This window comes from Castor canadensis, chromosome 19, assembly GCF_047511655.1.
Source record: "Castor canadensis chromosome 19, mCasCan1.hap1v2, whole genome shotgun sequence".
In the NCBI taxonomy this organism is placed as follows: Eukaryota; Metazoa; Chordata; class Mammalia; order Rodentia; family Castoridae; genus Castor; species Castor canadensis.
The window spans coordinates 42,210,307-42,332,202 of NC_133404.1; the positions used below are offsets into that span (position 1 = coordinate 42,210,307).

Sequence of the window (121,896 nt, forward strand, 5' to 3'; positions counted from 1 at the left end):
GCTCTGCTATCATCCTGTCTTCTTTCTGCCATAGGTCCTGCCTGTTACCAGTCCCACGTCAGCATCCTATCCTGGCCCTCTCAGACGAAGCAGCGCCTGGCCCAGTGCCACAGTCCCCAAGGGAGCGCTGAGCTCCCTCCTCCAATCCCCCCCTGCAAGGAAGGCCAGAGCTGTGCTCCCCGCCACTCCCGCACAAGTGTGAGGTGAGGGACGTGCTCATGCAGGTCTCCGTGCCTTTTAAGGACATGGGTAGCTCAGAACTGGGGTGGCAAGTGCCAGAGACGGTCACTCGTGAACAAGGGAAGTTCACTGGAAGGTTGTGGAGCCCCTCACAAGAGGGAAGGGAACACTGAAGAGCGATCTAGAAAGGTCAGGTCGTGGGAGGCCCCGGGATGCAGAGAAGGAGCTGCACTGCAGGGTGTGTCGGCCTGGATCGCTCTTCTGCTTCTCCTACCTTCCTCTGAAGTCCATGTGTCCAGCTGGGCTGCTGCTCTTCCTCCTGCCCTCCCCACTGCCCCAGAGAGAACAGGCAGACTGTCAGACTCCTCTAGATGACCAGAGTGCCCTTTCCAGAATCCAGGGAAGGACAGACAAGTGGCTTCACCAGAAGGGTCCTAGGGCGCTTAGCTTGGAAGACCATCCTCAGTCCTTGAGAACTTCTTCCTCCTGATGGCAGGGTATGGGACTGCTTGATGTAACTACAAAGCAATACCTGAGGTTGGATAACTTTATAAAGAAAAGAAGTTGGGCTGGGGCTCAAGCAGTAGGAGCATCTGCCCAGCAAGCCTGAGGCCCTGAGTTCAAACCCCAGTACCACAAAAAAAAAGTGTGGTTTTATTTCTAGGAGGGGGTTGCAGGGCGGTGGGAAATGGTGGGGGCCTGTTTGAAATTTTTACAATGAATCTCCCCTGTACAAAGAATATATCCTAAGAAAAATGAAAAAAAAAGATTCTTCTTGCCCACCCCCCCCCCCACATAGGATCTTGCTATGTAGCCCAGGCTGGTCTCGAACTGTAGAGCCTCCTGCCTCTGCCTCCTGGCTGCTGGGATTATAGGTGCGCACCATCACACCCAGCCCTAAGCTGCTTCTTAACCTCGTGGATTTTCTTCTGAAAGGGCAAGTCGCTATTTTAGTTACTGTTTTGCAGGAAGGGAAGATTTCTGTTTGTTCTTATGATTCATGTTGGTGGTTGGGGGTGGTGTCCTATTGATTCATAACGACTCACTCAGCATCTGGGTCGAGTTAAACAGGACTTTCTCTCAGTGACAGTAAAAGAAAGAGTCTTAAGCAAGGCCAACATTAAAAAGAGGCCTGGGGGTGGCAGGGACACAGGGGTTGAGCAACCTTCGGGACCTGAGTCAGTTCAGGCAGAGGCTGGCCGGTCTTGGCAGTGAGAATCCAGCTGACTTGCAGTTGCTGGTGACAAAGCGTCTGTCTGCTCTTGTCTTCCGTCAAACAGTTTCCCATAATGCCCCGTTGTGTTCTGTCCCCGTGATCCCGATTAGACAACGGGGAAACCAAGACCAGAAGCTCTCATTCATGTCCCATCAGGAGCCAGATTTTCTCTGGGTCATTCCAGGCAGTCTTCCGCAGAATCCCAGAGGACACGCTGGTTTTTAATGAGGATGGCTTTGCCACCCCAGGGCATTGGGCAGTGTCTGGAGACATTTTCAGTTGTCACAGCCTGGAGTATGTGTGGGGGGGTTGGGGAGCAGCTGGTGTCTCCTGTCGTGTAGACGGCAAGGATGCCCTTCAGAGCTCAGCCCCCCTGTCAAGATGCTGAGGTGGAGAACCTGCTGTCATCCATACTGACCCCAAGGGCTGGCAGAGTGGCTCAAGTGGTAGAGCGCCTGCCTAGCAAGCGTGAGGCCCTGAGTTCAAACTCCGGTATCACACATACACACACAAAATTCTCGAACCACCTGGTGAAATCAGATAGCTCCTGGTACCAGGGCTCATTCCCTAAGGCTGTGGTGTCGTTGACATAGGTGGGGCTGAGGCAGGGCTCGTTCTAGAAGCTTGCCAGGTGGTTCCCATGTGCAGCATTTCTGACAGCAGGTGGTCTAGAATTAGGCTGCCCTCAGGGGAGGCCTGATCCAGTGGTCAGGAAGATTCCACATCAATTCTCTATCTTAAAAAACTAGGGAATGAAGAACAAATTAAATCCAAAGCAAGCAAGCAGGCAAACAAACCAAAATCCTACATCCCAATGAAGAGCTCAGTGCAATGGAAGGCAGAAGAGTTCATTAAAATGAACAGACCAAAAGTGGGCTCTGACCGGGTGTGCTGAGGTGGTGCACGCCTGTCCAGCACTTGGGAGACTGAGACAGGAAGGTCATGAGTTCAGGACCAGCCTGGGCTACATAACAAGGTCTTGTTTCAAAAAACCCCAAAACAATGAAATAACCAGTTCTTTGAGAATATCAGTAAAATTGATGAGCCTCTAGGTGGACTGATTAGGAAGAAGAGAAAACACGGGTTTCCTGTATCAGGAATTGTGTTGGTCAGCTTTCTGTGGCTATAACAAAACACCTGAGATAATCATCTTAAGAGGAGGAAAGACACTGGCACACAGTGTCAGTGGTTTCTGTCCATGGTTGCCTGGCTCCATTGTTTTTGGGGACAGTGGCAAAGCAGAATATCATAGCAGGGAGAACCAGGTAGAAGGTAGAGCAAAGTGGCTCCTTCTTTCCTTCTTTTTCTTCCTTCCTTCCTTCCTCCCTCCCTCACTCTCCTTTCCTTCCTTCCTTCCTTCTATTCTTTTCTCCTGCCTTCCTTCCCTTCTCCCTCCTTTCTTTCTCTCCCTTTCTTCCTGTCTCTGTAGTCTGCATGCTCATTTTAAAAACACTTTCAAATGGAGGTGTAGCATGCATACAGTGTGTTAGTCAGACTTGTCACCACCGTGACAAATACCTGAGAGACATGATGTAAAAGCAGGAAGGATTCATTTTGGCTCACAGTTTCAGAGATGTCAGTCCAAAGTCGGCTGGATCTATTGCTTTGGGTCTAGGGTGAAGCAGAACACAATGGTGAGTTGGAGACAGAGGCTACTCATCTCCTGCTAGCCAGGAAGCAGAGAGAGAGAGAGAGAGAGAAGGAGCCAGGGACAAGGTGTATCCCCAAACACACTCCCAGGGAAATACTTCCTCCAGCTTGATCCCACAACTAAAGTGTCCACCACCTTCCAAGGCAGTGCCAGCTGGGGATCAAGTCTTTGATATTTGAGCCTGTGGCAGATATTTCATATGTTAAGTCAAAATCTGTGCTAAAAGACCCAAATCTTAAGCTCCAGTTGAAGAATTTCTGCACGCAGAACAGACAGCAGACATTCCCACGTTCCCAGGAAGCTTACTCTTCCTACTGTCTGTGGAGTCTCAGATCAGATCTTGAGCAGTTGGTTGGCTGGTCCATGTGCTGCAGACTGAATTGTGTCCCCAAAACTTAATACGATGAAGCTTTGCCCTTCAGAGTGGCTCTATTTGGAGATGGGGCCGATAGGACATCAAGTCACAAGAGTGGAGCCCTAATCCAATAGGATTGGTTGGTGTCCTTGTAAGATAGACTCAGGAGAAAACAAAGGAGTGGTCATCGTGAGACGGTGGCCATCACAAGCTAGGAGGCCTCAGAATGAAACTTAGCTAGCCAGAATCTTGGTCTTGGATGTCCCTGCCTCCAGAGCTGTAAGAAAACAATTTTTTTTAATTATTTAAGCCACCCTGTTTATGGATCTGAGTGGACTAACATACCATGTAACCCACACCAACAACAAAGAGAGGAGAGAGACGTTTTAACAGAAAGCCACAGTTGGTGGGAGCTCGGGCAGCTGACCCCCAATCCAGTGTGGCGTGGGAGGACAGTGCTAGCAGACAGCCTGAGGGGCAGCAGTGGCAGTCCAGTCCCCTTCCAGGCTGGCTTGGACAGATTGCAGGGGATGTTTGATCAATTTGGAGTTACTGTTAAATGTCAGCTCGCAGCCTCTCCCCCATCTGTCCCCGAGGAAGTGCTCCAAGATGTCCCAACAATTCAGTAGGGCCTTCCTTTCATTTTCCTGATCCAAGTGTGAGTCTGGTGGGGAGGCCCATCTGAGCACTACTCGTTAGGAACACCCAGCCCACACTTTGGAATGGATGTTAGCGGCGCACCAGCCAACACCGAGCCTCTGGGAATGGCCCCCTGGCGTGAGCACAGCTCGACCCTGGTGTTATGGCAGCCTTTCCTCAACTGAACATGGGGGAAAACCTGACTGGAAGAGCTCAGAGTCCTGTGAGTTGTTGGGAGGCCCTTCACTTGTCACTCCTTGTGTCTGATGACAGAAAGCTCTGGACCCTGCCTCTGCTCTTGCTGGTACCTCAGGCCCAGTTTTCATCCTTTACTGGTGTTGCTTCTGTGAGTTCTCTGCTCCTTGTCCCTGCAATGTGGCAATGTGGCCTGTTCACCCACTTGCAGCGCGAGGCCCCCATAGCCTCGCTGGGCTGCCATGAGGGGAGCAGGGCACAGGGAGCCCAGAAGGTGGCTTCTTCCCTCTTCCTCCTCCAGCCCCACCGCATACCCGGCTGCTCTGCACCTGCACCTTTTCCCCCTGCTCTGAGGCCTGAGCTTTTGGTGTAAAACCAACAGGTCTCCTGTCCCCTCCTCCTCCCAGCAGTGTTCCCACTCAAGTCTCCGGTGACATTATCTGCCTACACCCCATTTTCCCCCTGCTGCCTTTCAGTCTGCCCCTTCCACATAAGCCAGGGGAGCTCCCTTCCACAGCTTGTCACCTTGAAAATTCCTTTGAAAAAAGGAAGCGAGGAGATGTCACCACACCGAGAAACCCAGAGATGGCCCAAAGGACTCACAGCACTTTCTCCTTTCTCTCCACGACAACACCGTGCAGATTGGTCAGTTCTACATTGGATTCCGTCTGTCCTTTGGTGTGCTTGAAGAAAAATACCCAAGGAGAAATGGGCCCTCCATCCTTTGGAGCCCATGGTGCTCTCTGTCAAAGAACCTGCTGCAAGGGGACGGGGCCCTCTGAATCTTTTGACACCTTCTTTTGGGAGCAGGTATAATTTGTAATGACACCTTCTAATCAAAACTCCCTTTCTTCCTTCAGGGCAGTCCCTCTGTATTCCGTGATTGGCAAGATCTGGGGACAAGAGTTTTTCTAGGAACTCTGGAGAAAAACCCCATGTGACTGTGTGTATGTGTGTGTGGGAGACTGGGGTTTGAACTCAGGGCCTTGAACTTGCTAGGCAGGCGCTCTGCCAATTGAGCCACACCTTCAGCCTACCCCACCCAGCATGCAGTGCTTCTCTGAATCATAAATAATCAAGATCAGGTTGCTTTGCCTCTTTCTCTCTCTCTCTGGTGGTACTGGGGTTTGAACTCAGGGCCTAAGGATTGCTAGGCAAGTGCTCTACTGCCTAAGCCATATCCTGGTCCTTTGGCTTTCAGTCTGCGTTTCAGGTGAGGCCTCACATTTTTTCCGTGGCCAGCTTCTGACCTCTGCCTTCTGAGTAGCTGGAATTACAAGCATGCAGTACCATGTTCTCTCTACTTTTCCTTACCTCCTTTTTATTTAGTTTTATGTTTTTGTCTTTTCGTTTTTGGTGCTGGGATTGAACCCAGGGCCTCAGGCAAGTGTTCTGCCACCAAGGTACATGAACATGGGAGAGAGAGACAGAGGAGAGAGAGACAGGGAGGGAGAGAGAGAAGGAATTTCTGGGGTCAGTTAATGATGGCAGTAACCCCATTTACACGGCCTCCACCCTCATGACCTCATCACTTCCCCCAAAGCTCCACCTCCTAACACCATCCCCTTGAGGGTGAGGGTTTCAACAGATGGATTTGGAGGATGGGAACATTCGCCCCACTCATCTGTTCACCCTCCTGCTCTTGTTCTGCCACCAGCTCCTGACGTGGCTCTCCCTCACCTCCGCCATGTCCCCTCACGAGATCAAGTAGAGGCTCCAGCGCTCACAGTCTTGGGTTTGGGCCCTTCACCGTCCTGGGCTTCTCCCTGGGGTGCTCCTTTCTCCCTTCTGCACCCCAATCTCCCCAGATAGCTCGCACATGGGCCTCAGAAGGTGAGGCCCTCCCCCGCTTTCCCTTTGATTCCACCCAAGCTGGGGTTCCACCATGTCATGTCATCCTGGGAGGTTTGGCGAGGGGCCCTGAACCACTCGAAGTCCAGGGAAGCCCAACCTCGCCCCTGGCAGGCCTCAAGGCCTCCTGGTTTCTTCTGACTCCTAGGGACTCCAGCCTCCTCTCTTGGTACCTCTCGCCCGCTACCTGTCTGCTCCAGATGGTGACAGACAATGCACTCTCTTCTCTGCTTCCCTCGCAATGGCCAACCCCGCTCCACTCTGGCGCTGTAACCGCCCAAGGCTTGGGAAGGCATTCCAAGTCTGGGGTCTGGTCAGGCCTTGCCCAGCCTGCGCCATATTGCCTCCTTCCTTTCACCACAGCTTCTCTTCCAGCTGCCTTTAGTTTCCCATGGCACCTCCTCAGCCCTCCCTGTCATGTGAGGCGCCTTCCCTCCTCAGACACTAGAGAGCTACTGATTCCCAGCCCTTTGGGAGTGAGAGTGTCACCTTCCAACAGCAGCTCACAGCAAGCTCTTAGCACAACATTTTCCCACACAAAGCCAAGGGCTTCACAGAAGTGCTGAAGCCGAATATGAATTCAAAAAATATTTCCCCACCTTGTCCAGCCCTGTTGTGTTTCCCTCAGCTCTAGCCCTGTGTGCACTGTATCCCAAGGACACTGGTCTGGAAGTCACCATCCTCCTGCCTCAGCCTCCCTAGGGCTGGGATTAAAGGTGTCAACCTCCATGCCTGACTCCCTTTATGCTCTTGATTGGCATTCCTGTCTGACCAGGTGCCTGGGCTGTGCCTGACTGTCACCTCCTGGCCAGGATCACGTCTTACCTGAGTGACTACTTTGGGGCAACCCTCCCTCCACCCCCACAGGCACCACACACAGGCATTTTCCTACAATGCAAATCTGACCTCCAACTGCTCTGCACACACCTCCCAGGATGCCACTCTCGGCAGCTGGCTCCCTGCTAGCATCCCAGCTGTGGCCCATGCTCACTAGCCACCGAGCTCCTCTTGGTGTCCCCTGTTACACACCACACTTTCTGTCACTCTCTGAGCCTTGGCACTGCTGCCTCTTTTTATTTTATCTATTTATTTCGTGGTACTGGGATTTGAACTCAGGGCCTACACCTTAAGCCACTCCACCAGCCTTTTTTTGTGAAGGGTTTTCGAAGATAGGGTCTCTCAAACTATTTGCCCCGGCTGGCTTTGAACCACAATCCTCCTGGTCTGTGCCTCCTGAGTAACTAGGATTATAGGCGTGAGCCATGGTGCCTGGCTGCTGTTCATTTTTACCCTTCCTGCCTGTGTTCCTCAGTCCTCCTGCTGTCACAGGCTTGGTCTTCAAGTGTCACTTCGCCATTCACTCCTCTGGAAAGCTCTCCCTGATCTCCACTTGGAGCCAGGTGCCCTTCCTGTGACAGGTTGGTGTCTTTGGTAGTCATAATAGTATAAGCAGAATTGATTGAATTGAACGTTTGATACTTACTCTCTTGGAAGCCATGGAAGGGAAGGGTGTGCAGGTGCAGGAGAGTGCAGGGGACAGTGAGGGTGACAAGAGTTGAATCTTCATCATCCCTGGCAGGAGGTCAGAAGGCAGATGGCACTTCCACTGAAAACCAGCAGACACAGAAGCGGCGTTTGGAATGACGGAAGTCAACACCCAAAGAGAAAGAAGCCGAGAGTCTGACCTTTGCACGGCTCAGTGAGGGGCGTGCTGCTGTTTAACAGATGTGAAGTGTAGACTCACCAAATAGCAATTAAACTAGGAAAATAAGTAAGCTGATCAAACTACAGCTGCTTTGTTCACGGTAGGAGGACAGCACCCGGGCCCCAGCCCATCTCTCACTGTGTAGTTTGAAACTAGACATGATCTTACAAAATTCTCTGAAAAGAATTAAGAAGAGTACAAAACCTTGCGTGAGAAATGGCCGGTTTTGTTTGTATGTCTTTGTTGGTACTGGGGTTTGAACTTGGTGCTCTCTACTACTTGAGCCACTCTGCCAGCCTCAGTCATGGCAGTTTGAACAATTACTTTCTCTGAAACTCAGGGTGAGAGAACTTTATTGCATTATGTTCTTACAGAGGAGCCAAAGCAGCCATCTCTCTCTCTCTCTCTCTCTCTCTCTCTCTCTCTCTCTCTCTCTCTCTGTCTCTCTGTCTCTCTTTTCTTTCTTGGCTTTATGGGATTTGAACTCAGGGCCTACTTACTTCCTAAGTAGGCACTCTATGGCTTGAGCCAGGTCACTATTCCTGTTTTGTGATGGGTATTTTCCAGATAGGGTCTTGAGAACTATTTGCCATGGCTTCCAACTGTGATCCTCCTGATCTCTGCCTCCTGAGTGGCTAGGATTACAGGTGTGAGCCACAGGCCCAGACATCTCTTTTGAGATTTACTCAACGTGTGGAATCTAAAAGCTGAGTCTCTTCCCTATTGGAACCTACGAATTGCCCTCCTCCCCCCGCCCCCAGCAGCTGTGACTTTCGAGGGGGCTTCTGCTGACCACCCATGAGCCTTGCCTGTCCCCTCTGTCCCTGAAACTCAGGGGGTGCATCCAGAGAGAGCCCTGGAAAGCGCCCTGCTCCCAGAGCTGTTGCTGACAACATGCAGAATTTTTAAGATAAAATCTTGGCCACATTAAATCAAGTAAGCTGCATATTTTGATTGGATTCCTCCTGGGCCAATCTTTACCCGGAATCCCAGCAATGTCAAGGTATGATCTATAATTACAGTATCTTTAAATTAGGAAGAGACTGTGAAGAGGGGAGCTTGGCTGTCGGGCCTAGAAAACCCTTTGGCCTGAACCATGGAGAATGGGGACAGCTTTGTACCTGCTTCTTTACAGTCACACGTGAAAGTAATCTTGGCTAAGCCTTGAGAACTGATATATAGTTATAAAATCAGCAGAGGAGTGCAGGTGTCAGAAGGAACGGATACAGGCCCTGCTCCGGGGGCCGCCAGGAACACCTCTTTTGGGGAGCTCTGCACATGGAAGCTTTTAAGAAAAACTTTTTGGTTGTTTTTATTTAATTTTTTAAAATTTTAAGCTGGGTGCTGGTAGCTCACACCTGTAATCCTAGCTACTCAGGAGGCAGAGATCAGGAGGATCTTGGTTCGAGGCCAGCTGGGGCAAATAGTTCATGAGAACGTACCTTGAAAAAACCTAACACAAAACAGGGATGGTGGAGTGGCTGAAGTGATAAAGAGCACCTGCCTAGCAAGCACAAGACCCTGAGTTCAAAACCCAGTACTCCTCCCACCCCCCAAAAAAATTTATTTAGGCCAGTTTTAGGTTCACAGCAAGTAAAGGGGAAGGTACGGGGTTCCCCTACACCTCCACCCCACACATGCAAGGCACCCCCTCCCATTATAACGTCCCCGCTGGAGAGGCCCATTTGTTATGGTCACTGAGCACCTGAATGCATCACTGCCCTGGGGTCAGAGTTTACGATAAGTTCACTCTCGGCGTGATTCCAGATGTTGGGGCAGTATATATGACATGTGTCTACCGTTAAGCACACACAGTACTTTCACTGCCCTAGAGAGATGCCTTTGGGTGGTTTTGTCCTTTTATCTGAGAGCTGCCATGCACACTGGCACTCTCAAAAGTGGGATCTGCCCCCACCCCCACTCGTGCTTAAGTCCACAGCAGTCATAGGACAAAAGAGGCCAATGACACCGAGGGGAAAACACCAAGGTTGAGCCGGTCACCTTCTGCCCTGGGGCTGTGGAGTGGGGACAAGGGGCAGTAGGCTCTGAGAGGCCTGGCTGGTCCAGAGAGAGGGAGAGAGGACAGCAGGCCTGCAGGGAAGCAAGCTGTGTCCCCAGAGACAGAGACAGAGTCTAAGACCAAGTGATGGAGTGATAGCGGGTAGGACAAAGAGAGAGGGACACAGTGTGAGTGAGAGAGAGAGAGAGAGAGAGAGACACAGAGGCATAGACTAAGAAAGGAAGAGGGCTAGGGAGACCCCACTTTGGCTGCCCCCACATGTCTGCCCTCAGTCCAAGATGCCGGGAGCCCGCCCTGACACCATCGGACAAATCCCCCAGACTTCCTTCCTTCCTTCCTCTATCCCTCCGTCCATCCCTCCCTCCGTCCCTCCCTCCCTCCCTCCTTCTGTCCCTCCCTCCGTCCCTCCTTCTGTCCCTCCCTCTGTCCCTTCCTTTTCTCTCTTTCTTTCTCTTTTTGGTATTGGGGTTTGAACTCAGGGCCTACACCTTGAGCCACTCTGCCAGCCTTTTTTTTTGTGAGGGTGTTTTTGAGATCAGGTCTTGCAAACTATTTGCCCAGGCTGGCTTCAAACCACCATCCTCCTGATCTCTGCCTCCTGGGTAACTAGGATTATAGGCGTGAGCCACAAGCACCTGCCTTTCTTTTCTTTTCATTCTTTCTTCCTTCCTTCCTTTCTTTCTTTTCTTTCTCTCTCTTTCTTTTTATCTTTTAGTTTTAGCAGAGATTTATTTTATTACAACAGAATAAATTAGGAAGAAGTAGGAAAAAAAGGAAGAAGCATTTCCTGGTCCCCACACAGGAAATGAGAGTAAAGACTCCAGTCCCCTTGTTCTTATCCTGGGCCTCTGTCCTGGTCCCCGAACACTTGGGGTGCGTCAGCCACCAGACAGTACTTGAGCCCAGGGAACTAAGGCTGTTCTTTTGTGTCTGCTCTGCTAATTTATTTTTACCCTTCTCGGGGGACAGGGCGTGGGCACTCAGTGTTTCTCCCCCCAGAGGGATGGAAATTGGTGTGTCAGCCAGGATAATAAAACTTGCTAAGGATGTCTCTTTGTTCAGACACTGGGATTTTTTTCTGTCTCCAGTCACGAAATCAGTGCTGCCATAGGGATGACACTTAAGTGACTGGGTTTTTATTTTTGTTCCCAAGGAACAAAAAGTGCTTCCTACTTTCTCATTGTGTCAGGATTGTGATGAGGTCAAGGTGACTACCCCAGGGCACTCAGAACTGGGTGGCTGGTCCCCAGAGATGCCCTGGTGATCTGTGCAGAGTGATGACCCGATGACAGCAGGCTTGGTGACAGTTTTCTCCTAGTAGGTGTGCAATAAAACAGGTTCAAAGCCTGAGGCCACATTGGCAGGGCCCCGGTAGCAGGAAGAGAGAGGACAGAGCAGGCCTGGGGGCTGGGTCTCAGGGTCTCTGTGGCTCCTGTCCTTCTGTGTGGCTGCTTGTGAAACACTCCTGAACTGAGATGGGGAGGGCCTCCCAAGTGGCCCATGTGAGCCATCATGGCTCAGGAGGGGAACACAGCTGTTCCCAGCTGAGAAGCCTCAGGCTCACTAGACTGCGTGTCCAAGGGGACCCGAGACAGAGACCTTGGCCACCTTTCCATCCTCCCTGTGAATATGCCAGGCTCCACTAGCCTGGTCTTCCTTCTTCCCACACAGCTCCTTCACTGCACCCACACGTCCCTGTCCCAGTTCTGCAGGGGCTTTCCAGCCTGAGCCCTTTGCAGTGTCACACTGGGGCCACAGGCTCTGCGAAGTGTTCCTCTGGTCACCAAGGGGCTGTGACATCCAAAGCTGGCACTGTAAGGGGTGGCTGGGCTGCAATCTCCCCAGCTGGTCTGACATTGCAGCAGAGGCCAGCGATGTCCCCTGACTGCTGAGTTCATCAGATTCACCTGGTCACCACTGGCCACCTGTGTCCCCAAAGACACTGGTTGACAGAGGCTCCCTGTGTAGAGCCGTGAGGTGTTCCCACCTTCTGGGGCCCTGCGGTCTCTGTTCCACTGGAAGCCTGGGAAGGCATCTCCTGGGTCCAACCTTTGTCTCAGTTGTCTCCCCACATGACTGACGTCATGCTGGCCTCAGGGATCCTGGGAGACACTTTCTCCTAAGGATTCATGGTTTCCACCATGAATTGTCTCAGGCGTTGACAGAGGCTGTGACATGCAAGGATGTCTTGATTATTAGATCTTTGAAAGCCATCTAAGTTTGTTTTTTCTGTTTGAAATTATTTTATACCAAGTTAAGAATGTCAGGGCTGGGTTGCTTTCTCATTCAATTGGCACAGATGACCCATGCCAGTCCATTTTAAAGTCTTTCGCTCATTTATTTGACAGCTATTTACTGAGCACTTACTGTATACTATCTGCTTTTTTTATTCTTTGTGGTACTGGGGTTTGAACTCGGCCTGTATCTTGAGTCACTCCACCAGCCCTGTTTTGTGGGTTTTTTTTTTTTTTGAGATAGAGTCTCTTGAACTATTTGCCTGGGCTGGCTTTGAACCATGATCCTCCTGATCTCTGCCTCCTGAGTAGCTAGGATTACAAAAGTGAGGCACTGGCACCTGGCTTCTATGTGCTTTTTTATGTGTGGGGAAATAGCAAAGAAGAAAACAGAAAAATCACTGCTCTTGTAGGTTTTACAAGTGTGTGTGTGTGTGTGTGTGTGTGTGTGTGTGTGTGTGTGTGAGAGAGAGAGAGAGAGAGAGAGAGAGAGAGAGAGACACTAAAACAAATACCTGAAATAGTCAACTCATAAAGACGAAAGGTTTAGACCGGGCACCAGTGGCTTACACCTGTAATCCTAGCTATGTGGGAGGCTGAGATCCAGACGGAGGACCTCAGTTCAAGGCCAGCCTGGACAAATAGTTTGTGAGACCCCCATCTCCAAAATAACCAGAGCAAAATGGACAGGAGGTGTGGCTCAAGTGGTTGAGTGTCTGTTTTGCAAGCACGAAGCTCTGAGTTTAACCCCAGTCCACCAAAAAAAAAGAAGAAAAAGAGAGGTTTATCTGGCTCAGTTTCAGAGGTTTCAGTCCCCGGTCTTGTCCTGTTCTTTTGGGCCTGTGGCGAGGCCACACATGGTGTGACACGGAAAACCAGTCACTGCATGGCAGTAAGTAAAAGAGAGAGAGGAAGGGCAGGGGTCTCACCAGTCCCTTCAAGGACCCTCCGCAAAGGCCTGAAGACCTCCCACCAGGCCCCGCCCCCGACAAGCCCCGCCCCCACAGGCCCCGCCTCCCACCAGGACCCGCCTCCTGCTAGGCCCCACCTCCCACTACGCCCCGCCCCACTAGGCTCCTCTCCCACCAGACCATGCCTCCCGGTAGGCCCCGCCCACAGGCCCCGCCTCCCACCAGGCCCCGCCTCCTGCTAGGCCCCACCTCCCACTACGCCCCGCCCCACTAGGCTCCTTTCCCACCAGACCACGCCTCCCGGTAAGCCCCGCCCACAGGCCCCGCCTCCCACCAGGACCCACCTCCCACTACGCCCCGCCTTATGATACAAAGTATAACAGAATGTGTTCATGCGTTAGTGTGCATGCGTGAGCGAGCGAGTGAGAGAGAGAGAAATTTTGGGTTACAGTCTGTGCCTTGGTTTACCCTCTGCAGATGCTCAGGGGTTAAGGCTTGCTTCTTCCCACACTACGTCGTCCCACTTCATCCTGAAGCTGCGCTGTCCCTGTTCCCTTTAATCTCTCCTTCAGGTCCCACGCGTCATACAGGCGCCTCCTGCTCCTCCCGCTCCCGGGAACAACGTGGCGGGACGGCCTGCTCCAGGCTCCCCGAGGCCGCGGCTGTGTGCTGAAATCGGTGAGACCCCTCCCGGACAACGGGGCTGTCCCTGGGCCTTCTTTACCTCTGTGCTCCGGGCTCTCTTAAAGAGGACGATGGCCTGGAAACAGGGCCGTAAAACACGGTAAACTGTCAACTAAAAGCTGTCACCTCAGACAGAACTGTGAGACAGCCATGCAAAAGTTCAGGACTGAGATGAAAGGCACCATGCAGAGATAAGCACCCATTCCTGCCTTTCTTTGTCTCTACTTGTAAATAAACTTTCCAAAGCAGGCATCCCCTGCTGTTCTTACCTAAACAACATTCGGTCCCTAGCTCACTACCAGCCCAGTTAACCTAAACATCTAACTCACTGGTTAGAGCATCATAACCTGAGCACATCTTTGTAACCTGATGCCCTGCACTACCTTTGAAATATCTTGTGAATCCTTTGTTCAGGGCTCAGACACAGGTACATATCTGAGCCCGCTGGCGTAAAAATAAAATCTGAGTTCTCCACTCCTCCGAGTGTCGCTTGGTTTCCTGTCTGACTATATTGCCACAACACTCTCACTGGGAGCAGATTAATTTTGTTCCTCTTACATTCGGACCTCCTTGAATCCAACAAGAGCAAGTGGATGTTTAACAAGAAATCACTAAACTTTGCAGTGTATATGTGTGTCCAAAAGAGACTTGAGAGAAAGAGGAGGGAGGAGAGGACAGGAAGGGGCAATTTAAATAGTACCCAACCTACTGTGGTGGCTCACGCCTATAATCCCAGCTACTGGGGACATGGAAATCAGGAGGATCCTGGTTTAAAAGCAGCCTGAGCAAAAAAGTTGGCAAGACCCTATTTCAACCAGCAAGCTGGGTTTGCTGGTGTGCAACTGTAATCCCTGCTGCGTGAGGGGCATAGACAGAAGGATCTTAGTCCAAAGTCAACCCCAGGCAAACAAAAAACAAAACAAAACAAAAACACCTAATGCACAAAAGGGCTGGGGGCATACCTCAAGTGGTAGAGCACCTGCCTAGCAGGCCAAACCCCAGAACAAAAAATAAATAAATAAAAATAAATAAATAGGACCCGAGAGTCTGCTCAGCGCTCTCTTCCGAGAGACAAGTTGTCACAGGTCTCACGTGGACCGCACAGGCTTCTCACCTGTGCAAGTCTCACCATCAGAAGGACGACTTTAACACTGAAAGGTCTGCGTTTTTCTTTTCTTTCTTTTCTTTTTTTTTTTTTGGTGGTACTGGGGCTTGAACTTGGGGCCTCCTGCTTGCTAGGCAGGTGCTCTACCGTTTGAGCCCAGGATCTGTAGTGTTTGAACAAGACGACCCAGAAGGCAAACCTCCTACTTCAGCTGGTGCTCACCCAAAGTGGCAGCCATCTGTCTGTCTCCTTTTTTGGAAGAGACGCTGGCTGTGCTGGGTTTTTGGTAGGACGCTGTGTAGTACAAATGCATGGGTGAGTTAGGGAATTTTCATGAGTAACTGTAACCAGATGGGGTGACATCTGACATGGAGGTGTCAGTCAGTTCTCAGATCCAAAGTGACCCCATTGTGCTAGGCTTGTCAATGGTGGTGTCTTCGAGGTGTCTCCCCCCTGTGACACGATGAGCCAATCAGATTCCTTCTCTCTGGAAAGTGAAATTGAAAACAGACAAAGTACTTGCCAAAGTCACAAGCACCCAGGCTTTGGAGTCCCACTCTGTCATTCTGCAACCTCCCATGGCTTGCACTCCCGCAGGTGAGCCCTACTCAGGACGGGAGGGGACCTGTGACAACTCATGATCTCACTGTCCCCTGGGTACCTGGCTGTGGTGGTCCTGCTGTGGGTGCTGAGGACATGGTGGTCACAAGGTCCCTGCTCTCACAGGGCTTAGCGAGCAGATGCCTCAAGTGAACCAGAGACAACACACGGGTAGCACAGAACGCAGGAAGTCCCAAAGTTTTGGAGCAAAGCCACCATCTCTCTGCACGGGATAAGTTCTGAGTGAGGCATCACTTAGGTGACTTTATTGCCGTGTGACCATCACAGAGTGCCCTAACACTAACAGCCTACCCTCACCCAGACTACCTGGTGTACCGGTGGCTCCTGGGCTACAAAACCACACAGTGCAGCACTGTGCTAGCTCCTGCAGGCGACTGCAACAAGGGCGAGTAGCTGCATATCTAAACATAGAAAAGGTGCAGTACAAATATGGCAAAAATATAAAGAAACGGTTTCCTCTACAGGGCACTTGCCACGAATGGAGAATGCAGGGCCGGAGCTGCCGTGGGGAGGCAGGAGTGACCGAAGAGCACATGAGGGCAGTACTGGGCACGCAGGTTGGACCAAATTCATTGCAAATTCTTTCTTCAGCAAGAAACTGCCGGGCATGGTGGCTCAAGCCTCATGGTAGGCAGAGATGAGGAGGATTGTGGTTCCAGGCTGGTGCCAGGCAAAACTGTGAGAAAAATATCCGCAAAATAACTAAAGCGAAAGGGTTGGAGGTGTGGCTCAAATGGTGAGAACCTGTCTAGCAAGGGTGAAGCCCTGAGTTCAAACCCCAGGACTGCCAAAAATAAATCAGATCGACCTTAGCTCCCTTTGTGCATGTGTGTAGACACACATACATATATTTTTGGTGGGACTGGGGCTTGAACCCAAGGCTTCAAGCAGGTGCTGTACGGCTCGGGCCATGCCTCCAGTCCATTTTGCTCTGGTTGTTTTGGAGATGACATCTTGAGAACTATTTGCTGCCCTTGGCCCTCAGTCCTCCCCGCTTCCCAGGGTCTTGGCTCCTCTGCATTCAGGTTTTCTTCTGTGTTCCCAAGCCTCTGTGTCCTTCACCTAAACCCTCCGCAACCTGGGGTGACGCGGGTAAATTCCTTCCTCCTCCCACTCAGAGTGATTCCAGGCCTGGTGCTACGCAGGGCTGTCCTCTGTCCTGGGCTGGGCGGCTGTGCCCACCCTACATCAGCCCTCCAGGTGGGATGGGGCAGTGGGCAGGGAGCCCTCCTCTGTTCCTCCCGTCAGGAGGGGCAGGATCCTATGGATATGGGGTTGGAGCCCTGGGCCTGACAGCTGCTCCAGGTTGATGTCAAGGGCATTTTAAAAGGAGGAGTCAGCAAAGGAGCTAAAAATATACGATGGAGAAATAGCAGCCTCTTCAACAAAAACTGCTGGGAAAACTGGTTAGCAGTCTGCAAAAAACTGAAACTAGATCCATGTATATCACCCTACACCAATATTAACTCAAAATGGATCAAGGATCTTATTATTAGACCACAAACTCTAAAGTTGATACAAGAAAGAGTAGGAAATACTCTGGAGTTAGTAGGTATAGGCAAGAACTTTCTCAACGAAACCCCAGCAGCACAGCAACTAAGAGAGAGCATAGATAAATGGGACCTCATAAAACTAAAAAGCTTCTGTTCATCAAAAGAAATGGTCTCTAAACTGAAGAGAGCACCCACAGAGTGGGAGAAAATATTTGCCAATTATACATCAGACAAAGGACTGATAACCAGAATATACAGGGAACTTAAAAAACTAAATTCTCCCAAAACTAATGAACCAATAAAGAAATGGGCACGTGAACTAAACAGAACTTTCTCAAAAGAAGAAATTCAAATGGCCAGAAAACACATGAAAAAATGCTCACCATCTCTAGCAATAAAGGAAATGCAAATTAAAACCACACTAAGATTCCACCTCACCCCTGTTAGAATAGCCATCATCAGCAACACCACCAACAACAGGTGTTGGCGAGGATGTGGGGAAAAAGGAACCCTCTTACACTGTTGGTGGGAATGTAGACTAGTACAACCACTCTGGAAAAAAATTTGGAGGCTACTTAAAAAGCTGGACATCGATCTACCATTTGATCCAGCAATACCACTCTTGGGGATTTACCCAAAAGACTGTTACTCCAGAGGCACCTGCACATCCATGTTTATTGCGGCACTATTCACAATAGCCAAGTTATGGAAACAGCCAAGATGCCCCAGCACTGACGAATGGATTAAGAAAATGTGGTATCTATACACAATGGAATTTTATGCAGCCATGAAGAAGAACGAAATGTTATCATTCGCTGGTAAATGGATGGAACTGGAGAACATCATTCTGAGTGAGGTTAGCCTGGCCCAAAAGACCAAAAATCGTATGTTCTCCCTCATATGTGGACATTAGATCAAGGGCAAACACAACAAGGGGATTGGACTTTGAGCACATGATAAAAGCGAGAGCACACAAGGGAGGGGTGAGGATAGGTAAGACACCTAAAAAACTAGATAACATTTGTTGCCCTTAACGCAAAGAAACTAAAGCAGATACCTTAAAGCAACTGAGGCCAATAGGAGAAGGGGACCAGGAACTAGAGAAAAGGTGAGATCAAAAAGAATTAACCTAGAAGGTAACAGCCACGCACAGGAAATCAATGTGAGTCAACTCCCTGTATAGCTATCCTTATCTCAACCAGCAAAACCCCTTGTTCCTTCCTATTATTGCTTATACTCTCTCTACAACAAAATTAGAAATAAGGGCAAAATAGTTTCTGCTGGGTATTGAGGGGGGGGACAGGGAGGGGGCGGAGTGGGTGGTAAGGGAGGGGGTGGGGGCAGGGGGGAGAAATGACCCAAGCCTTGTATGCACATATGAATAATAAAAGAAAAATGAAAAAAAAAAAGAATTTGGGTTGAGATGGGAAAGTTGGAACAAGTGCTCAAGTTACCATCTTGATTTACTCTGTACCATTTTTGTTTGTTTTGTTTTAGTGGCACTGGGATTTGAACTCAGGGCTTCCCACTTACTAGGCAGGTCTCTACCACTTGGGTCACACTGCCAGCCTTCCATTGGTAACTTTTTATTCATAAAATTGATTTCTCTCTTTTTTTTTTTTTTTTTTTTGGTGGTACTGGGGTTTGAACTCAGGGCTTCACACTTGCTAGGCAGGCGCTCTACCATTTGAGCCACTCCACCAGCCCAAATTGATTTCTCTTATTGTCTTTTCAGGTTTTAAATCTGATTTCCTCCAAACTTTCAGCTCTAGAATCGCAACACCTGCTAACAATGGTCATTTTACCTGGCGTCCGCCTTTCTAATGAACTTTCCATTATGGGTTTCATTCTCAACCATGCAAATGAGATGGCCAGGCAGACATTTTTTAATGACAAAAATAAAAACTGACTTCTAGCCCAGAGGCTGCTGGATGGCACCAGGTGAAGTGGATGTTTCTTACTGGTCCCTGCAAGGCCAAGAATGGTCACCAGGGGACGCTCTCTGGCCATTCTCTTAACTGACCTTGACACTGGCAACCAACAGCTGTGACAAGAGCTCCATGCACTGGTTCCAGAGCCTGCCCCTGCTTGGTCCTCCCTGTGGGAAGCTCTGTGCTGCCCTCTTGTTCTTTTCTTGTCCTTTCTCTCAGTTTTTGTCCCATGCTTCCTCTCTCTTCTGATGGTCCCTCCAGTCTCTCTCATCCTGCCCTCACCATCCCTACCACTTTCCACGCCTTTCCCCGGGGGTCCCTCCAAACATGGCCCCATGAGGCTTTCCACAGCAGTTTGAGAAATGCCCCTTGGAAACGGATGGCATTTTTGAGACTGGGAAGTCCCCAGGTGCTGGCATGTCTTCACTGTGTAGCCAGCTCTCCTGCCTTGTCACCCTCCCCAGCACTGGGCAGGACAGCTAACCAGGCCTTGCCGTGGGGCCCCCGTGTGGGAAATGATGAAAGAGCATTGCTGATGATGGCTGGGGATGTGTGGTGGTGTCACAGGAAGTCCCCCTAGCTAGACCAGGGAGCTGTGGCTTCAGAAAACACCTGGAGAAGGAAGTGACACCTTTCACCAGCTCCCACTGCCCTGCCCAACCCCAAGGTGAAGGCAGAAGAGTCAGCCAGAGCAGCCCAGGGGGCAGGCCAGCCATTCAGGCTGGGGAGAGACAGAAAGGCTCCATTTCCAGACTTTTCCAGGGGAGTCTATCATGGCAACCTGGCCAGCTGAGCCACTCTGGCCCAGGGGAAGTCAGCAGGGCAGCACACAGACCCTGAGGAACCAGGCCTCCTGGAACCGTCTCTCCAGGACAGAGCAATCAGTGTGGCTCAATTTCAGCGACTGCCAGACTTGTGTCTCCCCCATTCAAGTTTCCGACCCCTGGAGAACCTCTGAGTGGCATTGGCCAGGCTTCTGGGAGGGAAGGGAGAGCCTATGGTTTGCACGGTTCCACCCTGGAACCAGCAAAAAGGCCCCTGGGGGTGTGCAGAGCTTGCTGTGGGAACCAGGTGAAGGAGGCTCGGGACTGGAGAGGCCAGGCTTGGAGCAAGTAGAGTAAATGTCACCCAAGGCCCCTGGACCTGAGAGCTGGCGCCTCAACAGCACGGAGGATGGCTGGCAATAAGGACCCATTTAACAGAAAGAAGAGCAGCGACAGTAACAGCTCGCTTTTAGGAAGCGCCTCCTGGGCATCACTGCCTCCATTTTAGAGATAAGGAAACCGAGACACAGAGAGGCCGCTGACTTGCTTCTGCAAGCTGGACTAAATCCAGGCTCCTGTAACTCCAGAGCCCGCAGCCTGGCCCTAAGCACCGCCCCCAGGTCTTGTTCCCTACACAGCTCTTGTCCTGACACCATTACCAAGGGTGCCTCTGGGGCAGCCTAGAGTTAGGGAAAGTTCGGGACTCATAGAAAAACACTGAATTTCAGATTGACCATCCCGTGGCTCAGGCACGGCCCTCACCTGGCCAGGGACCGCCATGCCCCTCCCCCTCAGTGATTATGGGTGGGAATCACCTGGTTCCCACTTCCCATGGATTAGCCTAAGTTTTGAAAGCTCCTGGGGAAGAAAGGCCTCCCGATCCCACCTGGGCCCACCATGCTCCCTTTTGTATTTCTCTTCCCTAACTCCATTTACACCCACGTGTCCTGCCGTGGATTCTCCCCCACGGGACAAAGAATTTGGAAGTCTTCTGATCACAGACTCCACCGTCAGCCACCATCACCTCCTTTCAGTCTCAACAGGCCCTGGTTTGGATGGTCCATTTCAAGGCTAGGTGGGACCCAGATTATCACCGCAAGACGCTGGGTGGCACAGGGTGGCACAGGGTGGCACAGGGTGGCTAAGGAGTCACCCCTCTCAGTCCCAGGATTCAGACACCTGGTGCTCCTTCTCCTGGGCCCCTCTGTGTCATAGTAGCGAGACAGCCCTCGTCTCTGAACACGTGAGCACTGCGCAAAGCAGCTTTCTGAGATCTCCATTCCAGGACTGGGATTTGAACTCAGGGCCTTGTGCTTGCTAGGTGGGCACTCTACCACTTGAGCCAGGCTGCCAGCTCCTTTCGCTTCTGAAAGGAACCTATTTTCTGAATAGGTTCATGCTTTTATACCTGAACCACAATCCTATGTGTGCTTCCTGAGCAGCTGGGATGACAGGTGTGCCGTCAGGCCCAACTTTTTGTTGGTTGAGATTGAGGTCTTGCTAACTGTTTGCTGGGCTGTCCTTGAACCGTGATCCTCCAGATCTCTGCCTCCTGAGTAACCAGGATTACAGGAGTGAGCCACTGTGCCCAGCTAGGACTTTTTTGAAAGATTTATTTTGGCTCACAGTTTCAGAGTTTCAGTCCATTGTGGTGGGGAGGGCACGTTGGAGCAGAGAAACTCATATTATGGTGGCCAGGAAGCGGGCGGTGGTGGGGAGAGAGAAAGAGAGAGAGAGAGAGAGAGAGAGAGAGAGAGAGAGAGAGAGAGAATGCCTATGTTAGAGAGCTACCGCTTTTCTCCCCCTTTCAGCGTGGGTCACTTTCCCCCTTAGTTAATCCCCTCTGGAAACCCCTCACAGACACACCCAAAGGTGTGCCCTTCTCAATCTAATCAAGCAGGCAATTAAGATTAGCCACCTTAGGTCCACGTCCACCCTTCTGTCAACTTTGCACCCACCCACGCCTCCTGAAGCCAAAACATTGCACGCCTGGCCCCTCAGACACCCATGTTCCTCTCAGAACACAAAGTGCATTCAGAATTTCCAAAAGGTGCATGAGCTCCGACACTGCTCAAAAGTCCAAGTGCAAAGTCTCTTTTGAGACTCAAGGCAAACCCTTGGCTGAAAGATCAAAAGAACATTACGTACTCCCATATACAATGGTACAGAGTGAACAATCCTATTCCAAAAAGGAGGGATGGGGTGCAGGAAGGAGGGAGGGCTCCACAGGAAGAAGGAAACGCTGCAGCTCCACTGGGCACGCGGTGCTGTCCGCGAGATTCTGCCAGCTGGGCAGCCCCACCCTAGGCATTGCAAGCTCACCTGGCTTCGCTCGGGTGACCTCCATTTGACGTCTGTGGCTTTGCCCAGCAGATGCCCCACGTTCCTGGCACGTCTGACTTTCTGGGTCTGCCTTACACCTTCAGCTTCACCCTCATGGTGCCTTCCTTATGTAGCTCCCTCGGCAATGCGGGGACTCTGACCCTGCCACACACTGGCCGGCCTGCCAGGCTTTCCTTTGAAATCTGGGTGGAAGCCTCCATAACCCCCAACACCTGTATTCTGCATGTCTGCAAAGACCAGCACCAAGGTCTGCCGCCAGCAACAGCAGCATCCAGGCCCCCAGCAGCCTCCGAGTGCCCGGATGGTGGGCGAGGGGAAATACCTTGCCAGGAACGGGGAGGGCAGCGGGCTGGTTCCCTCGAGCCTCCGATGAGTGGGGTGCCCTCAAGGTCTCTCTCCTGTGTCCCCAAGCAAAGGTCTTGGCTTCTTTTTAATGACCCTCGTGTTTTCAGGGTCCATGCTTCCCTCGGCCCTGCCCTTTTCCTGCATTTTATTTTGTCCTTTTCTGGGCAAGTTTTTCAAGTCTTCCCTGCTCAGCTTTTTTCTCTTTTTTCTCTTTTTTTTATGGTTCTCACCTTAAACTTGACTCTAAGCAGCCACAGTAACCACGGCCCAGCCTGAATGCTGGGCTGCCTGGAGATTTCCAAGACACTTCCAAGAGTCGGTTTTCTCTCTGCTGTCACCCCTACAGATAAGGTGAACCCCCTTATCCACGGTTTTGCTTTCTGCAGTTTCAGTCACCTGGGGTCAGCCATGACCCAAAAATATTCAATGGAAAATTCCAGAAATAAACAATTCATCATCATTATTCTTGTTATTGTTGTATTATTTTGCAGTACTGGGATTTGAATTCAGGGCTTCACCTTGACCCACTCCGCCAGCTCCTTTTTGTGAAGGGTTTTTTCAAGATAGGGTCTTGAGAACTATTTTCCTGGGCTGGCTTCAAACCACAATCCTCCTGATGTTTGTCTCCTGAGTAGCTAAGATTACAGGTGTGAGCCACCAGTGCCTGCCTCTTATTTTCTTTTTTTGAGATAGGGTCTCACTATGCTACCCAGGCTGACCCTGAACTCCAAAGCCCAAGCCATCTCCTGTTTTAGCCTCCCAAGTAGCTGGGACTAGAGGTGCATGACACCATCTCCGGCTAGAATTCACAAATTTTAGGTATTTGTTATCGGTCTTTGTTTTAGTATCGTTGTTGTTAATCTCTGTGTCTGTCACAGGAAAAGCCCGGATATGCGGGGCTGGGAATATCCTTGGTTTCAGACATGGGCAGAGCATCTCGGGAGGAGCCCCAGGTGGGTAAGGGGAGACCACACTTAGCCATATCTCCCTGTTTTCATGTGCCAGCGTGGCCAGGAAAGTGGCCACTGCGGTCCCTGGAGCTCCTGGGTCAGACCAGCTGTGCTCTGAGTTGTTTCCTCCTGTGGTGACACCAGTGCTCAGGGTCCCACCCTGAACATCGAATGTTCTCGTCCAAACCTCCGGGTGAGTCCTGGAAGCAGAGGCCCCGGGCTCTCCACTCCGACTGGGGCGTCCTGACTTTAGGTAGCAGTCAGCCACGAGCGATGGGGACGTGCAAAGGACGGAGGAGTCAGCACGGTCTCGGAAAGGACTTTAACAGCCCGTTAGGACCAACACGGCCCACCAAGGTCGTGGGATGTCGCAACGTTTTTGAGTCACCCACCCAAGGCAGGCGGACTTCAGCTCCTGAAACAAAACAAAGACCCAGGCTTGTAAACCGTGTCTGTGGGGCAGCTGGACCCCATAATCGACATATTGTACATCTGTACGTCTGCCCTAGCCTTGTGACCTTAACCGTGACCTCAGCCTTGCGGGCTGGTTTTAGGAAGGGACTTGATGTTCCAAGCCCCTTCCATCTCAATAAAAACTGATGCCAGGGTAAAAATAATGGCCGTCGTCGTTCTCACTCTAGAGATGATGTGCTTTCAGTCTACTGAAAGTGTATTTCTTTCTGAAAAAACTTTGCTGTACTTTCTCTACATTTTTGCGTCTTACCTGAATTATTCTATTGCCAGATCCAAGGACCAAGGTGGACAGCCGTGCTGACTTCCAGTGACACTGGACAGGGTGCAGATGGAAAGGATAGAAGGATGACCCTGGCCATTTAGTAGGGTACTGGGGTGTCAGAATTGAATCAGACACACACTTTGCCTCAAGTTGCTCATAGACCAGTGGAAAGGCAGATCCTCTTCAACAAAATAAGCGCTTCAGTTAAGCAAGGAAGTCTTGAGAACCAAGCACAACTCAAGCACAAGGAGGAAACAGAATGTGTATCAGTCAGCTACTGATCACGGCACTGCTGCATAACAAACGGCCCCATAGTTCAATGGCTTACTGTTCTAAGCATTTATTTCTGCCTCCTGTGCTGCAGACCTCTCAGGGCAGCACTGCTAGTTTCAGCTGGGTGGATCTGGCTAAACTGACCCCCGGGCACAAGTTTGGTTGAGGTCTGTCCTTTCTCTTGTTCTTCTATAACCAAGGGCCACCAAGGAGAAGCTCTACTCCTGGCAATGGCAGATGTACCAGATGACAGCCTGTGTCACCAAGCAAGTCACAGAGCACAGTCCAGAGCAAAAGGGCCTGGAGGCAGCCACAGGGGGGCCTGCCATAAAGCTTGAAGGCCCCTGCTCTCTAGGCTTGGGGATTGGGAGGTGATGGTGGAGGGGGACAGCTGAAGTGGTTGAAAAAGAAAAAGGTGAGTGGGGAGGGCCTGGAGGTACCCTTCTCCCACAGGGGGAAGGGGAAGAGTAAATATGTGCAGGCCAGTTATCCAAACCTCACCGGAAGTCTTCATGGGGGAGGTGTCCTTTGACATAGGCCTTGAAGGAGAAGTTGGATTTTCCCCAGTGAAGGAGGGAGAGGGCACTGCTGTGACAGGAATGAAGCGTGCAGGTTGGTGTGCGCGGGGGTAAGAGTGGGGGGACTGTTGGGATATGGCCGGGGGCGGGCATGGAGGCAGGCGTTGACTTTCCCTGAGCCAGAAGACAGGCATGTCCTGTCTTTGAGCACTGAACTCTCTAGGCCTTCATCCCGTCATTTTCTTTGTTTGCGAATTCTGTTTGTTTATTTTTTGGTGCTGGGGTCTAAACTCAAGGCCTCATGCTTCCCAGGCAGGCGCTCTCACTTGAGTCATTCTGCCAGTCCTTTCCTGTGATGGGTTTTTTCATGAAAGGGTTTCGTGAACTATTTCCTCAGGCTGGCCTCTTACCGTGATCCTCCTGATCTCTGCCTCCTGAGGAGCTAGGATTACAAGCGTGAGTCACGGCACTGGGCTATTTTCAAATTCTAAAACTTCAACTATGTGTCATCAAATACAAGCTCGAGACGCAGTTTATTTTTAGCAAGTGATCAGATTGGACGGCATCGTGTTGGTTGGTGCCCTTTATGTGTGTTTCACTGGGCATAAATGAGCCAATTGTACAGCCTGGCCACACCCACGTCAGGGACGAGGCCCAGTGGCCGTGCCCTGTGGTGTGAGCAGTTCAGCCTTTCTTGAAAAGACTCCTGATAACAAAGCCCAGGGGGCCGAGGGGTGGATGAAAACAACTCAGGAGTGGGAAAGGCGTTCCAAACGACAGGCCAGGAGCGGGGGACCCGCGCACGGAATGGAGGCCGGACAATCGTGGTAAGGACGGTGAGGTGACCCGACAGGATGTCACTAGTGTAAACCTTGACAATGTAGAACACAAACTCCTGAAACTGGGGAGGGGCAGGAGCTAGGAAATGGCCGTGAGCTAAGCTGCAGGCTGGCGGAGAGGCCACCACTGTCGCCACCTGCGGGAAGAGTGAACCCTTTGCTGCAGTGACATCGTTTAGAAGCGTGACAAGCAGCCTAACCATTGTGGCTTAGCAATTTCTTTGGTTACACTTAGGTTTCTTTTTGTTCTGTTAAGTACTGTCTCTAAAAACAGCATGGATCGTATGAGGCCATTTTTGGAAAATTTTCCAACCCCCTACCTGTCCTGCTATGTGTGGGGACAGAGCCTTGTGGCAAGCGGGGCGTGCGCAAAAGATCGGAGGCCTCGGAGTGGGGCAGAGCTGTGAGCCTCCACTGTTGGGGCGAGCCTGAGCCTCGCTGGGCCTGTTTCCTCATCTGTAAACCCAAGAAGTCACCCTTGCCCTGCATCGCTTTCAGGTTGCTGTAAGGGACACGTGATATGCGTGGTGCTAAGAAGACTTGTTACCTTCTGTCCCTTCTGTCGTCACAGGCTTCAATTCTCACAGTGCCCCACCAACCCTCAGGTTGTTTCCAGGTCCTCGGGGCCACCCCTGTAGTGTCAGCTCCCTCTAGTGTCCACACTGGGACACAGCCACAGAGAACGGCTACTGCAAACCGTATTTCCATCTTTGCATAGAGGACAGCACTCATTCAACAAACAGAAACAAAATAAGCCCGGGATGTATACTTAGTATTTCAGTAACTCTAAGGATGACAGATGCATGCAACAAATAACCATTAATACTTAGAATAACTGACACTTATTGAGTGATTATAAAGTGCTGGGCACATGTTGTTTTTGACAGTGCTGGGATTTGAACTCAGGGCTCCGTGCTTGCTAGACAGGTGCTCTAGCACTCGAGCCACACCTCCAGCTGTGTGGGACACGATTCTACGTGTTGGAGTTATACAAGCCCATTTCATCCTCCCTACGCCATGGAATGGGGGTGCTTGTTCCGTTTCAGAGTGACATTTGCCACTCTGCTCAGCTCCCCGTGGGGCAGATGAGGGGAGTGAGAGAGGCTGTCAAAGGCTAGGGAGAGAATGGGGACCGAGGCCATGCACTGGGGCTCCGGCCGGATCTGAGGTGGAGGCACTGGAGGCACGTAGAGGACAGCACAGGGTGGAGACCCTGCTTCCAGAGGAGGAGAACAGGATGGACTCTGGGGAACCATAATGAAAACACTCCGTGCTGGTCCCCGGCTCGTGGAATTCAGATGACCAGGCATGGTCCCTGTCCTCACGGACTCAGAGCCCCGAGGGGAGGGTGGGTGTCACAGGCGGTGATGGGAGGGCTCCCCATGCAGAGGGGTCTGAAAGGCCCAGCGAGGGCAGGGGCCTGGCGTGCAGGGAGCCCGAGCTGCCGGGCAGGAAGGGAGAGAGGGCTGGGCTGAGCCCCATCAGCCTGGTGCCTGGAGAAGGAGGTCTGGGGACAACTGAGTCAAAGAAAAGATGAAGGACACACATACGAGACGAGGGCCAAGGGAAGGGTTACTGGAGCCAGAGAGGATTTGCTGTACAGGGAGTGACCATGGGGTCAAGGGTCAGTAGAACAGGGACTGACACTGGGTCAGACTGGGTGTGGCAAGGGGAGGCGAGGATGGCTGGGCACGAGCTCCTCCTCTGGGAAAGGAAGCCGGGCTTGGGAAAGGCTGTTTTCCATCTGCTTTAGGAAGGGGACTGAGGTGACAGAAGAGGCTGATGGACAGGGCTAAGAAGGAGGTGGGATGGGAGGGGGCAGGGCAGCAAGTCCTTGGCGATCAGATCAATGGCGCCTGTGAGAAATGAGACTCCAGATGAGGCAGCGGACGAGGAGGATGAAGGAGCTTGGTGGGGACAGATTTGGGCTCATTTATGGAGAGGGGACAAATCAGGGAGGGGGTTGATGGGAGAAAGCTGGCCCTGAAAGTTTGGAATTGCTGGAAGAGAGGCCTGTGAACCAGTGAGGGCCGCGAGGAGTGGGGGGTCAGCAGGACGAAGCTGCCAAGGGGATGTCCCCGAGGCCACTAACCTGCTGGACCAGGCCGGGATGGAGAGAAAGGGCAAGGGACAGAATTCACAGTGGGTCAAAGAACGGGGGCTCAGGAAGTGAGGACAGAGTGGCTTTTTCTGAGTCACCTCCATGACCAGCAACAGGTGTGGCTGAAGAAGAGGAGACTGTGCTGTGACCCTGCCTGGTCTGGGAGGGTCAGGCCAGTCCGGGACACAGCAGCTGGGGAGGAAGGAGTGGGGCCTCCAGCGGGGACGAGGGAGACAGACTGAACCACGTCCAGGAAGCCCTCATTCTCGGCACCCAGTTTTAAGTGAACTACGTGGCCTGCACACGCGGCAGGAAAACTCGCGCTGCGGATGTGGCTCCATGGTAGAGCCCTTGCCTAGCGCGTGCAAGGCCCTGAGTTCGATCCCCAGCACCGCACGCAAATTCACCAAGTGGGTTTGTGCACGATCCGGCCTGCCAGGGGCCAGAAATTGGTAACTGCTGGCTGAACCAGGCAGAAGTGTGTGTGTGCGTGTGTGTGTGTGTGAGAGAGGGAGAGAGAGAGAGAGAGAGGGAGAGAGAGAGAGAGGGGGGGGGAGGGAGAACAGCGATTCATCACAGCTGAGGGAGAAGAAAAACACTGAAAGCAGATACAACCTCATTGTGCTGCTTTTAATTACGAAAGATGTAAAATGATGCATTATAAAACTCGGAAGCTACTTTACACAGATTCCAACCTTTAAATATTGTTAACGAGGGGTCCTGGGAGTCGGGAGACTGGCAGGAAGTCTGATGAGCTGCTGTGACGGTCCTGTCCACGAAGCCATGCAAGCTGGGAGTGTCACGGAGTGAGAATGGGATGTCTTCACACCCACGCGCGGACTCGAATACACGGCTTTCAGCTCCGGGGATACCCGGTAGATTGGGAGGAACGAGACGGCCCAGGGGCGTGGGTGTTCCTCTCGACAGGGTCGGGGACATTTTCTCCTGACACCCTAACCCTAAAAACTCACCCACACGGGAGGAGAAATGGCGACGCGGACAGGCTTTGAGTTCTATGCTGCTTAACTGCCAGTACGTGAGCGGTCAGACTGACGTCTTGTGACAAAAGTACACATTGGAAAGTCGATTTTGCAAAGTCTGTAGCCACTTCCAACGCTGAGGACGTGACAGGTGTGTCACGAAGGCAGAAGTGAGTGCAGGCTTACAGGTGGACGCTGTCCATTAATTTAGATCAGGGCTAAATCACAGTGCCTCTTCATCAACTTTCCCTGGGGGCCTTCGCTTGCACACTCACCTGCAGAAGGACCCCGGCAGTGCAACCGGGGGGCTCCCGTTCTGAGGTGGGGCTGGTGGGCAAAGTGACCTGGGCCTGACACAAAGATCCCTGTGGCTAAAACAATGCAAAGAGCAGGACCTCCTTTCTTCAAAACCACACCTCTTACATCAGCACCACTCCCTGTGAAAGGCGAGATCAGATTTCAGGGACCTTTGACCCAGGAGCTGGCTTCTGTTGGCGCACTAGGGTGCTGGATGTCATTACAACTTAAAGGCACTTTTTCTTTGACACCCCTCCCCGCCAAGATCTGAAGCACCAAGGGACCTGAAAGTCTAAGTGAGCCTAAGGCTTGCAAGGGGAGGCCAGTGGCCTGTCCTGAGGCGGAAACCAAGCAAGGAGGACTCTAGTTTGATTCCCTAATTCAACAGCAGACATTGGAGCAAACGGGAACCAGGGTTCCAGGGGAAGGTGGCAGAGTCAGGGGACTTTGCACGAGTGGAGACGAGGCTGCTGAAGACAGAAGAGAAGTGGGCTCTGTGTGCGGAGGCTGACCTGCCAGGGTCCTGTGGCCAGGGCTCCTGTCATAGCACACACTGCCAGCTTCCTCCTTGGGCAGCCTTGCTTCTCTGGGTGGGAGTGGGCCGTGACTCTCAGTCACACCCCTGGGGCTCAGGGAAGGGCAGCACGTGTGCAAGCAAAGGTGCCAGCGTCCCGCGTCTCCTCCAGTGTCCTCCTGCTCCTCCCAGGTGGTGCTAGGTGGGCACTGGCACAACTTCCTGTGCAGGCCTGGGTACAAGGAGGCAGGCGTGGTGGAATCCGGTGAAACTAGTTTCTGGTAGTTAACGGGATAATGCTAGCTTGCTGAATGGCCTCCAATTACTATCAACTGACTATTTGAAGCAATTTAGAGCAAAACACGGGTCTGAGAGGGACAATCTTTTAAGGTGGAGGTGTAGCCAGGCTCCTGCAGGGCCCACACTTGCCACTCTGGATGCTCTCAGCACAGCTCCCAGCTACCTGCTGCGGGGTACACTGCCCGGGAGAACGGGGACCCAGACTGGTGGTGACCTGGCACCTAGTGCTAACAGCAAGGAAAGTGCAAAGGCACAGGAAATGCTAAAATCTCTGAGGTCTGGCAGGGTCAGGGTCAGCGACAGATTAGACGGCCTCATGGAGAGGCGGATTCACTCACTCCTGCGTGCGTGCACGGGCACGCCATCACACAGCACTTACTCCGTGCCAGGCACTTGTCATATGAAGGGCTGGGAGAGGAAGAAGGCACAGCCCTGCCCTCTAGGAGCTTCCATTCTGGTGGGGAGGGACAGGGCAGCTCAGTGGCTTTGCGCTCACAGGACCTCAAGCTGGCCGGGAGGGACACAGGCCTGTGCTTGTCCAGAGTTTGTCGTGAGGACAGCCTATGGTCCCTCGTTCTTCTTCAACCTCTGTTCTTTTCAGGCTCACCTGTTACCAGGGGGCTCTCTTCATTGACTGAATAAACAGATTTCCTTTTCCTCCCATCCACGGGAAAAGGTGCAGAGAAGCAGCAGAAAAGTGACTGCAAACTGGGAGGAACACACAGCTTGCCCAGGTCAGCAATCTTTGCACTTGGGGTTCCGCTTGCATTGGAGGGAGCCATGGTGTCAGCCAGGGCACCCTGCCTGTCCCTGCAGGGAGGAGCATTGTGGTGCCAATGGGTGCTGAGCAAGCTCCCGGGCCCGGGCCCTGACTGCTCCACGCCAGGTCCTGTCTCCCGTGGTCGTGGGCACTACACATTGCTACCCCGGTCAACGCTGTTCTCTCCTTTTACACATGACCAGCTGGGGTCAATAAAGGATGGGCGGGACAGGGGTGGGTGAGCTCCCAGGTCACCAGAAGCCGCAAAGCAGCAGCGGTACAAGTTGTGCACAGGCCTGGGAGGCTGGACGGAGCTCTGCGGGGTCTGAGACTGGAGTTCAGGGGAAGGCCTGGGGCCACGAGGCCCAGGGTGCCCGCTGGTCCCCTCGCCTCTTCTCTGTCATGGCTGTCTCGAGGATTCTCCTCTCCCTGCATCCTGCTCACAGTCGGTCAGCTCGGAACACCTCCTCCACGGAGGGGTCCAGCAGGCTCGAGTCGCTCAGCATGCTGAGTCCATCTAGGCTCAGGGGCTCGATCTGCAGCTCCTCTTCCAGGGGGAACGGAGTGTCCACGCTCAGGCTGACTTCGGGCATGCCAGCCAGCGCACTGCTCAGGTCTTTGAACAGGCTGGTGCTCGAATCTTCTGAAAGGCGCGGGGAGGGGAAATCAGGGCTGGTTAGGGGGTGTCAGGGCCACAGACTACTCACAGAACAACTGATGGCACTCCCCAAAACACTATCCTGTCACCTTCCCACCCAGGACAGCAAGGTCCCACATACTGACCACTCCCAGGCCTACAGCTCTTGCTCTGGAATTCTTTTTACTCTTTTATTACTATTATCATTATTGGTGGTGGTAGTGGGGTTTGAACTCGGGGCCTCACGCTTGCTAGGCAGGTGCTCTTACTGCTTGAGCCACTCCACGAGTCCTTTTTTTCGACTTTTTTTTTTTTTTTTGAGATAGGGTCTTGAGAACTATTTGCCAGGACTGGCTTCAAACCATGATCCTCCTGATCCCTGCCTTCTGAGTAGCTGGGATTACAGGTGTGAGCCACCAGCGCCTGACTGCTTTATTTATTTTTCAAATAGGGTTTCGTGTTTATGCCCAGGCTGGACTGATCTGTGAGCCTCCCAGTTGTGCCTTCTGAGTAGCTGGGATTACAGGCGTGGTTGAGATAGGGTCTCATGAGCTTTATGCCTGGGCTGACCTCGAACTGTTATCCCCCAATCTCTTCCTCCTGAGTAGCTGGGATTACAGGCATGAGCCATTATATCTGGCTGGAACTGGTATGCTGGATGGTCAGTTCCCAAGCTCCCAAAGCCTCCCTTTGCAGGCTTTCTTTTAGGGATGGTCATTAGTCACTTGGGACTCAGTACTGGCCAGCAGGTCCTTTTCCCACGTCTTATGGTCTCTGGGGCTGAACACCTGCGTCTCAAAAAGCAAAGTGGAAGCTGGTGGCTCACGCCTGAAATCCAGCGACTCAGGAGGCATAGATCAAGAGGATTGTGGTTCGAAACCAACCTGGGGAAATAGTTTGTGAGACCCTATCTCGAAAAAACCCATCTCAAAAAAAGGGCTGGGGGAGTGGCTCAAGGTGTAGACCTGAGTTCAAACCCCAGCACTGCGAAACAAAAGCAAAGTGGAGCCGGGGAACTTCTTTCTATGGTGTCATGCTCTGAACTATCCTACAAAGGTAAAAACCCAGCACAACGAAGCCAGTGAAGCAGCAAGGGCGGCCCAACTCACCCGTCAGGATGGCGTTCGGGAAGTTCCCACAGTTGGAATACGGGTTTGGTCTCAGATGAAATGAGTCCTGTGGCTCTCGGTGGCCTTGCTGCACCAGGGGCATCTGGAAGCACCAAAGGTCACACGTGAGGAGCCATGTCTGTGTCCAAGGAGCAGAGGATCAAGTGCCAAGTGCTCCTCATCCCACAGCCCTTCTAAGGCCCAGCAGTTACTGCAGAATACCCTTGGGGCGGACGAGGGGCCCTGAGGTCCACAATGTCAGTGGCTTTTCTCCGTCCATAGCCTGCTACGTGACCCCAAGAGACAGCAGGACCACAGCATGCACAGACCTCAACAAGTCCTCTGCAAACTGCCATGTTTGGAGCCCTTCAAAGGCTCCAGCTGTGACCAAGGGAGGCTGGACTCTTTCCTCTCTGGCTTTTGGAAAAGCAAGAAAGTGGAAGACCTTCGCTTGCACACTCAGAGCGGGACCCCAGGCAGCGCTGCCCTGTGATAAAGCCTCTGTGAGGACTGGCTAGAAAAAGGGCCTTCCTGAAATTAATCTTCCAGACCGTCTTGAAAATGTCTCAAAAGGCAGACACTGTGGCTCACGCCTGTAATCCTAGCCACTCAGGAGGCAGCGATCAGGAGGACTGAGGTTCAAAGCCAGGCTGGTCAGATGGTTTGCAAGACCCCATCTCGAAAATACCTGACATAAAAAAGGACTGGAGGAGTGGCTCAAGGTGCAGACCCTGAGTTCAAGTCCCAGTCCCACAAAAAACAAAGACGAAAAGTCTCAAAAGGAGTTCCTGTCATTTTTCAGGGAAACACAGATTCTCAACCAGACTGAAATGGGCTCCTTAGGAAATGGGGAGGCAGGGCTAGGGGTGGCTTGCTGGTAGAGCCCTTGCTGGCCATGAGTGAAGCCCTGGGTTTCATTCCTAGCACCGCAGAAAAAACTCCCAAACCCCCAAAACAGGGAGGCAAAGACTCCTTGTCCTTATCACAAGGCTTCCCCACAGCCTACTTAGGAAATAGCTGTGCTTATTCACTTTACTACTATCAAGTCCTTCCTCCACTCTTTAATCCATCCTGGAGCCTGATCCATGCTTACTGAACACTATAAAACCAAGAGGTGACAGCTGGGCCTGTGGCTCACGCCTGTAATCCCAGCTGCGCAGAAAGCAGAGATCAGGAGGATTAGGGTTCAAAGCCAGCCCAGGCAAATAGTTCATGAGACCCTGTCTCTAAAAACCCTTCACAAAAAAGGGCTGGTGGAGTGGCTCAAGGTGTAGGCCCTGAGTTTGAACCCCAGAACCACTAAATAAATAAATAGATAAATAAAAGAGGTACAGCCAGGACAGTGTCAAAAAAATCCCTTCTAAAAACGTGGGCAGTGAAGATACAGAAGGACCCGCCTGGGCCAAGCTCCCTAGGGGGCCGCACGACTGGGGCACACAGGCACATTACTGCAGTTTCTCACTCTGCCACTGGGGCAGGAGTGACCCTCCCTGTGCCTCAGTTTCCTCAACACGAGGGGACTGAGCAGTTGGCTGCTGTGCCCCTTCCAGGGTGAAGGATTGTCTAGGTGTCCCTGCGCTCAGGGGCCCTGTGCGGAGGCCTGGCCAGACAGAGGGCAGTGCCACCAGCACTGCAGGCCGGGGCCATTCAGAACAGCGGACAGCAGGGGAGCGGCGTGGGAACGGCCTGTGGTCACCGAGGCGGGAGGCCGGGCGGTCACCCACCTTCTGAGGAAAGGCCAGGCCTGACCTCACCGACTGCAGGTCAAAGCCCAGGGCTGGGAAGAAGCTGGTCACCGCCAAGCCCTTCGGGAAGAGGAGGGGGCGCCCGTCCTGTCCTGGCTCCCCAGGGCTTACCTGGGACGGGAGCAGCTGGAAGTTGGGGCGAGCGGGGGGCTCCTGGGGACGGGGCTGCTGCAGGAGTGACGGGGGCAGCTCCGGGGGCGTGGGGTAAGGGGGTGGAGGGGAGGCCTGGGCTTGGGCGTCTGTGGGCAGGAAGCAAAGGGGGCTTCGCTCTGAAGACACCATCTGTGAAAGACACAAAGCCACTACGTTGCAGGTCTTACTTTATTATTTTATTTTATTTTACTTTTGTGGTGCTGGGATTTGAACTCAGGGCCTTCACCTCGAGCCTCTCCACCAGCCCTTTTTGTTGAAGGGTTTTTTGAGATAGGGTCTCATGGAACTATTTGCCCGGGCTGGCTTTGAACCTCATCCTCCTGGCCTCTGCCTCCTGAGCAGCTGGGATTACAGGTGTGAGCCATGGTGCCCAGCCCTTATGCTCTTTTTTACAAAGCTAGTGGAGGTTTGTTTTCACACAAACCCAACGCCCAGGGCTTGGGACTGAATCAGTAACGCATGCATCACACCCAGACTGACACAGCCCGACACTTATTAACTCCCAGGACGAGCAGAGAGGGCCATTTTTTCATGGTACACGACGTGTAATGAACGTGTGGCTCAACTCTGGCCACATTGCTCCAACCACACAAACACTGAACCCTGAGTATTATTTTAACCAAAATTGTGATAAACGAGCGGGGTGGGGGCAGAGCGTGATGGGGGAGGGCAGTTGTGGGATTGCTGCAGGCGTTAAACCTGATCGTTGATGCACGATGTCATTAGGTAATGCTCAACAGCAACCACCTAGAAGGAAATGACACTTTCATACCAGAGAGATCAGCCGAATGGCCGAGAGCAGCCACGTCTAGGCTGTGAACAGTGTGGTTAAGCGAGCCGGGCACCGTGGCTCACGCCTGTAATCCCAGCCACTCAGGAGGCAGAGATCAGGAAGACTGAGTTTTGAAGCCAGCCTGAGCAAATAGTTCAGGAGACCCTATCTCAAAAAAACCCATCACAAAAAAGGCTGGTGAGCGGTAGAGAGCCTGTTTTGCAAGCGCAAAGCCCTGAGTTCAAACCCCAGTCCTACCAAAACAAACAAACAAACAAAAAAGGCTGGTGGAGTGGCTCAAGGTGTAGGCCCCGAGTTCAAAACCCAGCACTGCAAGAAAAAAAGAAAGGAAAGGAAAGAAAACAAATGTGTGTGGTTGAGGCAGTTAGCATTCCGTAACAAATCCATTAGAACTACAGGCCTTTCGAGCCGTGCGTGAGTAACACTGGTGTTTTAATAATCCGAATATTAAGCAGAAAGGAGAAAACAGCCAGAAAGAGCGCAGACTCACCATCCCACCCGGCTCCCGCCCCCTGGTGAAGGGAGACCCACGGAGACCTTCCTCCTGCCTCCTTCCCTGGGTTTGAGCAGCTCCCCTGCTTGGGGAGGGCGAGGCGAGGGGAGGTGACCCCTAGGTTAAAATGCAGACTGACCTGGCAGGAGACCCACCCCTCAGAGTCTAGAACAAAACCAAAGCCGACAAGTCTAAGTGTGGCCTTCGACTCCTGCCTTCTGTGACGGGCTTGTGACTTCAAAATGCCTCTTTTTTCTGGTTGCACTGGGGTCGGGGCCTCGCACCTGCTAGGCAGATGCTCTGCCACTTGGGTCACTCTCCCAACCCTTTTGGCCTTTGTTATTTTTCAGGTAAGGTCTGTGATCCTCCTACCTCCCACATGGCTGGGATTACAGCCCAGATTGTTGGTTGAGATGGGGTCTCACTGACTTTTTGTCCTTTTGGCCTTGAATTGTGATCCTCCCCATCTCTGCCTCCCAAGTACCTGGAATGACAGGTCCCACAGCACTAAAAGGTGCCTTTCTCTAAACAGACTTCGTTTGGTCCTTTTATAGAGCTGTAATCCTCACCGGCCGTAGTGTCCCACGAACAGTAAAAGTATTGTTTGTCAACTCCGGGGCGGTAATCAGGGAAGAGGTGAAAGGCACAAAATGCTTCTTGGTGGCTTAATGCAGTTATAGAGTGAATAGCTGATTTTCCACGCCGATTTTGAAATCTCACTGGTTTCCTGGGACTATCTTAGACACACGTGGATCCCACTGTACACGCTTCCCCGTCTGAGCTCATGAGTCAGCTCAAGACAACCACGAATGCGTTCTGACTTTTTGGCACTGGGCTCTCGTTTCGGGGATGAGATCTGGGACCCCTTGGTGTGGTCCTGGACAAACTCCAGAGAAGGAAAGGAAGGAAGAAGGAGGGAAGGGGAAAGGAAGCTCTGTGCAGGTGCTTCTCTTACCTGGGATGGATATGGGTTCATGGGGCTGGTGGAAGACAGCTGCCTGCTGAAACCCGGATGTGCTTCAGGGCCAGGGGACAGGGTGAGGGGACTGACGGGGGGCTGCCGGCGCCGAGAGGGGCCGCTCAGGTTGGTGGTGGGCAGGGACGGGTTGCTGAGGGAGAAGAGACGGAGCGAGGGGTGAAGAGCAGGTGCACTGGCGACCGGTGTCTGTGGGTGACTATTCAGGGACGAGGACAGGGCCAAGTTACTGAGCGTGGCTTGGATGGAGGGGTTGCTCCGAGAGCTCTGCAGACCTGGAAGACAGCAGAGTCACCGGTTACTTGTCACAATTCCCGACCAAGTCCACAGCTTCCCGCTGTGCACGTGGGGTGCTGACCCCGTATGCGAGGGTGACTCTCCTACTGTGTCAGACGGACCAATGACAGGGGACAGAAGCGCCCACACCAGGAGAGAGGGTGCCAGGCGTCCGGAGGGACTGAGGCGAGCATTAGCTTCCAAGCAGGAAAGAGATGGTTTCGGGGTCCCCTGGGGAGAAGGAGCCAGTGTGCTCAGTCCAACCAAGGGACAGGCTCCATGACAATTCTGTGCAGGGCCTCTTGATGCACCTGTCCCGAGCACTCTGCTCATGTCCCCTGCTGGCCTGGAGAACGGTCTTCAGTGACGCCTTCCCACGCCAGGGGCCACAAGAAGGGCCTCCAGCATCTCTGCCACAGCAGGGTCCCTCTGTCTTTATTTTTTGGACTCTGCACATTGTGTATCCCAACTCAGAGAAAAGGCAGTTTGGGCTGCTCCCTTGCTCTGTTGGGGGACAGGGCTGAGACTTAGCGTGACCAGAAGGCTTGGGGCAGGCATTTCCCCAGCACAGACGGCAAGGGAGGAAGGCGCTCCGCAGAGCCCGGACCCTGGCCTGTGCCCACCTGACCTGAGCACTTGGCCGGGACCCTGGCCTGTGGCAGCTCTGCTCCACAAGTGAGCAACGCTCTGCCACTGTGTCTCGAGTGACAGCACCCGTGCTTAAACCCCAGCTCGCCCTTCCGCGCCCGCGGGGGTGAGACGTGCGCTGGGTGTTGACGAACACCGAGTGCTTTTGATGGAAGATACAGAAATGGAGACGACACAAAACACTGAGCTGCCAGACTTATTTTTTAAGGTGGAAAGATGTCTATGGTGAAATTTGTCTCACTACTGAACAATCCAGGAAGAGGTCAGAGATTCAGTTAGCTCAAATAATAACCGGAGCTAAAAAAACAAAAAAACACCTCTTCATTCAGAAAGAAAGCTCAAACATCTCTTAAAAATATGTCTACCATGGATTTTTTTTTTTTTTTTTTTTGAGACAGGATCTTGCTATGGAGCCCAGGCTGGTCTCAAACTCATGATTCTCCTGCCTTAGCCTCCCAAGTGCTGGGATTACAGGCATGCACCACCACACCCAGCTGTACCATGCATTTTAAGGACTGCGTTGAAACTATAAAAGCTTGACCTGGATTAGCTGTGTTCTGGACAAAATGATGCTTTCCTGAGGAAGATACCAGCCAGTGATGAAACGTGAGCTTTTCAGCTTAAAGCAAAGTGTCAAAGTCATCCTGGAAGAGGCCAGCTTCCTCACACAGAGCTCAGTGAAGCTGAGGCCCTGGGTTTCTTGTTGACAGAACACTCCCATGGCTGGGCGGGGAGTCACCAGGCTGTGATCCAGAAATTCGAGGGTCTGAGCGTTTCCATTATGAAACAGATCAAGTAAACTTGGGGCTGGAGCCTGGGGTCCTTTCCTTGAGGTCCCGGGTCCCACTGAACACCTTCTCTGAAACACCCTGGGTCTCTGCCACTCTCTTTGTACACTGCACATGTGGCTTGGCTTCTAAAAATCAGAACCCAGACTCAGCGGGGGAAAGACTGGCTTATTGTTAAAGACAACACAGTGATCAAAAAGGGAAAAGGAACAAAAATAAAGGTGGTCTGAAATCAGCTCAGCAAAGCTTCGGCCGTGCTGCACAGGTGTCCCCGTCACCAGAGGACATTCCCTGAAGGAGACCCCTCCCACTGAGGTAGAGCACCTGCCCAGCAAATGCAAGGCCCTGAGTTCAAACCCCAGTACTGCCAAAAAACCAAAAAATCCCAATGAGGTGGAGGCCTCTGACTTGGGGGAGAAGCCTCGATCCACCAGGTGACACCAGCCAACACTTCCTCCACCTGCAGGCCACTGCCCGGGTCCCCTCCATGTTCTGCAGCACGGTTCCCATGAGGACCTACAGCCAGGGCTGTGCCACCCGTGGGAGGAGGGAGCCTTGCCTGCCCTAACGTGACAAGAGAGCCAGGCCGGCTCAAGCAAATGCAGCCCTATTTGACCCGGCATCTGAGCTGTGGGCAATCACCCCAGCACAGGAGCACTGAGTCACATTACGGGTCACTAGGATTTGAACTTGGAGCCTTGGGCTTCCCAGACAGGTGCTTACCACAGTCGCTGCCTCTAGCTCTGTTGCTTTGTTTTTTGTACTTTGGGTCTTTTGGCGGTACTAGGGTTTGAACTCAGGGCTTCACGCTGGTGGGGCGGCGCTCTATTGCTTCAGCCACACCCCAGCCTTTCCACTTTGGTTATCTTTGCACAGCGACCTGGGTTATGATCTTTCCACTTATGCCTCACCTGTAGCTGGGATCACAGGCTTGAACCACCACACCCAGCTTATTTGTTGAGATGGGGTCTTGCTAACTTTCTGCCCATGTTGGCCTTACACTGCGATCCTCCTGATCTTTGCCTCCCAAGTAGCTGAGATTACAGGCAAAAGTCACTGTGCCTAGCTCATGGGTCAATTTTAATATAGCTAATATCACGTCCTTAAGCACTTCTGAAAAAAACCTGAATGAATAATTTTGAACGGCAGTAAAGTTCTACTTAATAGACATATATGATGTATAAATATTTTCCTTGTAACCACTGTAAAATTTCAAAAATTCAAGACTCTCTTTTGAAATCCAGTGGGAAAGTGGAGGGACCTAGAGAAATGGCTTAAATGATAAATGATCGCCACACGTGACAGGAGCTGCTGTTAGTCACAGTGAATGACGCTCATCTCGACCCTCAAATATTGTCCCCATGCCCCCTGGTGTACGCCAGCAACGAGGAATGAGACTCAGCAGAGTCACCCCAGAGCTTGTCAAATCAAGCAGAAATGCCACCAGGGCCAGCAGCTGCGTCACTCACTGCTGCACCCAGCAGACCACAGGGCTGGGGGCCTGGGGTTCAGCCACCAGGAGACACAGTCAAGACCTTCGTAAGTGGAGGACGCTTACCAGAGGAGCTCCTTATCCCCAGGTGAGTCATGGCGGCGGGGAGGTTCCCCACACTGTTCCCCCCACTCATGCTTCCAAAGAGGTGCTTGCTGGCGTCCAGGGAGGCCGGCAGAGGCGCTGGGTGGTGGAGGTTGGTGAGATCTGGTAGTGACCCTCCCGTGTTCAGTGTCCCCAGAAAGGGCGAGAGGCCTATGCTTTGACCGTTATGCGGGAAAGCACTGCGGGAAAAAGAAAAAAGAAAGAAGAAAAATATTACTTTCCACAGGACATTTGGCTGCCGGGAAACGGGACACGTGTGACATCTTTTCCTTGGGTATCAGAGCTCAGAGACCCAGTGTGGGCGCCAACCGTCCCTGTCCTGAGACCGGGATCATGACCTTAATCTCTCTGCAATACAATTTCCTTACGAATTACACTGGACTGGTGGCGGACTATTTCAAGACCAGATTCGATTATGGATGCACAAATGCTTTAAATTACCTTTCCTTCACCCCTCCCAAAAATGTATCTCTGGCTATTACATGCCTTTCAAGATACCGTGTTCTGTTTTTGTCGATACTGGGATTCGAACTCAGGGCCTCACACTTGCTAGGCAGGTGCTCTAACACTTGACCCACCCACCGGTCTTTGTGTGTGTGTGTGTGTGTGTTCCCAAAACAGAGTCTGGAGGGCTGGTGGAGTGGCTCAAGCGGTAAACCTAGCAAGTGTGAGGCCCTGAGTTCAAACCACAGTGCTGCCAAAAAAAAAGAAAAAAACAAGATGGGGTCTGGGGAACTATTTGTCCAGGTTGGCTTTGAACCGTGATCTTCTGGTCTGCTGTCTCCTGACTAGCTAGGATTACAGGTCAGAGCCACCTGGTGCCCAGCTGACATACATTGTTTCAATTGTAGTTTTCATAAACTTTAAAGTAGGAAAACATGTTGCCATTCATTTATCAAAATCCGTCGCTTGAGCTGAGTGCCGTGGCTCACAGCTGTAATCCCAGCTACTCAGGAGGCAGAGATCGGTTCAAAGCCAACCCTGGGCAAACAGCTCACGAGACCCTATCTTGAAAACACCCATCACAAAAAAGGGCTGGTGGAGTGGCTCAAGGTGAAGGCCCTGAGTTCAAGCCCCAGGAATGCAATAAATAAATAAATAAATAAATAAATAAGAACATCTGTTGGCTGGCCCCTGGGTAAAATGCTGGAGGTACAGTGGCACACAGGCAAGCTGTGTGTGCACAGAGTGGGCCTGTCCCTAACAGCTGCAGGCCCGGGGCAGGAGCAACAAGGAAGGCCGGCCTACCCCTTGTTTCAGTCTTTAAAAGTTCTAAGTCATGTGACGAACAAACCCTTAAAAGAACTTAGTTCTGGGTTTTCGTCTTGACAAATGATGCCTTCAGAGGAGCGTGGACGGCCACACTCGCGCTGACCCCCGGGGTCCTCAGCCCTGTTCTGCACTGCGGGCACCCGCATGGCTCCTCCAGGCTACACGGCTAGGCTCTGTCCACACCCTGCATCCCCCTCCGGCCCCTCCTCGGGCCTGGGCTGTCACTGTGGGTCCCTGTGGTCCCTTGGACTCCCTACCTCACGGGAAGGGGGCCTCTCGAGGGCGGCCGAGGGAACCTGCTGTGGGGTCTGCGGCTCCAACACAGCAGGGAGCTGTGCCAGGCCTGATGAGGGCTTCGGCCTGTGACACTGCGAGCACAAAGGCAGCTGGCAGTGTCGGAAGGCTTGTGGAGGGGAAGGCTTTGCAGGAGACACGACAGCGCAGCTGGCCGTGGTGTCGTGTGTCAGGGCAGAGTGCGACCCGGGGTGAGAAAGCAAGAGCGAGGACACCTGCTGTTGCGGACTGCAGAAAATGACAGCTAGGAACGCTGCTGTGACAGTGGCTGAGAGCAGAACGACGGGAGCGAGGTGGGCAGGCTGCTGCAGGGCCTGGGTCTGATCTGATCCCAGGCTTGAGAGGCCGAGGAGGAGAAAGACGGCGCCATCAGCCGGGACCCTTCACCCAGCACAGCCGCATCACGGAGCACCAGCAAGGCACAGCTGGCGCAGGCGACAGAGCCAAAAGAGCGGACCTTGCGATGACTGAGCCAGGCAGAGTGCGGTGTAGACAGAGACCAGGAGATTGGAGGAGGCCTCGTGGAGGCCATGGGAGCTGAGTTTAAAGGCCAAAGAATCCAGGTGAGCTGCAAGGCCACATCACTTCAGGCACAGTTCACAGCGTGGGCAAAAGCAGAGAGGCCTGAAGCCACATGCCACCCAGGGACCATGAGGCCACCAGAGGGAGCTGGGACTGGAGAGGCAGGCAGAGAGCACCCCGACTGCGGGGACAGGAGACCAGGCCCGGGGTGAAGGGGAGGGGACCCTGACTTTCCCAAGGCAGTGGAGTCACAGGACTGGGGGCTGAGAGACGCCTGTGCCACAGCTGAGCGGGCAGATGGGGACTCACCAGGCCATGGGGACGGACGCTGTCCTATGGAAGGACCAAGAATGACTCCAAGCTTCTGGCCTGGGGACCGATGAGCCACCCACAGGGACACTGGAGGCAGTGAGTAGATGGGGAAGAGGCGGTGGGGATGGGTAAGAATGTGATTCTGTTCTAGGGTTGACACTCGCTCTGGTGAGTCCCCTTCCAGCTCGGCTCCACTGGAACAGAGAGGGAAGCCAGGCCACAAGGGGTCAAGGGGCGCCCGAGCAGGGAGACTAAAGTGTGGCTGGGACTATTTTGGAAGCCGGAGGGACAGGTGAGTGGTGACAGAGGCCGCGCGTGAGAGGCCAGTGGGGAGGAGGGCTGGGAAACGGGAAAGCCATCCACGTTGAACGGGAAGGACCCCGTGTCCCCACAGGAGGAAGCTGTCTGTGCCGCACAGCCCCTCTCTTCCTAGTAAAAGGAGGAGGACGAGGCTAACTGTGGAGGCTGAGAGAAAAATGAGGCAGTAGGAAAGAGGCCCAAATGGGAGGCCGAAGAAGAGGGGTAACTTGGGGTGTCGTATCATTCAGACATGGGTGCACGGGACTGGTTATAGGGTGGAGCCTAGAAAGGTAAGCCTGAGACTCCAGAGCTGCTCCCCAGCTGAGGTAAGAAAGGCCCCCGGTCAATCAGGAGGGAAAGGAGGCGAGCGAGGCACGGAGTGGAGGCAAAGATGGTGTCCAAGGGCACCGAGCAAGGCTGGGACATGGGATGCCACCAACAGGACCCTGGTCATTGCTAACACTCACGACAGCTTCTCCGCACTTGGGAGCAACACAAGTGTCACTTTGGGAGCATCGTTACCGCCTATGGAGTCATGGCGGGTCTGCCGTGAGGCAGCTGATGCTCTGCGTTCAAAACCCTCCAACGGAGTCCGAGCCTTGGTGCTCCAGCCTCGCTGCTCCAGCCTCGCTGTCCTGTGCACCCTCTGCCTGGAACCTTCTTCCTCTCACTTCCTTCTGGATGCTGGTCACAGATCACCCTATCAGAAAAGCCTGTCACTCACTGCCCCTCTGCTTTCCTCCATTTCTACAAATGACTCACTTTCTATGATTTGCTTATTTGTTTTGCTTGCCTTTTCTTTTGGCAGTACTGGGGTTTGAACTCAGGGCCTGACACCTGGAAGGCAGGCACTCTACTGTTTGAGCCACTCCACCAGCCCTTTTTTTTTTTTGAGATAGGGCCTCATGAACTATTTGCTTAGGCTGGCCTCGAACCTTGATCCTCCTGAGTAGTTAGGATTATAGGCGTGAACCACTGGTACCGGCTCCTTTTTCTTATTTATTTTTTGACACAGGATGCGTGTAGCTATGTAGCTCAGGCTGGCCTTGAACTCACAAACCTCCTGCCTTGGAGTGTTGGGATTATAGGTATGCTCTACCATGCTTGGCCAAAACTGGTTCTTGAGGACAATCTCAGGCAGAGCCAGTACCTGGGTGGCCTGGTCTCTGTCCTGCAGTGTGCCTGGCAGGTTTTCTGACTTTCTGAAGAGAATGTCAACCCTCTTCTCAGCTCATCGGCTGTTTGTTGAAAGAGTTTATATTTAACCAGCCAAAGAGAATGATTGAGCCCTGGGCTCCCAGTTGGGAGTGCCCCAAGCACAGTGAAATACAAGCTTTGTTGGGGGAAACAATATTTCAGGGTGGCCTGAAGTTGGTTTATGTCACCTGCAAACCCTCCAAACTGGTGCTGTGCCAAGCCACATCAGGTAGGGTCCCTGATTTCAAGCCACATTATTTTGGCCCTGGGAAGACTTGCTGTGTCTGAATCCGTGCCTTTGGTTCTACGCTGTGTGGGAGACATTGTGACAAGTGTCCTGCACAGCCCTCCGGGCGCTGCCCGGCCACAGGCAGAGAGAATTTTTTAACCATTCCAGTGCAAGCGACAGCTGTGCCGCCCCGAGCAGCCACCACCAGCCTCCTGCCCGTGTGTCCCTTCATGCCTGGACTGTCACCTCTCTCCACCTGTTCTCCCTGAGTCTCAGTCCTCCCACGCTTATCTTCTCATATGTTGCTACTGGACCTATTTTTGTAAGCTGTCTCAAATATTTTAGGGACTGAAGTGGTAAACTATGAAATCCATTAATTAGCTAATTAATTAATGGTGTCATCGGATCTGGTATTTCATATTGCAAATCTTCCTATTCATTCACCTGACAACCCCCCCCCCCTTTATTTTTGGTTGCGTGGGGTTTGAACTCAGGGCCTCATGCTTACTAGGCATGTGCTCCCCCACTTGAGCCACGGCACCAACCCTTTTATGTATGGGGTGTTTTCAAGACGGTCCCTCAAACTATTTGCTGGGGGCTGGCCTTGAACCATGATCCTCCTGATCTCTGCCTCCTGAGTAGCCAGGATTACAGGCGTGAGCCACCATCTCCGCTATGTAAGATTGTGGTAAGCCTCACTGTTGTAGCCATCTTTACACACGCAGTTCAGGGCTGTTAAGTTTATTCACAGACAGTCTTTTAATCAATGTCCATGCAGCCAGCTGCCGGCTACTGACCCCTCCCTCTTCCTCTGGCCACAGGCACAGGCCGGAGGCTTCTGTAGGCCGGTGCTCTGCTCCTGCCCAGAGTCCCTGGCCTGGCAGACGTACTTCTGGTGACACCAATCGTGACGTGATGAATTTCTCAAACACAGAAGGGAGCACAAGAGCAACAGGTGCTCTTGAAACACAGGTGACTTTTGGGTTACACGCAGTGAGCCGTGCCCTCGGGCTGCTGTGACCAAGTGGGAGCCTTCCTCCCAAGGACGCCCTGGCCAGGGACAGCACTACTTACCTGCCATCTCCAACATCACAGGATCGAGGCCGCCCTGACAGGGACTGAATCTGGGAAGAGAAAGAAAGCTGGACTTAGGGTGAAGTCAAGTCCAAGGACAGCGCCTGTCAGCATGGAGGGGGCCGGCACGGGTCCACAGAATCCTCACTGGGCAGCCATTTAAACTCTTCCGAGGCTTTCAAAATTCTTAAGCTTCCAGCTAAAGGGATGCTATCATTAATATTTTTTGTCTTTTTTTTTTTTTGAGCCAGAGTCTTGCTATGTAGTCCAGGCTGGCCTCAGACTCAGAATCTTCCACTCCTCAAGTACTGGGATTACAGGAGTGTACTACCAGGCCCAGCTAACATACTTTCTTCATTTGATGATTTATTAATTTATTCTCTAGATAAATTATTTCCTTTGAACAGGTCAATGTTTTACAGCTTTTAAATAAATGTTCCTTTTCCAATTGGCTTGAAAGGAAAAGAAGGAAACAGAAAAGCAAAACAGGGTGAAGAAAGAGGAAACAAATGTCAAAGAAAACAAGTAACTCAGCTAGAATATGAGCCTGGGGGGAACAGGGCGACGAGCTCCCCATTCCAGAGGAAGTGACCTCAGCACTGGCTTGCTGTGGGGACTCCCACGCCACCCACGCCTCGCACAGCCAAGACCGCGTGGCTGCAGCCTCTCCTGGCTTTAAATCCGTGAATTTAGATTGCAGCTCTTCTTAGCACTGCCCCCCAATAAACTTCAAATACACCTTGCTTTCATTAAAAAAACAAAAACAAACTTCGAGACGACCCTAATGTCAGCAGAGACTGTGTGGGTGGTGGAGCCGAAGCAAAGGGACACCGACAGGTGGGGGCCGGGAAGCCCAGACAGGACACAAGTCACTGCGGGCTCATGGAGGCTGGGACAAAGGAGCTTTCTTTTTTTTTTGGTAGGACTGGAGTTTGAACTCAGGGCTTTGCACTTGCAAAGCAGGTGCTCTACACTTGAGCCACACCTGCAGTCCATTTGGCTCTGGTTATTTTGGAGATGGGATCTTGAGAACTATTTCCCCAGGCTGGCTCTGAACTGCAGTTCTTCTGATCTCAGCCTCCCAAGTAGCTGGGATTACAGGCGTGAGCCACCAGTGCCTGACTGACAAATGAGCTTTAATTCAAAGTCAAGATAGCTTCCCCACGGGAAGAAGCGCCAAGTCAAGCACTGTAGGGCTCCCTCTGTCCACAGCGGGTGTCTGTCCAGAGCAGGCGGAGGTCAGCCAGCAGGGTTCAGATACAAGCACTCAGAGGCTCACAGAAATCCTAGCCATACAGATGAGTCCTGTGCTGACTGCAGGAGGACTCGGGTCATAGCCCTCTGCTTAAGCAAGGTCATTGTTAGCAGAAGCTGGAGACTGCCAGGGGTGGCTGCACCCAGGCTCCAGAGCTCCTCCCAGGATGGACAGGATACCATGGCCTCAACAGGCTGGCTTCCTCCCTCCCTCCCTCCCTTCCTCCTTCCTTCTTTCCCTTTCCTTCCCTTCCTTTTTTTTTTTTTTTGGTGACACTGGGGTTTTGAACTCAGGGCCTCACACTTGCTAGCCAGGCGCTCTTGCTGCTTAAGCCACTTCACCAGCCCTTTTTTGTGAAGGATTTTTTCGAGATAGGGTCTTGAATACTATTTGCCCAGGCTGGCTTTGAACTGAGGTCCTCCTGATCTCTGCCGCCTGAGTAGCTGGGATTACAGGCGTGCGCCACCGGTGCTCAGATAATTTTTTTTTTTTGAGTCACGGTCTGACTATGTGGCCCAGGCTGGCCTGGACTCCTGATCCTCCTCAGGATCCTCAGCATCCCCAGTGGCTGGGATTACAGGTGTGCACCACCACTTCTGGTTGTTTCTTTTGAATGAGTAATTCACATGAAAACCTGGAAGTCAAGAGTTCACCACAGTAACTAATTCACAGACACAGTGTGATCATTTTTTTTTCTTGAAACATCATTCCCTAGTCCGTTTTCCTATCTCTGGCCCCTCTCTTCCTTCTTCCCAGCTCTCCTGCAGGATTTCACTGAGTCCTCTGAGGTCAGAGCCAGTGACAATGATGAGCATAACAGAGAGCTGGTCACCCACCTCCTTGGTCTCCCACAGCTGTTTTGGCAGTGGCTCAGGAACATTCAGCAAGTTCTCTTCTTTCAGTGGACCAGGAAAAGATGCCCCTAGAGGACAAAGCAGACCAGTCACCGATGGGACTGAGGCCTTCCTCCCCTCAGCCAAACCAATTATCTTTGCAAAAAGGCTTTCTTTAACAAATTTATTGACTACGTACTAGGGAGGGCATTTGAGCACTGCCGTGAGGGTGCAGAGATGAGTGGATTCAACCTTTCAGGATGTCATTACCCAGCCGGGGTGACAGCCACACATACATAACCGTCTTTCAAGGAGAAGGCAGGGGAGCAGGGACAGCATGTGCTCACTGTGCTCACTGTCACCACAGGGCAGAGAAGTGAGACGCCAGGCACGCTGGCTCGGGGCTGGGGACTAAGGGCACAGGAAAGGGACCCCAAGGGAGCAGAAGATGCGCAAAAGGCCCAGAGAGAGGGAGCAACTTTGGGCAAGTGCCGGACAGAGCGCGCTGTTCCTTGGGGAAGAAGAGAGGTTACAAATAAAAGGTGGAGGCCGAGGCCAGGCCGGGGGACCTGCAGCCACGACAGTGATCTAGGAAGCAATGAAAGGAGAAGAGGATGAGCCCACGGGCTGAGAAGAAAGAGAAACAGCGACCATGGACTTGAGGCTGGGCAGTTCCTGGTGGCCCCGGTGGCTCTCTGCTCCAAAGCCGCCTGGCTCTGCACAAAGAGCCCCTTCCAGGGCTTTCGGCCTCAGCATTCCCAGGCACCCAGAAGGCTGAGCCCCAAAACAAGCAAAGGCTTTTGTTCTCAGAGACACACTGGGAAACAAAGGCTGGCCCTGAGGAGTGAGGGGATCTGACGTCAGGAAGGGGACTGGACTACAACCCTGGTGACTGCTCAGAAGTAGGAGCTGCTAGGTTCCATTGACCGTGGCTCCAGGGTGACTGTCACCAAACACTCAGGATGGATAAGGGACCCCAGAAGGAAGTCACTTAAAACAGGGAGCAAAATTTCAGAGGAATTTCCAAGAAAAGGGGTTGAAACAAAAAGTCAAACATAAGTTTATTTGATCTTTTATTTATTAAAACAGGGTATAACTGCAACTGTGAACCCTAGGACAAAGTAAGCATGGCTGGGATCTAATTTCACTGTCAATGCTTTCACAGGTCACCTTCCCAGCACTACCGGAGCAAGTGGCATTTCTGCTTTATCCGTGTTTCCAGGTGTCACTCAGTCCTGATAGTCTCCCTTGTTGCTGTGGCTCTCAGAGTCTCTTTCTCTCTCCGCCCCCTCTTTCTGTCTCAGCCTCTTTTAGGCACATTTTCCATCACTGAGCTACGTCCCCTCCCTGGTCACTCTCCTTTGAGGAACTTATGTTGTCCACATTCTTGTTGACTTTCTCTTCTTCCCAGGTTACCCAGTCTAATGGCTACCATGAGCTGCTTCAGAAACACAAGCTCCATGAGGGTGAGGCCTGGGCTTAGCACAGGCTGGTGACATGTAAGCCCTGCAGCTGACCCCACAAACCAGAGGACAAGTAATGGGCTTCAACAGCCTCTAGAGACCAAGGCTATGGCAGAGCCAGAATAGAAAAGTGAAAAAACAAACCAACAAAAACAAAAACAAAACAAAACAAAAAGGTGGGCCCAGAGGCTCACGCCTGTAATCCTGGCTACTTGGAAGGCAGAGATAAGGAGAATCTCAGTTTGAAGCCAGCCCAGACATATAGTTTGAGAGACGCTATCTCAAAAAATACCTAACACAGAAATGGGCTGGAGTGGCTCAAGTGGTAGAGCACCTGCCTAGCAAGGGAGAGGCCCTGAGTTCAAATCCCAGAATTGACAAAACACAATAGAAAAGTGCTCTGAAAAGAACTGTGGAATGGGATGGCAGGGAACAGTCCCAGGGCTGAGCAAGTTGGCTTCCTGACTTAAGGCTGCCTCTCGAGGTGGGTTCTGGGATTGGGCTGGGGCAGGCTGCAGCCTTAACAGGGTTGTCCTCTTTGAGGGGCTCACTGGTTCCAGCTTCTTTTCATATATAAAGTTTGTTGGGAATTCCTTTTTGCTTTTGTAACTATCATAGTATATTGAGGTTTGGGGTACGTCGTTACGTTTATAAAAATTCTTAGAATATATTGGAGCTGATTCGCCCCCCCATCATTTGGGAATTAAGAAGTCATCCGGAGAAAGCAAATGACCTTGAAGCCGGTTCTGTATTTCTGTCCTGATGGATTAGACGTTTACCGACGGTTCTGCTTTTCTCGGTTCTAGTTAATGGCTGGTCCTAAGAGAGGGACATGGGACGATGACAGAGAACTCATGTTCCCCGAGTCTTACCTCGGTGACAGATAAACCTAATTTAGCTGTTCAGTTTCAGATTATGAAAATTAAATTCCAGCTTATAAAGATTTAGGGAGAAGAAAACAGTACCTGGCACTGAGTGAATAAATGAGTGCTGAACCCTCACTCGTCAGTGGCTCTGAGCGCCTTTTTGAAAGATCTCCAAAATTGTTTTATTTGGCTTTATTTGCACCTTCTGTAAAATTTGTAATTTCATTTCAAAATCACGTCTGCACTTCCCTTGCACTGTTTATTGCCTCTGTCCATCAGTGACTTGCAAAGACTTCCTAAATGGGCAGAGACAGTATGAGCAGAGCAGGGCACTGAGTTAGTTGATTGCGTAAGTGATGGATGGCTTCGTGTTTCCATGTGGTTACTACTTTGCTTCCTTGTACAACCTGTGACTGGGGGACAACGAGGGACCTCTGTGATCTAGTCACACATTTCCTTCCTCATCTTTGATCGTGAGTAGCCTTAATTTTCTAGGAAAATTAAGAAAAGTAACCCAACCAAGAGCCGTCAGCCTTTTGGGAAGCTGTGCTCATCTGTCAAGCTGCAGACAGAAGGTCACACATGCGAGAGTCAGGAAAGCAAGCCTGGTCCCTACCTTCCCCGTGTCCATCGTCCTCTCCATCACAGTAACCTGGTGGGAAAGAAAAAAAATGGTCCTTTTCCATTTATTCGGGAATTGGCACCTTTCTGATTACAAATAGAAGGTCTGAAAGTCGAAAGTGGTTTTGAACATGGAGGCTCACTCAGGCTGCAGCAGGATTCGTACTAGAAATGGATGCAGTGATCTGGAGTTTCAGGTTGGTTCCTAGCTACGTTTAAAATTGTCTTAAAATTTTGGGGGGGTCAGTACACAAGAGAGGTGTCCCAGGCAATCCTTCAATTTTCTCCCTGCCTCTGTCCTGAGAGGGGGACGCTTTTGATAAAACCCCAGGACCTCTCTTCAAGTCACAGGGCAAAAACATATGTGGTGAAACTGTCTTCCCTATGCTTTGCCCTGTGAGGACAGGTAACTCAAGGCGTCCTTGTCACAACTGACACTGACCGTGGTGTGTAGACTGCAGAAAAAGTTCCATCCAAGGACACCGTTAGGATACTTCTCACAGTCAAGTTGTTTTAAGAAAAGTCTTAAGTCTCTTTCAAGGGTCTATGTGATATGTGTTCACAGGGTTTTAAAAATCTGACTCGCCATCCGTTCTGGTTGAATCCACGAAGTACAAGCTGAAACAGAGGCTGTGCCACGACCCACTAGCTCCCTGTTCTCCTTGGGCCGATCAATTACCCCCAATGAGTTTTCAGCTAGAACCAGGACAAATTTTGAAACCTAAGCCTTTAGTCACAGCTCACTTTCAGTTTAGATACATTGCTGGAAAAGGCTAAGCTATAAATTAACCTGATTAGCCTATAAAACGGAAATGACACATTAATAATCACTCATTCTGAGTACACTGACCAAGTTCCTGCACTCAGCACGGGCGGCGGTGACGGGATGGGGGCGAGAAGACAGAGCGCCGCAGCCACGCGGGGAGAAACGGAAAATCTGAGTGAGGCGGGGCTCAGGGCGACACTGGGAGACCCGGGGGCACCAAGACGTCCGCACTAAGCACGCTGGCAAAGACAGCGTTATTCCCAGCTGTAAGGGAATCAGACTGCAGGTTCGCGACCCCTGGGGTACGCTGTCAAAATGCAGATCCCCGGGCCGACCCCCAAGACGTTCACTCAGAAGTGCGAGAACTGGCCAAGGAATCCGGAATCAACGTCTTTGCTCATCTCTGGGGACCCGTGGCCCGCTCTTGTTAGAGACGTGGTCGAGGCTGCTGCTTATCCAACCAGTGATCCAGCACCTCTAAAGACACGCCTGTGACCAGGACAACCTTAGAGAGCAGGGACAGGACAGAAGGTGTGGCTCTGCCGCCAGCCCTGTCGAGAGGACAGGAGAAAAGGCTTTCAGATCCAATTCTGGCTTTTTGGGAAAGGGGGAGGGGAACTCGAGCTTTCTGATCACTCACGTGACTGGCCTATAAAAATGAAAAACTTTTATTTAGATAGCAATCTAGTATGGTAGGTGGCAGCAGCTCTTCGCTATCAAGACACCAGTCACCCTCGGTTTAATTACTGAAGAGACACCTGAGGGCTACTGGGTGAAACTGTCAGCGAGGCCAGCAGACTCCCCAGGTGACACCCCATTGTGCTGCCCACTCTGCCAGGCCCCAAGAGAAGGTGGGCTTCGGGCCAGACCAGGCCCTGAAGGATAAGGAGGAAGAAGGTGACACGCCACGTGCACTCAACTAGCACAAAATCAAGACAGCCAAGCCTGGAGTTTTTACCACTAGATTAAGAGTACCAGAGGACACAGCTATAAACAAAGGGTAAAAATAAACAGGAAGGAGTAATGGCTGAGTGTCTGGAAACAGAGGAAGTCAATTCACATCAGTCCCGCAGGGACAGGACAGCAATGACCAAGGCCACACTTGTGTCCCAGGAAACCTCACAGCCTTGGAGTCACAGAGAGCTGACTTACTAAGCACATGGAGACTGGGTTCCTTCCGTGCGCTCCTGAGCCTGGCAAGTTCAAATACCTCCTGCGTGGCCTTGAAGCCAGGAAAAGGCGAAGGAAAATCCTAGCCACAGAGTGTCCTAAAGGAGCCTTCTAGAATTTCAGCCTTCCCGGCCTCCTGCCTTTCCCGGGGACATTCCTTCCCTTGTGAGACCTGAGATCTTTGCCAGGCAATCGGGTGTCGCATGGGCTTACACCTCAGGGTTGTTGGGTTCGAAACCTGCTCCCTAAGTTGAAAGGCCACCGGGATACAAGTGTGTCCCTGCTCCCCAGAGGAGAACAGAGGACTGGGGTCTTCAAAGATGGCGCCATCCAGCACCTACAGCTCTAGATGGAGAAAAGACACCAGTGAGGCCGTCTTCTGTCCTTAGCCCCCAGGCTGTCCCCGAAAGAGCGGGGGCCACTGCGGGCCCCCCCCCCACCCCCGTCCACGTGCAGGGGCTAACACGGCTGTGGGACAGGCAAGTGTGCCCACCCATCTGCATGTGTGCACAAGTGGTGATTAAGTGGCCGTGCTGCCAGGGTCACGGTCAACAGCTCTCTTTAGAGATTTTGGATAATTAAACCAGAAGAGAGAAGTTACAAAAATCTCATTTGGTTGTATAAAAGTTTATTTCTGTCACTTTCGACCACACACATGCATGTCTATCTAGTTCACGTGCAACTTCGTAACCGTTATGAAAAGTGAAGGTCTCCTAGAGTTTGTCACTCATGTAGTTAAGGGATGAGCAGATGCTTCACGACAATGACAGCAACAACACAGAGTCCTCCGCTCAGCTCAGAAAGATTCCCAGGGAAAGAACGTTTGTGCTCCAAGCACAGAACCTGACTTCTGGGCTTTCAACTTTATTTTCCCGTCACTTCTGAAATTTTTACTTTATTTGGTTGGTCCTATAAAAAGAAATACCTTTTTTGTGAAGCTACTTGGTATTTTTAAATTCCAAAAGAAAAGAAAATGAAAAACGCTAATGAATTACAGGAGGAAAACACATAAAACTCTTCAAAATAGCTCCTTCCCAACAAATATAATTCCCAGAAATAATTCCCATCCTTGGAGACTCGAATAATATTTTAAACACACTGGCTTTCCCATGTAAACACGGCCATATTTGGATGTGTTTCTGAGTTCTGTGATACTGCAGGCAAGGGCAGGGCCCATGCAGCCGGCCAAGCTGGAGGCCGGCCACCTTGCAGGGCCGTCAGGTGTTGTGGCCCAGTAATTTCCAACTGATTGGAAAAGGAGAAGCCACCCCAGGAGGCCTGCTCAGGGACTCCTCCCCTGGGCTCCCCTTTTCTTATTGCACTGCTGCCTGGCTTAGGGGTTCTGCCCTCATTTCTTTCCCTCTCACCCATTCTGACATCTCTCCCCTCTCTCTCAGAGGCTACACCACTCTTAGAAAAAAGATTTCAATTCAGGCAATTATCTTCTCTTTAGGCCAAATCTGGAGAACTCCCTACTTAAGCGACCTGTTCCCCCTGAGCCTTTGGCCCTGTCTGGAGAAACGCAGGTTTAAATCCGGGGCTGGATGCCTCCCAGGCTAGGGAGACCAGGCTGCATGTGTGGTCCCCCACTGGTGACAGCCTCTGACTTTTTAGGCTGCTTGAATACTTCTGCCTCTACCTACCCTGAAGCTAAAGCGCTGACTTCCCACACACCTCGCTTGTCTGAGCAGTGGCCAGTGCCCCGTGTCCAGTTTCACATCCCTGCCAGATACTGTCATAGCCTCACGCCTGGAAACATGGGGGGCTGTTCCCAACCGAATCTGAAAGCCCTCACGCTTCACAGGAACTCATGTAAGCAACTGGAGTCTCCCCCAAACTGCACCAAGGGAAGAACTACAGCAACAGTGAAGTAAGATCACGAAGGTTCTCTCCTGGGAAGGAAGGGGGATAATTTAGGCTTTAAAGAATCCAAAAACTAAGAAAACCAGAAAAGCTGGTGACCTTGGCCACAGATCCTTCCCAGTCAGTCTGCATATGGCAATGAGTAATTCAGGACTGTTGTCCTTTCTAGACTAGAAGCCCCAGGAAGGCAGGCCTGGGCTGAGTCTACAGGGCCTGCTCAGATGTCAGCACCCAGAGTTTCAGGAGCACCCCATCGACGAGAGCCACTTCTCCGTCAGTGCAGAGTCCTCTGGGCCAGCACTGTGTTAGCAGGAGCTTTGGGACAAAGGTAGCTTTGTAGCAACAGAGGCAGGAAGGTCACAGAAGGCTCCCCAGAAATGCAGACATGAGCTGAGGCTCACAGATCGGGATGGTGCGGGCCAGGCAGGTCAGGATGGAGTTGCCAGAGGAAGAAATGGGGACACAGAGAAACAGAAGAACTCCAGGTGGCTCTCATGGCTCACTTGGGGAGGGAGGCTGGGGAGCAGGGGCTGGATTCCAGGGCTGGTGTTGTTCCAACCTGAGAGACAGGGACCCGTTCTCCTTAAGGTGAGGGCTGGTTTTCGTCAGGAAAGCAAAACAAGCAGACAGGGCTTCACTCTGGTAGCACATGGTGTGAGATGACCTGGCCTGCCTCGTCCTTGCTCCTGGCCACACCGGGCCTTCTGCCCCTCCACTCAGGCTCAAGGGGAGGGAGGGATGATCTGAGCAGGAAAATGGGGAAGGCGCAGGGGACAGTCCGCTCTAGTCACTCCCTCCCTCTCCCCCTCTGCTCTCCCCACCACCATCCTTCCTGAGTTCTCCTCCCATGGGGGGCCCTGAGGGAGTTGCCTCTTTCTGGGGTTCAATCCATGGACCTCCAGAGGAAAAGAGAAACCAGAGGGAACCTCAGAGAGCCCAGCGTGAGACTGGACTGCAGGGCGTGAGGCTGGAAATGAAGAGCAGTTAGAAAGTCCCGTGACAGCCCCTGTGACAGTCCACATAAGAGGGCTGGCAGAGTGGCTCAATGGTAGAGCACCTGCCTAGCTACCATGAAGCCCTGAGTTCAAGCCCCAGTGCTGCCAAACTTAAAAAAAAATAGCTGCACAAGAGTCCACACAAGAGTCCACCTGAGAGTTCAGGGCCATGGGCGATGGGGAGGAGGAAGACGCCATGCAAGAGCCACACGCTAACCTTGTCACAACACACACCCTTCCCTGCCGGCCCTTTCTCTCCACAGACACCTACCGGGGAAGCGCGTGCCGGCTCAGCCTGTCTGGGTCCTCCAGGGTGGGAGAAAGCATGTTAGGGGCTAACCTATGTCTAACCCATGTCTAACCATGTCTTACCCATGTCTAACCCATGTCTAACCCATGTCTTACCATGTCTAACCCATGTCTAACCCATGTCTTACCCATGTCTAACCCATGTCTAACCCATGTTTTACCCATGTCTAGCCATGTCTAACCCATGTTTTACTCATGTCTAACCATGTCTAACCATGTCTTACCCATGTCTAACCATGTATAACCATGTCTAACCCATGTTTTACCCATGTCTAACCATGTATAACCATGTCTAACCCATGTTTTACCCATGTCTAACCATGTCTAAAGCATGTTTTACCCATGTCTAACCCATGTCTATGTCTAATGCATGTTTTACCCATGTCTAACCCATGTCTAACCATGTATTACCCATGTCTAACCCATGTCTATGTCTAATGCATGTTTTACCCATGTCTAACCATGTCTAACCCATGTTTTACCCATGTCTAACCATGTCTAATGCATGTTTTACCCATGTCTAACCCATGTCTAACCATGTCTAACCCATGTTTCACCCATGTCTAATGCATGTTTTACCCATGTCTAACCCTGTATTACCCATGTCTAACTCATGTCTATGTCTAATGCATGTTTTACCCATGTCAACCCATGTCTAACCATGTCTAACCCATGTTTTACCCATGTCTAACCATGTCTAAAGCATGTTTTACCCATGTCTAACCCATGTCTATGTCTAATGCATGTTTTACCCATGTCTAACCCATGTCTAACCATGTATTACCCATGTCTAACCCATGTCTATGTCTAATGCATGTTTTACCCATGTCTAACCATGTCTAACCCATGTTTTACCCATGTCTAACCATGTCTAATGCATGTTTTACCCATGTCTAACCCATGTCTAACCATGTCTAACCCATGTTTCACCCATGTCTAATGCATGTTTTACCCATGTCTAACCCTGTATTACCCATGTCTAACTCATGTCTATGTCTAATGCATGTTTTACCCATGTCTAACCCATGTCTAACCATGTCTAACCCATGTTTTACCCATGTCTAACCCATGTCTAACCATGTCTAACCCATGTTTTACCCATGTCTAACCCATGTCTAACCCATGTTTTACCCATGTCTAACTCATGTCTAACCCATGTTTTACCCATGTCTAACCATGTCTAACCCATGTCTAACCCATGTCTAACCATGTCTAACCCATGTCTTACCCATGTCTTACCCATGTCTAACCATGTCTTACCCATATCTTAACCATGTCTAACCATGTCTAACCATGTCTTACCCATGTCTTAACCATGTCTAACCATGTCTTACCCATGTCTAACCATGTCTAACCCATGTCTTACCCATGTCTAACCATGTCTTACCCATGTCTTACCCATGTCTAACCCATGTTTTACCCATGTCTAACCATGTCTTACCCATGTACGGGGCAGGCCAGGTCGACTGGCCCCCGCCTCCATAGGGGTCCTGGGGGTTGGCGTTCAGAGCACTCGTGTGAAGAGCGGAGTCGGAATTGGTCCTAAGAGGGGAGGAGAGAGTCTGGCTGAAAATCCTTCCTTCCTCAGTGAAAGAGGGTAAGAGTGATCAGCTTACAATCATCCTAAACCAAAACGTCAGGACCCACCTGTTGTCCTTACATCAATGACAGCTTGAGGACTACCAGGCCCAAAGAGATATCTCCCTTTTCTTGGCAGTACTGGGGTTTGAACTCGGGGCCTCAGGCTTGTTAGACAGGTGGTTTGTTACTTGAGCCAAGACCCCAGCCATTTTTGCTTTAGTTATTTTTTCTATACAGGTCCTGTGTGTTTGCATAGGGCCAGCATGGTCCACTATCCTCCTCCCTCTACCTCTCAAGTAGCTGGGATTGTGGATGTGTGCCACCATGCCTGGCTTATTGATTGAGATGGGGGTCTTAATAACTTCTTGCCTAGGCTGGCTTTGAACCATGATCCTCCTGATCTGTGTCTCCTGTAGCTGGGATTACAGGCGTGAGCCACGTCTGGCCCTCCAGAAGATTTTAATTAGCACTTGTGGAGTCTTACACTTTGAAGCTGATTACAGGGTTTTCTAACTGAACACAGCAGGCCTCAGGTCCACAGCTTCCTTCTAGGATCTCCCTTTTCTTCTTTGCAGCTCAGAAGACAGCTACTGTAGAAATTTGTGTAGAAATTTGTGGCCAGGCTGTGTTTTCTCCTCCTAGAAAAGCAGTTTCCCAGGGAAGGAGCACATAGGACAGTGGACCTCAAACCGCTTCAGGGAGAACGTAAGGTCAAGACCGTCTTCCACATGATTCTACAACGTTCCCTGCCTTTTCTCATGGCCCAGTGGGGATTCCAGCAGCTGTGCGGTAGGTGAGGTCACTGCAGACTGAACATGTAAATGGAGAATGCACCGCCTTGGTAAATTATTTTGTTTTGGAAAATATTATTGTGTTTCTTTTAAAGAAGATATTATTTATGTTAACACGTGCTGGGCTTGTTATTGTTATTTTTAAATGCATTGATACCTATTGCAAAATTAAAAAAAAAAACCTCTTAATTTGGTTTCTGATTTCAGTAGATAAAATGTCAGCAGGCCTATCCTATGTGGACGTGATCTTTGAGGGCCTCAGTACTTTCTGAGAGCGTGAAGCGGTCCTAACACAAAAGGTTTGGGAACCACAAATGTGTCAAATTGCCCCTGCCTCAGCTCCACGGGATGAATACTTACTTATTACATCTAACGTACAATCGTCTGTCATGACAAGGGCATGAGAGCAACTTCAAGTCAGCTTAAATGCTTTTTTGTAGCCAGAAGCTGGTGCTCATGCCTGTAATCCCAGTTACTCAGGAGGCCGAGATCAGGAGGACCACGGCTCGAAGCCAGCTCAGGCACATAGTTCCTTCCACAAGACCCTATCTTGAAAAACCCTTCACAGAAAGAGGGCTGGTGGAGTGGCTCAAGGTGGAGGCCTTGAGTTCAAACCTTGAGTTCAAACCCCAGTGCTGCAAAAAAAGAAAATATTCAACACAAAACAGGGCTGGAGGAGTGGCTCAAGTGGTAGAGCGCCTGCCAAGCAAGCGTGAGGTCCTGAGTTCAAACTAATACTGCCAAAAAGAAGTTTCTTTGTGGTCCATTCCAGGTGACCACCTCACGTGACTGTAAAGCCACATGGCCTCCAACGAGGGACGACTGCGGGACAGGACAGGAAAAGCCTGGACCCCGGGAGCAGAGAGTCTGTAGACTCGAAGAAACTCAAGCGTGTCAATCAACTGGCAAGGGACGAATGGGCTTAGATCACGGGATTTGTCACGTGCAAGAATGGTTAGTGTGAGTTTTAAAGGTTGTCTTCAGACTTCTGCTGTCAGACATTTGCACTTTGCTGGCTGGTCCTGGGACTGGGATGCTAGGTGAGGGCTAGAGAAGGAACAAGCGGGCAGAATGCTGACAAAGACTAAAGCACCCCAAGATGGTGACAAGGGGCCCTTACAGTTTTTTCTTTTTGGGGTATGTTTAAAATTTTACACTATTAAAAGGGGGTTTTAGTGGGTGATTCTTTGTTTTTGCTTAGGTTTTTTTGCAGTACTGGGGCTTGAACTCAGGGCCTCACTGTGAGCCACTCCACCGGCCCTTTTTTGTGATGGTTTTTTCCAGATAGAGTCTTGGGAACTATTTGTCTGGTCTGGCTTCCAACAGTGATCCTCCTGAACTCTGCCCCCGAGTAGCTAGGATTACAGGTGTGAGGCACTGGTGCCCGGTTAGTTTTGTTTCTTTTTTGAGGTAGGGTCTCACTGTGTAGCCCAGGCTGGTCTTGCCCTCATGATCTTTCTACATTAGCCTTCCTAGTGTTAGGATTACAGGCATGCACCACCAAGCCCGACTTGTTTTTTTTTTGTTGTTGTTGTTGAAATCCTATTCCCTTTACATACTAACTCAGGGGCCTGCTGCAAATCATTCAGCCTCTTAAAACAGAACACTATATTCGTGCAGTGTACTGTTCCAGGTAGGGCCCTCACTCCTGGAGTGGGATCCAAAGTGATCATAAGAATAATCTGTGTTTACTGAGCACTTTGCCAGCCACATATTATCTTATTGACGCCTCACGACCGCCCCAGCAGAGGTAGGCCTATCTTCACTCTTCAGACGAGCATTACAGATGTTCATCTGCTCAAGGTCGCGGGGCGGGACAAAGCCTGGTGGTCTCACTCCAGACCCTGTGTTCTTATACTGTGCTGCAGTGCTCTCGGACCACTCAATAAATAAATTAAAAAAAACCAAACAACCCACGTCATACAAACACAACAGACAGAGGTCAGAGAACAGGTAAAGATCAGGCCAGGCAGACTGCTTGGCCTCCATCTTTAAACTCCTAAGAAGAAGCCAGTACCTGTTAAGCGCCGACGTCAGCCTGAATCCAGGATGCTTTTCTTCTTTCCAGGGAGGCTGCTGCCTTTAAAAGCCAGAACATGAAAGGGAAACAGAGTCAGTGGGCAGAGCCCAGGAGAGCCCCACCTGGGTCTGGGACCTGGCTCTTCTGCTTTCTAGCTGCATAGCCCGAGAGACTAACGTGCCCTGGCCTCGCTCATTTGCTCATCATGGCTAAAATGAGGCCAGACTGAGGGTCTCCCTGGGCCCGTGAGCTCTGATTTGCAGGGTGACTTCCGCAAACCCACAGAACAGGAGTGGCCAGCTGGGCCACACATTAATAGGAGGCTGCTGAGCCCCCTGAATGGCTTTTGCAATTGGTCACAGGTGTGAGCCTCCCCTCTGGAGGGTACGAGGCCTTACCCCAGAGGATAAAAACATCACGTGCCTGGAGTGTGTGCCCTGCCATCCTGGATGCAAAAGCTGTGCCTTCCTTTGTGGACGGCCATGAGGACATAATTGTTGGTTATCTAGATACTGAAGTGCTAATTAGCGCTCTGGAAAATTCAGATGCTTTTTCCTGGGTACAGATAAGAAGGTACCAGTTTGGAGATCACCTTTTCTGGACCTCAGGTCCAGGCTACATTATCTGCAGTCAGGGCTCAGTCACCATTCGCCCAGAGAACGGATGGAGAAGAGAACTCCTCCCAGAGAGGCATTTTAAATGCCTCCTGAATGTGACTGGGAGACCTGAAAATGATCCCCCGCCCAACAGATGCAGCAGGACTTTTCAGTTCATTTTATCATCTGTCACCTTTGGGGGACTGAGTACAGAAATACTTAGAGACCAGAAATACTTAGAGACCAGAAATCAAATAAGCTGCATGAGCAATCATCATGAGTCCTCCATTCCTTTCAGGAACCCACTAAACCTAGAAAAACACTTATTTTTCCACCTCTCAAGTATAAGGACACTAAATCAGACCTTTTTTTTTTAAGCGGCACCAGGGCTTGAACTCAGGACCTCACACTTGCTAGGCCTTGAACCCCTCTGCCAGTCAGGCCATCCTGCTGGTATATGTTTTCCAAATGTGTTTCTGTCCGAACTACAAAGACCTAGATTTAGTTAAACAGCTTTTGACGTACATTTGCATACAAGCCCATAATTATACGTGGAAAGACTTAAGTTTTATAAGAGAAAACAAGGTTCCATTTCATAATAAAAATTCCTAAAATAATGTTCAAGGTGGAGAGAGCAAGGTCATCTAAAAAGTTCACACGTGCCCACATCTCTTAAAATAGCCTTCGCTCACCTTGGCCAACCGTCATCCAGGGCCCGCGAAGAGTAACTGGCTCCAAAAGCACTGCCATCAAAGTAGAATTTTTAATTAAGGAAAAAGAAATTGCAGGGAAAGTTGAGGCGGGATTAAGACACTGGAAAGCTCAGTTAAACCGCTGACTTGTCTTCACGCCTCCTCTTGGATGGCCTTCTGCCTTCTGACCAGCATCCTTTCTCGCAAATCATGTGGAAAGTTCCTTACTTCTGTCTTCCCCCTGCCCACCATCTTTTCTTTCCAAGAACTGCCTGCACTCTGACCCCTCATCCCATGGGATGGACCCAGGCCCAGCCACTTCCAGTCAAGGCACCTTGTCCCACCAGAAACAGACATTGGTTCAGGGAAGGGCTCACGACACAAGCAGGACCAAGGAGAGTGCTTTCAGGGAGCGGGGTGTGCCCAAAGTTGAGGTGCTGAGTCCACAGCTATTTGAGTCTGGTGGCTCTCCTTGCAGAAAACCTGTGTCTGCATGAAGTCAGCACAGAGGCAGCACCTCAGAGGTGCAGTCAGTGACACCATACGACTTCTTGAATCCAGTCTTCAGGCTTCTGGGGACATAAGCCATAAATTTCATTTTTCCTCTGGAGGCTAAAGCAAGAAGATCCAAGTTCAAGACCAGACTGGGCAACTTAGTGAGGCCCTATGTCAAAAAATTTAAAAAGTCAGGTGTGGTGGCTACTGGCTATAATCCTAGGATCAGAAGGATCGAAATTCAAGGCCAGCCTTGGCAAAAAGTTAGCAAGACCCCATCTCAACCAATAAGCTGGGTGTGGCGGTGAGCATCTGTGACCCCAGCTACGAGCGAGGCAGATGTAGGAAGACTGAGGTCCAGGGAGGCCTGGGGAAAAAACTCAAGACCCTACCTGAGAAATAAGTAAAGCAAAAAGGGCTGGGGGCCTGGCTCAAGCGGTAGAGGGCCTGCCTAGCAAGTGCGAGGCCCTGGATTAGAACCTCAGGACTGAAAACACCCTTTTCCTTTCTCCAAGTTAAGGTGAGCACCTATCACTTAAAATCAAAGACAGCTGAGACGAGGTGTGACTTCCGGGTGTTGCCAAAGCTCCGCGTCTCTCCGGGTGCAGCCTTAGAACGCGTTCCAGAAGCACAGACACAAGCTGGAAGGTCAAGTACGCATTGCTACCCGGCACAACGAGTCCCCGTGCAATGAACGTGTGCTAATAAAAATGAAAGCCCGACAGTGTTGCTGGTTGCGGTGACTTTGTTAACTGTACTCCCAGGACTGTCTTAAGCTATCTTAATCACTTTATTCTCCTTATTCAAAAGCAAAACGCTCAATGATCTTCTCAGCCTGAAAGGCAAAATCAGACTTCACCGGCTTGGTCACTGCAGTGCTGACAATTTGGCTACAGGGCCCCGTCTGCTTTCATCCCCACACCAACTGTCTGCGTTCCCCAAATGCGTCCTGAGCCCCTCCTGCGCTAGGCCTGTGCTGCCGCCCGCTCCCCTTCCTGTCCTCCTAGGTGAACAGTCTCCTTGACGCCTGGTCACCTTATCACCCGAAAGCCCATTCTTTTGGCAGCACCAGGTTTTAACTCAGCGTCGTACTTGCTGTGCAGGCGCTGCACCACACCTCCATCTCGACCCCACAAATACACACACGCTTGGCAGCACAGGGTTTGAACTCAGGGCCGCTCCATTGCTGGGGAAGCCTTCTACTGTTTGAGCCCCTGCCTCCAGGCCTCCAACCCTTGATTTTTTTTTTTTTTTGCAGTACTGGGGCTTGAACTCAGGGCCTTCACCTTGAGCCACTCCACCAGCCCATTCTTTGTGATAGGGTTTTTCAAGATAGGGTCTCCCGAACTATTTCCCTGGGCTGGCTTCGCACCGTGATCCTCTTGATCTCTGCCTCCCGAGTAGCTAGGATGACAGGTGTGAGCCACCAGCGCCCGGCTCTCGACTTCTTAAGGTAGAAATGACTCAAAAGATAGAGGTGTACATGAAGACACCAGGAAAGTGGAACCATTTACAATAGGCGCGTCAATATGCCAGGCCTCTACAGAGTGAGGCCACACTCACATTGAATCCTAGCCTTGGTCCTAGAAGAGTGAAAATCTTAGATCAGTGTGAAACCCTGGGTTCAAATCACAGCACCGCCAAATAAAGGAAGGGAGAGAGCGCGGGAAGCCTGCCTGGCAGATAAGGGCCAAAGCCCCCCTCACTGACCCCAAAGTTCAAGAGCTCTGCACAGATCGTGGCTGCCTCTCAGAAAACTGACCCTGAGGGCCACGGAGAACGTGCACCTGCAGCGTTCAGGGAAGAAGGACGGAGGCTGGAGAAGAAAGCACCACCTGCACGCGGGGCCACGGGGAGCCAGGTGGAGGGGCCCACCCTGCAGGCCTAGGCTGGGCATCTCCAACCAACACAGAATCCCAAGTCGGGAAAACGTGGACGCGGACGAGACCTTAGTGACGAAGTGGGAAACGCCTCCTCTGCCAGGAGAAGCATCAGGACCTTCCTTTCCATTGTCACAGCTCATAGGTTTCCTTCGTTCTTCAGTTCATTTTTTTTGGCAGGACTGGGGTTTGAACTCAGGATCTAAGCATTCTGCCACTTGAGCCCACCCCCCAGCCCCTTTTGTGTTAGTTGTCTTTTAAGTAGGGTCTTGCAGTTTTGCCTGGGCCAGCCTAGACCACAGAGCCTCTTAACTACATCTCCTGTGTAGCTGGGATGATAGGATGTACCCAGCTTGTTTGTTGAGATGGGGGTCTCGTGAACTTTCTGCCTGGCTGGCATGGAACTGCGATCCTCCTGATCTCTGCCTCCAGAGTAGCTGGGATTATAGGCGGGAGCTGCTGTGCCAGGCTCTCATTATCTTACTTTTTAATCTGACCCTGAGCCAACACAGTGACACGAAGACATACTCCAGAGAGACACTGCTTCAACGTTATCCGTTCGGCTTCACGTGTGTGGAACACAGACTAGATCCGAGCGGGAGACGGAGGAGGGTGGGTGACAAGGAAACATGAGAGCGTCACGTTCTAGTTGGCAGAGCCTCGAATCCTGCGGTTATCTCCTTTCTCTTTTCTGCAGGATCTGATGAATCTTTTGCTCAGGAAAGCTTAATTCCTGAAACAGATGTTTGCCAGGAGATATTTTCTGTCCCCTGTTGTCCTTAAAAATCATCAAGTGCAGTTGCACGGTATTGCTCGTGCAGATTGGGACGCGGTGGCACAGAAGTAAGGATCGGATGCCGCTGTGTCGCGGCTGAGGCACCGCGTGCACATTTTACCCTGCCTGGTGAAAACTAACGACACGGACGTGTAGCAAATTCCCGACACTCTTCACACGACTGGGCTGAGGTGCCAAAAGTTCAAGGATGAGATGTGTACCCTCTTATTTTGCATGGTCTCATCTAATTTGGCCCAGGTAAACCCAAGAGGACCACTAATGCCACAGATCAGGGTCAAATGCAAGAGAACATAGAAAGGTTTATCTGCTCTTTTCAAGATTTCAGAAGACCTCACTGAGGTGGCTTTAATGACTTCTCAATGCTGGTATGTCCTAATGAACTACCTAAATACAGGAAAAACACCTTTGTTCGTAAACTCAACTTTGACCTTTTTTTGTATGTGGCACTGAGGTTTGAACTCAGGGCCTCAGACTTGCTAGGCAGGAGCTCTACCACTCGAGCCACCCTGCCAGCCCTATTTTTGTGATGGGTTTGTTTGAGATGGTCTGTTGAGAACTATTTGCTTGGGCTGGTTTCAAACCTTGATCCTCCTGATCTCTGCCTCCTCAGTAGCTAGGATTACAGGTGTGAGCCACGGTGCCCAGCTCAACTTTGTCCTCTAACTCCACAAGCTGTTTCTGGTGCCTGGCAGTTGCCAGGGCATGGACAGAGGAGAAACACAGGAGGCTGGCTTTTAGCAAGCCGCGTGACTCCTCCATTACCCCAGGAAGCTGAGTGTGTCCAGACAAGCCTGCAAGGGCGGGTGATGAAAAGCAGAAGCAAGAAAGGGGCAGGAAACGGATGGCACCAGCAACCAAAGTTCAAACCCTACTCCCACCCCATCATCCCTCTGCATGCCTCCTTAGCTCCTATGCCCCTGCTGCCCCCTGGGGTCCTGTGGCCTCAGTGTCAGCCATGTCTACACTCACATAGCTCTGTCAGGGACAAGATGGAGGAGGGGCTCAGAATCACTCAGGACCAGGTAGAGGGGAGCAGGCGGAGGCCTGAGCCTCTGGGCACAGGCGTGTCAGGCAGGACATGTGGGTGGGAGACAGGCCACGCCCTCCTCCCAGGTGGACAGGCCTGGCTTTCCTGCTTCCAGTGGTCAGTCCCATCTTTGCCTTGGCTTCAGTCACAAAGCAGTTCACAAAGCCATGTCTCCAGCCCCCAAGGTTCTTGTGAATCTTAAGACCCTATTTCCACCCTATTGGGGTTCTTCCCCAGGGTGCCACAGACACCTCGAATTCCACCGCAAATCCAACCAGCCACTCCTCGTCCTCTGCCACCTGCCATCTGCACCTCTTCTTGTTCTCTGTCTATGGATGAGGGTGACCATCTGGGATCTCAGAGTCATCTCAGTCCGTCCCCTCCCTCCCTAAGTCCCTGCAGTCAGTAGAGGAAACCCCTTCTCCAGTTCAACTCCTCATCAAGAGAACTCCTACTGCCCCAAACTTGACCTGGGGAGGGCGATAGGGGTCAGCTCCCTCTCCCTCATCCTGGAGGAAGGGGAGGAGCACTTCCTTCTGTTGATGTCAGAGGACACCTCTTGGCCATTTGCCAATAGTGGGTGGGGCTACTGAGCAGCAGATGCTGAAGTCAGTCCGCCCCGTTGTTTTGGTGGTGTCTGCCTTAGCAGGGTGAGCAGGGCTGGGTTCATCTCATGGATTCTGTCCCCACATGCTTGTGCAGCTGGGGCAGGCAGGGCTCCAGAACTGCCTTCTAGAGGTGGCCTGGGGGTGGTCATTTCTCCTATGCTCTGGAACTCTGTGTTCTGCCAGGGACAGTTTGTGGCGCAGGCCTGTGTCCCTCCATGTAGCTGGCGAGGTGAATGGACTTGGAATTTGGTAAACAGGACCCACCAAGACAAAGTCCAGGTCAGATTTTATATATAAAACCAGGCACAGCTTGGTTCCTAATTACTAAGCATGTCTTACTGTCACTCTACTTCCTCTTGATCCCCTCCGACTGTGCCCATGTCCCATGCTAAGGGAGGTATGAGGGGACCTTTGGGGTGCTTGTACCTTCTTATTTCTTGAAGCAAGTCAGCGGCAAATAGGCTGCATATAGGATTTTGAGGTCAGAATGATCTTCCCTTAAACTGGGATTTGAACTCGGAGCTATACTTGCTAGGCAGGTGCTCTACAGCTTGAGCCCCTCCACCAGCCCTGTTCTTGGAGATGATTTGGGTGTTAGGCGAGGTTTTGGAAGCCTCTGTTAAAGGCAGGGTCTCTTAAGCTCAGACCTTCTCTGAGTCCACTGTGCTCCGAGGGGCTCCAAGAGCAGACAGAGCACAGTGTTTCCCAAATTCAACAGGCCATTAATTTAAAAGAATGGCCTTTTAATTGCGTTCTAAAACTTCCGCCCTCCTGTGATGGAAGCCCCGAAGCAAGGCCACTCTAGAGAGGAACCCTGTTATCTTGGGAATTTTCTAGACAGTTGGCTTCTCTGGCGGACTGACTCAAGTGGTAGAGCTCCTGCCTAGCAAGTATGAGGTCCTGAGTTCAAATCCCAGTACCGCCAAAAAAAAAAAATAGCTGTAAGTAAAAAAACAGATGTCTTTCAGAAGATGGATTTTCCATGACTTTTTACTGTGTCCTTTTTTTTTCATGCCTTCCTCACAGGTCTAGGAGAACAGTTCATTGCTGTCCATCTATGGAAATAGTTCAGAAACTCAATGAGACGCTCTGTGGGATACAGGCTGCAAAGGCCTGGGTTGCACATGGGCACAAGACATTTCGGTCTGAGCTCCCCGAGCCCGACCCCGGGCAGGAACAGCCCTGTGGCACCTCCCTTTGCGTATGGGGGCCCAGCTGCGGCAGGGCTCTGGTTTGCTTGTGGCAGCTATACGTGCCAACAGCCCACTGCCCTGGCCGTGTCCGGGGTATGGCTGCCCAGTGCAGAAGGAATTCCGTGTGCCAAGCCGCCCACTCTGGGAAGAAGCTGGAGTATTTGCTGAACAATGGTCGTGTTATCTGTGATCGCTGTGTTCCTGGACTGGGCCCTTGTCTAAGCCAGTCTGCCTGTCTTAAAATACCACCCAAGCCAAGAAGCACGGCAGTAAGAGAGCTTTGTTTGCATCAACAAGATTCAAACAAATTTTCCTACTTGCAAATGGTAAAACGTCAAGAAAAAGGCGATGAACATGAAAGGCAGCAATTTTAGTGATTATTTTACCCCAGAACGCAGGCCGTGCAGGAGAAAGAACTCAGTCGCCCTGCACATTGCTTGGAGCTCACGGTCTCTGGATTCCTCAGCAGACACTCGCGTGTCACCAGTGGGCACCGCCAGGCTCCAGGACTTTCTTCACCAGGGCCCATGTCTAGGGCCGGGACCCCAGTTAGGGGCTTAGGGACAGGCCGCAGAGAACGTCACACCCCTGCTCCCTGGTGAGTGGTGGCACCAGCGTGGTCACTGCTGTTTGCTTTTCCCTCCATGAGCAGCTGCTGGGCTGTGCGGATGACCTCATGAGAGGACTCGGGGTCAGCTACCCACATCGCTGCCCGATGAGACGGGACCTCTGGGCCTCCCTGGCTTCACTCCCACTGCCCCTCTCCTCACGCTCACATCTCAGCATCCAAAGCCCCTTCCTTGATCACTTTCGGCCTCTTTGCTGTCTGTCATCTCCCAGGGGACCCTACACTCAAGACAGTGGGGTGCCGGCTGTCCCCCATCACTTTGTCCCGAGCACATGGGGAGGTGCCTGGGTCTAGTAAATGGTGTCCCCTCACTTCTTCCAGGTCTCAGGTGTCCCTCCGGAACACGTCCTCTGTCCCCCTAGACTGGCTCCAGCTGTGGCTCTGTTGCCTCTCCACGACTATAACCAACTCCAGGACAGGTATTACCTGTAGGAGAGCCACTGTCCAGTCTACAAAAGGTGGCTGAGCAAGCAGGCACTTGGTCATTTTTCAGAGACGCACACTCTTCTCTTTCTCCTCTTAAGTTCCCTCGTCTTCCGTTTCTTTGGCTAATTAAAGCTATGCATATATCCGTGCACATCGAAACCATGCCTGCTTCAAAAAGCATTTGAGATGGCCATGTATACACATTCACAGTTAAATGTAAGCATGGTGGCAAACACCTATAATCCCAGCTACTCAGGAGGCAGAGATCAGAAGGATCAAAGCCAGCCCAGGCAAATAGTTACAGAGACCCTATCTCAAAAAAAACCCATCACAAAAAAGGGCTGGTGGAGTGGCTCAAGGTGAAGGCCCTGAGTTCAAGCTCCAGCACCACAAAAAAAAAAAAATGTAAAAGAGAAGGAATTGAGAAACTGAGAGATACTGTATGCTTTTTTTCTGATTTGTTTGATTTTATTTTACTTATTTATTTATAGCTCATGTTGCCCTAGATTTTTTAAAAAAGTTTTTTGTCAGTTCTGGGGATTAAACTGAGGCCCTCGCACTTCCTAGGCAAGCCCTCTACCATTTGAGCCAAGCTCCCAGTGTGGATAGTTTTCGGATTTTTTAGTTTAAATTGTTTTGTGTGTGACGCTGGGGACTGAACTCAGGGCTGCATGGACACCAGCAAGCATTCTATCAACGAGTCACACCCCAGCAAAGAGTTGTTTTTTGTTTTGTTTGTTTTTTTGTGGTGCTGGGCATTGAACCCACGGCTTTGCGAGTGCTAGGCAAGCATCTGTCACTAAGCTGCAGCCCAGCCTCTGTGTTGTTAAGTCACGCGATGAACAGTCTTGCTACAACATTCCAAACGATTTGGACAATGGTTTGGGGCGCCCTTCCACGCCCCCCATGCCTGCGTTAGCTCAATTGCCCTAAATCTCCCCCACCCTTTTCTTTCTACCTTTTGCTTGTGTCAATGTTCACACTCCAGAACGGAATTTCCAAGACCATCTGTCATCGGCATTCTCCCTGATGCTGACAAAACTGGCTATCTGGGGACCTCTGTGGACAGAATGTGCTGTGTTGGGGAGCAGGAGGGGGCCATGATCCCCAGCTCCAAACAGATGAAAACCCAAAGAACCTTGCAGGCGAGGGGCGTCCCCCTCTGGCCCCCAGGCCTCCCCAGGGGGAGTACACAGTCCTCCTGGGCAGGAGGCCTGGGCGAGTTGCTGTGACACCCACATTTTCTCGTGGGAAAATGAGGGTTAAAGAAAGAAAGGACTTGGGGACTTCTGAGGGCCTGGGGACATGAAGTGCTCGCACAGCACAGGCCTGGCGTGGGCAGGTGCTGGTAAACACGCGTGCCCTCCCCCGCTTCCTGGTTTCTAGGCCTGGGAAGCCAGCCCTGCCCTCACCACCAGGAACTGGGCTCTGCCTCTCCTTCCTCCAACCCAGCTGAGCGCTGAGAAGTGAGAGTGCGGTCCCCACCACGTCCAGCTGCTTCTGAACCCCACAGCCTGCAGGGTGCCACCCTGTCCTGCCCTTCAGGTCCTGGCCAAATAAAACTGGGACAAATCCACCCTCTCCTTTCCCTGACTGCCACCGAGCAACACAGAGCCCGGGTCACGTCCACATCACTGTGTGGGAATTTTCCTGAACTCCAAGTTTACGTTTTGCTCGTCGTGTACTGAGTTTGAAACTCTAGTAGAAAATGAGAGATTTCTTCTTTAAGTTAAAAAGCAGGTCAGCAGGTCAACAGAAATGCAAATAAGTGACAAAGCCATCTGTTGACTAAACCTGGAAGTCAGGCTTAAGTCTGACTTTGCCCATGTCTCAAGAAAACTCTGAGAACGCCTTGCAGGTGGCACTGCTGTCATTAAGCTGAACTCGAGCCATGCTTTCTGGCAGGCAACCTGCAGCTGGCGGTGGAGTCGTTTCTAGATTGGCCTCATCACAATAAATGAAGATTTTTGAGGCCAGGGGGGAAGTCTAGGGAAGGCACATCACGAAAACCTTGCAAACCTTTTCAAAGCCCACAGTCCCCTCAGTCCGTGACAAAGGATATCTGTCGCCCTGGCTTGTCCCCAGACCTTCGGTGGAGGGGGTGGAAACGGTTCCGGGCTGGCCTCTCCACCAGCCCATGGTGGCGTGTCCCCCGGACGTTGTCAGCCTGATGAAACGTCGGCTGCAGAGAGAAGGAGAGAAGAGTTGGCCTCTGACCGTGACAATGTCACTCCACCTGGAGAAACCCGAGAGCAGCCGCAAAGACTGACTTTAGACTTCCTGTGTGGATCGGTGTGCCTGCGGTCCAGCACGCAGCACTGTGTCTATGTCGCTATGGAATAAATTTAAATTGTCTTTAGCGGGTTAACACGGAAGCAGGAAGAATGGCATGGAAAAGTCACACTTAGGAAGTTGAGTCAGGGGACCTCAGGTTCAACAGCAGATTGCCAAGCTGGGAAGTACACTTGAAACATGCGAGAGGTGTAGTTAAGACAAGCCACAGGACACCCTTTTGCTCGATGGTGTCTTTAAATTCTTGAACAGATTCACAGTGTTTTAAAAATTCAGATTTGAGTCAGCCACCAGTGGTGCACGTCTGTAATCCCAGCTACTTGGGAGTCTGAGACCGGGAGGATTGCTGTTTGAGGCCTGCCCAGGCAAACAGTCCATGAGACCCCCCCATCTCCAAAATAACCAGAGCAAAATGGACTAGAGTCGTGGCTCAAGTGGTACAGTGCAAGCCCTGAGTTCAAATCCCAGCCCAACCAAAAAAAATAGACCCCAAAATCAGACTTGAGGCTTTTAGAGAAAAATCAGAGCATCTTGGCGCACACGGTGCTAAGAGGCTGAAGCTGAGAGAGGCGGCCCCGTCGGTGGGTCACCACGCTCCTGTTTTAACACCTACACCCTATGTGAGGCGCCCTTTGAGCTTAGAAAGGAAGGCGCGGCCCCGTGGGAGGCTCGGAGCTCGGTGCTTCCCAGAGGATCCGAGTGGAAGCAAAACACATTCAATGCAAAACCACGGTCACAAGATCCAAAATGCTTTGTCAAACAATGCTTGGGACATTCCTGACACTCCCGCAGCTCTGCGTGAGGGAAGCCTTTTCAGTTGTCAAAGACTAACCTCTCGGTGGGACCCGTGACTAGCCCGTAACGGGATCCATATAAACCCTGTGACAGAGACGTGTCTGTGCCTTCTGTGAACACAGGCTTCCTCTCTCCACTATCCCCCAGTTTTGTTAAGGTGTTAAGTGGCAAATAAGAATTTTGTATATTTATAGCGTACAAAGTGACATTTAGTGAAATGATTCAATCAAGCAAATTAAATCGACACACACACTTTCATTTAAAACAGATTTTCTGTAGGGCTCAGTGGCTCACGTCTGTAATCCCAGCTACTCGGGAGGCAGAGAATCATGGTTGGCACCCAGCTGGGGCAAATAGTTCAAGAGACCCCATCTCAACCAATAAGATGGGCATGGTGGTGTGGGCTGTCACCCCAGGGATGCAGGAGGCATAAATAGGAGGACATTGCCAGGCCACCCAGGCACAAACGTGAGCTCCTACCTAAAAGCTAACCAGAGCCAGAGGACCAGGGGCCTGGCTCAAGTGGCAGAGCGCCTGCATAGCAGGTGTGAGGTCCTAAGTTCGAATCTCAGGGCCACCACAAAAAAAAAAAAAAGGTTTTCTTTTGGGCAAAAGGAATCATTTGTAAGTAGCTAGCTCTCTAGGAGGGCCCCGTCAGACCCTGTGGCAGCAGATTTTGTAGGGCGCTTCCTTTAGCTGAGAACTGACCGCCCATGGTTCTCCGTTAGACACTCGGATTTCCTCGCAGGGGATTTGGGGATCGGTGTTCCCCGAATGTCACCTGGGCGGGCCGAGGAGCCGTCGGGCTGACCCGGTGAAACAGGCCGGGTCTGTGTTCAGAATCCACGCTGCCAGAGGTCACAAAGTGGCCACAGCATCTGGGCTGCACAACCACGTCCACTGCGGTGGCAGCCGGCTTGACCCTGGAGGACGGAGCCCACCATGCCCGGAAATGATACGACGACAAATAAATAATAACAGCCACCGGCGTCCCAGGCACAGCAGCCTGAGACGCTCACGGCACCGCGCGTGGGGTGGAGAGTGGCTGCCCTGGAAACACGCAGCACAGCCCGAGGGAGGGACAGTGTCCACACGGCACCTGTCCCCAAACCCAGTCACACAGTGTCCACACGGCGTCTGTCCCCAAACCCAGTCACACACACGGTGTCCACACGGCGCCTGTCCCCAAACCCAGTCACACAGTGTCCACACGGCGCCTGTCCCCAAACCCAGTCACGCAGTGTCCACACGGCGCCTGTCCCCAAACCCAGTCACCCAGTGTCCACACAGCGCCTGTCCCCAAACCCAGTCACACACACGGTGTCCACACGGTGCCTGTCCCCAAACCCAGTCACACAGTGTCCACACGGCGCCTGTCCCCAAACCCAGTCACACACACGGTGTCCACACGGCGTCTGTCCCCAAACCCAGTCACACACACGGTGTCCACACGGCGCCTGTCCCCAAACCCAGTCACACAGTGTCCACACGGCGCCTGTCCCCAAACCCAGTCACGCAGTGTCCACACGGCGCCTGTCCCCAAACCCAGTCACCCAGTGTCCACACAGCGCCTGTCCCCAAACCCAGTCACACACACGTGTCCACACGGTGCCTGTCCCCAAACCCAGTCACACAGTGTCCACACGGCGCCTGTCCCCAAACCCAGTCACCCACACGGTGTCCACACGGTGCCTGTCCCCAAACCCAGTCACACAGTGTCCACACGGCACCTGTCCCCAAACCCAGTCACACAGTGTCCACACGGCGCCTGTCCCCAAACCCAGTCACACACACGGTGTCCACACGGTGCCTGTCCCCAAACCCAGTCACACAGTGTCCACACAGCGCCTGTCCCCAAACCCAGTCACCCACACGGTGTCCACACAGTGCCTGTCCCCAAACCCAGTCACACAGTGTCCACACGGCGCCTGTCCCCAAACCCAGTCATACAGTGTCCACACAGCGCCTGTCCCCAAACCCAGTCACGCAGTGTCCACACGGCGCCTGTCCCCAAACCCAGTCACACACACGGTGTCCACACGGCGCCTGTCCCCAAACCCAGTCACACACACGGTGTCCACACGGCGCCTGTCCCCAAACCCAGTCACACAGTGTCCACACGGCGCCTGTCCCCAAACCCAGTCACACAGTGTCCACACGGCGCCTGTCCCCAAACCCAGTCACACAGTGTCCACACGGCACCTGTCCCCAAACCCAGTCACACACACGGTGTCCTCACGGCGCCTGTCCCCAAACCCAGTCACACACACGGTGTCCACACAGTGCCTGTCCCCAAACCCAGTCACACAGTGTCCACACGGCGCCTGTCCCCAAACCCAGTCACGCACACGGTGTCCACACGGTGCCTGTCCCCAAACCCAGTCACACAGTGTCCACACGGCGCCTGTCCCCAAACCCAGTCACACAGTGTCCACACGGCGCCTGTCCCCAAACCCAGTCACACACACGGTGTCCTCACGGCGCCTGTCCCCAAACCCAGTCACACAGTGTCCACACAACATCTGTCCCCAAACCCGGTCACGCACACACGCCCGAGGAGCGAGGAGTGGCACACTGAGAGTGAACCACTGCCAGCGCCACTGGGGCTGAGGCCTGGGCAGCAGGGACACTGCCTGGACTCGGAGGCCTTAGGAATAAACACGACGCGGTCGGCCGTCCTCGCAAGAGTGGAGAAGGAGCGACACGGGGCCAAATGGCAACACCAGCTCGGGGAGGGGCGGAGCGGAGCGGCCGCTGCTCGGCTCACTTTCTCTTCTCCTCTGAACTAAGACGTTCCTAAGTCTATATAGTCTGACGATAAAGGCACAGATCTTCTTTTGTCCAGTACCGGGGCTTGAACTCAGGGCCTTCACCTTGAGCCACTCCACCAGCCCTTTCCTGTGAAGTTTTTCCGAGATTGGGTCCCACAAACCATTCGCCTGGGGCTGGAACGGAACCCTGATCCTCCTGATCTCCGCCTCCTGAGTAGCTGGGATTACAGGCGTGTGCCACTGGTGCCCGGCTGTAATTCTAGCTTTATGGGACCCCAGTAGAACTGGAGTATGAGCTGCTTAATGGCTTTTCCCTGTATGTTAGATTTCAGGAAATACGACTTAAATAAAAAATGTATCTGAATAAAAATAAAGAGCTAATATTGACACAAAAATAAATAAATACACAGAAATGCTTTTTTAATCAAAATTACACCATGGTGTATTTTATTATCAGAAACCTGGTCATTCAAGATAGAAATAATTAAAAAAAAAAAAGATAGAAATAATTTTAAGAGAATCCAAGCCCGGTGAGTCACACCTGTAATCCCAGATAAGGAAGCAGAGATCATAGTCCAAGCCAGCCTGGGCAAAAGTGAAAGACCCTATCAGATTAGAAAAGAAAGCTGGAGGTGTGGCTCAAATGGCAAAGCACCTGCCTGGTGACCTCTAGGCCCGGAATTCAAACCCAAATACTCACCAAAAGGAAAAAAAAAAAGGCTGGGATTGTGACTCACATCTGTAGCTCAGCGGTGTGGAGGCTGTGGATGGGAGGTCCACAGTCTGAGGCCAATCCCAATTCAAGTGAGACCTTACCTGAAAAACAGCTAAGGTAAATGAGGGCTGCATGGCTCAAGGGGTGGAGGCCAGCTGTGGAGACCAAGCCCAGGGTCTTTAAAGCGGTTTCCTCAGGCAGAGAGCTGCACACTGCTGTCTAGACCTCCGGTTCGCCTGTTTCCTGTGCATCTGCCACCAGCAGTAACTGGCTCTGATCCATGCGTGACTGCATGGAGTGAAATCATGGCTGACACCTGATTTTTCTTCTCTCCTCACCGCAGCCCCGCCTGCAGTCTCTCCCTGTAATGTTTGATCTTAATCGAATCCAAACTACACTTGGCCTTGGCCTTCTCCATTCACAGGACTGGCCTCGCTCCTCACGTGAGGTGGGAATCACCGTGAAGAGGCCGGGGCTGGGGGTGGGGGTCTCAGTGAGCAGCCTGGCCTCTGTGCCAAGACAGAGGGAGGGGAGGGGAGGGCAGGAGAGAAAACAGGAGTGACGAAGCCTGTCAAACACTGTGGCATTCACTGGTTGGCCTTCATCTTGGGACTCTAAAAATCTAGCAACATATAAGTCTTTTCCAACCAACTTTTTTTTTTTTTTTTTTTTTTTGGCAGGACTGGGGTTTGAACTCAGGGCCTTCATGCTTGCTAGTCAGGAGCTCTACCACTTGAGCTACTCTGCCAGCCCTCCCACCAACTTTTAATCTCTTGCTTGCTACGAACTCAAATCTGGTTATTAAAAATGTATGTTATTAACTCAAGTTTAAAACACAAGAAGAGCCGGGTGCCGTGGCTCACGCCTGTAATCCTAGCTACTCAGGAGGCAAAGGTCAGGAGGAGGCAGGTTTGAAGCCAGCCCAAGGAAATAGTTTGAGAACCCCTATCTTGAAAAACCCTTCACAAAAATAGGGCTGGTGGAGTGGCTCAAGGTGAAGGCCTTGAGTTCAAACTCCAGTACCACAAAAAAAAAAAAAAACCAACAAAACATAAGAAGAAATCAAAGGGCTCACCAAAAAAAGAAGCAATCAAGGTCAGCCACCCTGAAGGCCAAGCAGTCCATCACTCCAGTCCCTCTCACTCACCCAGCGTGGCCTTCCGAGTTGCCCGGGGTGCACCACGCTGTCCGGGAAGCACACGCCCCCGTGTGGCACAACCTTTGTTTGTGGGCACTATTTAATGTCTGTGCTCACAGGCCCACGTGCCATGCTGCTCTTCAAAGGGGACCTGGCCTGGACACACTCAAATTCAGTATCTTCCCTTGTAACGAGTTCCTCATCTTCCTGGCCCTAGAGTGGGGACAATGACGATGACAGTGACGATGACAGCTTCCTAACGGCTTCTTGTGGAAAGGAAATGCCATCACACCTGCAAAAGCTGCCTGTCCAGGGTTGTGAGCGTTAGTTGGGACATGAGTGTGGTGACACTCTCGGTAGCACCACGCTCAAGGTCACCCTGCAGAGTCCTCTTGCTGTCAGGAGGAGCAGTGCCATTGCTAGGGATCTTCCCAGCATGGGAGCCTCCCTGTGTCTCTCAAGGGACCTAGAGCTGTAATCCCGGCTAGTACGGAGACAGAGATGGGGAGGATCACAGTTCAAGGCCAACCTGGTCAAAACGTTAGTGAGACCCCATGTCAACCAGCAAGCTAGGTCTAGTGCTTCACGCCTGTGGTCCTAGCCATGCAGAAGGAGGATGGTGGCGCAGGCGAGCCCGGGGCAGGGGGGAGGAGGAGGGAGAAAAACGTGAGACCCTATTGAAAAATAACTGAAGCAGAAAGGGCCGGAGGAGTGGCTCAACTGGTGGAGCGCCTACCTAGCAAGCATGAGACCCTGAGTTCAAATCCCAGTACCACAAAAAAAAAGGTGCTGTCAGTGAGGCAGCACCTGTTGCTCACGTCTGAAGAGAAGGCGAGCCTGTGGTGGCCAGTGGCTTCTAAGAAGAGGAACCGTCACACTCTTTCTGCCACAAGAACGCCAGACTCGAAACAGGGGAGGTCTTTCGGCCATGGTTGCAGCGGGAGGTCCGCGGGGAGAGCGCTGGTAGGGCCCTGAAGGCAGCAACACGTCCTACAAGCGGACGTTCCAGTCTGTGCTGCGGTAGCAAGCTGGCTAACGTGCAGCCATGACAGACAGCCCACGGGGATGGCGCCATTTTCCTTGAAGGGGAGTGAGAGGCCACAGGGCCACAGATCCTACGAGTTGGCACCGCTCCACTTTTGGGAGGGCCTCAGAACCTGGGTGTGGGATGTGGTGCTGGCCAGCGCCCACGAGGCGCAGAGGGGGAGCCAGGAGTGGCCCAGCGCCCACTTGGGGGTCGGAATTCAGCTGCACGGCCTCAGTCTTTGGCTTTGGGTGCCTCAAAGTTTTACTTTGAGACGTACAGGGGCCCGCGATCTCAGGACCTGCAGCCAGCAGGTCTACACTGGGAGTGACAATGTCCTCAGGACGCCAGCAGGCTCAGCGATCACGCAGTCAAGGCCCAGTCTGCCGGGTTCAGCCTCACGTGGTGACCAGGCTGCTGGGCCTGAGCCCAGGAAACGCTGGCCCGTGACCCAGGGCAGGGGAAAGGTGGATTCTCGTTTAAGTCACCAAATCTGAGGACAGACACAGTCCCTCCTCGCAGGTTCTGTGCCTCCATGGGGCTCGCGAGGCAGGGAGGAGGGCCGGGTGACCCCGGGATGGACAGGTGGACAGCCATGGTCAATCCCTCCTTGGCTTCTATGGTGAGCTATGGGGTGGGTACTGCCCTGTGTCACCTGCAGAGAGCCGGGCTCACCTGACGTTTTTATGTTGTATGTTTTAGCTTACTTTAAGTGCCTTAAGTAGGGTTTGCTGAAGATGGCGGTACACAGGCTGATTTAGCAAAGCAGGGTAGGGGTGGCGGTGACACAGGACGTGTGACAGCCAAAGGAAGCAGCGCTGTGGAGTTCATCTAGCACTAAGGCAAGGCTCATACTCAGAACACTGTCCAAGGGGCCTGGTCTCAGCTGGGAGTTTGGGAGGGTTTCTTGGCAGCACTGGGGTTTGAACCCAGGGCCTCATGCTTGCTGGGCAGGCGCTCTACCACTTAAACCTGCCTCCAGCCCTTTTTGTTTCAGTTATTTTTCAGATGGGTCTCTTGGGTTTTGTCCAGGTTGGTCTTAGCCTGCAATCCTCCTACCTACGCCTCCTGAGGACATGGGAGGCACCAGTCAGGAAGTTGAGGAAGGGAAAAAACATTAAAAACCAACAACAAAACACAAAAGTCCTATTGAGTCTTTGAAAATACACTATGCTTGCCTAGCATGCACAAGGCACTGGGTTTGATCCTTATCACCGCAAAAATGCACATACGTACACACATGCGTTTACATATGTGTGGCGTGGTGGCACACACCTGTAGTCCCAGCTACTCCGGAGGCTGAGGCAGGAGGATTGCCTGAGAACAGGAGTTTGAGGTCTGCCTGGGCCACATAAGGAGAGAGCCTGTCTCTGAAGTAGTGTGTGTGTCGGCACACGTGTGCGTGTGTCATACAGAAGCCCAGGACCACGCATCAGAACAACACGGCCCGTGCGTCTCTGTGAAAGGCCGCCCAACCTATTCACAGGCAGAAGCAATGTTACATCAACTCCCAGCCTGCAGGCGCAGTGGCTCAGGCCGCTGGGGAGGCAGAGATCAGGAGGATCGCAGTTCAAGGCTAGCCTGAGGAAATAGTTCAAGAGACACCCCCCACACACCATCTCCAAAATAACCACAGTAAAATGTACCGGAGGAGTGGCTCAAGCAGAGGAGCACCTGCTTTGCAAGTGTGAAGCCCTGAGTTCAAATCCCAGTTCCACCAACAAAAAAACCTCCCAGTAGCGCAGACTGAGACCTGGAAAGCCAGGGGTAGACTGCAGGAGCCACGGGCAGGCACTGTCAGTGCTGGAGAACGCATGGCACGAAGCTCGGATGTCAGAAGCTTCAGGTGTCCCTTTACGCCAGGAGGACAGTGCGCTAGTCTGGGGGGTCACTTCTGGGGCAGCTCCAACCATCTCTGCAGAAAGCCAGGAAGCAAAGGCAGCCAGGGGGTGACAGGAGCAGAGGGGACGCCCAGAGGAGACTGGAGGAGGGGCCCAGGGCGCCTCCCCTCCCTCACCCGCCCACAGCAGGGAAGTCAGGGGTGGGTGGCACGGCAGGGGAACGGGCTCCTGGGCTTGTTGGTGACTGCAGAGCAAGAGCGAGAGGACCGCCTGCCACCGAGAGCCCGCTCTGTTCTTTCCTCCACACTTGAGAAACCAGGACCCAGGGGGCTGCAGTGACTTCTCTCAAGCTCCTGGGGAGCTGCTGGGAACCTGGCTTCAGCATTGTCCTCATCTCTCGGCTCCCCCGCAGAAAGCCGGTTTTCTAGATTTTCAAGTGGGTTTTTGCAGAAGCACAGAAGAAAGCAAAAGAGACCACAATCCTTCCATGGGGAACTGGGGGCTGGCGCACGTGGTAGCGTGACTGTTAGCATGAGGTCCTGAATTCAAATCCCAGTACCACCAAAAAAAAAAAAAAAAAGATTTTTCCACAGGGCTGGGGTGTAGCTCAGTGGTAGAAAGCACGCTTAATATGTGCAAGGCCCTGGGTTCAATCCCCAGCACCACACGCACAGATTCCTTTTCAATTTTATTATGTTCTTGTGAGTCTACCACAGATCTAAAATCCAGAAAAAGGAGCCTGGCCGGGGTGAGCTATGTGACAGTGTGACAGCACGCACGCCTACCGCGCCATATGGGATCAGTAACCCACCATAAGCTTCACAAACAGTTAAAGGCCCTGAAGCCACGCGTGGCTGCCCGCTTCTTCCCTTGGGCAGGCCCCTCGCTGCCCTCCACGCGCGTCCGCATCGCCTCCCCATTCCCCAGCAGAGCGGGAGGACAGGAGGCCGGCAGGAGAGGCACCAGCTCAGCGAGCGAGCCGGGCCCTGCGTCTCACTCTACTGATCACTGGGCCGCACGGAGCCGCCCCACTGGCCCACGGGGCGGCCAGTTCTCTGCTGTCTCTTAGTCCTCGGTAAGCACGTGAGCGCGTGGCCCTGGTCCCGGAAAAGAGGACAGTGACAGGTTTAGTAATTAGGGCAGGCTCCACGAGCAGAGCGTTTCACTTCCACGTCGGCCGCACTTAACAGAAGGCGTCACAGGCTTCCTGTTTTAAAAACAGCCGTGCAAGCAGGGGCCCAGCAGAGACCACTGCAGCCACAGCCAGAACCTGCTCTGGTTCTCAGGACAAGAGGAGGGAGGCAGGGAGGCCGGCCTCCTCCCGGTGTTCACTGCCACCTTAGCTCCATCTCACAACTGAGCAGAATAAAAACAGAATTCCACACCTGCTTTGTCTACGTCTGTATCTGCTTCTAGCTACTATATGTGTGTTATATATACGGGGAGAGGGAGATACACAGAGAGAGAGAGAGAGCAGAGAAAGAGGCAGAGAGAGAGAGGAAGAGAGAGAGACAGAGAGGCAGAGAGAGAGAGACTGAGAGAGAGGCAGAGAGAGAGAGACTGAGAGAGAGAGAGAGGCAGAGACGGAGAGACACAGGGAGAGGGAGAGAGAGGCAGACAGAGAGAGAGAGAGGCAGAGAAAGAGAGAGGTAGAGAGAGAGACAGAGAGGCAGAGAGAGACACAGAAAAGAGAGAGAAAGAGAGACCGAGAGAGAATGAGCTGAGACAGAAACTTAAATTCAAAATACTTTCCAAAACCTTCAGGTCGGACCTGGCAGCTTCCCCGACTGCAGCCCCACACTGCAGTGTCTGCACCAGCAGCGCAGGGGTGCAGTGCGCGTGCGTGCACGTGACCCCGCGTGCAGCGTGCGCCCGTATACGACGTGTACTATGTGCACGTGTGTACTGTGTGTGTACTGTGTGTGCGTGTGCACAGGTAAGTGAGGGCTTCAGTTCACACACACTGTCCTGGGAGCCACACCAGCCCAGCCCCCCGCCCCATGGCACCAGCTTGGGGACAGTCTCTTCCAGCCAGCCCTGGGCCCTGAGCGCCGGGTTTCTTTTTAACACAGAGGCTGTCTGTCTATGTGGGATCCGATCCTCTCCAAAGCGCCACGTGAGTCCTGCTGTGGGAGGAAAATGGGCCAAGAGGAGCAGAGCAGGCCAGGGAAGGTGCTGGTACCACCTTGTCACTGGAGACCTGGCCTGTCACCTTCTCCCGTCCCTGTGTTCCCTTCCCGCTCCTTACTCTTATAAAAGGGAAGTGCAGTGAATCAGGTACACTGAGTGAAAAGATCTCCCCAGAAATGACAGCCGTAGAGCAGGCTTTGGTGGTCTCATTGTTGCTGTTTTCTGGCAGCTCCAGTGAGCATCAAGGCAGTCACATGAGCAGTCAGGCAAGGTCACCCGGGAAACAAGAAAGACGGGGCAGGCCTGGCGGCCTGCCTGGAGGAGGTGCGCACCAGGCCAGCCGGGCTGCAGGGCGAGGCCCTGCCTCACAAACGAGAAAGCAGGAAGCGGGGCTCACACTGCGGGTCCCCCTTTGGGCCGGGGACCCCAAGCTCCCCTGCTGGGGGCTGGAGGCCTGCGAGCTGCATCACCTTCCCCCCAGCTCCGTCACGGTGCCTGTCACGTAGGGTGCCAGCGTTGGCGGGTACACGTGTTTCCAGATAATTGGGCTCCGAGGGAAGTGCCTGTCCCCACGGGGCTCACGGGGGCACAGGAGTCCTGGGTGCTCCCAGTAACGCGTCCAGGCTGGGGCGTGAAACTCGCGCGATCAGAAAGTGTCAACGCAAAACGCAACAACACTGGCTGGCGGTGGCTTTCTACTGTCGTCGTCTGCCCCTGCACACTGCTGACCTCCTCAAGCTGCCCCCGGATCTGAAGGCATTTCGCCCTGTCCTGCAAGTCCAGGTTTGTCTGTCTGTTCCCCACCTCCCTGCCTGCGCCAACGGTGTGGGGTGCTGACATTTTAACTGAGATGCTAAAGCACGATGACTGAGGAAATCTGGGTAAACTGAGTCTGCCCACTGGTCCACAGGCGGCTGATTTGCTTTTCCCGGAGAGGGAAGGAAGCGGGGAGGACGGATTTGGTTTTTCTTTGAGGCAGGGTATCCAAGCTGGTCTCAAACTGGCGATTTTCCTCCCTCCACCCCTAGCGTGCTGGGATTATAGCTGAGTACCACTGTGCCCAGCTTAGGGTGGGTGGCTTTTTCGTTTTGGTTTTGGTTTTGGTTTCGGTGGGACTGGACTTTGAACTCTGGATTCCCACTTACAGATCAGGCGCTCTACCCTTGAGCCTCACCTCCAGACCGTTTGCTCTGGCAGTTGTGGAGTTCAGGTCTTGTGAGCTCTTCACCCAGGCTAGCGGTGAACCTCGATCCTCCCGATCTCAGCCTCCCACGCAGCCAGGATTACAGGGCTGAGCTGTTAGTGCCTGGCTTAGAGTTGGTTTTTGATGAACCAAAGCCTGAACCAAGACAGGGTAGGACAGGAGGAGCCAGACCTGGAGGCTGGCTAACCGGGAAAGCAAATGGCCTCCCGAGGAAGGCCAAAGCCTCCCGGAGGCCCCACGGGTCAGGTGGGCGCCTCAGCTCAGGTGAGGAGGAATGAAAGACCTGCCTGGGGACCTGGGCAAAGAGATGGTCATGGGTGTGCCACCTGCTCCCTCCTTTTGGTCCTGCTGTGTTCCAAACCACACCAGATTTGCCACTGTGATTAAACTTGGTGACACAGTTCACCGAGTTCAGGAGAGATTTAGAATTCAGATTAAAAAAAGACAAAAACAAAACAAAAAAACCCAAGGTAAGATGAAGCCAGATGGCAAAAGGGGGAAGATACCAAAAGCAGTGGTGAGTACACACGGGGCCTTTAGTCTGTTCTCTACTTTGGGATATATTTTAAATTTCCAAATAAAAGATGTTATTTAAAATTATGACACCAACAAATTAAGGGTACTTTCTTCATTTTAACCCACTGACTTCTGTCCACATGCCTCAGGAACAGATGAAGGTCAAGTTCTGGCTGATCGCCGGCAAGACAGCTTTTCCCCCAACACTACTGATGTTTTTGTTTTGGGGAAGGTTTTGGTTTGGTTTTCTTCCTCCCCGCTCCTTCTCCTCCTGGTTATTTTTATTTTGCTACTAATGCCTTTGAGGGACTTGGATTTCAACTCAGACTACTGATGTCTTCTTTTTTTTTTTTGTGGAACTGAGGTTTGAATCCAGGGCCTCCTGCATGCTAGGCACACACTCAACCACTGAGCTATTTCCCCAGCAACGTCTTTAAAGAGCACAATAAGGCTGGGACGTAGCGGAGTGGCGGAACACTGCCTAAACATGCACCAGGCCCTGAGTTCGGTCCCCAGCAGTGCAAAAAATAAATTAAAATAAACATATAATTTTTTTTGCAGTGCTGGGAGTTTGAACTCAAGGCCTACACCCTGAGCCACTCCACCAGCCCTGTTTTTTTGTGATGGATGTTTTTCGAGATAGGGTCTTGAAGAACTGTGTGCCCAGGCTGGCTTTGAACCGTGATCCTCCAGATCTCTGCCTCCTGAGTAGCTAGGATTACAGGTGTGAGCCACGGCGCCCGGCTAAAATAAATGAATAAACAACAAAACAAGTGTATAATTTCACAAAGGAATTAGAAAAGTGTACGTGAAAATGTGTTCTGGAAAGAATAAAATAATCTGAAATATTTAGTTGGTTATAATAGCATGTGGGAATTCTAAATAAAGCATATTGGGTTAAAAAAAACCTTACATCCTGTTTTCGCTTTAAACTTTTCCTCATCTGGCTTCTTGCTCATGAAGAGAACGCAGTGCCCTGCTCTGCTGGACTCACACAGTCGCAGGGTTAGGAGTGACCTTCCAGGTCAGCACTGCCACCAAGGGCCACCATTGCTCCCTGGCCCCTGACATGGGAAAGGGCTGTGTTCCCAGCAGGCCAGTCCTTTTCACATTTTCACACAGCCTTGCTTCTGGAATATTCTCCTTCCAGATGAGCTAGGTAGGCAGTGCCCTGAAAGCATCCTCCATCGCCTGCCCAGGTGAGAGGCTGCTAGAAATTCATCACCCTAAGACGCCTGTCCCCAGCCAGGAACCGAGCTACCAAAAGTGGAGGAATGGGTCCCAGAACCAGGCGGAGTTAGATCTGCAGCTGGGCCTGGCTGCTTGCTTAGAGCTGAGTTAATGGCTTGGTGTTCTTTTGTCCAACGTAAAAGCCACGGGACCCACGTGAAGGGAAGGAGCCTCCTTAAGTCCCCACTCCTGCCTAGAGATGGCGGGGGGAACACTGGCCCTTGGACAGAGCTGGCAGCAGTCACCGCACTGAGTTGAGCCTCTCCGGGTGGGTTAATGTGTTACAGGGCTCAGGGGTGGCACCCCACTTCTTAATTCCCAGTAGACAGTTAGCCTCCGCAGGCCCAGCCTCCCCAGACCCAGCCTCCGCAGGCCCAGCCTCCCCAGGCCGCGGCTCCCCAGGCCCAGCCTCCCCAGGCATCATGCTCTGTTTACTGAGCCTGCAGGAATGAAGCTAACGCTTGGACCTTTTACTGCTCCCCGGAGGTTTCCTGCCAGCGAGAGGCCTGCGAGCCCAGAGCCCTCACCAAAGCTGAGGGTTTTAACCAGTGACGTCCGAACCCAGATCGGGCTTCGTGAATTAACACGGTTCTGACAACGCAGACTTCCAGTTAGGGGGTTTACTTTACTTGGTACCCTAAAAGTGGGTAAGGAGAAACAGTCATTGGCAAATTTGGTTACTTTTACGAAATTTCATTTTTTTGTTGTTTGTATGGGGGTGTTTATTTGCTTGTTTTGGTTTCGGGTTTTTCTTTTTTTTTGGTAGGACCAGAGTTTGAACTCAGGGCTTCACACTTGCAAAGCAGGTGCTGTTCCCCTTGAGCCACTCCTCCAGACTGTTTGCTTGTTTTGTTGCACTGGGACTCGAACCCAGGGCCTGGCACACGGTAGGAAAGGGCTCCACCACTGAGCTACAGCCCCAGCCCGGGACCTGGATGGTGGAGGGGTCTCTGCTGCAGCTCCTCTGATGTCACAGGGGACGTACACAGTCGGCAGGGAAGAGAGGAACTAGACATTAACGCAAAATGCGTTCAATCAGTCAGTCGACAACTGCAGCGTCTGCTCTGGGACACAGTGGGACGGTGAGACGTGACAGAAATGTGTCCCGCATTTATTCTGGGGGACATGCTGAGGTTTTGCAGTTCCCGCTAATTATCTGTAATGGGGATGGGGAGACTGATAGTTGCAGGGCTCGTGTCGCTGACCTGGGGCACGGCCGGGGTGCTGACTGAGCCTCTCCTGTCCTCCCTCAGCCCGCGTGCTCTCGGTGGCCAGAGGCTGCTGGCCCCAGGGGGGGAGGGAGGAGGACGGGTCCCCACCTCACAAGCACACAGTGGGCTTCGCAGCAGCAGAGCAGGCAGGTCGCCGACACACAGCCCTCAGAGACAAGGAACTCGGGCTGCTGAAACGACTGCTTTTGGGGACAACTGGAGCCTAGACGGTGCTGTAATAAGTGACAGACACTCTTGGCAAGTCCAGAAGCCAAGACGGACAGGGAGGCCCCCAGGGCAGCGGGGGAACAGATGTGGTCTCCACTTGCCTCCTCACGCAGGGCCGGGAACTTGCTTTTCATTTTGAGTTTCACTAATTGATGTACTGACTGATTGATCGGTCCATTTCCGTGCTGGGATCGAACCCAGGGCCTGTGCCACTGCGCTTCACCCCCGCAGGCACATCAACCCCCAGCTCCGGAAGTGAACCTGCCATCCTCCTCCCGCACCAGCCCTGCCTGGCTCTGAGTCTCTGGGAAGTCACCACCCAGCCACCTCAGAGAGCTTAGGTCGCCCTTGAGCACTTCGCCCCATCCCAGTCATCACCAGAGACGGGTCATTTTGAGCTTCTCGAGTGAATTTTTTTCCTTTTTGGCAGTATTAGGACTTTCCTCACGCTTGCTAGGCTGGCACTCTTCCACTTGAGCCACAGCCCAGCGTTTTGACTTTACGTGGATTTTAGGTAAGGTCTTGCTTTTTGCCCAGGGCTGGCCTCAGACATCGATCCTCCTACCTATACTTTCCATGTAGCTGGGATTACAGACACGCTCCGCCACACCTGGCCCAGTTGTTAAAATGGGGTCTTGAGAACTTTTTGCCTGGGCTGGCCTCAACTCACAATCCCCTTGATCTCTGCCTCCAAGTAGCTGGAATTACAGGTGTGAGCCTCCACACCTGGCCTCATGCTGACTTACTATGATCCTCGATTCCCCGTGGATCCACTCCATGGAGAAGTAAATCAGCCTTGTGATACGTGTGTCTCTACTCCTGTTTCTTCAGTCTAGTTTCACACTGTCGGCAGAGTAATCTAAAACACAGATCTGATCTCGTTATGCAGTTGTGGAAAGCCCATTAAACAACCAGGTTTTGAAGACTGTAACATGCCAATTTTCAAGTTCATCTGGAAAAACAAACATTTAAGGACCACTGGGAACCGGGAGCAGCATGAGGTTAGCTGTGAAAATTGGACGTGAAGCTACGAGGGTTAACTGACCCTGTGATCTGCCCCAAGAACGGATACAGGTCGGTAACAGGACAGATCTCACAGTGCATTCAGATATGTGATAATTTCGCATTTCACACAGGTGGCATTTTAAATTAGGGGAGAAAGGTGATTGCTCAATAAACAGTGTTGGGACAAGTGGCTAAGACACTGAAAAAAACCGACCTGGATCCACACTCCATCTTTGTTTATCTGTTTGCTTTGGGCAGTCCTGGGGTTTGAACTCAGGGCCCCACACTGGCTAGGCAGGCGCTCTTGCTGCTTGAGCCACTCCGCCAGCCCTACTTCATATCTTATATTAACAGAAGCTTCTAGTGGAACAAAGATTTTAAATTTAAAAAATATAGCCAGGTACCGGTGGCTCACGCCTGTAATCCCAGCTACTCAGGAGGCAAAGGTCAGGAGGATCGCTGTTCAAAGTCAGCTGGGCAAATAGTTCCTGAGACCCTATCTCAAAAACCCTTCACAAAAAACAGTTGGCGTAGTGGCTTAAGTGGTAGAATGCCTGCCTAGCAAGCGTGAAGTCCTGAGTTCAAACTCCAGTGCCGCCAAAAAACCAAAAATTCCTGGAGGGATCAACTCTACTCCAAACATGCTGGGAATTGTAGCCCGGCAGCCATGAGGCCTGCACATGTGACTCATGAAGACAGCAGAAAACGCCAGACACCAGAGGTCGTCCCCGCCAGGACTGTAAGACATGTATGACATAGATCTGCCTTGCTAGCAGAGGCCACGCGGAAGGAAGGCGCCACAAGGCCAGCGGACATGTTGGAGAGGCTCAGCATGGGGGGTGGAGGGCCGGTAGGAGCTGCACCCTCATCAAGAAATCCCCGACGGGTGTACTGGCGCACACCTGTAATCCCAGCTGTGCAGGAGGTGTAGAATTCCAGCCCAAGACCAGCTTCAGGCAACATGCATGAGACTCTATCTGAAAAATAAGGGCCAGAGGTGTGGCTGAAGTGGCAGCACACCTGCCTAGCAATCGGGAGGCCGTGAGTTCAAACCCAGTACTGCTGGCAGGGCAGGGCTGGGGGCGGGGCGGAAAAAAACCTGGAAACTGAGTCTTTGGGTTTGTAGCCACAGGAGATGAATCTGCCCATACCTGGGGTCCCGAAAGCCCATCCCCAGTCAGGTCCCAGCTGAGAGCACAGCCACCCCCGCCCATCTGCAGCCTGGGCACCCCAGCTGACCACCGGCACGCACACCTGGGCTGTGTCACCTGCAGGCGGTCAGGGGCCCAGTCCTGTGATGCTGAGCTACTATCCTCGGGGTGACTCGGGGTGACGCAGAACCCAGCGGCAGAAACAATGCCACCAAAAGCCAATTACTTAGGGCACAATAATGACTTCTGTTTTTTTTTTATTCCTTTTTAAATGTTTTTTTGGCAGCACTGGGGCTTGAACTCAGGGACTTGCACTTGCTAGGCAGGCGCTCTACCACCTGAGCCACTCCGCCAGCCCAAATAACGACTTGTTTCACACCCGTTAAAGACAAAGCCCTCAACAGCAAACCGAGCAGAAGACTTACAGCGAACAGAACAGAAAACAAAGGCCACCGAAAGACGCAGCCTGCGCTCACTGCCCTTGTACCTCAGTTTCCCAAGGGCTGGGATTACAGGTGTGCACCACTGCGCCTGGCTTGTGCAACCCCTCACCCAGTTAACTTACGTCTAGGAACCTGTCCCAAACACCCAGAGTCAACACCAAGGATACGACAGGACGCTCACCCTGGTGTTGCTTCGGACGGTGACGAACCAGGTGCACTTCAAATGCCCCCAAGGAAAGAAAGCTGCCCTGGTAAAGGTCGGGAGGCTGTGTAAGGGCAGACGGGGCTGGCCGCTTTGGGTTTTGTTGGAAGGCAGGGGAGCTCTCACTGGGTTGCGCAGACTCATCTTACACTCGTGACTCAACCAGTCCTCCCGCCTCAGCCTCCCAAGTAGCTAGGACTACAGCGTGAGCCACCGCGCCTGCTGAGGAGGTCTTAACAGTGCGAGGTGGCAAGAGATGAGGGCTGGCAGGGGCTCAGGAGGGAGAGCGCACGCCAGCAGGATGAGGCCCCGAGTTCAAACCCCAGGGCCGCCAAAGAGATGAAGGATGGGGTGGATGGAGCTCAGCTACACAGCACTTGCCTAGCATGGAGGAGGCTCTGAGTTTCCCCAGCGCCACACATCACACCACACACCACACACACCACACACCACACACACCACACACACCACACACCACACACACCACACACCACACACACCACACACACCACACACCACACACACCACACACCACACACACCACACACACCACACACCACACACACCACACACCACACACACCACACACCACACACACCACACACACCACACACACCCCACACCACACACACCACACACACCACACACACCACACACACACCACACACCACACACCACACACACCACACACACCACACACCACACACACCCCACACCACACACACCACACACACCACACACCACATACCACACACACCACACACACACCACACACCACACACACCACACACCACACACACCACACACCACACACACCACACACACCACACACCACATACCACACACACCACACACACCACACACCACACACACCACACACCACACACACCACACACCACACACCACACACCACACACACACCACACACACCACACACCACACACACCACACACCACACACCACACACACCACACACACCACACACACCACACACCACACACCACACACACACCACACACACCACACACCACACACACCACACACACCACACACCACACACACCACACACACACCACACACACCACACACCACACACACCACACACCACACACCACACACACACCACACACCACACACACCACACACCACACACCACACACACCACACACACACCACACACCACACACCACACACCACACACACCACACACCACATACCACACACACCACACACACCACACACCACACACACCACACACCACACACACCACACACACCACACACACCACACACACCACACACACCACATACACACCACACACCACACACACACCACACACCACACACCACACACCACACACACACCACACACCACACACCACACACACCACACACACCACATACACACACCACACACACCACACACACCACACACCACACACACCACACACACCACATACACACACCACACACACCACACACCACACACACCACACACCACACACCACACACCACACACACACCACACACACCACACACCACACACACCACACACCACACACCACACACACCACACACACCACACACACCACACACACACATCACACACCACACACACCACACACCACACACCACACACCACACACACCACACACCACACACACCACACATCACACACACACCACACACACACACACATCACACACCACACACACCACACACACACCACACACACCACACACCACACATCACACACACACCACACACACACACACCACACACACCACACACACCACACACACCACACACCACACACCACACACACCACACACACACACACACCACACACACCACACACACACCACACACACACACACACACCACACACATCGCACACCACACACCACACACACACCACACACACCACACACACTACATACACACACCACACACACCACACACACCACACACCACACACCACACACCACACACACCACACACCACACACACACCACACATCGCACACACACCACACACACCACACACACACCACACACATCGCACACACACACCGCACACACACCACACACCACACACACCGCACACCACACACCACACACACACCACACACCACACACACCACACACCACACACCACACACACCACACACACACCACACACCACACACCACACACCACACACACCACACACCACATACCACACACACCACACACACCACACACCACACACACCACACACCACACACACCACACACCACACACCACACACACACCACACACCACACACACCACACACCACACACCACACACACCACACACACACCACACACCACACACCACACACCACACACACCACACACCACATACCACACACACCACACACACCACACACCACACACACCACACACCACACACACCACACACACCACACACACCACACACACCACACACACCACATACACACCACACACCACACACACACCACACACCACACACCACACACCACACACACACCACACACCACACACCACACACACCACACACACCACATACACACACCACACACACCACACACACCACACACCACACACACCACATACACACACCACACACACCACACACCACACACACCACACACCACACACCACACACCACACACACACCACACACACCACACACCACACACACCACACACCACACACCACACACACCACACACACCACACACACCACACACACACATCACACACCACACACACCACACACCACACACCACACACCACACACACCACACACCACACATCACACACACACCACACACACACACACATCACACACCACACACACCACACACACACCACACACACCACACACCACACATCACACACACACCACACACACACACACCACACACACCACACACACCACACACACCACACACCACACACCACACACACCACACACACACACACACCACACACACCACACACACACCACACACACACACACACACCACACACATCGCACACCACACACCACACACACACCACACACACCACACACACTACATACACACACCACACACACCACACACACCACACACCACACACCACACACACCACACACACCACATACACACACCACACACACCACACACCACACACACCACACACCACACACCACACACACCACACACCACACACACACCACACATCGCACACACACCACACACACCACACACACACCACACACATCGCACACACACACCGCACACACACCACACACCACACACACCGCACACTGCACACACCACACACACCACACACCACACACACACCACACACCACACACACCACACACCACACACACACCACACACCACACACCACACACCCCGCACACCGCACACACCACACACACCACACACCACACACCACACACCACACACACCACACACCACACACCACACACACCGCACACCGCACACACCACACACACCACACACCACACACACACCACACACACACCACACACACCACACACACCACACACCACACACACACCACACACACCACACACCACACACACCACACACACCACACACCACACACACCACACACACATCACACACCACACACACCACACACACCACACACCACACACACCACACACACCACACACCACACACACCGCACACCGCACACACCACACACACCACACACACCACACACCACACACACACCACACACACCACACACCACACACACACCACACACACCACACACACACCACACACCACACACACCACACACACACCACACACCACACACACCACACACCACACACACACCACACACACCACACACCACACACACCGCACACCGCACACACCACACACACCACACACACCACACACCACACACACACCACACACACCACACACCACACACACACCACACACACCACACACACACCACACACCACACACACCACACACACACCACACACACACCACACACACACCACACACACCACACACCACACACACCACACACACACCACACACCACACACACCACACACACCACACACCACACACACCACACACCACACACACACCACACACACCACACACCACACACACCGCACACCGCACACACCACACACACCACACACACCACACACCACACACACACCACACACACCACACACCACACACACCACACACACACCACACACCACACACACCACACACACACCACACACACACCACACACACACCACACACCACACACACCACACACACCACACACCACACACCACACACACCACACACCACACACCACACACACCACACACCACACACACCACACACCACACACACCACACACCACACACCACACACACCACACACCACACACACCGCACACACCACACACACACCACACACACCACACACCACACACCACACACACACCACACACCACACACCCCGCACACCGCACACACCACACACACCACACACCGCACACCACACACCACACACACCGCACACCGCACACACCACACACACCACACACCACACACACACCACACACACACCACACACACCACACACCACACACACACCACACACACCACACACACACCACACACCACACACCACACACACCACACACCACACACACACCACACACACCGCACACCGCACACACCGCACACCGCACACACCACACACACCACACACACCACACACCACACACACACCACACACACCACACACACCACACACCACACACACCACACACACCACACACCACACACACCACACACCACACACACACCACACACCACACACACCACACACACACCACACACACACCACACACACACCACACACACACCACACACCACACACACCACACACCACACACACCACACACACCACACACCACACACACCGCACACACCACACACACACCACACACACCACACACCACACACACCACACACACACCACACACACCACACACATCACACACCACACACACCACACACACCACACACACCACACACCGCACACCGCACCCCGCACAGCACTCGGGAGACCGCGAGTCCTGACACAGCTCATCCCCCACCCGGGCCACCAGAGACTCAGGTCGCAGTGGGTCAGGCCGGGATTGGCTCCCACCTCGGTCACCGCCTGACAACTTGTAAGCAACACTGAAAAAGAGAAGTGTCGGCGTGGCGGTGTCAAAGGGACGCTCGAGACGAGCCAGCTGCGTCCTCGCAGCCGTGTGGCCGTCGCCATGCGGCCCTGTCCCCTTGGAGCTGCCTCAGCACCGCAGCCTCTCACTCCTAAGGGAGGCCGCACCAGCTGGAGTCCACGTGCAAGCTGTCAGGTCACCTCTCTCAGGATGGAGTCCACCTTGGGGACAGCCGAAATCTCTTTCCGTTCCTTACTCTGACTTGACTCAAAGTCCCAGACCTTGCAGGGTGACAAGGGTCTCCACCGCTGCTGGAGCGTCCCACACTAGCACCGAGAGCGCTCTGCCTAACTCGGTGAGTGAAAGCTTCAGTCATGACGCTGGAAAATTAACCGCTGGTGACATCTGCAGTGTCCCGGGCACAGGGCCAGATGCCTGTGTCCACCTCCCTCTGGCCCTCACGATGACCCCGTGCGGTGCTAATGTTATCGCCCGGCTTACAGATGAGGAAACTGAGGCTTGGGACACCACGCTCACGAAGGAGGAGCCAGCCTCGAACCCAAGCCGGCCACTCCTGCCCGGGATGTCTCGCCATTGTTTTAAGCCACAGGGTCACGGTGACGACAGGTGTGTCACTGAAAGTTTCTCTGCTACTTTTAGTTCTGTTTCCAGATTTTCCACCCATGGCGAATCCAAACAGTGGGATGGGGCTCCAGAGGCACGGGTGTGACGATGCCAGGACGGGCTTTTAGAGAACACTGGCTGGGGGCATAGCTCCGTGGGGGGGGAGAGAAAGAGGGAGAAAGAGAGAGAGAGAGAGAGAGAGAGAAGGAGGGGGGGGAGAGAGAGAGAGAGAGAGGGAGGGAGAGAGGGAGGGAGGGAGAGAGGGAGGGAGAGAGGGAGGGAGAGAGGGAGAGAAAGGGAGAGAGAGGAAGAGAGAGGAGAGAGAGAGAGAGAGAGGGAGGGAGAGAAAGGGAGGGAGGGAGAGAGGGAGAGAGAGAGGGAGAGAGAGGGAGAGAGAGGGAGGGAGAGAGGGAGGGAGAGAGGAAGAGAGAGAGAGAGAGGGAGAGAGAGGGAGAGAGAGGGAGAGAGAGAGAGGGAGAGAGAGGGAGAGAGAGAGAGGAGAGAGAGAGAGGGAGAGAGAGAGGAGAGAGAGAGAGAGAGGGAGAGAGACCAGTTCCGGCCCCCGAGTCCACCTTACCCCGTGGCTGGGGTGCTGAGGCCCGCAGGTGAAGAGCCGGCCTGAGGCAGAGAGAAGGGTCAGGCTTCTCCAAACAGCTTCAGAGGTTCCTAAAGGACCATCGCCGCCCGTGTCATCTGAGCACAGCCCTGATGACGTCACAGGCTTAGCAAATGCAGAAGTCAGGAACGGTTTCTTTGCTCTTCAAGGCATAGTCGGGTGGAATTTCCTCAACAGGGTTCCACTTCTGCTCAGGGAAAACCGCTCGTTCTGGTGACCAACCAGGACAAGGTGCCAGGCGACAGCGAGTGGCTGCAAGCAGAGCTGGACTTCAGCCTGGCTTCGCCATTCGGCTGTGCGTCTAGAAAGCTGCCTTGTTGGCCTCCATCACCTCCCGGGATGGCAATGGGGACAGCACTCTAGGAGGACTGAGTAGGGCGCAGGGCCCTCAGCCCCAGTGTTTGATCCACGGTACAGGCTGAGCACATGTCCGCCGGCAGTGGCGGTGACAGAAGTGTTGGCAGCATGACGTACTAACGGTAGCAACCCTGTACGAAAGGAAGGAAGGCAGGGAAAGAGAGAAGAGATCCCTTTCCATTCCACTCAGAAACAAAGGGCAAAGATGGCAGTCGGATGGTGGGGGGTGGCGGAAAACCTTGAGCTCAGTGAGCAGAACTTGGGGCTCAAAGTAGCCACTTGCCAGCTGAGTAACTTCAAGCCGGTTGCCTAAGGTTTTTGCTTTCAGTTTTCTGACCTTTGCATCAAAAGCCTGCAGGTTCTCCAAATTGTGATTTGTCTTCAGGTGAGTGTGGACAGACGTCCGAGGAGTGGACACAGGGCTAGGAGAGTGTCACGGAGGTGAATTTGATCCGAGTACATTATATAGAAATATCAAACGAGACCCCTTTGTACGATTAATAGACACTAATGAAAAAAGGTCTGTGCCAAATTAGGGCCATCCGTTATTGGCAGAAACCCAGGCAGGGCCAAGCTCTGCCTCTCATAAATTCTTCCCTTTTAATTAAAAGTCGTCTAGTGGGGGTAAGGGAGGGGGTGGGGGCAGGGGGGAGAAATGACCCAAGTGTTGTATGCACACATGAATAAAAAAAAAAAGTCTTGTGTCTGCTCCATTCTGGGTTACACTTTGAACCTATAAATGGCTTCAAAAGTCTTTGACTTTTTTCCTTTTCATTAATAGGCAATAATTGTACATGGTACCAGCTTTAAATGAGAGCTTTGAATTAATTAACTATAATAAGCCTCAGAGCCTGCTCAGTCTGGACAGGCACAGGCTGGCAGAAGGCTGTTGAGCAATTCCTGATGGCAAGATGGCGGGAGATACTGAGGAGACATCACCCAGCATCCTCAGCTCCAGGGAAGAGTGCCGCCTGCAAGGCTGCTCTCCTCCTGTCACTACAGCCTCCCGGACCCTGGGTGTCCTCCTGGGCTGGTTGGTGGCCTCCTCTTCACCCTGCTGGGCCGCCCAGCGCCGGCCTCGCCTGCCCAGGGTCCTGGGTGAAGCCCTCGGGTCCGGGCACAGTTAGGACGGCAGCAAGAACATTTCTTTGGTAGTCAAGAGAAGAAAGTTTGCTTGGGACCGAGCAAGGGCTGAACTAACACCCCTCAGGTGGCGGGGACAGTGAACACAGAGTACAGAGAAGAGCAGGCATCCAAGTCCCCAGGGGATGAGAGAAGCCATGTGTCCAGACTGAGGAAAAGGAAGGCTGAACACTTTTCCTGGCTGAAACGGATTGAGGTTTTGCTAAATAAGAGCAAAGGCCTAGGAAAGAAAGATCAGCCTGGGTCAGAACCCTGATGCGTCACTTGTCACTTGTGTGTCCTTGAGCGTGTTAGGCATCAGTAAATGGGGGTGACAAATCCTATCTGTGACAGGAGGACTGAATGACATCCTGTCCACAGCACGGTCCCCTCACCACCCTCAGCTCCGGCCTAGGGGCCGGGGTGCAGCTCGGTGGTAAAACAGAGCCAGGCCCTGGGTTCCATCCCCAGCACCACAGCACCACAAAAACACCTAACGTCTGGGGGGAGCCTCTTCCTTGCACTCAAGAGAACCAGCGGAAAAGAAGGTGGTTACCATGGTGACTGTCTCCAAAGAGGTTTCCAGAAAACGGAGGGGCGCTTTCTGAAGTCACAGCCCAGGAGGCTCAGGCCGTTTGCTGGCAGGGCAGCCAGGGCACAGACCCCGGGAGTCCCCTGAAGATCAGACTCTGGTCTGGGCACAGGGAGCCACGACAGGGGCAGGCGCGAAGGCCACCCGTGGAGAAACTTCCACAGATGGCGTCCTGACTCCTGGAAACCGTCCAAGGTATCTGCAAGTTTGAAGTATGAAAACTCGCTCTTGCATAACAGAGGGCGGATTCTGACTCCTGACTATTGTGAAATTTTGCAGAGAACTGGAGGCGACTCTGGGTAGGCCGATGGCCAAGACGTGTGGCCACTTACAAGTTTAGTTCGAGACGAGTTTAAACGGCATGCCCCTCTGCCAGTCAGAGCAGGACTGGAGGACAGAGGGACGAGCACTGCCTCACCTTCACACGACCTGAATCTCACCTGACCTTCCCGCCAGGGAATCTGGAGGCCTCGCTTCCACCCTGGTCCCCGCTGGGCCCCCGCCAGGGCCCCTGCTCTCCACCTCTCCCGGATGCTGCAGACACAGGGCATCAACACAGCCTGGCCGACCCCAGGTGGCCAATTCAGACTTCAGCAAGGGCTGTGGCACCTGCCTAGCAATGCAAAGCCCTGAGTTCAAACCCCAGAACTGCCACAAAGAAAGGATTTGAGCAAACGTGGTTGTGATCCAGCCAGACACTGAGGAACTGCTAAGATGTAACCAGCCTGAAACCAGGCGTGATGGTGTGGATCCCAGCTTGAGGTCAGCTGGGCTACAAAGTGACGCCATGTCTCAAAAGAAAAAAAAAAAAAAGGAAGGAGGAGGAAGAGGAAGGGAGGGCGAGGGGAGGAGGAAGAGGAGCAGCCTAGCTCTCCAGCCATCCTGGGCACCTGTAAAGACAGAGGAAAATAGCAGCAGTGACTAGCTGAAGCCACTTAAGAAGCTGGGCTGGGGCCCTGCAGCCATTACGGAGCCACTGCCGGGTGGGGGACACGCGTGTGTTAACAAATCTAATCCCGCGATTCCACCTCAGGGCTCCTAGCAGCTCCACTCACGATCCCGTGCGTGGCCCCATGCTAGCTGTGGGACCTGGGAGCCGGACTTCAGGGACTACACCCTGACACCAGGCACCGATGGCAGCCTGCAAAGGCAGATGGAGACTCGCTGACGATTTTACCAAGAAGGCCTGGCACGGCACGAGGGCATCCGGAGAGACCCATCTCCTGAACCCCCACGTGGCCCCCGAGACATTTCTTGCGTGAAACACCTGCGGAATCAAACGGGACGACCCTGAGGATGGAAACGGGCACTGGCGACTCACTCAAGTACTCACTTGTACTGACTGCTGAGACTCAAACCAGATCTGAGGGGGAGAGGGAGGCCCGGGGGCCACTCTTATCCCCCAGGCCTGCAGAGCTGGCGGCCTGGTAAAAAGCCACAGGGTTTAGGACAGCCTGCCAGCCTCTGACCATATGCATTACACGTCGAGCTTGGAGGTCACCCCACAGGGGACATCGAAGCAGTCACCGTCTGCTCCTTTCGTGCTGCACAGAGGAGGGAGGGTGGAGCTGGCTGAAGCAGGCTGTCCGCAGGGAGGACGACGCATGCCTGGTAACTTGGAGCCAGGCCATAAAATCCAGAGCTCGTTTGAAATTTCTGATTATGTGGCCAAAGTCTGGGAAGTGTTTGGGTCTCCTTGGTTCTGAGGAAACATAGTCTCCTTCAAGAATCTGTTACAAGCAAAGCTGAGAGCCACCGCCAGCGATGTGGCTGGAAGTCAGGATTTAGCGCTGTCCCAGCCGAATGGGCGTCCCACGAAAGTCTAGCCTCAGTCTGCTGAAGAAGCACGTCTGTATTCTCACTGACCTGCTCAATCGCTAACTAGCTCCCTAACGTACGAACTACAGCGATCCCAGACAGGGGCCTGTGCCTCATGCCTGTAATCCTCTCTACTTGGGAGGCTGAGATCAGGAAAATCAGGGTTCGAGGCCAGCCTGGACAGACACTTCCCAAGACCCCACCTCCAAAATAACCAGAGCAAAATGCTTGTGGCTCAAGCGGTAGAGTGCAAGTGTGAGGCCCTGAGTTCAAACCCCAGTCCCAGCAAAGGAAAGAGACTGATTCCAAAAACAAATGACAGCGTGAGGGAGGCTGTCTGTCTGTCTGTCTGACAAGCATCTCTAGCAGTCAAAGAACACTACAACCTGATGAGAAAGAACTTAAAAAAACCAAACTGAGCAAAAGTTATAAACAAGTTTCCAGAGAAGCCCAAACAGCCAATAAACACATGAAAAAACTGCAACCCTCCCAACAAATTGACATCATGATCTCATGTAATCCCTCCAACGGCCTGAGAAGTGGATCACTGCCATATTTTATACTTGAGGGAATCAAAGCCTGGAGAATTTTTTTTGCTTTTTTGCAGTACTGGGGTTTGAACCCAGGGTTTACACCTTGAGCCACTCCACCAGCCCTTTTTGTGATGGGTTTTTTGAGATACAGTCTCATGAGCTATTTGCCTGGGCTGGCTTTGAACCTTGATCCTCCTGATCTCTGCCTCCTGAGCAGCTGGGATTACAGGCGTGAGCCACCAGTGTCCAGCTGCTCGGAAAGGTTTTTTAACTCAAACAATAGTTGACAGAGTTGAGATCTGAACACGGATCTGTCTACGTTCACTCATGGACTCATGATCCATGCTGCCTGCTCTGAAGAGCTGGGTGGTGGCTCAGATCCTCTCGGGCGAGTCACGTAGCCTCCTAAGCCCCAGTTTTCTATTTGTAAAATGGAGGTCACAAAAATATCATCACAAAAGGTCACTGTGACACACAGAATACTCAGAGCAGTACTGCAGGTAAGCATTCAACTACCTTTGGGTGTGTGAGAGAGAGATAGCGCAAGAGAGAGAGAGAGACAGACAGACAGACAGATACAGAGGGTCTCATTATCTATGCAACTCAGGCTAGCCTTGAAATCAAGAGCCTCCTACGTCAACCTCCGGAGTGCCGGGATTACAGGTGTGCCCACCACACTCAGCAAACATGCATCTCTCTGATTCACTCAATATTGACAGAAGCACTACCCTGGACTTTGGAAACACGGCGGTGACCATAGCAGTGACCACAGCGCTTTGCCCTCAGGGACCTTACATTCTGACAGAAGAGAAGGTATTAGTAAATCAGATGGTGATAAGTGCTCAGGAGAAAAAGCAAGCCGCATGGGTGTGCTTTTGGAGACAGAGCGGCTCGCTGATGGGCGACATGCAGGATGGGCTGAGGAAAGTGAGAAACGTCAGATATTTGCAGAAATATCCCCAGCAGAGAACTCCCAGGAAGGGTGTAAGGAACAGATGAAGAGCCAGTGTGGAGAGTGAAGGGGTGTGGGACACACCACATGGTGACAGTAGACAAAAGCAGAGGTGACAGGGGCCTCAGGGGCATGGCGTGAACCTGGGCTCCACCTGAGTGGCCTGGGAAGCTGCTGCAGGATTTCAAAAGAGAAGGGACATGATGACAGGACCGACGTGGCTCGTGATCCAAAAGGATCCCCCGGGGGCAGCGTTGGGGACACACTGAAAGGGGACAGAGCTCTGCTGCCGGGAGCCAGATTGCTAGGTGATTAGAAAAATCTGGGGAGAGATGGTGGTGGGTCAGACCGAGCAGTCAGGTCTGGATGTGTCCTTCAAGTCTAACCAAGAACTTGCCCGTGGTGCAGCTGCGGTGTTGGGAGGACACAGCGGCCATGCAAAGGTAAGTATGCAAAGCGGTGGGTTCTGGGGGCTCCAGAAGCCCATGAGGAAGCCATCAGGAGGCTGCACTGCTCGCGGCAGCTCGGGCGGGACTTCAGTCCCAGGAGGGAGGCTGGTTACCATGGGATTCTGGCGCGGAGGAGTCAGACAAGGGTCCAGTTATCAGAGTGAGGCCCAAGGCCAACAGTGGAGAATGAGGCCAAATTCCACAGTGTGCAGCGGCCCGAGTCCCTGGGGATGGGCAAGAGGCTGGCCGGTAAGGATCATGTGGCCCTGGAGCCTGGTGACGAAGGCCACATAGAAGCCAGACAGACAGACTCTGCCTGCACCCACACACAGCCATAGCATCAGGGCACATGACAGATGGACCTGAAAGGACCAGACCTGCAAGTCTGATGTTCTCCAAGTTGTATGTGTCTGAGACCGTCAGTCTGGGATAGGAAGGATCGGGGGTGCTAGTTTGCCAGGGCACTGACATAAAAACAAGGAATGTTCTGGATTGCAGACGAGAGGCAGGGGCAGCCCCCCTGCAAAAGAGGGAGCAAGGCACCCTGCAGGGAAAAGTGGAGAAGTCGTCTTTGGGGTGGGTGGCTTTCTCAAAGATGCAAGGCTAAGCGGAGACACTAAGACAAATTTGAGATTGGCCTAGGCACCGTGTCTTTCCCAAATTCATCCTCAGACGCCCAGACTCTGGTTAAATTGCTTTCCACACACTTAATTTCCTTGCTAGAGTATAAACCATTCCTCCAAAGTGCAGGAACTCCTTTTCAAACTAACGCAAGGAGAAAACAGCCACAGCACAGCCTGCGACACCACTGATGTGCTCACCTCCGGCTCACCTAAAAGGACGGCAACCGTCTCATCACTTACTCTAAAGAGAACAATTCCTTTGGTTGGCCTTCAGAATAAATCTGGATCTATTTTCAAGAAATAAAAGATTAGTACATTCCATGAAGCAATTAGAAAGGAGAGGACATTTGCAAACCTGTGGCTGGAAGAATCCTTGTAAACCCGAGTTTTGGGGGGATGTTTTTCAAGGTACGGGGTTTGACCTCATGGCCTCATGCTTGCTATGCAGGAGCTCTACCTCCTGAGCCTCTCCACCAGCCCTTTTTTTGTGAAGGGTTTTTTCAAGATAGGGTCTCGTGAACTATTTGCCCAGGGTTGCATTGAACCTCAATCCTCCTGATCTCTGCCTCCTGAGTAGCTGGGATTACAGGTGGGAGCCTCCAGCACCTGGCTCTCCCTGGTTTTTTTCTGGGACAAGCACGGAAGTTTTTTGTACACATATTTATACTATTAATTAATGTCCTCTGATTTTCATGAACGTTCTCTGTTAAGTCAGTAGATGACAGGCATCACAGAGAGGACAAGGAAGCCCAGTGACACATCTGCTAGGCTGCGTTAGTGGCTCAGTGTGATTCAATTCTGTGCTTCAGTAAGCACACAAGTCACCTTTGTCATGACCTTTGGCATCGTCCTGGAACAGGCAGCGCACACTTGGAGTGTTGGATCTTCCATGCTTAAAGTAAGAAAACCCCAAATCAGCCAGGAATTTATTACACAAAAATATCACTGCCAGAAAGCAATGAGGGCACACATAGTAAAACAACACCCTGTGGGTATTGTATTTCTACTCTTTGGCTGATGAGTCTACTTGTGGAGGTCGATGATCAAAAATATAGACGATTCAAGCCAGGTACCACAGCTCACGCCCGTAATCCCAGCCACTCAGGAGGCAGACATCAGGAGGATGGTGGTTCTAAGCCAGTCCAGGCAAATAGTTCACAAGACCCTATCTCGAAAAACCCATCACAAAAAAGGGCTGGTGGAGAGGCTCAAGTGGCAAGATCGCCTGCCTAGCAAGTGTGAGGCTCTGAGTTCAAACCCCAGTACTGCCAAAAATAGATGGACGACTCACACATAAACTTGATTACTACGTTATTTACAGTGAAGAAAAATCAGCATGGCGCAAACTCTAAGAGGGTAAGATGTTATTTTGCTGCTAAAATTACATTTGTAAAGTACTTAATGACATGGAAAATACACAATGGCTGAAACAGAAAAAAAACAACGAACATGGAGAGCAAGGGCAGGGGGGGTGCAGCTCCACGGTACAGCACTCACCCAGCATGCACGAGGCCCTGGGTTCGATCCCCAGCACTGCCTCAACACAAAAAAGGAAAAATGCTATCACTCGTAAAAGATTCATGAAGAGTAAGATGAAACACTGGAAAGGCAATTTCCAGTTAAAAAACACAGCTGATTTTTTCTGTTCCTTTTTAATTTTTAAATGTTTGCCAAATTTTATGGAGTGAACGTGCACCATTGTTGCTACTGTCTCTTGGAGGTGCTGGGATTTGAACTCGGCCAAGAGCTTGCTAGGCAAACACCCAACCGCTTGAGCTACGCCCCGTTCTGAACGTGTGTCATTTTATAATGGGAAGCAAAAAATAAAGAACAAAGTTACAAACAAACGCAATGTGTTACTTTTCCTGAACGCAAAAGGGATTTTTTTTGTTTCGTTTTTGACAGTATTGGGGTTTGAACTCATGAGACAGGCGCTCTACCACTTGAGCCAAGCCTCCAGCCCTTGCTTTGTTCTTGTTTTTGAGACAGGGTCTTATTATGCAGCCCACGCGGCCTCAAACTCAAGATCTTCCTGCTGGGATTAAGGCGTGTACCACCATGCTCAGCTATAAGCTACTTAAATAGACCTCGTCTCAACTATCATCAGCCAGGTACCTCACTCGCGACAGTTACTCGATTACCACTTATTAGTGAAGGAACTCAGGGCAAGTCACGGTAGCTGTTTCAGGTGACACAAAGGAGGTTTAATAGTGAGGACAAGTATTTTCCTGGCCTCTAAATGTGATTGGGTAAGGTAAGGACATTGTTAGGTTTTGAGGGACTGTGGACCTCCTGTGTGGCCACCGGTAGGGACAGGCTTGCCGTGTGAACACAGCACCAGTGACAGCATCAATAGCACACATGTCTGTGTCAGGCACGGTGTGAACTGCCCACTGCAACCTCGCCAACGACCCCAGAAGTCGGTGCAATTGCACCCCTGCTTTTCCAATGCAGAAAGGGAGACCTAGGCTGACATACGTGGGACACTCAGCGGTGGCGTGGCAGTGCTGGTGCACAGAGGCGGCCGGAGAGGGGCGGTGATGGCAGGAGTGATGGCAGGGATAGTAGCACAGGTGGCAGTAACAAGAATAATAGTGATGACAGGAAACGCCTCGAACTTGCCTACCTTGTGCCGAGCGCTGTTCTCAAGGGTGTGACATATGACTCATTTATACCCACAACAAATCACAAATGCCAAAGACAGTGGCATTACTGCTATTCCCATTTCACAGGTGGAAACTGAGGCACAGAGTGGCTAAGCGATTTGCCCAATAGCTAGAAAGTGGCCATGACAGCAGGCAGCCTCTGCTCTGCCGTTCAGCTTTCCTTTGAGTGTTGTCACTTTAGTCCTTGTGGCATGTCTTTTCAGATAAGCCGCTGGTTTTATCCGACAGAAGACGTGCTCAGGAGCGATTCCCAGCTCTCCCCACGCCCTGGAGTAAAGACTGTGAGGTGAGGGACAGACTCGGCCTCTTCCTTTCTCCCTTAAGAGACGAGGTCAAGCTGGCGACAAGCGCCTGGGTTCAAGCAATCCTCCGGCCTCGGCTTTTGGAGCCGCCGAGACTACAGGCAGCTGCCACCATAGCTACGGCTACAGCTACAGCTGTCTTTGAGGCACACGGGGTGTGGACGTCAGGGGCCGGGAGTCGCCAGGCCGTGGCGGGCCTCGAGCAGCGGGGAGGGCGTGGAAGGCTGAGGAAAATGGCAGGGACCCAGCGGTCGAACGCTGTCGCTCAAGTTCTCAGGACACAGCTGTTCCCGAGTCCATGTGGGGCGTTTTCATGCTCCGACAGTGACTTCGAACACAGGCTTTCCTCCAGATTACCGCAGTCACGACGGTGGACACAGGAACGGGGTGGGGGAGAATCCCAATTCGAATATGGATTAAAAATATGACAACCACGGTTTTGGTCACAGTTCCTATTTTGGGACAGACACACATTCCAAAACTATGAAGTCACCACCAGCTTGGTGCACTTCTTACTCTTCCTTTAGGCAAAGAGAGAAGCATTTTGCTCAAGTGACAGCGGAAGCCAGGCCAAGGGCAAAGCCAGCACGGGGAAGAGGCGGTCACAGGCGCACCCTGGGTACAGTTTGTGAGGCCGTGGGCTTCTACCCAGAATTCAGAGACGAGGTCAGAAAATGTCATTCTCTGGCTCGGAAAACAAGACACGGACAGAACAGGTAATACGAGGAATCGCAGTCTTCTTCCGTGCAAAGAATTCTAAAGTGATTGCCACGTGTGACCTTCCAAATGTCACAGAAACCCAAGGCCACGGCCCCAGCTTGCTCTGTCCACTCGTGTCTGGATGAAAGAGCATCGTGTCGGGGCTGGTAGGGAGCAGCTGTACCCAAGAGCGGGTCGCCTAAGGTTTGTGACCTTGGGAACAGAGGACGCAGTTCTGTGCACACCACTGAGCCAAGGCCTCCGGGCCGCCCAGGGTCTCTGTCACCTGGAGCTCATCATCCCCTCTGACCAAAGCAAAAAGAAAACAAGACGACAGGCTTGGAGACACTCAGAGACGCCCAAAAGCATAATCAGAGAGGCGTGAAGCCACCAGCGTGACGCCAGGCTCACCCTCTCGTCACACCGCACCTCGTCCTGGGCACTGAGGAAGCAGAGGCCAAGGACAGGTCAGAGAACATCCGAGGTCTCCGAGACGCTGGACAGCCTGATGCCCGGAGGCCAGTGGTGTCTTAAAGCAGAGTGGCAGTGGCTGCATGCAGGTGGCCGGCCTCCGACCTGGACACGAAACGGAGGGTGGCCACAAGAACTAACGTGCTTGCAATGTCTTTCCCTGGAGGGACCGAGGGACCGACTCAATCATCCACGATTCCTGCGCTGGGTACAGAGCCTGGGTACAGAGAGGGCACTCGACACCTCCCCAAATGGCCTTCCTCGGAATGAAAACGTCACAGACTCTCTCTCAGAGGAAGGTGGAGCAGGGCAGGAAGCCCTCACGGGTCAGCGTGCTCTCTCGGATGGCTGCCTGGTTTGAGTGTGCGATGGCACGGGGCTGAGCCCTGTCATGCAGCCGTGTAGTCACTGCACGTTTCCAGTGTGACCTTCTGCCAGCCACGCACCTGACAGTAGTTAAGTGGAGTCTAAAAGAGCCGGATCTGAAACGCCATTAGGTTGCTACTCGGCTCGGCACAGAGACCGGGATGGCAGAGGAAGGGAAGAAAAGAGAGGGCGAGGACGACCTCAAGCACTGTATCTTAGGGGAAGGTGACCTGGTGCTGGATGCTCGCTGCTCAGGCAGCTCTGTCCAAGGTGCGCCCCTCCCCTCTTCTCTGTCTCTCTCTGTCCCCTTTCTCTCCCTCCCCATCTCCCCCCCTGCACACAACCTTCTTCTTCCTGTGGTGCTAGGGATTGAACTCAGGGCCTCGCGCAAGCCAGGCCAGGGCTCTACCACTGAGCTACACGCTGGCCTCTGTATTTAACCCTGATCAATGTGACTTTAGAGGGCACAGTGGCTTGTCACATGAGCTGGCACAGGACTTGGGGACAGGGTGAGGAGAGCACCAAAAAGGCAGAAAGCGTGAGCGCAAGGTTCCTGTCCCAGACGTTGCTGACTCTGTCACCGCAGTACTGACTTTCCTCAGTCACCCTCCCAAGATCTGCATTTGTTTTGCACACGAGGCCCTGGCAGCCGCACTGTGGAGTTCCGGCCACTCTGGTCACCTTAGACGGTGCTGAGACTTCTAGGATGTGCGTGAGGACACTCGGCAGGAGGGACGGGGCCTCGTGCACCTGGAAATGTCAGGAGGCTCTGGTCTTCCGTTTCACTCTCAAGCGTGTCACCCGCTCACTTCGTCACCGTGGCATCCGCCACGCTCCCTGGGCTGCACACACTCAGCCTGCCTCCTGCTTCTCTCTGCTTTCCCAGACTTCAGGCCCTAGGAGGACCTGGGAGCCCTGAGGGGTTAGCAAAGCACAGGTCTCCCACCTAACACACGGTGGCACCTTCATGTCACTGTGCTCCAGATCCCCTGTGCAAGCATGCCTGCCAGGCGGCACGGAAGGCAGAGGACAAGGATATCAAAGGCTGCTGGCAGACGTCCTGACGAGTGACAGTGTGTTCTGTAGGGACTGGACAACACTTTAAAGACCAACTCGGCTTATGAGGGGAGGGAGGCACACACGCACCCGTGCCCCGTGAAAGAACTGTGCTGACTCGTAAAAAATGCTTATCACAGAAGAAAAGGCCAAAATACGAACAAAGATGGCTGGGCGCAGTGGCTCACGCCTGTAATCCCAGCTACTCAGGAAGCAGAGATCAGGAGGATCTCGGTTTAAAGCCAGACTGGGCAGATAGTTTAAGAGACCCTATCTTGAGAAAACCCATCACAAAAAAGGGCTGGAGGAGTAACTCAAGGTGTAGGTCCTGATTTCAGTCCTAGTACCACAAAAAAAAATGAACAAAGACAGACCTGTAATAAGCTACTACCACACTTAGAATCAGAAAACAATGCCGATTTTAAACCGTATGAGTTTCTAAGAAGATACGCTTCCTTTTTCATTTTGTTGGCGGTAGCGGGCTTTGAACTCGGGGCCTGGACTTGCTGGGCAGGTGCCCACGTGAGCCGCTCCGGTCTGCTGAGCTTCCGTCTTGGAGGAGGACTGCTCTGCAGTGACTCTGGTCCGCCCTCGCTGCCGCTGTTGTGCTGTCACTTTCGAGAAGGGTTTTGCTTCGGGAAATCGGTGGCAAGGTCGTTTCATCACATAAAAGTCAAATGCTGCTGCGACAATTCCCACGTTCGCACCCCAACCCAAAAGGGCGACCTCAGTGATGCTGGCTGTTAGCGACCGCCTCACTCTCGGATGAACACTGCCGTTTATGCCTCGTTTGAATTAATGGGATTTAATTGATACTTCATTTGCCAGCCTTTGGAGAACCTCGTGAAAATGTAACAGGAAACAGTGAAGGAAATCCACTGAGACTGAGCTAGGAGTCTAACGCTTGATCTCTCCGGGTGTGGTGGTTCATGCCTGTAATCCCGGTGCTCAGGAGGCAGAAGAGGAAGAAGAGTTCGAGGCTAGCCCGGGCTCTACAGGGAGACTCAACAACAAAAAACAACAACAACAACAAAGCAAAAAACAAGATCGACCTTTAAGTCCCGGCTCTTTAATTCACTTGCTAAGCAAACTGTGGCTTCATCATACCCACGTGTCTCGCCGGTGGCCTCCTCAGGAAAGTCACCCTGATCGGCCACCTTCCATTGCGACCAGTGATCTCTCCTTGGCCACCAGCCTGTTCCCCAAAGCGGTGAGAACTTACAAAGCCCTCGGCAGAAACAGAAGCTGCGATCTGGTAAAATGCAGAAGTAAAATGGCAGACGTGCAGCCGCAGCTGGCCGACCTAATTCGAAAGGAAGAGGCGTGCTACAGGAAGCGGTGACACGCCGAAGTTACGCCCGGTACCTGTGCGGAAGAAGCCACCGTGCCTCCCTCCGTGGCTGCCCGGCAACCGGAACCCACAGCCAACAGGAGCCGTCGCCATGCCTCAGGTGGGGACATGCTAGTGGAGGACTGTCCTTCCTGCAACCAAAAAGGCCAGCCCCAGCCCTCAGAGAAGGTAACGCCCACTCCTTGCTCCCAGTGTCCACGGGCCAGGGCCCAGAGACATGAGGACCGTGACCCCGACCACCCGTGACTGCCTCTTGCCAAGAATGACCACCTGCCAAGCTCACTTTGTGCACAGTCTGACAAATCCAGGCTCTCTGTGCGGGGCCCAGCGGGTTAGAGGAAAGAATGCACTTTCAGGTCCTCTGCTGGACGGAGGTCACCTTTCACCCTATTAAAACAGTACCTCGATTTCCAGCCACTGTTATGCCAAGATTCAAGTAAGACGGCAGGCGTGGCCACGCTGGTGGTGCACCTGTAATCCCAGCACTTGGGAGACTGGGGCAGGAGGACACAGAGGTCCAGCTCAGCCTGGGTTACATAGCAAGACCTGTCTCAAAAACAAAAAAAATCCAAAACTGGGCTGGATGCACAGCTCAAGTGGTGCCTAGCAAGTACCAGGCCCTGAGTTCAAATCCCAGCGCTGGAGGGGATTTGAACTAAAAAATCCAAAAAACAACAATAAACAAAAAATCCTAAAAGGAGTGGTCAGGAGGAACAAGTTCATGTGACCGTAGTGACCACAGTGACGACGACGCACCGCGCATTGGAAAACGTCTACAGTGGCTCTCACCACGCAAGGTAAGAGTGTTAACCGGCTCGACACCGTCAGTCACTCCACGCGTATACACACGCCAAGATGCCGTATGTCACAAATACACACGTGTGACTTCGCCGACTAAAATTCATGTAGTAAGGAAGAAACATAGAAAGAGAAGTATTGTGTTTAAGAAAACGACAACAAGCAACTTAACGTGCATCAAAATCTGTGTTCACAGGACACATGGCTCAAATAGTAGAGTACCTGCCTACTAGCGCCAAGCCCTGAGTTCAAACCCCAGAACCACCAGTAAAAAAAATCTGTTTCTCTAGGGTGTTCAGAATAGGAACCATGTTCAAGACTGAAGACTCTATTATTAAGGTGTCACTTCTGCCGGGCGCCGTGGCTCACACCTGTAATCCCAGCTACTCAGGAGGCAGCGATCAGGAGGATCGCAGTTAAAAGTCAGTCTTCGAAAATAGTTTGAGACCCTATCTTGAAAAAACTCATCCCAAAAGAGGATGGGTGGAGTGGCTCAAGATGTAGACCCCGAGTTCAAACCCCAGTACTAAAAAAAAAAAAAAAAAAAAAAAATGCCGCACTTCTCCCAGCCTGTCTACACCTTCACTGCGAGCCTTTTTGTAGAAAAGATTTCATGGGCAAGCAAAGCAACTAAACGGCACAGCAACACTTGGAAAGGAACAAGGATGGAGGACTTTCACTACCTGACTCCAAGTCTTCCTAGAATAAGGTTCTGTGATCAAACATGCAGTAGCAGCAAAATGGTGGACCAGGCACGGAACTGAAGAATCCAGAAATGGAGCCACTTACACGGGCAACCGATTTCCAACAAAGGTGTGAAAGCAACTCCATAAGAAAAGAAAAGTCATTTCCACAAGTGGTGCCGAACAAGTCAGCATCCCCAAGCAAAAGAAAAGTAGGACCCAAACCCACACTCTGTATGACAAAAAAAATCTAACTCCTGTCACCCACATGTAAATCCCAAAACTGGAAACCTTCTAGAAGATGGCACAAGAGAAAGAAAATCCGTGTGAGTTAGGCAAAGAATTCTTAGATGAGACAGACACAAAAGCACAAATCTCAAAAGAACAAAATTTACAAGCTGTACTTTATCAAAACGTAAAACTTGTGCTCATGGACACACCGATAAGAAAATGAAAAAAAAAACCAGCCAGATGTGGAGGTGTGTACCTATAATCTCAGCTACTCAGGGAGGCCAGCCCAGACAAAGGTGGACCCCCATCTGAAAAACTAACTAAAGCAAAAATAGCTGGGTGTACAGCTCAAGTGGCAGAGCACTTGCCAAGCAAGGCTTAGACCCCGAGTTCAAACAGCAATACTGCAAAGAGAAAGAAAGAAAGTAAGAAACATAGGCAGGCATGGTGGTGCACACCTGTAATTCCAGGACTCAGGAGGCTGAGGCAGGAGGATAGAGAATTTGAGGCTCATATAGTTGAGACCCTGTCTGAAAAACATCAAAATAAAAAAGAGACAGAAAATGGAAAACCAGGCCATAACTAGGAAAAATATTTGCAAAAATACTTATCTGATAAAAAAGTACCTAGCAGGGATTGGAGGCTCACTCCTGTAATCCCAGCTACTCAGCAGGCAGAGATCAGGAGGATCATGGTTCAAAGCCAGTCTCCAGCAAATCATTCATGACACCCTATCTTGAAAAAACCCATCGCAAAAAGGGCCTGGTGGAGTGGCTCAAGGTGAAGGCCCTGAGTTCAAATCCCAGTACTGCAAAAAACAACAACAAAAACCTGGTATCTAAAATATATTTTTAAAAAACCTCTCACATCTCAATAGTAAGAAAATAACTCAATTTAAAAATGAGAAATGATTTGAACACTTTATCAAAAAGATATAAGAACGGCAACTGCAAAGGAAAATGCAAATTAAAGCCGTGACAAGACATGACTGGTCGAGGACACCGCCCCACACATGGCTGCTTCTGCAAGAGTAAATAAAGCAGGGAGCGTGCGCCAGGGTGGGCAGAAGCTGGAACCGTGTGCACCGTGGGTGTGGACGTGAAACGGAGCTGCTGGCACAGCTGCCATAGGAGCCTGCAAATGACCCCCTTCTCGGTGTGTGCCTGAAACAGAGCTGCACACACCGTGTTCACACAGCAACGCGCGTGTCCACCCGCGGACGGACGGGTAAACACCCGGTACCCCGCCCAGTGGAATATTATCCAACCCTACAAAGGAAGGAAATCCCGTCACATGCTGCACTGTGGATGGAAGTTGAGGCCATGATGCAACAAACGACAGTGCGTTCCGAAACCCGGGCGCCGAGGGCAGCCAGATTCAGAGACAGAAGGCGAGGCAAACCGCAGGGGTCCAGGTCTGGAAGGTTCTTACCCGGAGACTGCGTGCGCAGTAACACAGATGGGCCAATGCCACCGCACGTAACAGTTTAGAACAGCTGGCGTCGTTAATTTTATGTCACCTATTGTTCTAAGCGAGATTCTTTTAAAAGCCTGAAACAGCAAGCGCTACAAAAGACACGGTTACCTAAAGACCCTGGATAGTGACAGTGTAAAACAACAGTCACTTTGCAAACCACAGCGGCATGTCTTACCAAGTTGAGGGGCCCGGGACGTGGCTCTGTGGTAGAGGGCTTGCCTGGCACGTCCAAAGCCCTGGGTTCAACGCCCAGCACTGCAATTTAAACATCCACTTAGCCACGATCCAGCAATCCACTCCTAGCCCTCGCGCAAGGACGGTGCAAATGTGCACACGGCCACCGTTCACTGGACTCGGAGTCGCAAACAGCGCAGTGGCAGCAGGTGACGAGCGGGGAACAAATTACATACGTCAGAAACAAAGGCTAGACATCCTTCTGTAGGACAAAAAGGAAGGAGGATCAGAGCGCCGGGTGGGCGGGGTGACAGCCACCAGACGGGATGTGAAGTCCTGAGAACAGAACCTTTGCAGTGTCACCAAGTTAGATGGGCGGGGCCCGCAGCCAAGGGCTCTGTCTCTGCAAGAGAGAAGGGAGAGCGAGACACAAAAGCTCACGTGACAACAGAGGCCCCGAGTGGAGTGACCAGGCTACAAACAGGACTGCCAGGACCAAAGGACACCAGGCAGAGGCGAAGGTGGCGCCCGAGCGCGGAGCTCGGAGCCCAGCGTGGCCCCGCTGCCACCTTGGTTTCAGACTTTGGACTCAGAACTGTGAGACAATTTCTGCCGAAGTCACCAAGTCTGCGCCGGCGGCCACAGGCAACGAGCACAGGCCGCAACTCGGAGGAGCCTCAAATGCGGCAGCAAGCGACCGGGGAACTGCAGGTCACGTCCTCTGAGTCCACAGCACTCAGGACAGGCGTGGCCAGCGGCCAGGTGGGCTGGAGGGACGGGGACACTTTGGGCTGACGGAATGGATCTGTGCATCGATTGTGGCAGTGGCTGTATGGCCTGGAGCTGTATACCTAAAACAAGGTAAATTAAATATGCAAAATGATACCTCAAAAACGATTACCTCCAAAAATTCTGGGCTCTGGGATCCCCTTCTTACATCAGTTTGTCAAGAGTGTGTCTTTCGTGCGTGTGTGTGCGGTACTGGGGCTTGAACCCAGGGCCTTCACCCTGAGCCACTCCGCCAGCCCTTTTATGTGATGGGTTTTTCTAGATAGGGTCTTGCAAACTATCTGCCCAGGCTGGCTTTGAACCGCGATCCTCCTGATCTCTGCTTCCCAAGTAGCTAGGATTACAGGCGTGAGCGCGGGTGCCCAGCTAGAATGTTCCTCGTTGGGAGAGGCCTTCTGCTGGCCCTCGAGGGATTATGTGAGCTTGGAAATTAAAGTCACAGCTGTAGGTCACAGCCGCTGGACAAGGCAGGCAACCAGAAAGCCATGGAGAGATGAGTACACGTGGACTGCAAGTTTAACGAAGACCGGGATAAGTCACCTCCTCCTTTCATGCGTCTTCATCACACGGGAGCCACCTTAGCGGTAAAAGCAGCAGATTCTCACCAAAAGGACAAATGAAGATCACACGCCTACCGACAGGACACACGTCACTCTGCGATTCCTGCCGATGACAGGTTATTTGAACGTGATCATGGTGAGAGGCCGGCCGGGGGGCCAGGGAGGAGCTCAGGGGAAGGGCACTGCCCAGCGTGCACGAAGCCCTGGCTCCATCCCCGGCACCAGGGGCATTAAAAAATAAACAGAACTCCAAAGGAGGCGTTCTACAAAATAGCCGGCCTGTAACCTGCAAAAGGGCAAGGTCGCAACATCACAAATCATTTTTAATGTCAAAAAGAAATTAGTCAAACTTGCTGCCGGTGGCTCACGCCTGTAATCCCAGCTACTCAGGAGGAAGAGATCAGGAGGATGGTGGTTCAAAGCCAGCACCAAGCAAATAGTTCTCGAGACCCTATTTCAGAAAAAAAAAAAAAATTCACAAAAAAAGGTGGGTGGAGTGACTCAAGTGGTAGAGCGCCTGCTGTACAAGCATGAGGTCCTGAGTTCAAACCCCAGTGCTGCCAAAACTAATGAATGAATGAATGAATGAATGACCCAAAACTGTTCCAGACTGAAGGAGATGGCAGACAATAACTCGTAGGTCATTCTGAATTTGGTCTTTTTGCTTTACAGGACAGGGACTGGACATTTGGTGACAACCGAATGAGGTCTGAGGACCAGATGGCAACACGGTATCTCTGGTCATTTGCCACGGCATCCCCGCCTGGAGGGGACCCCCGTGAGGGATTTGCGTAAGGGCTTCAGGCCTCTGTAAGTGTGAGGTTGTTCACCGGGCGGGCCGGGGCCTCTGGCCTCGAGCTGCGCGTTCCTAGCGCCGACTAAGGAGGAGGGAAAAGTGAAAAAGCAGGACGGACGGACAGTCCTGATCCAAAATGCTTGGAGCGCAGTGTCCCGGATCTCAGCGGTGTTCAGATTGGGGCATGTAAGCATCGACCTAACCGGCTGAGAATCCCTCATTCCAAACCCGGACTCCAAATGCCCCCCAAGGACGTCAGATGCCGTCCAAGCCGTGACCCCACTTTCTACAACAGAGAAAGAAGACCACGCTCTTGAAACAGGCACCAAAGGAGCCAAGTGAGGCCTCGGCTCCAAGTTTACACCTCGACTTTAACCCCGGTCGTAACGCACTTAATTAAAATGACACACAATGCCAAAGCAGGTCCCGCTCAGATGTCCACAGCAGGGCCAGGCACCGCCGTGGGGATCGCCACGCGCACCCTGGTGACAGATCCGCGGCTCGGCCTGACACGGCGCTGCCCACCAGGGCGAGGAGCTGGGAGGCTGTGGTTAGTCCAGGTGGGGACGAAGTGGAGTGCAAACACCACAGACTTCAACGACCTAGCACTGCACAGGGTGACAAATAGCTCGGGTTTTCCGGGACGACTGCGTGCTCGGATGACATGGCAGGCAGGCTGGGTTAAGAACTACTGGAATTGTTCAGATGCTATGGGGATCAAGTCTCCATCTGGTGGTGGTGGTACTGGGACTTGAACTCAGGGCTTTGCGCTTGCTTGGCAGGCGCTCTACCGCTTGAGCCAAGGCCCCAGCCCAAGATTACTTTTTCGTGTGACTACTGGCAGATTCGAATGTGGCTCGCATTGCAGTTCTGCTCGGAGCATTTGTGAAATGGCACGCTTTAGAGGACAGACGCAAGAGGACACTCCTGACAGACTCTGGAAGACTGAGGCGCCAGGCCCAGCTCGCCCCCCGAGTGCAGTGTTTGCGGGTGATCGCCCACTGTCACCCGCTCTGCGTACCTGGAACTCGGGCGCACTGCTCCGCAGCTGGCTCACGTTGGGCAGGGATCCTCCGTGGTACTGGGTGAGGCGTAGCTGCTGCAGCTTCTGGAACTGAACCTGGAGGCAGAGCGACGTGAAGACATTCAGAGACAGCAGAGGCCTGAGAGGCGTCAGCGCGTGGCCTCTGCAGTGCGGGGCTCAGGACCGAAGCCGGCCTTTCACACCTTCTCCACCTAAGCCATCAGCCTTCGCCTTCCGGGCCTTCCTGGGTTCGACCACCTGTATTTTTGGAACGATCTCAGCTACGTTCTAAATGTCCCCATGTGCCACACAGTAAGGCACATGAGTGTGTGCAAGAGAGAGGCAAGGCCTCTGAGTGTGTGCAGGCCCACAGGCGCAATCTTCAACAACAGGGCGGGCAGAGTGGCCTGGCTAGCAAGCGTGAAGTCATCCTGAGTTCAAGCCCCAGCACTGCCCCCGCAAAAAAGAAAAAGAATTTCTTAGCTGGGTGCCTGTGGCTCACACCTGTAATCCTAGCCACTTGGGAGGCTGAGATAGGGAGGATTGAGGTTTGAGGCCAGTCCAGGCAAATACTTCACAAGACCCCATCTCCAAAACAGCCAGAGCAAAATGGACTGGAGGTGCAGCTCAAGCCATGGAGTGCCTGCTTTGCAAGCGTGAAGCTCCTCGCTGTGACCCAAAAGCACTCACTGTTGTCTGGCACGCTGACCCAGGCTGCACAGGCACCCTGCTTGCTCACGTCAGGAGACTTTCCGTGCAATTGCATAAGCTTTTTCTTTTGGTGGTGGTGGTACTGAAGTTTGAACTCAGGGTACCACTTGAGCCACGCCCCTAGTCCTTTTTTCGTTAGGTGTTTTTTGGATAGGGGCTTGAAGTTTTGCCCTGGGGCTGTCCTTGGAACCTGATCCCCCTCCTCACGGGTGTCACTGGGATGACAGATGTACCCCCAAGTCCAGGTTGTTTGTTGCCCAGATGGCCTCAAACGGCATCACTTCTGACCTCTACCTCCCAAGTGGCTGGGGTTACGGATTTGAGTGTCGTCCCCCCGCCCCTCCCAGCTCTACACAATCAATTTTCATGACTACATAATATTTCTTCTTACAAGTTACTTCCTTAGAACTCGTTATAAAGAGTGACTGCTAACCCTCTGGCGGCAGGCTTTTTTGAAGAAAGCCAAGTCAGCAGGTATAAAATGGTCTGCACTGGTCTAATAAGTCTTTATTCTGTAAGTTCTTCCTCACTTCATTCTCCAAAAGGTAGTAAACTACTCACAGTTCTTTTTTTTTGGGGGGGGGCAGGTTTACTGGGGTTTGAACTCAGGGCCTCACACTTGCTAAGCAGGTGCTCTACCACTTGAGCCACTCCTCCAGCACGGTCACAGTTCTTAAAACCCCAGTGCAGTCTGGTCTTTACGAGCTGTGTTTCTGAAATAAAAAGTCAGCTCGCATAGCCCTTGGCACTTACGACTCACCCGGGGAAGAAGGGAGTCATGGGTGAGCACCCTGAGGCAGGCCCTCATCCTTGCATCGCTGTCTTTGTCTCACACTGGTGACGAAAGCTACCAGCTCTGAGCCCAGGACGGACCAGGTACCGTCCTCGGATGCTCCGCGCACTCTGTCCCTAACTGTCCCCACAACCAGACTGGAACTGCATTGGCCTGGGTCCCAGACTCAGACTTCCAGAAGTCCCGTGACAGGCGCTCCTGCTCCACCCCATGCTCCTCTCTCTGCCATCCTCCCTTCCTCTGTGTCACCCTCAGTGTTCAACCCAGTGCCCAGCTCACCCTTTGAGGTTCTCTGATCTTTTCTATTTACTACGAAAATGTTCTTACGAAACAGATGAAGAAAATGAAACGCCACCCGTTACCGCCGCCACCCCACTCAACACGTGCGCCCAAAGGAGAAGGCCTTGTATCTGCTTGGAAAGTTCAAAGGCACACAAAGCCCTCTGGTGTCTTTACCTCTTTCTACCCATGGTATTTGATTTCTTACACATTCTAGGGCTGGCGAATGGCTCAAGGGGTAAAGCACCTACCTAGCAAGCCTGAGGCCCTGAGTTCAAACCCCGGGGCCACCAAAACCAAAAACAACTACACAAGGCAACTGTTAGAATATAGGAATCAAGCCAGATCCCAGTTAGGAGAAGAACACAGCTTTTTCCTCCAGGGAGCTGAGTTCCAGGAAAGTCTCAGTTTTCCAAAAATCTTAAATGAAATTCTCAACTGCCTCGAGCTGAAGGACAGCCTTGGACTCTTCGTCAGAGTCCACCGACCCGCCTGTTCGCTTACACAGGACTTAGCCGTCGGTCGGCTGCGGGCCAGGCACAAGCTCACTCAGAGCCAAAACGTCCCTGCCGGGCTTCAGCCCTCACCCAAAAGCCTTGACACTTCCAGCAAGCTCAGTCCAAACCGCCCCGGGCCGGGGCCTCGCCAGGTGCCCATGCCTGCTGTCCCTCCCGGGGCCTGTTCTGGAGCCTTGAGAAGCCAACCCCGGACCTGGGGTCAGAAGACCGTCTTTGCACCCTGGTGCCTCCTTCACAAAATGGCACGAGGACTCCGACAGAAGAGGCCGGGAACGGCGGTGAAACGTGACGCCCTGGCCAACTTCTCTAGCGAGCGTGGCTGAGGGTGCTCTCAGCCGCCCCCAAACCTTCCGGCTACTTCGGGATGTTCCTCTTCTGAAACTGAGAATCACTGAGCTAGAAAGAAACTTGAGACTTTCTTCAACGTCCTCATGTTTACAAATGAAACTGAGGACCGACAAGCGGTGGAACCAAGGCAGAGGTCACACACTGGCAGCCTCGAGAAGGTTCTGACTCATTCGACGCTTCCAAGCCCAATTTTAAAAATGAGGAGGCTGCAGAAAAACCGAGGTTTGTAACCTCTCTCGATTGAGAGGCCAGATGACTCTGTACTGGATGCAGCTGGGAAACGGCTGGCCCCTTGCACAGGGCCTGGGTTCCCTGTTTGCCCAAGTCCTCGCTCTGCCCGCTTGCTCCCCCGGTATGGCCCAGGATAATCTAGGGTTTATCATTTCACTCCTGGCTCCTCCACTCATTCTTCTCATCTGCCTCAGCCTGTCACTGCACTGGCATTTCCTCTCACGCTTCCTATAAAACAAGATAGCAACCTCACTAATTCCTTCTTGGAAAAATGTCTCACCATAGTTAACACGATTCCAAGCAAAACCCCAGCGGGGGGCCTGGGTTCAATCTCCGCCACCCAACGAAAACAAAAACAAAAACAAACCCAGCTGCTTTTTATACAGATAATTCTTAAATTTATGAATGTGCAAATGACCTAGCGTAGCCAAAGTGATCTCTAAAAACAACTAGCTTGGGACTGGTGGAGTGGATTACGTGGTAGAACGCCTGCGTAGCAAGCAAGAGGTCCTGAGTTCAAACCCCAGTGCCACCAAAAAAAAAAAAAAAAAATCTAAAAACAGCTAAGTTGGAGGACTTAGGCTAACTGATTCCAAGACTTTATCAAAAAGCTACGATCCAGCGTGCTGTCGTCAAGAGAGGTGATCTGGGACTGGGGCGCCCTTGCCTAGTGTGCAGGGGCCCTGGGTCCAACGCCCGGCACTGGGAGTGGGGCGGGCTGGGGTAGAGAGTGCTACACCTCAATGACACGTAAAGGAGAGTCCGGAAATAGAACCGCACACACATGGCCGACTGAGTTTTCACAAAAGTACCATTGCCGTGTCAATTCAATAGGGACAGAAAAGTCACTTCAGGAAATCCTGCTGATACAAGTGGATGACCCCACTGGGGAAAAGGTATTTGAGTGTACAGGCATCCAGTGTGACCGCCAAATTCACACTCCAGCTCTGCCACTTACAGCCACGTAACCATACCTCTCTAAGCCTCAGTTTACCTCAGTCAGTTATCCACAGACCGAGGGAGATTCCAGGCACGTGGACCACAGGGCTATTTTTAAAGATGAGACAGCGTGCATAAAAGGCCTGGCCAGGGAAGATCCCTCAATACTTAGACCAAGCCCAATTTTGTTGTTTGTTGATTGGCTAATGGTACTGGGGTTTGAACTCAGGACCTTGAGCTTGCTAGACAAGTGCACTGCCACTCGAGCCACTCCCCCAGCCCATTCTGGCTTAGTTACATTTTTGGATTTGGTCTCACATTTTTTGTCCCAGGCCGGCCTCAGATGGAGATCCTCCTGCTTCTGTCTCCCACCTGGCTAGGATGACAGACACGGGCCACCATGCCCGGTTTTTATTGGTTGAGATGGGTCTCTAGGACTTTTTGCTGATTGGCCTCAAACTGCAATCCTCCTATTTCCGCCTCCTGAGCGGCTGGGATGACAGGTGTGAGCCACCACGCAGGCCCAAACCTAACCCTGCTGGGCTGCTCTTGTTACTTTCCTCTCGGGGGCCTGGCCATTCCTCATATCCATTTTTGTTTATTTTCTAAACATGAAAACACAGGGCTTTCCCAACTGTTCCAGCCAAAACAGCACTCCAGCCTGACGCGCGGTGTCACCTGTGATCGCGCAACACACGTTTTCCTTCACAGCCAAACGTCTTGAACGAATTTCCAACCGTCTTCTCCATCTCCTGCATCCACCCCTTACAAGCGACCTCCCACCCAGCGTCCTGCGTGCACAGACTTCATACCACAGTCACCTGTGACCTGTGACCTCCACAGGAGTAGAACAAAGGACACAACTAATGTCAGGCCAGGCCAGCAGCTTTGGGCTGGGCCGGTCCCAATAATCCCCTGACTTCTCTCCTGGCTCTCAGGGGCTCTTCAGTCTTTGCTGGTTCCTCCACCACTGCCCCGCTTACATTCTCTTAGGCCTTCCTCATGTCTCACTCGTGGCAGGGTAGAAACTCACATGCCCAGAGCTGCCAAGTAGGGAAGATAGATAAGAATCACTGTGGGGAAAGCCATTGGGAGTGGTGGGGACTGTGGCAAATTAAAGACAGTCCCTATCTAACTGCTGCCAGGCAGAATGGGGTATTGGGGGATGAGGGTTGCTGAAATCTCACTTTTCAAAAGTCAGACTCCAGGTTTTAACATAAGATCCCAATACTCATAGCCAAAAAGACAAAACCAAAAACAGTCAGAGGGACAAAAACAGGCTGTGGGCCACCGTCTGCCCAACGTGCTCTATAAACGCTCTTGGGAGGCCCGGCGTCCTGCTGGTGGTGGTTCTGGAGTCTGTGTGCTAACGCAGCCTTCCCTTCGGAGCCCGGGCCACATTCAACAACATCAACGGAGGACAGACACGAGGCTGGGTGTCCCCAGGCCTCCCTGCCTCATCTTCTCAGACTTTCGCAGAAGCTGCTTCTCTCGCCATCAGAGCACCAGCCTGCTCACCTGACTTCTCGCCACCGCCCTCGTAGGTGCCACCAACACAGTCTCCAACAGGCTTCTCCATGGCCCACTCCTGATGGTGGCCCTGGGGGTTCAGCCTCCTCGATGGCCTCCTATTGTCCTTAGGCTCAAGCTCCAAATGCCATCCCACAACCTGATCCCTTTGAGCCCCCTCCTCATTCCCCTGCTGAACCACACTCCCTCCCCCAACGCATGCACCCCAAATGTCTCCCCCTTTAGGCCACCAGAGCGGTGAGGGCTCCCCTGCCATAGTGCACAGAGCTCCATCCATGTCCCTTTGGACGACACTCATCAAAGTGTCTTCCCCACTGGACCCTAAAACCCACCAGGACACTGCTTTGCTTGCTCACTACCCTCTGGCACACACCACAAACTCTCTAAGTTTTTATTTGTTTGGTTTTTGGCGATACTGGGGTTTGAACTTGGGCCTCACTCTTGCTAGGAAGCACTCTACCACTTGAGTCACTCCACCAGCCCTTTTCGGTGTTGGGTTTTTTCGAGATAGGGCCTCACAAGCTATTTGCTCAGGCTGGCTTTGAACCTCGATCCTCCTGATCTCTGCCTCCTAAGTAGCTGGGATTACAGGCATGAGCCACTGGCACCTGGCAGGCTCACTTAAATAATTCCTAACCAACTAATAAGACCACATCATCGGCTGGCATGGCCACAAGAGCTAGCAATGGGAAGTCCAAAGACCAGTGTCCATTTTCCAATTATGAACTGGAAAGTTCTCTTGGTTGGGATCTCTGGTCCCTGGAGGTTTACAGACAAATAAGATCTCCCTGGGAAATGTTTCGATTTTTTAATTTCTTTATGAAAATAACCCTCAAAATTTTTAAATAATCCAATATTAGTAGGCAAAGTCAACGCTATCATTTGTGTTTCTGGTCCCAGCAGAGCCGACCAGCCTTATGCTGCCTGTGCCTCGCCAAGGAGAAAACAGTCACCCGGACCTCTCTTATCGCAATCTGGATAAAGCAGTGACCCCAGCTACCCCTCCAGCCACAGCCGATCAGCCTCGATCAGGTTCAGCAAAATCACGTTTGTCACGCTGAGGCTGATCTGGTCTGCTGCATTTGTAACTCTGATCAAGTTTGCTTCTAGTGTTTTGATTTGTGGCTGTAACACAGCTATCAGAGAGGACTTGGTCTGCAAGTGTACATTTGAGCACACTTGAGTCATACGGTCAAACTAAGTGAGCGCAAGCATCTGAGCAGGTGTGGGGTGCACACCTGCAATCCCAGCACTCACAAGGCTGAGGCAGAAGGATCACGAGTTCAAGACCAACCTGGGCTACAGAGCGGGATCCTGACCCCAAAAATAATAAAGTCTGTACATTACTGCTGACCTCACCTCAAGGGACCTTTTAAAGGGATTCTTGCATTGGGACACTGGATGAACTCGGTAGACAGACAGACACTTGTGGCACAGCCATTTGTACATAAAAGCATGCAACTTGGGCACCCCAGGCAGCCTGGCCCTGCTCCCGGGCCTCACCGCCCACTCTTCTCCACGTGCCTCGGTGGAACCTGGAACCAAGGCAGAGGGGACCCAGCGACGGAAGCCAGGCTGGAGGTGAGGATGTCAGCGGTGGCCGGCTGGGGACCAGCTCTGTGTCCTGGAAGCCGGGCACAGGGCACTCCCTTCCCCGTCACCCTGAGACCTCCCTGGGGGTCACTGTCCACCGAGGGGCCGCCGCCACCCGCTGGGCCTGGCTGTCCCCCAGGAGCCAGGGTCGGGGCCCCAAGTCTCCAACTTTTAATTCACAAATCAGAGCGTTTGGATTCCAGACGCAAATCCGCCAGCTAAGAAACCCCGCAGCTCCTTCAAGCTTTTCCCCAAACGCTATGGTGGCCGAAAAACGAGCAGGGGACAGGGGACAGGGTCTCGGGGCTCCTCCAGGCTCCCCCCGTGGCCCTTGAAGGTCAGCTCCCGGGTCCCCCGGCCTGGCCCCGCGGACGCTGCGTCCCCTGCCCAGGTGACCCCGGCTCCTCGCGGTGACACGGACGCTGCGCGGCCGCCCTGGACCCCGGGGGCCCCGAGCCCGGCACGGGGTCGCCGATGTCCCCCTCCCCGCGTCCCCGCGTCCCCGGGCCTCACCCGCGACAGGGTGAGGTCGGTCATGAGCTGCTCGAAGGCCCGCGTCTCCTCGGCCTGGCGCTGCGTGTGCAGCGCGATCTTCTCGCTGAACTTCCGCGGGTTGGCGCCGCCCGAGCCCGGAGACGCGGCCATGGCGGGCCCGCGTCCGTCCGTCCGTCCGCCCGCCCGCCCCAGGCCTCCCGGCCGCCGCCCGAGCCCCGTCCCGCGACCCGGCAGAGCCGCCGCGGCCCTTGCGCCAAGCCGCGCCCGGGAGCGCGCCCGGGTCCCGCGCCCGCGCCCGCGCCGCCCCGCCCAGGCCTCCAGCCGGCCCGGCCTCCTCCTCCACGGCCTCCTCCTCCCCGGCCTCCTCCTCCACGGCCTCCCTCCAGCCCTGAGCCTGGCCTCCTCCACGGCC

The 121,896-nt window shown here is 52.6% G+C and overlaps 1 protein-coding gene across 7 annotated transcripts; it reads right to left on the reverse strand.

The window, feature by feature from the left end:
* Positions 1-28,271: 28,271 nt before the first annotated feature.
* Positions 28,272-121,696, reverse strand: Crtc3 (CREB regulated transcription coactivator 3). Of its 7 annotated transcripts, none has more exons than XM_074061973.1 (15): positions 121,503-121,696; positions 114,045-114,143; positions 69,863-69,982; positions 60,748-60,809; positions 59,457-59,519; positions 56,509-56,609; positions 49,960-49,995; positions 47,018-47,103; positions 44,927-44,976; positions 39,688-39,905; positions 36,397-36,692; positions 34,114-34,284; positions 33,982-34,062; positions 32,258-32,360; positions 28,272-31,151 (listed from the first exon to the last, which is right to left on the reverse strand). In XM_074061973.1, exons 1-15 carry the CDS (start codon positions 121,632-121,634, stop codon positions 30,952-30,954), a joined length of 1,818 nt encoding a protein of 605 aa, XP_073918074.1. In that variant the 5' UTR covers positions 121,635-121,696; the 3' UTR covers positions 28,272-30,951. The 7 variants fall into 7 exon arrangements, with proteins under 7 accessions (XP_073918074.1, XP_073918073.1, XP_073918069.1 ...); XM_074061972.1 differs by having other exon boundaries at positions 28,272-31,154; XM_074061968.1 differs by lacking the exon at positions 33,982-34,062.
* Between the last annotated feature and the right edge of the window lie 200 nt (positions 121,697-121,896).

Excerpts from the sequence above, each read along its gene's own strand:
- Crtc3 (XM_074061972.1), bottom strand. The coding sequence starts at position 121,634 with ATGGCCGCGTCTCCGGGCTCGGGCGGCGCCAACCCGCGGAAGTTCAGC. Across the intron at positions 60,810-69,862 it reads GGGACAAGCCAGGGCGACAG|TTTGATGGCAGTGCTTTTGG; the intron begins ATATCCTTTGTC and ends TAAAAATTCTAC. Across the intron at positions 34,063-34,113 it reads TCCAGCTGCTCCCGTCCCAG|GGCTTGGCGGTGACCAGCTT; the intron begins GTAAGCCCTGGG and ends CTCTTCCCGAAG.